This window comes from Phocoena phocoena, chromosome 3 (genome assembly GCF_963924675.1).
Source record: "Phocoena phocoena chromosome 3, mPhoPho1.1, whole genome shotgun sequence".
Lineage (NCBI taxonomy): Eukaryota > Metazoa > Chordata > Mammalia > Artiodactyla > Phocoenidae > Phocoena > Phocoena phocoena.
In genome coordinates, this window is record NC_089221.1 from 62,984,402 (window position 1) to 63,128,580 (window position 144,179).

At 40.1% G+C, this 144,179-nt stretch overlaps 4 protein-coding genes across 4 annotated transcripts in view; 2 read left to right on the forward strand and 2 right to left on the reverse strand.

Moving 5' to 3' along the window:
* Window positions 1-7,679, reverse strand: part of ARSB (arylsulfatase B) — a 169,635-nt gene extending 161,956 nt beyond the window's left edge. Inside the window, exon 1 of the mRNA XM_065874400.1 lies at window positions 7,368-7,679. Within this exon, the coding sequence (XP_065730472.1) occupies window positions 7,368-7,679 (312 nt within the window). The remainder of the gene's footprint in view (window positions 1-7,367) is intronic.
* A 16,511-nt stretch (window positions 7,680-24,190) lies between these two features.
* On the reverse strand, window positions 24,191-86,025 carry DMGDH (dimethylglycine dehydrogenase). Its single transcript, XM_065875432.1, has 16 exons — window positions 85,940-86,025; window positions 84,884-85,058; window positions 76,824-76,922; window positions 74,328-74,492; window positions 71,408-71,612; window positions 64,653-64,901; window positions 62,596-62,794; window positions 56,031-56,200; window positions 55,420-55,573; window positions 52,598-52,763; window positions 52,004-52,134; window positions 50,512-50,729; window positions 48,984-49,141; window positions 46,357-46,416; window positions 31,787-31,921; window positions 24,191-25,165 (listed from the first exon to the last, which is right to left on the reverse strand). Exons 1-16 carry the CDS (start codon window positions 86,023-86,025, stop codon window positions 24,950-24,952), a joined length of 2,586 nt encoding a protein of 861 aa, XP_065731504.1. The 3' UTR covers window positions 24,191-24,949.
* A 149-nt stretch (window positions 86,026-86,174) lies between these two features.
* BHMT2 (betaine--homocysteine S-methyltransferase 2) lies at window positions 86,175-100,423 on the forward strand. Its single transcript, XM_065875433.1, has 8 exons — window positions 86,175-86,216; window positions 89,896-90,028; window positions 91,874-91,965; window positions 92,957-93,148; window positions 94,395-94,542; window positions 95,620-95,802; window positions 96,064-96,292; window positions 99,476-100,423. The coding sequence occupies exons 1-8, from the start codon at window positions 86,184-86,186 to the stop codon at window positions 99,555-99,557; spliced, it is 1,092 nt and encodes a 363-aa protein (XP_065731505.1). The 5' UTR covers window positions 86,175-86,183; the 3' UTR covers window positions 99,558-100,423.
* A 24,812-nt stretch (window positions 100,424-125,235) lies between these two features.
* Window positions 125,236-144,179, forward strand: part of BHMT (betaine--homocysteine S-methyltransferase) — a 20,104-nt gene continuing 1,160 nt past the window's right edge. The window contains exons 1-7 of the mRNA XM_065873508.1: window positions 125,236-125,268; window positions 128,854-128,986; window positions 135,659-135,777; window positions 137,106-137,297; window positions 137,670-137,817; window positions 141,311-141,493; window positions 143,140-143,368. Of these exons, the coding sequence (XP_065729580.1) occupies window positions 125,236-125,268; window positions 128,854-128,986; window positions 135,659-135,777; window positions 137,106-137,297; window positions 137,670-137,817; window positions 141,311-141,493; window positions 143,140-143,368 (1,037 nt within the window). The remainder of the gene's footprint in view (window positions 125,269-128,853; window positions 128,987-135,658; window positions 135,778-137,105; window positions 137,298-137,669; window positions 137,818-141,310; window positions 141,494-143,139; window positions 143,369-144,179) is intronic.

A 144,179-nucleotide genomic window follows, 5' to 3' on the forward strand; every position in this document is an offset into this window, starting at 1 on the left:
TCAATCAACCAAAAAATCCCATAAGTCAATGGGTCATATTCCACTCAACCCCAAACTTATGTCCTTATTTCCTCTTTTCCGGTTACTTGGGAAGTAAAAAGGTAAAGATCAGATTTTTTTCTTTTTTTCAGTATCTTCAACACTTGCAGACTAAGGCCTCCAGCTGCCCCTTTCGTTTTGGGAAAATGCTCCTGGGCTCTGGCTAGGCTTAGGAAGGACACTTGGCTTCAGCAAAACAGAAGACCCATCACAGCAAGTCATCCCCAGGGCTCTCTGCGTTAAAACCCTGATGTGTTTTAGCAGGTGGCCATCTTGCTTATCAGTATGGAGCTGATGCATCCTTTACGTCTCCTCTTAAATGAGCACAGGAATAAAGACTAGCAAGTTCTTTATCTTTGGAGGCACCTATGGCCTCTGGACTACATGCTCCTCTTATCACTCACGCCTTGGATGCCTTTGCCAGGAAGTCGTATGAACACGCCTAACGACTACATCTTTCCCCAAGACTCGCCCCTTTCTTCCAACTCTTGACTCCTCTTTGCCCCACTTCTAATCTTAGAGTCCAGGGAAAGGTAACCAGGGACAAGAGACACTGAGAGGCAAGCACTTGGAGGGCAGGCAGGATACTGAAGACAATGAGAAAAAGCAGCAGGGAGGTGAGGGCAACCCCAGGCAGAACGGCTTCCTCTTTCACGCCACAGTATGCAATGCCCTATTCTCCCTGCAGTCGTGGGTTTTCCCTGCTCACATTCTTCAAGCAAACTTGAAGCAAAAGTCAAAAATTACCCACAATGCTCCCACACAGCCTCCTTCCTAGATTTCCTGTTCACGGTTCTGCTTCAGGTGTGAGTGAAAAGGCGTGAAAGTGTCTTGTCCGTTTGTCAGTGTGATTAAGAGAAATGTGGCGTGGGTCCCTTAAGAATGAAACCTTGGCGTCATCTTTCATTGCTTCTGTCCTCTGCCAAGGTTTCAGAGTTCTGGTAGAGTGGCCCCCTCAGGTCCCAAGGTAAGAATGTTCCCAGGTGAGGACCAAACTTACTTAACTCTTTTTTTTTTCCCAGAAGGAAGTGTTTCTACTAAGGCCTACCAGTTTTGTTACCCTTTCACCTTTTTAATTTCTAAAAAGGAAGCCAGGGCGCTAGAAATGACCTGTCAACCCTAAGCAGTTAAGACAGTGAGCTCTTTCAGGAAACGCACAGGTGTTAAAACACTTAGCACATTCATTCATTTACTTGCTCAACACCAGGTGCTTCTCCAGGTCAGAGACAAGTGAGGCAATGTCATGGAGAAGCCGGACCTGAGAACAGACAACCACGCTTAAAATGTGAACTAGGAGTGCAGAGGTGTAATGAACATTTTGTGCTGAATAAAGTCAATTTGTAAGAATAAGGAAATTCAATATTTTCAAGTCTTTTGTTTGAACTAAAAGGGGTATACAAATTCTATTAGAAAAGCTGAAGGATTTTTATTTATTTTCCCACTCTTATAAACATCTTTATTATATGTGGTTTTTAGTTTTTATTTTTTTGGTACCCCAGGTGGGACACGAACTCACAATCCCTGGCTTAGGATGTGTGTGTTTTTTATGGAAATATATTTGATGTAAAACATTGTATAAATTTAAGGTGTAACACATGTTAATTTGATACATTTATACATTATGATAGGATTGCCATTGTAGTGATAATTAGCACTTCTATCATATTTTATAATTATCTTTTCTTTTACAGGTTGGAATCACTAAGTTCCAGTTTCCTAGCAAGTTCAATGGTTATAATACAATATTATTGTCTGTATTCACTATGCTGTGCATTAGATCTCTAAGTCTTATTTGCTATGCGTTGCAAGTTGGTACTCTTACACAACTGTCCTAACTCTGTCCTAACAAAGACAATGTAGTACTGGCATAGGATAAACATAAGGATACAAATACAAATCACATATCTGAAAAGGGTTTAGTATCCAGAATATATAAAGTGTTGGCAAGGAGGTGGGGAAATTAGAACCCACATACATTGTTGATGGGAATGTAAAATGGTACAGCTGCTATGGAAACAGTTTGGCAGTCCCTCAAAAAGTTAAACATAGAGTTGCCATATGATCTAGCATTCTCCTCCTAAGTATATACCCTAGAAAACAGAAAAATATATATATGTTCATACAAAACTTCTACATGGACGTTCACAGTGGCATTATTCATAATAGACAAAAAGTGGAACAATCCAATGTCCATCAACTGATGAACGGATAAATAAAATGGTGGTATATTCACACGATGGGATATTATTCAGCCATGAAAAGGAATAATACATATTACAACATGGATGAAAGGACATCTATTGTATGAGTCCATTTTATATGAAATGTCCAAAATAGGCAAATCCATAGAGATAGAAAGTAGATCAGTGGCTGCCAGGAACTAAGGCAAGAGGAGAATGGGGAGGAATTGCTAATGGGTTTCATCTGGGGTGATGGAAATGTTCTGAAAGTAGACAGTGGTGATGGTTGCACCACCTTGTGAATATATGAAAAACCAATGACTTATATATTTAAAATGATTAATCTTATGGCATGTGAAATATAACTTAAAAATACATATATAGGGAAATAAGCATATCATATATTGCTGGTAAGAATGTAGATTGATACAACCAACTGAAGTACAATTTTGCAATATTTATCCAAATTACAAATGCCTCTACACTTAAACCCAGAAAATTCCTCTTCTAAGAATTTACCCTACAGATATATATTCAAACATGTGCAAAATGACATAGGTACAAGGTATTGACTTCAGCATTCTCTGATATATCAAAAGGCTGGAAACAACCTGCATGTTCATCATTATATGACTAGTTAAATAAATTATGATATATCCATCTACCAAAATATTATACAGCCATAAAAACTAATGAGGATGCTCTTTATGTAACAATATGAAATTATTTCAAATGTTAAGTTTAAAAAAATGAGGTACAAAACACTGTGAAGAGTATACTATCATTCTGATCATTTTCGAATTTGTAGAAATAGGGAATCACTATGCTGTATACTAGGAACTAACGTAGTGTTATAGGTCAGTTATACTCCAACAACCAAACATACACAGAAATAGAGATCAGACTTGTGGTTAGCAGAGGTGGGGGCGGGGGAGGATAGATTGGATGAAGGTGGTCAAAAGGTACAAACTTCCAGTTATAAGATAAATAAATACTAAGGAAGTAATGTACATGATAAATACAATTAACTCTGCTGCGTGTTATATATGAGAGTTGTTAAAAGAGTGAACCCTAAGTGTTGTCATCACAGGAAAAATCTTTTTCTTTTCTTTTGGATGAGATGATGGATGTTCACTACACTTATCGTGGTAATCATTTCGTGGTGCGTGCTCATCAAGTCATGATGCTGTACACCTTAAACTTACACAGTGCTGTATGTCAAGTACATTTCATTGAAATTGAAAAAAAAAAGAACCCCCCCAAAAAAGAGTATGCTACCATTCAAATCAAAGGAGAGGGAGGAATATCTACATGTATATTTGCTTGTATATGCATAAAATACGTTTGGAAGGATATATACAATTTACATAGTGTTGTCTCCAAAGATAGGTAACTGTATGCCTAAGAAACAGAATGTGTGTGTGTGTGTGTGTGTGTGTGCGTGTATGTGTGTGTACGCGTGCGCACCTGTGTATAGGGAGAGATTTTGAAACTTTTGAGTTTTTAAACCACGTGAATGGATTTCCTATTCAAAATGTAAATAAAATATAGATTTTATAAAATATTTTTAAAATAGTGAATGAATGAGTCATAATGCTGTGGGAAGAAAACTAACTTAAGTATACTGAGACCTGAATTTTAGTTCCTGGATTACCAGTAACTACTTAGCTCATCTGCTGATCAATCTCCCTCTCCCCTCCATCTAAACTCTATGAATTTTTCACCAAAGTATGCAAGTTTTAAAAGGTTCAAATGTAAGGATTCGGAACAATTAAATGTCTCAATATAAAAGGTTGAATTCACGTTCCTTTTTAAACAAGTTCCTAGCCGCGCAGCAAGCAGCTCCTGCAACTTGTAAGGCAGTGTTGGGCAAGATTAATCTCTCTTTCTACCACTAGATGGAGACAGTGGGTAGATAATGTGCTTTTGCCAAGTTAGAAACTTGCTCTAGTGGACACAGGAGCCATAGAGTCAAAAAAATTTACAGCTAGAAAGAGCCTTAGCGTTCAGCCCAACTCCCGTATTTTACAGACGTGGAAAATGATGCCCTTCGAGGTCAGAGTCTGAAAGCTGACATGGCAAAGACTGAAACCCACATCTCACAACTCTTAACTGGTCCTCTTCACTAAATACTCTTATAAGCTAAAAACCTAAAATTCAGCATTTATTGGGAATACAAAATTCAATCAGCCAAAACTTGTTTATCACTTTGCACTTTTCTAATCTAAAGTTAGATGATTAAGGAAGGTGGCACCTCTATTAAAGCATGATTGTCAGGTTCACAGATATGACTATTAAGCAGTTCTTTCAAGTACCTAATTTTGAAATAGTCAACAAATTTCCTCATTTTATTCTCTAAAATTATGTACAACACATGACTCATTTTGAAATGAAACCTCTCTCCCCATTTTCACGTTACATTTAACATAAGGAATTCCTAACTTGAAATCTAATGGGTTAATTTTTTTCATCGAGATGTTTAGGAATGACCTATATGTCAAAAAATAAGAGAGATTAGTTAGTAAATCTGAAGCAGCTCTTGCGATGATGCTTTTAATAATTCTGAGTAGGCAATGTAGTGTAGTGGTTATAGAGCTACTGCCTGGTTCAGATCCTGATTCACAACTTACCAGCCCTGTGACCCTGGGCAAGTTTCTTAACTGGTTCCTCCGTTTCTTTGTTATCAGATAGGGATGATAATAGTAGTACCTACTTCATCGGGGTGCTGTAAGAGTTAAATTAACTAATACATGTAAAATGCTTAGAATGGTACAAGAATATAGTATCTGAGGCCAGTGAGGCTCCTTGGCTCTCCCAGAAATACTGACTCTTTTAAAAGAGGATGGTTGCTAACCAAAGATAATTTCTAATTGAGTCTCTTGAACTCAAACAGAACAGGGGAGAAAAGCCAAGCAAAATGTTTGGGGAAGCTAGCTTGCTACACTGATCGGCCTCTAAACACTTTTGGATAAGCAGCCTCTACCTTCACTTCTTAACCTCAGGGTACTCTAAATATTCATTTTTTTGTTTTGTTTTGTTTCTTCCCAAGATGGAATGTTGGTGACTAATCAGGGAGGATGTTCAGAGGCAAAAGCAGTCTGAACAAGTTTTTTAAGTGTGGTATTTGCTTTCCAGTTCAAGACTGTTGGAAGGGAGGAAGTTGGAGAAATGAATGGCCCTCCCATTCTTCTGCAATTTGAGTTCAGTTCCCTTACTTCAGATCAAATGCAGAACCATTTGGGCAGACCCTGTCTTCCCTCCTTTCCCTTCTTTATTCAGATGCTCTTGTACTCCTACAAAGTGTCCAGTGTGACATTTGCATCAGAGCAGAGATTCCTGATTCCACGTAGCAGCCAGTTAGAATTGCGGAAAGTACTTAGGGCTGATGGTGAAGGGAACCATCCTTTACCTCCACTGCAAACCTTGACTTACTTTTCAGTCCGTAGTAAAACTCTATCATTTCTGTTTCTAAAAGTCTTCAGACCACTGTGCAAATCTTTATTGCAAGTGAACCCTCCCTTCCCTTGATCTCAGGACAACATGAGGCTAGGGTTGATCTGAAAGGCTACATGAACACAGATTTGGGAGGGCAAGGTTCAGGCACATCCCTGTGACTTTCACAGTAAGGGCCCAAAGTATGGCTGTTGAACAAACAGTGCATACAAACTACCTGTTTATTGTATATTTAACATGGTCATAATCACAAAATGTCAATCTTATTCAGATTAAGAAAAAAGAAGAGTCCAATTTTAGAGGCCTGAGATGACTAGTGGATGCAGGAAAGGCACAAAACCCAGTTTTACCACTTTCTAGCTGTGTGATACTGCCAACTAAAAACTGGCACTTGTCATCTGACTCTACAAGGACTAAGTCACTCGCCACTACAGCCGCTGACCTTCAACCCCCCTCCGAGAGGAGTTCAGGGTGGAGATCAGGAGCAAGGCGCTCTGTGCTCTGGGAAAAACTGGCAGGACAGGCCTTCAGATAGTTAGATATTTTCAGGAGAAGGTTTTATCAGCCCAATTCTTGCACCTCCTCATATCTAGAAAAGCACTAAAATCATTAACGGTGACATCTGCTCCTCGTGACTAGCAGCAAGCCTCCGCCAAAACGTGCACTTGAATGCACACACCCCCTTCACTAAAATCATACGTAACACTGACCTTTCCCCCCCACCTCTTTGGAGCAGTTTCTCAGAGCTATCTGAAATGCTGTCTCCCAGGCTATAGCCCTCATCTTGCTCCAAATAAAATTTCATTCACAACTCTTACATTGTGCACTTTTTTCAATTAATAATTCTTAACATGGCATTGAACCTCTACAGGTTTACTGCCTAATGTGTAAAAGGGGATTAAAAATAACAGCTACCTCACAGGCTGTTTCAAGAATTAACTTTAAAAACAGTAAAGCACTATGCAAATGTTCTTGATATTCTTCGTTATCTAATGTATGCGTGCTCTCTACAAATATACTTTACTCTGTTAACTACAGAGAAGTTTTAAAAGAGATAATGAAGATGCTCAGAGGCGTTCAATACAGGTTACATCTGAAGGGAAAGTCAGCAGCCCAAGAAAAATCAACTTGGTTTTCACTCCAGGGCTGCTGAGAACTTGGAAAAATAAATCTTTGGTCGGGCACTCCTAACCTATGACCGCTGGGTTTACAGAAACCAAATGCGCACCCACTGCGAGCTCTCCTTCGTTTTAACGCTCCTCCCCACCCAGCTTTCCTGGCTCCCCATCTCTCTCCGCTTCACTCCTGGGTGCCCCGCCTGCTCGCTTTCCATCCTCCCACTTCAAGACCGCTCAGCAAAGCCCATTCGGACCTTCAGCCTACTGACTCGCAGTGCCCCGCATCTGGCATTGCCCAGAAACCCCTTCACCCCGACCTTTCGAAAACGTTAAGACAGAAACACCACCCGGAGAGGTGGGGCGCCGGGGGAAGAGCGGCGCCCTGGAGCCGGGCATGCGCAGAGGCCGCCGCGGGCTGCGGGCCTGAGCGAAGCAAGGACAGCGCTGCTAGGGCCAGAAGTCTCTTTGGGACCCGGTTCGGGGAACCGATCCCGGCTGGCCGGCACCCGCCCAGGGCTCGGGGCCCACTTCTAAGAGGCTCGCGGGCCGGCCGCGGGCCGCCGGGGGCGCTGCGTACCTGGTAGCGGCCGGTGAGCAGCTGGCTCCGCGACGGCGTGCACAGCGGCTGCGTGTAGTAGTTGTCTAGCAGCACCCCGGCGGCCGCCAGCGCGTCCAGGTGCGGTGTGCGGATTTCCGAGCCGTGGAAGCCCACGTCGTTCCAGCCCAGGTCGTCCGCCAGCACGAAGACGAGGTGGGGCGGCCGGCCAGCCCCGGCGTCTGAGCCCGGCGGCGCCGGCAGCAGCAGCAGCAGCAGCGGAAGGACGGCGGGGAGGAGCGGCCTCCGCGGCCCGGGGCCTCGGGGCAGGCTCGCCGCGCTGCGCGGGCCCATCCTGCGCCGCCCGCGGTGCCCGCGCCTGTGGCGCCCCCGGGCCCCGGGCACTGCTTATAGAATCAGGAACTGGGCGGCCGGGGCCTGCCCCGCCCCGGCACGGGATTTCACCCCTAGCAGGCCGCAGGCAGGAGAGGCCCGGCGCCAGAGCCTCCGCCGCCTCTGACCCGGGCCGGGGCCGGTGTGGTGGGGGAGGAGCCAGAGAAGAACTCGGGCAGCCCTTGCTGCAGTGCTCCGTTGATGCTTGATAGGAGCTAAGATCTCTTATCTTTCCACCGAAGAGCTTTGCCTCGTGGCATCGTAAAAGAGCAGATTTGTTCTTTGTACTAACTCTTCACAGCTTACAAAGCATATTTCACAGCCCTCATCTCTTTAAATCTCGGAGCAACCCTGGCAGCTAGGAATCACAATTATTGCCTTTTTTCTTTTTTTTCCAGAATAAACAAGCTTGTAGTTGGTGGAGCCTAACCCAAACCCAGTTCCGACTCCAAATCTTGAGCTACGAGGTTTTAAAGGTCGTGAAAGAATCATTTCTAGCAGAATTATTTCTAGCAAAAGAACCCAGCCTCGTGCAGGTGCGGGGACGATGAAGAGGCAGAGGTCTGGGTGATGTTTCCGATTCATTTAAGAATAGCGTACGTCTGTGAAGCCATTTCCTCCCCACTAGCAAACAGGGGTCAAATACACACTCCGACTGCACGGTGCCCTTTTGAAGGTGCAGTTTTACTTAGGCTGCCCTGGCTCTTGATTGGCGTGCTGTGTGGCCATTGAGTAGCTTATTAGTTTGTCCGGTTCATGAGCCCTTTAAGAGCTGGCTCCCCCAGAATCAAGTAGAGAACCAAAGAAGTATAGTATCTAATTTGCCTGAAATAACCTGTGGATGGAAGGAGAAATTCCCTTAGCCACGTGCTCATTGAATTGAAGTTAGCCTTATGACCAGTATATTCCCATTGTCATCAAGACTCTGCCTACTCTGTGTCTGGAGATACACAATAACTGTTAACAGTAGTAGGGGAAGAAATTTTGCACAGCATCCTTTCAAGTTATCTGCATCTGATTCCATGGGAATCGTTTTACAACTTTATAGGCTGTAGATAACCGGTAGCATGGAAACTAATTCTTGTTCATACAAATGCAAATGAATTCTATCCAGTGGAATGGCATCCTCACCACCTCCGGAAAAAAGTTTTGTCTCCACTTACACATTTATTTAATATTCCTGATCTGGTCCTTGGATTGTCCTTTGAACTGGTGTTAACACCTTACCCGTTTTCTCATTAATGTTAAATAAAATCTTTAACATGTATTCATTTTTATATATGTATTAGGGTCACGATTTTATCTTTTTTTGAAAAGTATTCTTTAATATGTGGAATGTTTCCCTCTTACATACATAGAATTTTTTTTTCTTTGTATGAAGTAGATTAGTTTATGTTACATCCACTTTTCACCACTGGTGGAATCAATGAAATTTAACAGGAAAAAAAATTTTAATTTAGCATTAAAGTAAAAAGAAAAATTTTGAAGCGCTGTTTGACTCTCATTAGGTTAAGGCTTGAAAATTCCATTTAAAGACCCTGTAGGAGATCTTGTAGGGCTGAGAATTTTCCACGGTGGCACTTGCACGCCCCCTCTCTCCATAACTGTTCCTCTCTAGGCTTCCTGATAGAAATCAAACTGCCGGAACAATGGCTGCTAATCTGCAGGAACAATTCCTCCTTTGACCAACTGCTCCAGAAACTAGTAAACTTTCACTGAGCCGTCCCATGTCCTGAATTTTCAAATAAAAGCTTATGCAAATAGTGCTTTGGAAATGTGCACATCAGCTAATTAAAAAGCTAATTAATTCTATTTTTTATCTATGTATTGAACACCCATGATGTGTGTACTGGCTAGTTATTGTAAAATCTCTGAAATGGAGTTAGTCTGTTGTTTCCTAATGATTAGATTCAGATTATGGGCTTGAGCAAAAATACTGCAAAAACGATGTTGTCTTCTCAATGCTTCATATTAAGAGGCACGTGTTGATTTGCTTTAGTATTTGATAACTTTGTTTCTCCCTGTAAAGTTACTATTTTCCCCTTGTAATTAATATGGGGAGATACTCTGAGAATATGTATGTATTCTGTTATTCCTAAAACTTTTGCTTATTGGTTTTAGCACTTGCTAAAACTTAATGCTTCTTGCTTCAATCAATATTAGGATGATTGCCAAATGGTGACTTTCTAATTCTATCATTCTTTCTATAATTTATCAGCTGTCTTTCTACTGTAAGGAAGAACTTTGCATTCTTCCCCATTTGTTTATTTATTTGTATCACTCTGAACTCATAGATTATTATTTTAATCAGTATGCTATAATACTTTATTTCAGCGCTCAACTTTCCTCTGATTTGGCCAGTGGGAGCCCCTTCAGTCTGGCTCTTGTATCCTTTTGGCATGTCCTCTTTAATCTTTGAGTACTCCCTCACTTCTTTTTTTTTTTTTTTTTTTGCGGTACGCGGGCCTCTCACTGTTGTGGCCTCTCCCACTGCGGAGCACAGGCTCCGGACGCGCGGGCTCAGCGGTCATGGCTCATGGGCCCAGCCGCTCCACGGCATGTGGAATCTTCCCGGACCGCGGCACGAACCCGTGTCCCCTGCATCGGCAGGCGGACTCTCAACCACTGCACCACCAGGGAAGCCCATCCCTCACTTTTTGATACAACAAGATATTCTAGATTCATCTTGTACTTTTCCTTCCCTAACCCTGGAATCAGCCATTTCTCCAAGGAACCCCGATTCCTTTTAGTGGAGGATGGCTTCTAGAAACCAAGATCTGTGCTATAGGTGTACTCATTGTTACTGGGCTGTCACTGCTTGTAGGACCTCCCACTAAAGATGGAAACTAGGACTTCCCTGGTGGCTCAGTGGTTAAGAATCTGCCTGCCAATGCAAGGGACATGGGTTCAGGCCCTGGTCTGGGATGATCCCACATGCCGCGGAGCAACTAAGCCCGTGCACCACAACTACTGAGCCTGCGTGCCACACTACTGAAGCCCGCACACCCAGAGCCCATGCTCCGCAACAAGAGAAGCCACTGCAATGAGAAGCCCACGCACCACAAAAAAGAGTAGCCCCCGCTCACCGGAACTAGAGAAAGCGCACACACAGCAATGAAGACCCAACACAGCCAAAGATAAATAAATAAATATATATATATATTTAAAAAAAGATGGAAACTAGATATATGTGTACACATATACATTAAGTATTTATATATATATATACACACACATATTATATAGATATGTATAGATATAAAACCATGAGTTCATAGTGAACACCTCCAATTCTATTTTCCCCTCTTCCATATGTGTATGGGTTGTATCAATTTTCACTATCACCAGCCATTAAAAAATACTATGCTTTTTAATTGTTGCCAATCTGGTAAGAGAAATGGTATTTCAGTATAGTTTTTGTTTGTTTTTCTTTTTGTATTTCTCTTATTATGAGTAAGGTTAAGCATCTTTTCATATTTTGAAGGGACATTTTTACATCATTTTTCTGAATTGTCTATGTCATTCTCAATTGGGTTTTTGGTCATTTTCCCCTCAGTTTTAAGAGTTCTTTCTATATTCGATATATCACCTCTTTGTGATTTATATCACAAATATTTTCTCCCAGTTTATCGTCAAATATTTTGTTATAGTGTTTTTTGACATGCCAAAGGTTTTTTTTGTTTGTTTTTTTGGTTTTTTTGCGGTACACGGGCCTGTCACTGTTGTGGCCTCTCCCGTTGCGGAGCAACAGGCTCCGGAAGCGCAGGCTCAGCGGCCATGACTCACGAGCCTAGCCGCTCCGTGGCATGTGGGATCTTCCCGGACCGGAGCATGAACCCGTGTCTCCTGCATCGGCAGGCGGACTCTCAACCACTGCGCCACTAGGGAAGCCCCAAAGTTATTTTTTATGTAGACAAGTTTATCAATATTTTCTTGTTGTACTGCATATTTGAGTTAGACTTTCCTTACACTAATGTTTAAGTCAAATTCACCCATATTTTTCTTTCTAGTACTTGTATGGTTTCAGTTTTTACATATAAATCCCTGATCTATTGGCATTGATTTTTCTGTATGATGTGAGATAGGGATCTAATTTTATCTTTTTCCAAATGGTTACTCAGTTATCCCACCTCCACTCATAAAGAAGTCCATCATTGCCCCAGTGATATGAGATGCCACCTTTATCATATGCTTAATTTCCATATATACTTGGGTCTATTTCTGGGCTCTTTATTCTATTCTATTCCACTGGCCTACCTGTTGCCTCATGGACTCAGTACCACACCATTTCAGTTACAGAGGCTTTACACTGTTTTAATGAGTGATAGGGACAGTGACTCCTCAGAGCTTTTAATTTTTAATATTTTCCTAACTATTCCTGCATGTTTTAATATAAACTTTAATATAAACATGTCCATTTCCATAAAAATGTTTATTGGTATTTTTATTGGAATTGCATTAAATTTATAAACTAAGGGACAACTGAAATCTTTATGATATGAAGTTCCATATCTAAAATGAAAGGGTATCTTTCATTTATTAAGGTCTACTTTTGTGTTTTTTAGAAGTGTTTTAAATTTTTCCTCATATTAGTTTTGTACTTTAAAAAAATATATCTTTATTGGAGTATAATTGCTTTACAATGGTGTGTTAGTTTCTGCTTTATAACAAAGTGAATCAGCTACACATATACATATATCCCCATATCTCCTCCCTCTTGCATCTCCCTCCCACCCTCCCTATCCCACTCCTCTAGGTGGACACAAAGCAACAAGCTGATCTCCCTGTGCTATGCGGCTTCCCAGTAGCTATCTATTTTACATTTGGTAGTTGATATGTGTCCATGCCACTCTCTCACTTTGTCCCAGCTTACACTTCCCCCTTCCCGTGTCCTCAAGTCCATTCTCTACGTCTGCGTGTTTATTCCTGCCTGCCCCTAGGTTCTTCAGAACCATTTTTTTAAATTCCATATATATGTGTTAGCATACGGTATTTATTTTTCTCTTTCTGTCTTACTTCACTCTGTATGACAGTCTCTAGGTCCATCCACTTCACTACAAATAACTCAATTTTGTTCCTTTTTATGGCTGAGTAATGTTCCATTGTATATATATGTGCCACATCTTCTTTATCCATTCGTCTGTCAATGGACACTTAGGTTGCTTCCATGTCCTGGCTATTGTAAATAGAGCTGCAATGAACAAAGTGGTACATGACTCTTTCTGAATTATGGTTTTCTTAGGGTATATGTCCAGTAGTGGGATTACTGGGTCATATGGTAGTTCTATTTTTAGTTTTTTAAGGAACTTCCATACTGTTCTCCATAGTGGCTGTATCAATTTAGATTCCCACCAACAGTGCAAGAGGGTTCCCTTTTCTCCACACCCTCTCCAGCATTTATTGTTTATTTTTTTAAAGTACAGAGTTTTAAAAAAAATTATTAGAACTTTAAAAACCCACAATCACAATTATCTTGTGTCTTTGGAGAAGAGGAAAAAAACGGCAGATTATTTTTTCTTGAATTTTTGAATTTTATTTATTTATTTTTACAGCAGGTTCTTATTAGTCATCAATTTTATACACATCAGTGTATACGTGTCAATCCTAATCGCCCAATTCATCACACCACCACCACCACCCCCTTTGGCTTTCCCCCCTTGGTGTCCATATGTTTGTTCTCTACACCTGTGTCTCAATTTCTGCCCTGCAAACCAGTTCATCTGTACCATTTTTCTAGGTTCCACATATATGCGTTAATATACAATATTTGTTTTTCTCTTTCTGAATAACATCACTCTGTATGACAGTCTGTAGATCCATCCACGTCTCAACAAATGACCCAATTTCATTCCTTTTTATGGCTAATATTCCATTGTATATATGTACCACATCTTCTTTATCCATTCGTCTGTCGATGGGCATTTAGGTTGCTTCCATGACCTGGCTATTGTAAATAGTGCTGGAATGAACATTGGGGTGCATGTGTCTGTTTGAATTGTGGCTTTCTCTGTTTGAATTGTGGCTTTCTCTTTGAATTGTGGCTTTTCTCTGGGTATATGCCCAGTAGTGCTATTGCTGGGTCATATGGTAGTTCTATTTTTAGTTTTTTAAGGAACCTCCATACTGTTCTCCATAGTGGCTGTATCAATTTACATTCCCACAAAGAGTGCAAGAGGGTTCCCTTTTCTCCACACCCTCTCCAGTATTTGTTGTTTATAGATTTTCTGATGATGCCCATCTAACTGGTGTGAGGTGATACCTCATTGTAGTTTTGATTTGCATTTCTCTAATAATGAGTGATGTCGAGCAGCTTTTTAAGTGCTTCTTGGCCATCTGTGTGTCTTCTTTGGAGAAATGTCTATTTAGGTCTTCTGCCCATTTTTGGATTCGGTTGTTTGTTTTTTTCATATTGAGCTGCATGAGCTGTTTATATATTTTGGAGATTAATCCTTTGTCCATTGATTCATTTGCAAATATTTTCTCCCATTCTGAGGGTTGTCTTTTCGTCTTGTTTATGGTTTCCTTTGCTGTGCAAAAGCTTTGAAGTTTCATTAGGTCCCATTTGTTTATTTTTGTTTTTATTTCCATTACTCTAGGAGGTGGATCAAAAAACATCTTGTGGTGATTTATGTCGAAGAGTGTTCTTCCTATATTTTCCTTTAAGAGTTTTATAGTGTCCGGTCTTATATTTAGGTCTCTAATCCATTTTGAGTTTATTTTTGTGTATGGTATTAGGGAGTGTTCTAATTTCATTCTTTTACATGTAGCTTTCCAGTTTTCCCAGCACCACTTACTGAAGAGACTATCTTTTCTCCATTGTATATCCTTACCTCCTTTGTCATAGGTTAGTTGACCATAGGTGCGTGGGTTTATCTCTGGGCTTTCTATCTTGTTCCACTGATCTCTGTTTCTGTTTTTGTGCCAGTACCATATTGTCTTGACTACTGTAGCTTTATAGTATAGTCTGAAGTCAGGGAGTCTGATTCCTCCAGCTCCGTTTTTTCCCCTCAAGACTGCTTTGGCTGTTCGGGGTCTTTGTGTCTCCATACGAATTTTAAGATTTTTTGTTCTAGTTCCATAAAAAATGCCATTGGTAATTTGATAGGGATTGCATTGAATCTGTAGATTGCTTTGGGTAGTATAGTCATTTTCACAATATTGATTCTTCCAATCCAAGAACATGGTATATCTCTCCATCTGTTGGTATCACCTTTAATTTCTTTCATCAGTGTCTTATAGTTTTCTGCATACAGGTCTTTTGTCTCCTTGGGTTGGTTTATTCCTAGGTATTTTATTCTTTTTGTTGCAATGGTAAATGGGAGTGTTTCCATAATTTCTCTTTCAGATTTTTCATCTTTAGTGTATAGGAATGCAAGAGATTTCTGTGCATTAATTTTGTATCCTGCAACTTTACCAAATTCATTGATTAGCTCTAGTAGTTTTCTGGTAGCATCTTTAGGATTCTCTATGTATAGTATCATGTCATCTGCAAACAGTGACAGTTTTACTTCTTCTTTTCTGATTTGGATTCCTTTTATTTCTTTTTCTTCTCTGATTGCTGTGGCTAGGACTTCCAAAACTATGTTGAATAATAGTGGTAAGAGTGGACAACCTTGCCCTGTTCCTGATCTTAGCGGAAATGGTTTCAGTTTTTCACCATTGAGAACGATGTTGGCTGTGGGTTTGTCATATATGGCCTTCATTATGTTGAGGTAAGTAAAACCCTCTATTTATTAGTTTTATTGATCTTTGCTATCGTTTCCTTAATTTCTTTTTCATTTATTTCTGATCTGATCTTTATGATTTCTTTCCTTCTGCTAACTTTGAGGTATTTTTGTTCTTCTTTCTCTAATTGCTTTAGGTGTAGGGTTAGGTTGTTTATTTGAGATGTTTCTGTTTTTCTTAAGGTATGATTGTATTGCTATAAACTTCCCTCTTAGAACTGCTTTTGCTGCATCTCATAGGTTTTGGGTCGTAGTGTTTTCATTGTCATTTGTTTCTCGGTATTTTTTTGATTTCCTCTTTGATTTCTTCAGTGATCTCTTGGTTATTAAGTAGTGTATTGTTTAGCCTCCATGTGTTTGTATTTTTTACAGATGTTTTCCTGTAATTGATATCTAGTCTCATAGCATTGTGGTCCGAAAAGATTTCTTAAATTTACCAAGGCTTGGTTTGTGACCCAAGATATGATCTATCCTAGAGAATGTTCCATGAGCACTTGAGAAGAATGTGTATTCTGTTGTTTTGGGATGGAATGTCCTATAAATATCAATTAAGTCCATCTTGTTTAATGTATCAATTAAAGCTTGTGTTTCCTTATTTATTTTCATTTGTGATGTTCTGTCCATTGTTGAAAGTGGGGTGTTAAAGTCCCCTCCTATGATTGTGTTACTGTCGATTTCCCCTTTTATGACTGTTAGTATTTGCGTTATGTATTGAGGTGCTCCTGTATTGGGTGCATAAATATTTATAATTGTTATATCTTCTTCTTGGATTGATCCCTTGATCATTATGTAGTGTCTTTGTCTCTTATAATAATAGTCTTTGTTTTAAAGTCTATTTTGTCTGATATGAGAATTGCTACTCCAGTTTTCTTTTGATTTGCATTTGCATGTAATATCTTTTTCCATCCCCTCACTTTCAGTCTGTATGTGTCCCTAGGTTTTAAGTGGGTCTCTTGTAGACAGCATATATATGGGTCTTGTTTTTGTATCCATTCAGCCAGTCTATGTCTTTTGGTTGGAGCATTTAATCCATTTACATTTAAGGTAATTATCAATATGTATGTTCCTATTCCCATTTTCTTAATTGTTTTGGGTTTGTTATTGTAGGTCTTTTCCTTCTCTTGTGTTTCTTGCCTAGGGAAGTTCCTTTAGCATTTGTTGTAAAGCTGGTTTGGTGGTGCTGAACTCTCTCAGCTTTTGCTTGTCTGTAAAGGTTTTAATTTGTCCATCAAATCTGAATGAGATCCTTGCTGGGTAGAGTAATCTTGGTTGTAGGTTTTTCTCCTTCATCACTTTAAGTATGTCCTGCCAGTCCCTTCTGGATTTCAGAGTTTCTGCTGAAAGATCAGCTGTTAACCTTATGGGGATTCCCTTGTGTGTTATTTGTTGTTTTTCCCTTGCTGCTTTTAATATTTTTTCATTGTATTTAATTTTTGATAGTTTGATTAATATGTGTCTTGGTGTGTTTCTTCTTGGATTTATCCTGTATGGGACTCTCTGTGCTTCCTGGACTTGATTGACTATTTCCTTTCCCATATTAGGGAAGTTTTCAACTATAATCTCTTCAAATATTTTCTGTCCCTTTCTTTTTCTCTTCTTCTGGGACCCCTATAATTCGAACGTTGGTGCGTTTAATGTTGTCCCAGAGGTCTCTAAGACTGTACTTAATTCTTTTCATTCTTTTTTCTTTATTGTGCTCTGCAGTAGTTATTTCCACTATTTTATTTTCCAGGTCACTTATCCGTTCTTCTGCCTCAGTTATTCTTCTATTGATTCCTTCTAGAGAATTTTTAATTTCATTTATTGTGTTGTTCATCATTGTTTGTTTGCTCTTTAGTTCTTCTAAGTCCGTGTTAAACGTTTCTTGTATTTTCTCCATTCTATTTCCAAGATTTTGGCTCATCTTTACTATCATTACTCTGAATTCTTTTTCAGGTAGACTGCCTATTTCCTCTTCATTTGTTTGTTCTGGTGGGTTTTTACCTTGCTCCTTCATCTGCTGTGTGTTTCTCTGTATTCTCATTTTAATTAACTTACTGTGTTTGGGGTCTCCTTTTCGCAGGCTGCAGGTTTGTAGTTCCCGTTGTTTTTGGTGTCTGTCCCCAGTGGCTAAGGTTGGTTCAGTGGGTTGTGTAGGCTTCCTGGTGGAGGGGACTAGTGCCTGTGTTCTGGTGGGTGAGGCTGGATCTTGTCTTTCTGGTGGGCAGGACCACGTCCAGTGTCGTGTTTTGTGGTGTTTGTGACCTTATTATGATGTTAGGCAGCCTCTCTGCTAATGGGTGGTGTTGTGCTCCTGTCTTGCTAGTTGTTTGGCATAGGGTGTCCAGCACTGTAGCTTGCTGGTTGTTGACTGGAGCTCGGTCTTAGTGTTGAGATGGAAATCTCTGGGAGAGCTTTCGCCATTTGATATTATGTGGAGCTGGGAGGTTTCTAGTGGATCAATGTCCTGAACTCAGCTCTCCCACCTCAGAGGCATAGGCCTGACACCTGGCCAGAGCACCAAGACCCTGTCAGCCACACGGCTCAGAAGAAAAGGGAGAAAGAAAGAAAGAACATAAAAAGAAATAAAGTTATTAAAATAAAATAATTTTAATTATTAAAAATTAAAAAATTAAAAAGTAATAAAAAAAGAAAGAAGAGAGTAACCAAACCAAAAAACAAATCCACCAATGAAAACAAGTGCTAAGAAATGTATTTAAAAACAAAAACAAAAACAGACAGACAGAACCGTAGGACAAATGGTGAAAGCAAAGCTATACAGACAAAATCACACAAAGAAGCACACACATACACACTCACAAAAAGTGAAAATGGAAAAAAACATATATCTTTTGGGAAGTCTGACGTCTTCTGCCAGTGTTTAGTAGGTGTTCTGTAGGAGTGGTTCCACACGTAGATGTATTTCTGATGTATTTGTGGGGAGGAAGGCGATCTCCACGTCTTATTCCTCTGCCATCTTGAAGGTTTCCCCCTGTACTTTTCTTGTTAAATTTATTCCTAAGTGTTTTATCTTCTCTGTTGCTACTGAAATGGGGCTTTCTTTACCTTTTTCTCTATCTTTTAACTGGTTATTTTTTGTGGACATGATGGCTACTGATTTCTGTATGGTAATTTATATTCTGCCAAATAATTATTTTATTGTTTTAGTTTAATCATTGATTGTTTTTAGGGTTTTCCCAGTATATAATCACATAAAATAAAATAAAATAAAAAGCATTCCAATCAGTTTGAAAATGCAAAAATTAGAACTGAAAGAAAGGCAGCTCACAACTCACAAATTGGTATTAAAGTTAATTATTTGGTAGGTGGGGTGCTTGGAACTTGGGATATATGTTTTACATAGAAAAGATGTTAGAAACACCTGATTTGCATTCTAACCCACACAAAACCCATTTAACCTACAGTTAAAAATCTCTTAACTCCTAAAAATCAGTAAGAAAAAGACCAACAATCCCTTTTAAATAGGCAAAATATAGGAACATAATCGTTTACAGAAAAGGAAATATAAGTGGTTATTAAATATATGAACACAGGGCTTCCCTGGTGGTGCAGTGGTTGAGAGTCTGCCTGCCGATGCAGGGGACGCGGGTTCGTGCCCCGGTCTGGGAGGATCCCACATGCCGCAGAGCAGCTGGGCCCATGAGCCATGGCCGCTGGGCCTGCGCATCCGGAGCCTGTGCTCCACAATGGGAGAGGCCACGACGGTGAGAGGCCCGCGTACCGCAAAAAAAAAAAAAAAAAAAAAAATATATATATATATATATATATATATATATGAACACATGTTAACATCACTCAAGTGAGAAATACAGGTTGCAACTTCAATAACATACCACTGACACTCGTGAGAACTTACTGTTTGGGTCAAGTAAGCCCTCATACACTAACCACAAGTGAAATGTGGCACAACCTCTACGGGGAAGAATTCTGCATATCTACCAGAACACACATACACTTTAATCCTGCAGTTCCAGTTGTAGGAACTTATCCTTCAGATGTACTCAGTGTCAGAAACATCATATGCATCAAGATATTCATTTTGGCCTTATTTTTTATTAGAAAAAGGTAAATAGTGGGGCCTGGTCAAAATAATTGTTTTAAAAGGATGATATGGAATAATCTTCAAGATATACTGTTAATTTTTTTAAGCTAGGCAAAGAACATTATGCTTGGTATGTTTTCATTTGCTTAAAATGACATGCGTAAATGTGTGTATATATACATATGTATGTACATATACACACATATATTCGTATACTGAGAGAGAGAAATGCTTACATACTTACAGAGAATCTCAAGAAGGATACAGAAGAAATGATAACATTGGTTGTCTTTGGATAGGCTGATTGACTGCAGACAGGGATAGGAGAGACACTGACTTTCACAATATATCCCTTACAACTAAATTTTAAACTCTGAGCATATATTATCTGTTTCTAATAGTATTATTATTAACAATTTTGTAATAACATAATTTACATTTAAACAAAAAGTAAAATGCACTTTAAGTTAGAACAGAGTGCTAAGAATAAATATCCCCCAGTGAACATGGTTGTAAAGCCCGAAGGCCATACACTGAGAAAATCATAGATGCTTTTGTTGTACTTCTTTATTTCTCTGGTTTGCAGAGACTCAGGTTCTTGTCATGGTGCTAACTGGCTATAAGCTATGCTCAGAAGTCATGATACCTGTGTTTCAATGCTTGTCTCAACCTGGTTGGTTTCAGTGCCTTTGAATATGATAAACTTTGTATACAAAGGCTAAACATTTAAAATATGTTATCTCTAAAGGTTTAACCGTTGGGGTAGAGATAAGAATGGCAAGAGGTCTTTCTTCAGAGAGAAAAACTAAAGTTTACTAACGAAATGTGGTTAATTGTGGTTGGTGTTACTCATTGCCCCATACTACCTTGAATAGTCCAGAAGGAGATAGACTTGAATATCAGAAAGAATAGCCATACTTTGTTATTTTAGATGTCAGCTATTAAATTAGTTTCAAAATATATTTAGTTTTGAAAATTGACCTGGGATGGGTTTGTTTCTACCATATCTAAGTGAGGGGGTGAGAGTCTTCTTAAAGGCTTGTAAGGTCACATACTGGACTTAGAGATGAGTGTATAAGTTGGCAGTAGTTACATGCATCAGTTATATGCATTAACTGCTATCAGTGCTAACTACTGCCAAGGCATTAAGAATCATCAAGTCTCCAAGCACATAGGAAGGTAATTTTCTCTAAGAAGCACCTTCAGTTTATTGTTTGTTTTGTTTCGTGTGTTAGTGTACATGTGTGTATTGAGAGGAAAAGGATCAGTTTAAAAAAAGAAGAAAGATTTCTTTTGGCTCTGAAAATTCTCCCTATTTCTGAAATTGAGAGTCTGGCTAAAAACAGCTATGGCCAACTCGAAACTCCTTTGACCCCCTCATCTTGCCCGTTGCCTATCACCTCCTACCTCCTCAAAATCAACTAGATGAGAGTAGATAGTGGAAAATAGTACCATTTGTATAAAAAAGATTTTGACATAGCATTTTCTGTGTGCTTAAGACAGTGCACAGAAGTGTACATAGGTCAATGAATTCTCACAAAGTGAACAGACTCATGTAACCACCATCCTGATCAAGAAACAGGATGTTGGTATTGCATTTTGTCTTGTGTCTTCTTTCCTTACCCTCCGCTTTCACCCAGCCTGAGCCTTAGTGTTCACACAATATTTATTATATACAGCAACTGAATTGCATTCACTTTATCTGTATTGAATTTTTTTACATTGTATACCAATTTCTTAAGCGGTTCTAAGCCAACTCTTTCCAGCCATCCTTAAATATCTCAAACCAATGTGAATACTGTATTAAAAAATACAGGGTCACATTATATGACCAAAAAATAAGAACCTACTTTTACTAGATAAGAAAGCACTATATATGGTCTTTTAAAAAGTGAAACATGTACATAATTTAAATAAATCTAAAAAGGCATACAGTGAAAAGTAAATTTCAACCCCTCCCCAGAAATACTAGTGTTACTCTTCCAGAGATAGTCTATAATATATAAATGCAATTTAAATGTTTACATTTTTTCCAATTTGAACCTAAACGATAGCACATTGTGTATTGTAATACACCATGCTTTTTAAAAAAAATTTTATTTATTATTATTTTTTGGCTGTGTTGGGTCTTCATTGCTGTGTGTGGGCTTTCTCTAGTTGTGGCGAGCGGGGGCTACTCTTCATTCCGGTGCACAGGCTTCTCATTGCAGTGGCTTCTCTTGTTGCAGAGCACGGGCTCTAGGCGTGCAGGCTTCAGTAGTTGTGGCACGTGGGCTCAGTAGCTGTGGCTCGCGGGCTCTAGAGCGCAGGCTCAGTAGTTGTGGCGCACGGGCTTAGTCGCTCCACGGCATGTGGGATCTTCCCGGACCAGGGCTCGAACTCATGTCCCCTGCATTGGCAGGTGGATTCTTAATCACTGCGCCATCAGGGAAGTCCATACACCATGCTTTTTAAAAATTATAATGTAAGTAGCCCTTTTAAATGTTTTAGCCCATCCCACGACCTCCTTCCATGCTAGTAGCCATGTTTGCACCTCTTGACCCTTTGGCCAGGGCTGAACAGAACACTGGTGTTGTATGCCAGTCATTGTCTTTTGCGATGCGATCCATTTCATGATCTTTCTTTTCTCTGCTCTGTATCACAGGTGGGCCAAACCCTACAAACTACATATCCCAGGCTCCCAGCTAGGTTCATCCAGTGGGAGGCACCTGTGAGAGACTGGAAGGTGGAAGGAAGAAACAAGCCAGGGTGTTTCTTCCCTTCTGTCTGCTTCGGGCAGCATCTTCACCGGTGTGGATATATCTCTTCTATGGTTCCTGCTCCCACTAGCAGCCCCTCCCTGTATGGTCCTAGTGTCAGCTTGGCAGCTGGCATCCCTCGCTGGTTCTCCATGTTAAGTTCCCTCCTCTGAACTACCTGGCAAGTTAGTCACACAGTGAGGCCACATGGAGAGAGGTGCCCTGCCAGCCCCAGGTGTTGCCATCAACCTTAGTGAGGTTCCAGACTTGTGAGCGAAGAAGCTACCCTGGATGACCATTTTTTAATGATTCTCTGCCCCTTTTATATGACACAATTATTTTTAGTAATAATCACAAAATGAAATAATAACAACCAGAAAAGAAATGCAAAGAGTGAAAAGTTTCTATTAACTTTGAATATATAGTCATTCCAGTAATAAATAAGAAAAATAGAAATAAAATAAATGTTATAGTATGAAAAAGCAAGGGGTTAATATTTTTAAATTATATTAATAGTTTTGAAAAAGGAAAATATTTATACCCACAAATTGGTCTATTGTAATAAAGTGGTCTGTTGCCTGTGAATAATAAAACTTTTCTGTTTTTAAGCTTTGCAGTGACTTCACTGAAGTTTTTCTTTGCATATTAATATTTACCAGACAGTATAGCCAGATTTATCCAGTTATCTTTGCACAAAGTTGATAGAAGAACATTTTTTAAGCTTTTAATTTCAAAAGTTTCTTTTACCTGAGCAACAGATGTAAAAACAACTAGGTAAGGACTTTAACATAATGACAAGTTTGGCAGAAATTCATAAAAATCTTTCACAACAAACTCCAGGAATTGCAATACTGCCTTTGGTTCTTTGGGAACAATTATAGTGGCTTTCAAACATGTCTATAGTTAAAAAGTTTCCACTAAAATATCTTCATCAGAAAATTCATCATACATTTCTATTACATACAGTAAAGACTTCTGAAGTTTTTCTTCATCTGCTAAAAATCAGAGAAAGTGGCTGAATGGTAACAAACTTTGACGTTATTTGAGCTATTGCTTTAGATCAAGTGCCCAATTATTGGTGAAAAAGATGACGGCATTCAAATACTGCTTTACTGATTTCTTCTAGCAATGTAAGATCAGCATCTTTTGTTGTTTCTCCTGGCATTCTTTAAAATATGACTTTTTAAAATAAACGACCATTTCTTTAGATTTTGTTTTTGCATTGTCAATTGCCTTCTCCACAAGTTCTGAGTACTGTTCCTTTGATTAGAGTCTGCTATAATAATATTTTATGTAAATAATCTTCCAGTCACTAGTTACTGAAAAGTTACAACTTAGGTAACTATTAAATTGTGCCATTGATGTAGCATTATATTTTCTCAATTCTTTCATTAGTTTTTACACAATTGGGCTACAGAGAGGCAGAGAATGAAAAGCACCTACACCCTATACCAGAACTGCGAGAGAGGGTCTGGATAACATTCTTAATAATTAGCAAATGTTTGTTACCAAAAAGATTTCCTTCATTTCTCATGTAAGAGGAGATACCAAAGATAAATGAATGGCATGCTGAAGAGTTCTGATACATGATTACTTTTATAAAACATTTAAATGTAAATTTGGCATGTTTTCAAAACTTACAAGTTAAGAAATTATTTTAAAATCTCCTCTAACTATAGAATCTTATGCTTCACATTCAGCTTCTTTAATACCTATTTACTGAACTTTTCCTAGGCAGCAAGTGTGTGTGTAGAACAAATGATAAATGACAAACTACCTTTTATGAAAAATTTGATTTATTCTGTCAACTAAACCCAAATAATTTCAAGAGGTACATCAAAGAATTATTTCTAAATGGCTTTTTTTTCTTGCTGTACACAATGTTAAGGGCAATCCTGTCAGCTCTTAAAGCTCTTGTTTGACCTGCTTTGTCAAATGTTTGTGAAATGATATTCAGAACGGCACAACGTGATGTCAACTTGCATTAATTCTTTCCCAAAGAGAGGTGTTCAGTATTCAGACTGTGTTTGTACTGGCACAATTTATGTTTCGGCTTCACCTCAGAAGGTTTACAAGTACCGTTTCCTTTGGAAGACTGTTCTCTTTTGCAATTTCTCTTCTAAAACAACTTTTGAAAGGACAATAATGACAGCCCATAAAACTGCTTTCAGGGAAGTCATTAAGAAAGTAAATATTTCAAGGAATTGAATAAAAATGTTACATATACCAATATTAAATTTTACTATTTTCTTCCTAGATATATTATGAAAAATTTAAATGATCCCTTATTCAACTAGTATTTTTCAATGAAGTAAATCCATCAACAATACTGCTTTTGTCTTTATGTAAAACATAATTTGTAAACAAAACAAAACATAATTTGTTTTCAGCTAACAAGAACCACATACAAATGTTTCTAAAATTATATAATGTTTTCTACTTCAGTTGTAATAATGATGGTATGTTAGCAAACATTTAAATGTTTTGCCAAGTTTCATAAACAACAATATAGAATAGTAAAAACATCAGCTTCAAATTTCTTCATCTGAAACAACAATGTAAATCACTCATCCATTATTCTATATTGCTTAGGAAACAAGAGAATGGTTTTAAGATTCTGATGATTTTGAAATAAATTTTTGGTTTCCCCTATTCCCCAGCAAATCAGTTATCATTTTCAGTACAATCACATAGCAACCATAATTCAGTTGCCTTCTCAAAGTCTTTTCAAATTTTGTCCTTTCCACCTTTTTTCTGAAGCTGGTTTCTGATTGGTTCCGTCAACACCAAGGGTTCTTGTATGACGGTTGCTGAGTAATTTTTGCCTAATAATTCAACTTCCACTTGTTGTCCCACTTTACTTAGCTCTACGGGGACGTACGCGAAAGCCAGACTCTTCTGGATGCTGTAACTGTAGCTTCCGGAGGTCGTGTTGCCAACCACCTGAAAAACAAGACCCTACCATCCTCAGCATCTTGGTCACAGCTTTATGTGCCTCCTCTCTAGATGAAAATTCTCAAAAGATACGTTCAACTTACAGAGTTTTATGATATGCTGTCTGTGAGGATAACACTAGGAGGAAAACTTCACTTTTTTGAGAAGCTTAATGAAAGTTTAAAACTTATGAAAAACAATTCTCAAAATACACATCCGTGTTGCTCCGAAATTTCTCAGTTTTAAATAATTACATCTAGTTTCTTAATACCTAGTACTATTTTGCTCAGTTTCATGCCAAGAGATCTGATAGGAAGAAGAATCAAATATTTTCATTTTGAACTTTAAAAAATTCTCTTCCATCAAACTAGCATGGCAATAATAGATACAAAGGAGAAAAATCTAAAAATCCAAATGCAAATCTAGTCAACTGTTCCTGCTGGCATTTAGAAAATGGCCTGCCAGAATAGTGCTGAATTAAACTCTAGTAATATATCAATAGTCAATGTGAAGTGAATCTTCTATATGAATATATACAGATTTAACAATTCCTGGTAATTGCTAGGCACTTAAATAAATGTTAACTTTACCCTCTCTAGCTTTACCATGTACAAAACATTTTGCTAGACATTCTGGAGAATGAGTAGAGGTCTGGTTCCTACCCTCATGAGCTTCCTGCCTCGTTGAGGAATTAACATACAGACACGAGAAACAATAACCAGGAAGCCAAGGCAGGCAACATAAGTAAGCCAGGATTTGTTCTACTTTTTTTTTTTTTGCGGTACGCGGGCCTCTCACTGTTGTGGCCTCTCCCGTTGTGGAGCACAGGCTACGGACGCACAGGCTCAGCGGCCATGGCTCACGGGCCCAGCCGCTCAGCGGCATGTGGGATCTTCCCGGACCAGGGCACGAACCCGTGTCCCCTGCATCGGCAGGAGGACTCTCAACCACTGCGCCACCAGGGAAGCCCTGTTCTACATTTTGAAGGTAGGTGGAGTTAGGTGGGTAGAGAAGGGGGATAAAACTTTCCAACATGAGTGGAGACATGGAGTTCTGTGTGAATGATCAAAATTAACAAGGATGAACTAGGATAACTCGGGATGGCAATCCAGAGAAAAATACTGAACAAGGAATCAAAATTTAGGAGATGAAAACAATAATTTTATGCTACCAAAAATAAAATCTATATAACAATCCTGATTAGAAGATTAGATCTGGTTTCCACAACTCTTAGCTGAAGGAAAAGATGCAAGAAAAGGAAAAACAGTAAAATGCAAACAAATTACAATACTGGTTTAAACACCACTTTTTTTTCTAACATCTTTATTGGAGTATAATTGCTTTACAATGGTGTTTTAGTTTCTGCTTTATAACAAAGTGAATCAGCTATACATATACATATATCCCCATGTCTCCTCCCTCTTGCATCTCTCTCCCACCCTCCCTATCCCACCCTCTGGGTGGTCACAAAGCACCGAGCTGATCTCCCTGTGCTATGCAGCTACTTCCCACTAGCTAGCTATTTTACATTTGGTAGTTTATATATGTCCATGCCACTCTCTCACTCTGTCCCAGCTTACACTTCCCCCTCCCCGTGTCCTCAAGTCCAGTCTCTACGTCTGCATTTTTATTCCTATCCTGCCCCTAGGTTCTTCAGAACCTTTTTTTTTTTTAGATTCCATATGTATGTGTTAGCATATGGTACTTACTTCTCTCTTTCTGACTTAGTTTACTCAGTATGGCAGACTCTAGGTCCATCCACCTCACTACAAATAACTCAATTTTGTTTCTTTTTATGGCTGAATAATATTCCATTGTATATGTGTAAACACCACATTTTTAAAAAGTAAAAGGAAGACAACAAAAGCAAAATGATACATAGCCCAACTTAAAACGGCTTCTCCTGGCTATGCAACATCGCACTGATCCTTACAGCCTTACTGTCTAGCACAGCGGCTGCTTATAGCTGCTGCTCAAAAACATCCATGGACGTGAATCAGCCTGGTGATATTTCAGCTGCCTCAGCAAAGGGCTCATGACAGTCAACAGTCATATTATAGCATTTCTAGTCTCTTATGCATTTATGACATTAAGTACAGACTCCTATCACTGTAGCCCCAGTTTTTAATTATCTTGTTGAAACCCCAAATCACAAGCTCTCCATATAATTTCTGAACTTGTTATGGTGATTTAAAAAAAGTGAATGCATTCATTAGTAAAAGTTCCTCTCTGGCAGATTATTAACTGCCAAGGTATTGCTGAGATAACACACGTTTCAAAATGGCTTCTCCTCTAGATCATATTTCTGTGATATAAAACTGGGATTTGGGTCAGGGTGGCTGGAGATTTAATCATCGCTTTTTTGAAAGACCTTCTCGGTAACTTTGGTTTCACTTCTGAGTCTCTAAAACAGAGATTTGTGTTTGGAGCTCTGGGAAAGTTAACCTGGTTTTCTTGGGCATCTTAAGAAAACAGGAAGAATCCTGAACGAATCTCTTGGTCAAATCCCCTAACTCACTGGATAAAAAACCCACAATCACTCTTCAGAGGCTGCGTGCCCCATCTCCTTGGGCCTTCCCATCTCTTAAAATCTCGGCAGTGATTCTTCTTGCAGTTATTTCTGCATTAGTAACTTTAAAGAAATAGCATGTTTATTTTGTGCGTGCTATTCTTAATATATTTATTGAATGCTTTGCTTTCTGCTTGATTACTTTCATTTCTCCTTTAATTTCTCTCTAATCCAGGGGTTGGTGGTCCAAAGTATTTTAGAAAACTGGCCTTTCCTTTTATCTTATTACTAAGTCTCCAGGGAAAGGTTTTTCCTGGCATAAATTCTATATCATTCGACCTTAAAATCTTCCAGATTCAATTAAATCCATTGCCTCGTTTTGCTCAGTGAATCACAAGAACAAACCACCCTCACCCTTTGCCTAGTAGATTCTCATATTCTTTGTGAAATCAAACATCAGCCTTCTTTTTACCAATGTAAACAATCCTCACTTATTTTTAGCCTTGTCTCATTCTTCTCTTCATTATGAGACTTAAAGACGCCTGTAATAGACTTAGAGAAGATAACATGGTAAATAACCTTTGAAAGAGGGAACATAATTTAAATTGGATGATATATTATGTTTCTTTGGCTGTCCCTGTGTGTTTTAGTTTATTAATAATGAAAAAGAAGACTTTCTAAACTCTTCAAACTTCCTTCCTCAAAAACCTTTTCTTCAAAATTTACTTCCCAGCAAAGCTGCTTTTATAACTAATTAAAGCCCCTCTCATGCCCACACTTATGCCTTGATTTTTTTATATAAAGCCTTACTTAAAATCATAATCCCTCCCTCTAGCACTGCCCATCTCCCAGTTAGACTTTATTTTTCCCCAAAGTATTCATTGCCCTCTGACATGCTATTTATTTTATTTTATGTTCATTGTTTATCTCTCCCTCTCCTGGAATATAAGCTCCATAGGGGCAGAGATTCTTGTCTGTTTTGTTCACTGCTGCATCCTTAGTGCCTAGAATATTGCTGTCACATACTAGAACTCAGATCTGTTGAACAAATAAATTAACATGTACCCTATCGCTAGCATTGAAAATATCTGCATGAATAGAATACCAAATATAAAAGGTAGAACAAGTCCAAATTCAGGAAATAAAAATTAAAAAAAAAAATTCATATCATTCTAGAGATAAGGAAGATCTAAGAGGGTCATCTGCATGATAAAATGATGACCCTATTAAGCATCCAAGAGCAGACAAGCTGATATCAGGAAATTTAAGAGAAATATTACTAATAACTAAAATTACAATTGCATTAGCAGCTCTATAAACAGGCGGCATGTATAGGAAAGATGAAAAATATAATGTGTAAACACAGTGCACAAATGAGGCAAAGGGAATAAAATTTAAAAATGGAACTTGGAGGGGATATATGTATACATATAGCTGATTCACTTCATTGTATAGCAGAAACTAACACAACACTGTAAAGCAATTATACTTCAATAAAAATAAATGGAGCTTGGGCTTCCAGGGTTCTTCTTTTTTCCCAGCTTTGTTGAGATACAATTGACATATAACATTGTATAAGTTTAAGGTACAGGTTTCCAGTTTTTTAACTTGGGTATGGTCACATTTAAGATGACTAAAAATGTCAGTTGATCATGGTCGATGTGGGGTTGCCTACAGAATGTTATGACAGAGCTTCTCGTTCATTCCATGGCCAAGTAAAACAGACTATCAGTAGAAGTATGAGTGCAGACCGTATTAGGAAGACTGGGATAGTTGGATGAGAATAGAGTGAAAAATGTAGAATAAAAAGATGAGGTGAGGGAAGTGTAACGACCAGGGAAAAATTAATTAGAGGTGGAAAGAACCTTAGACATTATCTCACTCAGTGGCTTCATTTTGTAGGTGAGAAAACTGAGACCCAGAGAGGCTCAAGCAGTTACTTAATGGCAGACGTGGTTATCAGTGGAAATTGTGGGCAAATCTTAAATCAGAGAAAGAACATATTAAGAAAAGAGGGCTGGGGCTTCCCTGGTGGCGCAGTGGTTGAGAGTCCGCCTGCCGATGCAGGGGACACAGGTTCATGCCCTGGTCTGGGAAGATCCCACGTGCCACGGAGTGGCTAGGCCCGTGAGCCATGGCCGCTGAGCCTGTGCGTCCGGAGCCTGTGCTCTGCAATGGGAGAGGCCACAACAGTGAGAGGCCCGCGTACCGCAAAAAAAAAAAAGAAAAGACGGCTGAACCAGAGATCTAGAACAGAAACAGAAAGTGGAGACCAGGAGGTAAGAGTAGGAATGGTTCAAACAGAAGAGCAAACAACACAATTAAAGGTGAGGCATTTGAGAAAGAGCTTCAAATCTGACAAAAAGATCTATTGGCTTCATAGAATCTAAAACTATAACATCCACCTGTTACTTAGATGTGCAAGAACTGTGGGTATATAATGAAGTGCTTAGGAGAATACAGTGGGCCATCAGAGACAAAGAAGAGAGTAAATGGGGGTATTCAGCATGTCTTAGAAGAAAGGATAAGAATTCAAAGTCCAACTGTACCTCGGTCAGAAATCAGCTTCGTCAATCACATGTCATAGCTGTGTAACCTCAAGCAAGTTACTTAATCTCTCTGAGCCCCAAAGCCTCATCTTTAAATGGGAATGATCATACATATCTTGGAGGGGTGTTGTAAAAGTAAATGAGAGAGGGACTTCCCTGGTGGTCCAGTAGTAAAGAATCTGCCTTCCAATGCAGGGGACGTGGGTTCAATCCCTGTTCAGGGAACTAAGATGCCACATGCCATGGGGCAACTAAGCCCGTGCACCACAACTACTGAGCTCATGTGCCTCAAGGAGAGAGGCCACGTGCCACAAACTACAGAGTCCACAGGTCCTGGCACCCACGTGCCACAACTACAGAGCACATGCGCCCTGGAGCCTGCGCACCACACTAGAAAGAAGCCTGAGCGCCGCAATGAAAGATCCCGCGTGCCACAATGAAGAGCCCGCATGTTGCAGCTAAGACCCAATGCAAACAAAAAAATAAATTAAATAAATAACTATTTTTAAAAAAGTAAATGAGAGTACATAAAAATATCCAGCACTAGTAGGAACTCTGTAGATGATATTTCCATGTCAAACTGACCCCTGCCTCAGCCCAAATGGCCCTATCTTTAGTAATCCAAAGGCTGAGATTGACACCACTGGCTCTCCCCTCCTCCAGTGCTCGTTTTGTCACTGAAGAGATGGGGAAAATGAAAACAAGTATTAAGTAGGTTGTAGTGCGTAAGGAAAAAAAAAACAACCTGGGAATAGAATCTCTGAGTATTTGGGTGTTGACCAAGCAGACCCTGCTCAATACAGAGCAAATGTTTAGATGAGTCTTGAAGGCCCTGTGGTCGCCACATGGTCTAATCTAAGCTGAGTGTCCCTGCCTGATAAGCCCTGCCTGATAACACCAGCCAAAACACAGCAAAACATTGAGCCAAATTGGGTTTTACAAATAATCATAGAAAGTGGAGGAAGTGAAATTCTATTGACAGGTTATCTAACTCTGGCTTTACTGAAGACCAAGAGAGACAGTGAAATGTAGCATCCCAAAGGGAGAAGAAGGTAGTCTTACTCCTCCTGAAGAACCAAAGGATTTCCACTTTTCCCTTTATTTACTAAGGTTTAACCCTCTCTTGTCATAGATGTTTTCATTTGGAAATTGTTTTCTGCTAATGTGCTAAGGTACGAATTGTTTCCTCCTGAAAGATCCCTGAGAAGCTAAGTCAGAATACTAAATTCTTTATAAAATCTCTCTCTTGCATTCACAGATATAGATGGGGTGAGGCAAGAGGTCATTTTACCTTCTAAATCATACCTTCCTCATTGTCCAATGTATTTCAAGTCCTGCAGTTTATTTTCTTTCATTAAACCATAGAGAATATCATGTTTTCCAAAATGAGCAGCATTTCATTTTCCTTTCAGTTAAGTAATTTCTGTTTCTTGAATGTCACTTCAGAATTCAAGAGTGTCATCTCACCAATAGGTAAATAACTAGCAAAAAACTGTAAACGGAAACAGAGACGAGGAGTTTCTGCTGCAGAAACACTGCAGTGGCCCCTCGCTATGGGTCCTCAGCACTCACCTTGCCACCATACCAGATGCTTTCATTTCCCTCCGGATCAACATCGTCCGTTGCCAAGGTGAGGCAGACCAGTCTCCGTTTCAGCCCCTTGGCTTTAATCTGTTTCAGTGCTTGCTTTCCTATGAAGTCTGCCGGCTGCAGGAATCCAAGATAATGATGATGAATGAATACTCAGACACTGTGACAAGGTTAGAGATGCAAGCATTTAAATTTGTCTTTGCTATTTTCTTGCCAATCACACATTAAATAAAAATACAGATTGGATCAAACGTCTAGACAAATATTTCTTAGTCCCTGAATGACACCTATTCTTTCAGAAGAGGTTAGACTTAAGGGTAATAACTTGTGATAACAATTTTACCAGAACTACCTAGGCAGAAAAATGTAAGGCATGATATTGAGATGGTGGGTTATGAAAGGGACCCTTGTATCTACTGGTTCTGGACAGTGGGAACGGTGGGCAGTGAGCATGGCGAGACTCAGTTTCTACCTAAAGTAAGCCTTTCCTAAGAAGGAAATTCACTTTTTTGAAATGTGATGCCAAAGCAACTCCAAAATGCCTACATTTTTTCCCTCTTCAGAATAATGGTTCCCGGGATGCATTAACCTACTGGGTTGCACCGTTAATTCATTCAAGAAATTTATTGAGCCCCTACTGTGTGGGAGGCACCATGCTGGGCCCTGGGTTACAAAATTAGTCAAACACAGACATTTTGATCAAACAGCTTATTCTGTAATGCTGTGCTTTTCAACCTTTTTTTTCCTTTTGGGGAGAACAAAACAACAAACACAGGAAGAGCTTGGTTCATTTGAGTTCTTATGTAGGATAAATTCATGATAACGTAAGTCATAACAAACCAAAGTTCATTACAGTTAAATTATGTTTATCTAAATACAGAAGGAATGCTACAACAAAATTTTTTTGCTATCTTGGTATATATATTTTTTTCTTTTTTTTTTTTTTTTCGGTACGCGGGCCTCTCACTGTTGTGGCCTCTCCCATTGCGGAGCACAGGCTCCGGACGCGCAGGCTCAGCGGCCATGGCTCTGCGGCATGTGGGATCATCCTGGACCGGGGCACGAACCCGTGTCCCCTGCATCAGCAGGCGGACTCAACCACTGCGCCACCAGGGAAGCCCCTCTTGGTAGATTTTTAAAAGAAGACTTGCTATCACGGATACATGATGACAGGGATGCTTTTTAGTGTTCTTATCTATATAGGAAGCCAATGATTGCAATGAAAAAAAAAACAAAACACTTTATTGTGTGGAAAAGCACACAATCCTGGAGTGGCCAAGCACTATATAGTGTGTCTTGTGGAATGCTGAGAGATCCTGAATAGCTTCCTCAGCTCCTATTATGAAATCTGAATCTTTGCTGATAGAGATTCATTTAGATCTTGAAGGTTTGGGGTCCTCCTGAGTCCCTATTAAAGAATATTCTTTCAATTATTTACTCAGCTGTTGTTATGCCCCTGCTATGTATCAGATACTAGATACAGGATATTCAGAGCTAAATACAACAGGGTCTTGTAGCCTCTGGGAGGTCCCTGAGGAGATGTGACCCCTTCCTTCCACATCACAATATGCCCAGCGCTGAAATTATTTTATCTCCTCAATGTTTTAACATATCAGAGGAAAAAAGAATGATTTGAGATTACTGGAAACATGGTAGAATATGACAGCGATAGTATACAAATCAGCTATACCAGTTTGAAACATGATTCACTGTTGCTTCTGTGTGTTTTATGAGAGTGTGAAAATCACAACATTTTGGAAATTTAAAACAAAAACTGTCTAATGCATGTCTAAGGCAGAAATGCAAACAAACAGTTGCTATGATAGGGGCATGTACAGTGGGAGCTCAAGAAGGCGTATGATCAGTTCTATCTAGGGTGAGAGGGGGGCTGGAGCAGCATTCTGTCAGCAACAGTTTTATGGAGGAAGCAGCTTGAACTGAGTTTGAAAGATGAGGCTTCATGATAACTACTGTCTGCATACCCTTCTCCAAAAGTCCTTGCGCTTTTAAGTCAATCTTCCCAACAATCCAGATGGTGGATTTGGGGTCGAAAAGAAGTGAGCTAATTTAGCCAAAGACACTCAACCAAGATCTCAGAAGTCCCAGCCCCATTCTTTTCATCTATTTTGAGCTGCCTTCACTGAGCCTCTTAAGCCAACATCTGCCACACCTTCAGAGGGACTGTGGTGAAAGCTGCCACATCCAAAGCTTTCAGAAATGGGGACTCTAGGGGGTGCTGGACGAGAACTGCTGGAGTGGATGCCATGGGGGTGGGGGGAATAAGAAGTGCTGGAAGGGGAGTCTAACTCTGCCAAATTCATAATTTTACCAAAGTCTAAGCAGGAACATAAGGTACCAGTTAATCATAAGAAATAGGAAAGATGGGCACCCCAGAAAACTTCCTTTAAAAGAGAAAAGTTATAGTAAATATTAAAAAAATAATTTAATTCATTATTAATTTAATTAAGTTACTAATTTAATTCAAAAATTAAAGTAGTAAATAAGTAATATTAATAATATTTACAATTTATTAGGCACTTGCTATGTGCCAGACGCTCTGCTGAGGGCTTTACAATCCTCATTAAGATTCCTATAAGACAGATCATTTTATCCCCAGCTTATGAAGAGAAGGCCCAACAAAGTTAAGGGTCTTTCCTGAGGCTCGGTTATGTAAGTCAGCACCTTTAGATTTTATCCATACGCATTTTTTAAATGGCTGTGCCTGGAGTCTATCACTGGCAGGAACAGCTGATGTAAATACTCTAAAGAACGTTTCTTTTAAATTATTTTGAAACACAAATATATGATATCACTTATATGTGGAATCTAAAAAAAATGATACAAATGAACTTATTTACAAAACAGAAACAGACTCACAGACATAGAAAACGAATTTACGGTTACCAAAGGGGAAGGGGGGAGGGAGGGATAAATTAGGAATTTCGGAGTAACATATACACGCTACTATATATAAAATAGATAAACAACAAGTACCTACTGTATAGCACAGGGAACTCTACTTAGTATTCTGTAATAACCTATGTGAGAAAAGAATCTGAAAAAGAATACATATATATGTATAACTGAATCACTTTGCTGTACACCTGAAACTAACACAACACTGTAAATTAACTATGCTTAATAAAATAAAATAAAAAAATAAAAAAAATGCTTCAATAAAAAATTAATTAAAAAATTATTTCTAGGTAGCCTAACCTATCTTGAATGACATTCACTACACAATAATATTTTTGTACTATGTGAAAGGATTTGAAAACACCCTGAAGGTTAATATTAATGAAATTTAACCTCTATATCTGTATATTCCTGAATTAGGAAGTGATCTTGTCAGCAATACTGTCTTTAGACATGAATGAAAACAATACTCAAACAACAACAACAAAACCCTAATTAAAAGTAAGGAACACATACTTAAAACACAGATAAGAGGTGACACCTGCCCCTTGAGACAGTTCTCCCTTCCCAGGCTAACCTTGGGCCCGACTTGGGAAGATTTAAAAGTGGGGTGATAGCATTTCATTCTCATTTTGCTTGGCTTTCCTCCCAAGATTGCAGACTTTATTATACAGTTATTATTTATAAAGGAGAGAGGAAAACGTGTCTGAAGGTTAAGTGCTGAGATTAAAATTGGTGCCTTCAGGATGACCTGAGAACAGAAATGTATCTCTTAATGAGTCACTACCAAATTAACTACATAAATAGCTGTTCATGTCTTTGAGAAACACTTCTGGGGCACTGAGATTATACCTTAAAATAATTTTGGCTTATATTTCTAATCTATTAATTTTTAAGAAGCAGTAAGAGCCATTAAAGCAGCCACCTGTGATGCATCCTAAATATAACATCCACATAGATGAAAACATTAAGTAGATTTTAAGTGAAATGTAACTCCTCATCTCTTACTAGCTTTATTAAAAGCACACGTATTATTGAAAAGCACATGGAAATGAAATAAATTAAACCAGTATATTTTGGGTTGGGATTATCAGAGCAATGGAGAACTTTCAGATGTGTAGCTAAAGCGAATTCGACAGCAGCAGTGGAAGGAAGGTTCTGATACGAACTCTGGGTGGTGGGCTCTTACAAACCAGGAGAGAAATGATAAAAACCTAGTTTGGGACCTCTTCTGTTCCATATTTAGAGTTAAAATCCATCAGAAAATTCAAAGCAGTCATCAGTTTGATTGAATTTTTGGCCAATATCCTTTTAATCTAAATGTCAAGAGTTTCCAAAGGCATAAGAGAATCAATGTAACATCCTGGGTCCTAAGAAAGCCCCCCTTAGAAACCAGGCACAGCACTGGTTGTGGAATCATGCTCCCGTGTTTGCAGACCTGAAGAGAGCTGCAGAGAGACCCGGTGGTCACCAACTACTGTCAGTGGCAGAGCAGAGATGAAAATCTGGGTAATAGATTTCTGCTGCTGTCCCTCAACACATTCCTGAAAAGTTCCTTATTTAAAATGAGGCCAGGAATCATTCATTAAAAACAGTCCTCATGGGACTCCCTTTGGAAAGCACGTGGCCCTGACTAACCTGCGGTCCATGTGAACCTTAACTTTCTCTGGTCATTTGTCAAATACCAGGTGCATCTGTGTTTGTCTCACAGTTAAACTGATGAAGCCATATACTGGATTCGTTCATTTGAGGGAATGGATCTGACCGGCCCACCATCCCATCAAGACAAATTATACCATCATTCATTTCATAGTCACACAGTTAGAATCATAGAAGTTTTTAAGCAGGCAGAAAACTTAGTCCAAGGTCATTTTTCATATGAGAAAATTAAGGCCCAGAGTTAACGTTCTTGCCCAAAGTGACAAAGTGAGTTATTACCAAACCTCGAATCCAGGCTTCCCAATTCTTGCTTCCTTCTCCTCTATGCAGAACTTTGTAACATTCCATGTACGTTTATAATAACCACAATTTCTCTATCTCTTCATTAGCAAAATATTAAATTATGAGTGTAGCAAGTCCAGTCTATTACTGACTGGAAATGAATACTCTCACATTCACAGTTTTTATTCTCTGCTCTTGGCAATTTAAAACAATTTATCTAGCATTTTTCTAACCAAAACCACTAATCAATTAAGTATTCCTTTTCAAAAAAGTCTTTAATATAACTAGAAAAGGGACTCTATTAACCCAAAGAAAGGTGTGGATACATTGAAACCTGGAGAAAATATTTAAAATAAGATTCCCAAGCCAGGCCAATAATTTGTTAATTGCATCCAAACCAAACTAGATGTTTCAAAATGAAAATAGCACCCATTATGTGTTTTATGACTTTTACTAGATTCAATATTAAGAAAATATTTACTTTTCAGTCTTTGAGTCTTATGATTCACAGGAAAACAGTGGAACTGACTTGTGGCTTTGTCAGATGTACTTTTTTTTTTTAATTAAAGCATAGTTGATTAACAATGCTGTGTCAGTTTCAGGTGTATAGCAAAGGGATTCAGATGTACTTTTAGGCTTAACTGCATTAGCAACAATTAGAACATAGGGTTTTCATAATAGCTTTCATCTCTCTAGACTACAGTGAAGAACAATTGCCCATTTGGTGTTTTAAGGAGAGCACTCAAGCCTAAATGCAAAGTAAATTATTATTTATTTCTTAAAGGAAATAAGAAAAACACAAAGAAATGAAGCTGGAGTCTTCAAAAAACTGAAAGGGTTTTATCTATAGTTGGTTTTCCATAAAAGATTTGTTTTAGATTCCATTCAATAAGATGGAAGGGAACTAACATTTATTGAGGTATCAAATGTTCTTTAGCTCATCTAATATTTATAACAAACTTATAAGGTGGATATTTTCTTCATTTTACAGTTGATAAAACTGAAGTGCTTTTAGGTTAAGCAACTTTAGTTTTTGAATAGGTTAGTGGCAGAGCCATGGTTCAGACCCTTCAAATACTTACTAAACCCGTAAGAATTACTGGACACAGGACCAGCCCTGAGGATTCTTGGCCTCTGTCCCCAAGGACCTCAGAGTCTAGCTAAGGAGGCAGCCAATATTATGGGGTGTAAAAATATCATGGTAGAGATAAGTACAGGGTGTTATAGAAGAGGGGTCCCAGCATTCCCCTGGCTTTAATTGCCACCTATATATATATATATATATATATATATATATATATATATATATATCAGTGATCCAAATCCATACTTTCAGAGCAGAGGTCTCCAAACCAATGTGCTCAGCTGCCACGGAGACTCTCCATTTAGCTGTTCCATAGCCTCCAACCTCGCCAAGTCCTTCCAACCTCAGAATCACATCCCACCTGTGTTTCCTAGTTCATTAACAATATCCTAGATCCTACTTTCCACTCCCTTCACAAATAGTCCTTCATGTGGTCTCCAGCCTACCTCTTTTTTATCACTCCTACCTCTTTCTTCTCTATCTTATGGCCACTGCCTTAGTTGAAGCCCTCAACATCTCTCCACTAGATTTCTTCAATAATTGGGTAAAGTGATCTTCCAGTCACCAGGGTAATTCCCTTTTAATCTGTTTTCCATCACCAGAATGTCACTCCTCACTCAAAATCCTTCAAAGGCTTCTCAGTGTCTCCAGGATACACTCCAAATTTCCTAGCCTGGCAGATGAGACCCTTCCTGATGAGGTCCCAGTACTTCTCTGGCATTATCTGCATCTGCTATGTGCCAGCCCTGATAAGTGTTGGGGATAAAATGGTAAACAAGATGTATTTTGTATTGCCAGAACCTCTACTCAAGAAGTTTATGTCAAAAGATCAAGAAAAATGAACAAAATAATTTCAAACTGTAACATATCCTATAAGGAGGATGTAGCTACAAAATTTCTTTTAAAAATTATCAAATAAAATCCAATAACATAGGACTTCTCTGGTGGCGCAGTGGTTGAGAGCCCGCCTGCCGATGCAGGGGACACGGGTTCGTGCCCTGGTCCGGGAAGATCCCACATGCCGCAGAGCGGCTGGGCCCGTGAGCCATGGCCGCTGAACCTGCGCGTCCGGAGCCTGTGCTCCGCAACGGGAGAGGCCACAACAGTGAGAGGCCCACGTACCGCAAAAAAAAAAAAAAAAATCCAATAACATAGAAAAACATAATACATCATTACTAGGTGGGTTTTATGCCAAAATTAGGTTAACATTTGAGAATAAATGTAATTCATCATATAACAAAGTAAAAAAGAAAAACCATATGATAATCTCAATGGATGCAGAAAAAGCACTTGCCAAAATCTAATATTCCTAATTCAAAAAACAAAAAACCCAAACTTTTAGCGCTAAGAACAGAAAGGAATGTCCTCAGCCTGATAAAGAGCATCTATGAAAAACCTACAGCTTACTCTATGAAAAACTTACAGCAAACATCATACTTAATGATGAAAGACTGATGATGATGATGAATGTTTCCCATCTAAAACCAGGAAACAAGATAAGCGTGTCTGCTCTTACCACTTCTATTTAACTTTGTTGCAGTTTCAACCAGTAGAGGATCTAACCAGTACAATAAGGCAAGAAAAAGAACTGAAAGGCATCCAGATGAGAAAAGAGACAAAGAAAAGCTTTATTTTCATACAATGCAATTGTCCATGTAGAAAATCCAATGGAATCTACAAAAAAAAAGAAAAAAGAGAACTACACAAAAAAGTACTAGAACTACTAAGTGGGTTTAACAAAGTTACAGAATGTGAGATCAATATACAAAATGCATTGTTTTCTATACACTAGCAGTAAACACCTGAAACTTGAAATTTAAAATGCCATTTACAGTAGTATCAACATACAAAATACTTAAGGATAGATCTGTAAAAAGATATGCAAGAACTATAAACTACAAAACATCTTTGGAATTTAAGATTACCTAAATAAACAGAGAGATATACCTCATTCATGGGTTAGAAGACTTGAACTGACCTATAGATACAATGCAATTCCAGTCAAAATCCCAGCAAGCTTTTTGATTCATGGAAATTCAAAGGATGTACAATAACTAAAACAACACTGTAAAAGAACAGCAAAGTTGCGCGACTATCACACCCTCATTTAAGCTACAGTAATCAAGACAGTATGGTATCATTATCAAGAAAGATAAATAGGTCAATAGAACACAGTAGAGTCTGGAAACAGATCTAAACATATATGGGCAACTGTTTTTTGACAAAGGTACAAAGGCAATGCCATTTGAACATACAGCCTTTTTCAACAAACGGTGCTGTAAACAAATGGACATCTATATGCTAAAAAATAAACTTCAATCCATATCTTTTACCAGATAGAAAAATTAACTAAAAATAAACCACAGCTCTAAAAAAATGATAAAACATCTAGGAGAAAACAGCAGAAAATCTTTGTGACTTTGGGTTAGGCAAAGATTTTTTAGATACAACATGAAGAGCGTGGTCCACAAAAGAACAAGTTGAGAAGAACTTTAAAAATTCAAAAATTAAAAACTTCTGCTCTTTGAAAGTCACTATTAGACAGCTATATGTATACATATATCCCCTCCAAGTTCCATTTTAAAATTTTATTCCTTTTGCCCCATTTGTGCACTGAGTTTACATGTTATATTTTTCATCTTTCCTATGCGTGCCATCTGTTTATAGAGCTGCAAATGCAACTGTAATTTTAGTTATTAATAATATTTCTCTTAAATTTCCTGATTATCAGCTTGTCTGTTCTTTGATGCTTAGTAGGATCATATTTTATCACGCAGATGACATTCTTTTATCTTCCTTATCTCTAGAATGATATGAAATTTTAAAAAAATTTTTATTTCTTGACTTTGGACTTGTTCTACCTTTTGTATCTGGTATTCTATTCATGCAGATATATGCAATGCTAGCGATAGGGTACACGTTAATTTATTTGTTCTACAGATCTGAGTGTCTAGCTGGTATACTTTAAATGTCAATTTATTGCATGTTAAGCTGTTAAAATAACAACAATAAAATAAAAGCAATCTAAAGAATTACTTCAATTCATTCCTAGCCCAGGGTTTCCATAGACTTCCAAATTAGAAAGCAGTCAGCTAAATAGCACACTTAAGCTTTTAGGCTGGGAATAGAGTATTGTTTCATAACAGAAATTGGATATATATGAGGATAGTGATTCAATGGTTGTTAGTTTAATGTGCTCTGACAGATGTTTCAAGAATGATAAACTAGATCTCAGACTAGATTTTACTTCCTTTTCTTTTTTTCTCCCTTTATCATTCAGCAACAGAAATGGGTAAGAGACTAAGGATGGCTTAATTAAAATAATACAATCGTGTGGCTCATACAGATAACATAGCAAGTGTCTTCGACCACTGTGCAAGGTGGTATTTCATAGAATTTTAGACATGGAAGGGAGCCCTCATTTTACAGACTAGCAATCCCAGATGGAAAATGAAGTAAAATAGCTTTGCCAAGGTCACAGAGCTAGAATTTGGTGATATTTTTAAAAAATTCATTCAAAAAAAGAAAAAGATTTGGGACAGAATATATTAACTGGTAGCCAATTGTCTGACCAGGCTGTGTTTCTGCTTTCCTGTATGCATAGGCCCATAAGCAGGTATGAGGTTAAAATAACTAAGACAGTGGTTCTCAATCTTCATTACATAAAACAAGAAACCAGACCCTACCCCCAGGGTTGATCCAATTGGTTTGGGCAGGTCAGTGTTCTCGAACTTCAGCATTCATCAGAATCACGTGGAGGGCCTGTTAAAACAGATTGCCAGCCCCAGCCCCAGAGTTTGATTTTGGGGGTTGGCATGGTGCCCAATAACTTGCATTTCTAATAAATCCTGAAGTCACATTGATGCTGCTGGTCTGTGAACCACACTTTGAGAACTACTGGGGGCAAGGCATCAGGTAATTTTTCTTTTAAGTTCTTCAAGATGGTAACGTTCAGCCAGTTGAAAATCACTGGCCTAAAAACAATCATTCTCAATCTTTTTTGGAATGACCTGGGGAATTAAAAAAAAATACTGCTGCCTGAGTCTCTACCCCAGCTCTTCTTTTTTTTTTTTTTTTTTTTTTTTGCGGTACGCGGGGCTCTCACCGTTGTGGCCTCCTCCGTTGTGGAGCACAGGCTCCGGCCCATGCAGGCTCAGCGGCCATGGCTCACGGGTCCAGCCGCTCCGTAGCATGTGGTATCTTCCCGGACCGGGGCACGAACCCGCGTCCCCTGCATCGGCAGGCGGACTCTCAACCACTGCGCCACCAGGGAAGCCCCCAGCTCTTCTCTTTGATCTGGGATGCAGCCTGAGCCTTGGGATGTTTTAAAGGATTTTGCACAAATAAAGGAATCCTACTTCAGATGACTGTGGCATGCAGCCAGGACTGAGAGTCGCTGAAAATGTTTTGCCTCCTCAAATCTTATTACCATTTACCTAAAATTTCCCCAGAGCTGGGTACTTTCACCACCATCACATACTAGAAATTCCTTTCTAACTGGTTGTCTGTGAACAATGATTTATTTCCACTTCGATGTTTTACTAATATTTATTGAATACTTGGATGCAGTCGGCCTGGTGGTGAGGGTTTTGCCTCTTTACCATCCTTTTGTTTTGCTTTGCCTACTGAATGGTTATGCTTTAAATCGTCTTTCCTTAAAGACAGACCCTGTAATTTCTAGAATCAATACTGTCTTCTAAGTTGTGGTTAATATATATCACATTTTATTCTGTTTCTGCTGGTTAGAAACTCAAGACAGGAAAAGAGAGGGAGAGAGAGAAAGGGTGGGGGGATCTTATAGAAAAAAAAAAATTCTTCTGCTCTTAACACATTACCCTTAGTATTTGATTCTCTGTGGCTCTTGGCTGGGGTTATCTGGAAATGGATAGATTCAGTAATTCCAAGAGGAAAATTCCAAGAATACTTATGACTGCAACCTAAGGCAGTTGATTTTCCTTTTGCTTTTAATTAATGCATTTCTTTCATTTCCAACTAAAAAAAAGAAAGCCACTAATTTTTTCCCCCAAAAGTAACTTCCTCTGGAACAAATTATAATACTATTAAGCACAATGATATGACTTGTTTCAGGTAAAGGGGTTTTCGCTGAGAAGACTTAACAGGAAATATTCCGTTGTTTTTACCTGTTTCACAGTTGTGCTTAATGCTTCCTGTCAGGACCCTACGCTCACTCTTTCCAAGACAGTACTGATACGCACTACTACACAGCCCTCCTCATGAAGAACAGTATTTTCAGAATTAAGGTTAAGAATGCATCCTACAGCTTTTAGTTCCCAAAGTTCCATTTGTTCCAAGCTTCATGAGATCTGAGAGCCGTCAGGAGCTGTATCTTTAACTTTTAGACCTGTGGCCTAGCGAGGTGTTTAATAAATGGTACTTAATGAATGTTGACGAGATGAATGAATGTATACACACGTCCGTAAGCCCACACCACAGGGAGACCAAGGCTCAGACAACTCTAAGAGTCAAGGAAGTCCAATGCCATCTTTACGATCTGAGATGTCCCCAATACTCCAGTTTTCTTTTCCCTACTTTTGTACCAGTTTTGATAAGAACAGTTCAGCCTAATGAGGTCAGATGGTCCATCTCCTCACCCACCCACTTTCCTTCTTAAAATGGCCAAAGCAGCTCTTCTGATCGTACCACAAAACACAAAATTACTTATAACAAAATCATAACTGTGGGAGGTATTCATCGATAAAATGTAGCCATGTAGATCCTATGATACATGTTACCAGAAAATTTAGGGGCAGTTTTTCAAGGCTGATAAGCCCATTATGGGAAAGGACCTGGCTGGGAAAAGTGGTGGGTGAGAGAGCACTGCAGGGAGGTCAGAGTTCAACCTGGGCCAACACACAGGACAGCACCTAGGTCACTTCTCTGCGCTTCAGTTTCCTCATCCTCAAATGAAAAGGTGGTGCTGAGTGATCTCCAGTGGTCCTCCTAACTCTGACACAGCCTGCATCTCTATATTTCTCTTCATATTATGGCTTACACAATCACTGTGGAAACACTTAAGGGCCGAGCAGTGAAGTCTACATATTTACTTTGAAGGATAAGAAAAGAATTAATTTTAAACCATTGTAAAATGTCAGGATTTAGGGTTTTGTTTTGTTCTGATTGGTATTAAATACAAATATTCCCCTGTATTTGCTGCTTCAGTTTTCATATAACATCAATTTTCCAAAGCAATATGGACTTGCATTATATTAGTCTTTAAAATGTTGTATGAAGCCAGGTTGGGTAACATTTTTGTTTTGAGGCACAGGACTTGAATTACCAAGTGACACAGTTCAGTTTATAATATAAATAGGTTTTCCAGGAACCTGTTTTACATTAGAGACTGCTACAAAACTAAGATAAAATTGTTGTGAGACCACCAAATAGGCTTGAAGCGAAGTTGACCCAACCTATTCACCTGTCTTGGAAATTAGCAAGCATTGCTACAGTTAGCTTGATGCCCACTAACGGCCTGAGTCATGGTAATTAAAAAAGACTGGCTTGATTAGGTCCAGGTCCTTGTGCTACATGGACCTTCACCCAATGAAAGCATTAGAAATTAACTTTATGACACCACAATGAGAACCAACAATACAGAAATCATAAAAATATACCATAAATCAAAATCATTATCTATTAAATTAGTTTTGAGCTGAGCTTTGGTTATTGAAATAATTTAAAGGAACTAATAAATATGCAATCCACACTACACCTGCTTATAATCATAAAGAGAGTTTTAAAAATCCATTTTCAACATGAAGAGATTGTTTGTGCCTTATCCCCAAACAATAATACCCAAACACTGAAGCAAAAAAGTCAGCTATCTATTTACCTACTGGTGACCAACAACAGAACTTTAGTGCTTTCAGGAGTCAGGTCATTTTCACCCTTATTTTACAAAGCTAAACCAAGATTTCTGTTATCAGAAGGAGCGATCTGCTGCTAGGCTCTGCCCAAACGTCAAGCACCTGCTTTCTCTGGTCTGGAGGCAGATGGTACATCATAAAAATAAAAGTCATGGGGAAAATGCACAGAAAGATATTCCCTTTAAAACCCTTTAGGAGGTTCTTTTTTCCTAAAATCTAATGCTATAAATATACATGTTTATGTTAACATCTTAGCTTAGAATTTGGGAACTGATTCAGGGGCATTAAAAAAGTTTCCTTAGCCTGATTCATATTCATGTGTTCACATATTTCCATAGAATGGGGAAACAGCCTTTACTTTAGCTGATTAGCACCTAAGGCAGGCCAGAACAGGAATTTTGGAATCCTAACAAATACACTGAGCGAAAGCAGCTGTCATCCTTATCCTTCAATATTACTGCTAACTGTACCTCCATTGAGTTCTCTTATAGTAACTAAGACACCGCTTAATAGGTGTTTGAATCAGCTCAGGCTGCTATAACAAAACAGCACAGATGGAGTAGCTAAAACAACAGGAGTTTACTTCTTACAGTTCTGGAGGCTGGTGAATCCAAGATCAAGGTGCCGGCCAATTTGGTTCCCCCATGAGCCTCCTCTTCCTGGCTGGCAGACAGCACCTTCTCACTATGTCCTCAGGTGGTAGAGAGAGAGCAACCTCTCATCTCTCTTCTTCTTCTCATAAGAACATTGATCCCAACATGGAGGTCCCACCTCATGATCTCATCTGAACTAATTTCCTCCCAAAGGCCCCGCCTCCAAATAGCATCACATGGGGCTTAGGGCTTCAGCGTATGAATTTTGGAGGGACACAAACATTCAGACCATAACAATGGAATAACCTCATTTATATTTGTGGGATTTGTATAGATGAGCTAGGCTGTAATAAATTGGCCTCATAATATGCTTTTCCACAATAATTATGTAGGGTGGTGTTTCTCAAACTTTAGGTGCATCGGAATCCCCTGAAGCTTGTTAAACACAGATCTCTTGGCCCGACCCCCAGGGATTCTGATTGAGTAGGCCTGTGCGGGGACCTAAGGATTTGCATTTGTAACAAGCTCCCAGGTGAGGCTCACACTATCTGTTTGAGAACCACTGATGCAGGGGTTCCCTTTGGAATGTTGATATCAGTTATGATCCTTTGGGCCTGTATTGGCTTCTCAGTAATACCTGTTTTATGCTGAACATATTTGAAATGTGTCAGTTTGCTTATACGCAGATGTTGCAGTTACATACAAAGATGCTCTCAATAAGCAGATGGATAGATCTGCTGGGGCGAGGCTGCTTCGTGCTGTGAGCACCCAGGGAGAGTCAATTAATGCAGTATGTCTATGTCTCATTAGCTAATTGTGACTTCACAAGTCACCGAGATTTACAAGTGTCTGCTGACATCTTATCCTTACTGATTTTTAATCTTAGAATTTAGATCTGGTCTTTAAGGTTGCTGGATTCTGCTATCTTACTTACATCTACAAGCACGTTGCAATTGTTCGAACTAATATCAAATTTTGACAAATTTTAATATGAAGCATTTGAGCAATGCTTACTATATATGTTCAACTCATTTGTCCTATAATCATACTTGGCTAAATTTTAAAGCATGGCTCTGTCATGAAACAGCATAATTTTAAGATTTACTTCAAGTACACTTTGGAATGTAAACATACCTTATTTAGCTTTATAAAATATCCCAGTCCCGCTTCCAGGGGATTTGTATCACAGTTCATCTAAAAGGGAAAACACACATTTTAAATCTTAGATGAGTGCAAATTGTCTTAATAACATCACTTTCATATATATTTTTTAGGGAAGAGAACACTTTTTCACTATGAATATAGATTCTGAAAAAGGAAAATTGTGGACTGGCCTCAAAGTAATTTTTTAAATCTAAAATTCAAATGTAGCCTTTCAGCAAATACTGTTATTTCAATAGCAAATTAGAAACTAAAATTCACAGTTTGTTTCCAAGGCTCTCTTTGTATAATAAACATCTGAGGGATACCACAACAATGATGTCTTCCCAGAAACAAGACTTTCAGAAGCTTTTATCTAATAATTTTACATAAATAGGTTTTGAAAAGGTAGTAAGTAATTTACTTATCTTACAATCATCCAGAAATTGGGATAAGTAGAGGAAAAAGCAGGTGATAGGAAAATGGCTTCTACAGAGTTCGGGAGAGGGAAAAGGAAAAAAATAGAGATTGAATCTCAATCTTTTCAAATTGGTTGAGTTATTACAACATAGTTCAAGGGGAACTAAAGCCACTATTTGAGACTAGACCTGATTTTTGTTTGCTTGTTTATTGTGTTGTCGTTGGTCTATTTTGCTCCAGGAGAACTGGTCTAAACCTCATAAAAAGTTGCCGAACTTAAAAAAAAAGACAACACAGCCCTCGTATGAACTGCATGAGTAATATAAACTTGTTTTACATAACATAAAATTTCGGCCTCATATTTCCTAATCCATTTGAGCACCTCTAAAATTTTTACCTGCTCAAAGTTTCAGAATTCCAGGAAAAAAATGAAAACAAAGCCCAGATGCTTGATTGATGTATTAACACTAGAGGGCGTGCTGGCACTGCTGGGAAATCGGAGGGACGGGGGATGGAGAAAACCATTTCAGAGGAGGGGTCCAAGGGAAAAGGCAGGGAGGCGCAGAAACGCCTGACCGCAAAGGCTGCTTCAGCTGCTTCATCCCTTGTGGCGTGTGGAGGCAGAGCCGTCCTCTACTTTTCTCCCTGCAGCAGCCTCCGCTAAGAACCCCACCCACACCCGGCTTGTAGGCTGAGAATCCTTATAACACAGCACCTCTCCTGCAAAACAGTGACTTGCCCCAGGGCCCTTGTTCTTTCAGGGGCTCTAGGAGGTTGCCCTCTCCACCTCAAAGCCCACTTGCTTCTGCCCCTGGTCTAGCTGTCCAAGGGACGCTGCCTGCACTTTCAAACCCACTCTGCCCTCAAATTTATTGTTATATCCTAGGCACTTTGTAGACTATCTAATCTCGACAATAACTCTGGAGGAGAAAGATTGGCCCTATCTTATAGAGAAGTAAACAGACTCTAGAGGGTTAAGGCCACACAGTTAGTATGTGGTGGAGGATACATCTGAACCCAAGAGACCCTACCCTGAAGTAAGTACATCTTTTACCACTGTCCCTTATCTCACCTCCCAGGCCTAAAACCTTAACGTCTTCCAAGGAAACTAGCAAATCTGAAAAAATTAAAGGGTCGAAAAATAGCCTGCCATATTGGAGATAAAACAGAGAACAGAGTAATCTGGACCAAGTTGTTTATTATTTCTTAGTGTGATTGTGTTTTGAACAGGGATTGTGTGTAGAACTGCCAACTCTTTGCCCAAGAATCACCAATAATACCTCCTTCAGGGAGAGTTGAGAAGGTAGATGAGATCATGCCTATGAAAATGGTGTGTAACTACACAAATAGAAACCCTGAGTTCCCACTATTAATGGTGGGAATGGGCTGGACCAACGCATCCCAGACCACCAACCCCGCCCCCCTCAGAAAGACCCCTTTGGTTGCTACTTCCCCAAAAGGTGCGGGATAAGAAAGGACTGAGGATGGGCAATGTGACAGAGGAGAAGGAAGAATCTGAAAGGTAGTCCTCAAGTCCCGTGGGGTAGGCAGGCTCCCTTGGGATAGCCACAGCTCCCCACACAGTCAGAGACAGATGTCCGGGCTTCCCTGGTGGCGCAGTGGCTGAGAGTCCGCCTGCCGATGCAGGGGACACGGGTTCATGCCCTGGTCCGGGAGGATCCCACATGCCGCGGAGCGGCTGGGCCCGTGAGCCACGGCCGCTGAGCCTGCGCGTCCGGAGCCTGTTCTCCGCAACGGGAGAGGCCACGGCAGTGAGAGGCCCGCGTACCGGAAAAAAAAAAAAAACAAAAACAAAAAACAGAGACAGATGTCCAGGGCTCTCTGCTAAGCAGGAGGAATTAGGGCAGAATAAACATTATGTCACAATTCCACTGAATTTGCAGCTGGGAAATGGAGGAGAAAAACCTCTTTCCCTAATTAAATAAAACTTCGGGGAATTCTCAGGTGGTCCAGTGGTTAGGGCTCTGCCCTTCCACTGCAGGGGGCATGGGTTTGGTCCCTGGTCTGGGGAACTATGATCTCGCATGCTGCACGGCATGGCCAAAACAAAAAAAAATTTTTTTTCTTATAATACATACTTTTACAGCCAGAGCCAATGCTAATGCAGTTAAAACTAACCCTTATATAAAAATCAGATACAATACACGTAAAATTTTAATAAAGATGCTAGCATTTCAAACCTCTGACCCCCAGGCTCTGAAAGCTTTCTCCAGTCTTAAGGCATTCATGGCATAGGTTCCAAAATTGTCAATTCCCTCTTCCTGGCCTGCATTCATGATAACGTCATAAAGTGCCGCAGAATCTTCTCGTCTGTGGTACAGCTCCCAACCCAGCTCACCTGAAATACACCCACAAGTGCCCACCAGAGTAAGAATGATGACCATGGAGTCTAATGTGCATTAGCTAAAACACATCAATAAATGGAGAGATTCCATTTATGCAATATAGGCACTGTTGAGTTTTAAAAGACCGGTTCAGAAAAAGGTTGCAACCAAACCCCACTGCAAAGGAGCCTGCCATATCACAGATGCTCTTGTGTCCAGTCCTGTCCCCCACACAGAGGGTAGCATCTAGGACATCTCATGACACACAAAGACTGTGAGGCAGGAGTTACTCTTGCCCCTTGACCTCAGCTTCATAATGTTAAGTCAGGAATTAGCATGGCAGAGTTTATCAAGAAAAGGGGTTCAAGGTTTAGACACCTCAACCCCCAACTCCTTGGCCCCAAATCACAAGGCTTAAAGATAAAGGCAACTGATGACAATTATTCAACTGGTCTTCGCTGCGGGATAGCCATAGTCTCTAATGCCCCCCACTCCCCCCTCCTTCCCCATTTGGTCACTTCATTCACCATTAGAGCCGTGGGCAAAAAACAAAGAAAATGACACCCAACCCAAAGAGCCTGCTTATTTTTTATTCTGCTTATGTTTTATTCTGGTCACCATTTTGCCAAGGTTGGGCAGAGGAAGGATGGTGAAAAGGGACAGCGGAGGCCCAGGGAAGAGCTATGGCCTTTATACTGTGTGTTCGTCTCATTCCTCATGTCAAGGGCTGATGGTGAGGTGCTTCTCCAGGACAAACACCAGAACGTTAGCAACACGTAATTGAGTGAATGCCTGGGCACCCAGTATGTCTTCTGTGAAGGGACAGGGAATCTACAGAGAGTTAGAAGTGAGCCCAGAGCACCAATGGGGAGCATTTATTCATCCCTGTTTCCAAATATCTACTATGTGCAATGTTAGCTGCATAGCAAGTCTTCCCTAATGCACTTAGAGTCAGAAAGAAAGATGATCAGTGGTAATGCTTTAAGAGCGGTGCCTGATACATTCACGATGTTCTCTATGGGAGACTCTATCAATGGGAGACCATTTTGAATGTTCCCAAACAGAAACAGCTGGCCTGAATATTCTGTCAACCCTTCCAACTATTCCAACAGCCATCTTCTTCCCACTTTCTTAACTACCTTTCCAAATGGTAGGCAGCTAGCTATGAGCCTGGAACAACAATTGGAAATCTGTGAAAGGACTCTCTCAGACGAGGAGTGAATAAACAAAATTGTCAGAAGAGTCAGGCAGGAGAAATCTTTCTCCAAAGTTAAAATGACCAAAGTGAATGTGTGTGTGTGTGTGTGTGTGCGTGCGTGCACATATTTCTGGTAACTGCTTTAAAATTTTAGAGCCTTATTCTAGGTTGTTTTCCAATTCTTACCAGTATAAGATATCCTGATAGCAGTGACAGGAATGTTGGAAACCTTTAAAGACTTGGTCTGAAGAAACTTGAAAACATCATCACTAAGATCTTCAGAGGTCAGTTTCTGAAGGACCTTTCTTGCATGTGGCCCTGCGACGCCAAGGACCCCAAGCTCATCGGTTATGTTTTTAATTTCAACATCATATCCACCTTTGACAGCCTCTTCTTCAATCCATCTGCATTTGAGATTCATAAACATCGTGTTAAATCCTGCTTGAATAATGCATGTTGGTAACAGATTATTTCTCGGAAGAAATGCTCTGTGTCTAGAATTGCCAGAAAGTCCCTAGAATGTCATTTCACATAGATCACCTAATTTTTAAAGTTGAGGAAACTGAGTCCCAGAGATGTTAAATGATCCTCTTTAAACTACCCACTTAAATGTGTGGGCAATTTTTCACAGTACGGAAGGACCCTTCCGTTTAAACAAGATCTGCCACACGATTCTTTTAAATAGCGACAGCCCTATTGCATTTAAACTGATGATTCAATCTTGGGAAAATTTTCTCTAATACCTGTACACAGGAGGCATGCTTGTGTTGCTAAAGGTTAATAATGCACCTGCCACCAGACACATACTTGCTTTGACAATGACAAGGAAAAGATTAAAACTCTAAAGACTAGTTTCAATTTCTGAGTCTTGATGAGTTATTGGAACCCAGTGATAGGGCTCATTTATAATTTTTTGAGCACTCCCTGGAGCTACACAAGTCTATCAGAAAATGACCATCTGGATTGACACAAAGCTAAGCTACTAAGATGGCTCCCAATGCACCTTGGATTGGAGGCTATAATTTGCATCATTTTACAACTAGAGTGAGAATCTGTCAGAGTAAGATGTTTATTAAACAACAATATTCCAAGTATTTTTGAAATATTGAAGATTAGAGAGTTTAGAGTAGACTAAATAATAGACTAAAGCTTCGTGTGAAGGATTGACTTGGCAGGTCAATGATTTAGATGCAGCTTTGTGGCACAAAGCGTGAAAAAGGAAGAAGAAAAACCAGGGAGGCAGTTCACTAAAGTGGACCAAACGTGGGCATCAGAATCAACAAGGCTGGCTTGAGCAGGTTACTTTAACCCAAACTTCACTTTCCTCACCTGAAATTGGGAATAATACATACCTTGCAGATATATCTATTAAAAGAATTTATTGAGATAATGTGTAATAATGGTTTTGACATATTGGTGATGCCTAACAAAAGGGAGTTAATATTATTAAAACCAGTAAACCCCATGGATGGACTACCTTTGGGAGGGGGATGGTCATAGGGGCCCTTCAAATAATTTCCTCTAAGAGACATGAAGTTTATTTAAAACAATAAGATTTTAAGAATTATAGTTGTACTTTCAATTACTGGTAAACAAACAAACAAACAAACAAAACCTCGGTGCGAGATTGGGTCAATATACAATCCATGTAAAATTTTCTTACTAGGTGTACACTTACCTAAGATCATGAAGTTCTGATCCAGAACCAGTTATTAACAGAAACTCCCCAGGAGACAGGTGAGAAACTGTCAACTCAGCATATACTTGACCTTTTGGTGTTAACATGTGACTTATATTTGTAAAACCCACCTACACAAAAGAATTTTAAATTACCTCAGGATGAAATGAAAATCTTATGTGTCCTTTTAACACCACATGGAAATAAAAATGTGGTTGTCAAAAATGAAAAACATCTGAATGCTATCATTTCTATCAATTGTGTGAACTATCTGTAAACCTAAACCCATTAATTTTGAAGTTTTCAGTTTAAATGACCATTATAATTACTTGTCATAAAAACTACACTTCAGCCAATTTGGGGGTTCCCATTTACACAACTAAACAAAGTCATAAGGTCCTTAGATGATAATTCATTTAACAAAAATTTAAATTTGAAAATTAGCTAGAATACCCTTGGTTAGTTGAAGGGTTCTGGTGTTCATACAGAAATCATTAGGTGAATTGAAATAACATATTGGTTTTTTTGAAAACAAGAGGTAGAGAATTAAGTAGGCCAGAATCCTGGACCTTGTACCGCTATAAGGTTATTTACCTTGGGAATGACATTTGCAAAGAGATGGTCCAACAATCTAATGGAGTCTTGACCTTTGATGTTAAACTTGCCAAATGGTGACAGGTCAATCACCCCTACTCTTTGCATAACCTGTTTATACTCAGAGCCCACAGGATCAAACCAGTTTGTGCGGCGAAAACTTGGCCTGAAACACAATGTTTGTCATAAAACAAGAGTTATTCATTTTCAAAAAATTACAGAATAAGGATATTTTAATACACCCTCTTTGCCTAGAAAATTTCATTTGGGGGAAAAGTGCCACCTGTTCTACAAATCATACATACATATTGGAATCTACTTGATTTTTTAAGTTACTCATCTATCCCTTGACCCATTTCATAGTGAATGAAGTATTAATTAAGTAGAAAATAAGATAGGCCATGTGGGTTCTCAGATCTGGAAAAGAGCTTAGAAGTTAACCAATCCGTAGTTTTCAACCTTGGTTACATATTAGAATCACCGGCGAGGGGGAGCATTTTAAAAATACTAATTTGGGGGGCATAATTAAACCAGAATATATGATGGGTAGAGCTATCTTGTTTGTTGTTTCTCAAACATTTATGCAAATACATCACTTGTACTTGTTAAGATCCCAATTCTGATGCAGCAGGTCTGCGGAGGGGCCCTAGATTCTGCACTCGAACAGGCTTCATGCTGGTCCACCTGGAGTAAGCAAGGATCTGGTCCAACATTTTCATTTTTTAGAGAAAAGGCACAAAGTGACTTCCAAGGTCTTTGCATTAGTTAATGACAGAGCTGGGCCTGGAACAAAGGTCTCCTAACTCATGCAGGGTCGTTTCTAGTTTACAGAGTGGACTATTAATGTGGTATTTTAACTTCAGAGCAGGATGCTAAGTCTGCAAAATGAGTCTTCAGTGGTTTAATTATTAAAATAGTAGAAGAAATAGGCCAGGTCCAAACAGCACAAGGTGAAGAATAGATCTGGCATTTATCTGAGTCGTTTAGGAAAAACCAAACCGGTATTTTGCCCCCAGGTAATCTCCACTGGCTGACTACAGAGTCCAAATTCATTAATCAGCAACTGGCCCTCTACTATACTTCGGACCTTTTAGATCTGATCTTAAAGTAGACACTAAAACCTGTTTAAATTTACAATAGCCCGGAGATGGAAACAACCTAAGCGCCCATCATCGGATGAATGGATAAAGAAGATGTGGTACATATATACAATGGAATATTACTCAGCCTTAAAAAGAAACGAAATTGAGCTATTTGTAATGAGATGGATAGACCTAGAGTCTGTCATACAGAGTGAAGTAAGTCAGAAAGAAAAAGACAAATACCGTATGCTAACACATATATATGGAATTTAAGGGAAAAAAAATGTCATGAAGAACCTAGGGGTAAGACAGGAATAAAGACGCAGACCTACTGGAGAACGGACTTGAGGATGTGGGGAGGGGGAGGGGTGAGCTTTGACGGGGCGAGGGAGAGTCATGGACATGTACACACTAACAAACGTAGTAAGGCAGATAGCTGGTGGGAGGCGGCCGCGTGGCACAGGTATATTAGCTCGGTGCTTTGTGACAGCCTGGAGGGGTGGGATGGGGAGGGTGGGAGGGAGGGAGACGCAGGAGGGAGGACATGTGGGGGCATGTGTGTATGTGTAACTGATTCACTTTGTTGTGGAGCAGAAGCTAACGCACCATTGTGGAGCAATTGTACCCTAGTAAAGATGTTAAAAAAAAAAAAAAAAAAACCTGTTTAAATAAGCAAAATGACAGGTCAAAAAAAAAAGAGAGAGAGAACTGGACTTCCTGGTGGTGCAGTGGTTAAGAACCCATCTGCCAATGCAGGGGACACGGGTTCCAATCCCTGGTCTGGGAAGGGGTTCCAATCCCTGGTCTGGGAAGATCCCACATGCCGCGGAGCAACCAAGCCCGTGCGCCACAACTACTGAGCCTGCACTCTAGAGCTCGCATGCCACAACTACTGAAGCTTGCGTGTGTAGAGCCTGTGCTCCGCAACAAGAGAAGCCACCGCAATGAGAAGCCCACACACTGCAACAAAGAGTAGCCCCCACTCGCCGCAACCAGAGAAAAGCCCATGCGCAGCAATGAAGACCCAACACAGCTGAGAAAGAAAAAGGAGAACTTAACGTGAAAAAGAAACTTTCTTTTCTCTTGGTTTATGGATTCTCATGAGAAAAAATATATAATCACTATTAATCCCAAGTACAATAGTATGCAATCCAAGTATAATGGCAACAACTTTAGAGGAATTCAGAGAATTGTTTTAGTGATGTGCTTTACGTTTTAGCTCAAACTAAAATAGTAAGTAAATGACCTTTTCCCCTAATTTACTAGCAGTGCATATAACTTGCATGATTCAATGCACACACACTAGAAAGCAGTTGCTTTGAGCTATTCCTTGACAAATAGAAAATCCATATTTCCATACTGTTTCCATACTATGTGACTTGGCCAGGCATCCTAAACCAGGACAAACCTTCAGGAGCCAACTGAAGCCATGTGGGGATTTGGAGAGGGTGGAGAAGGTTCTCTGAGCAACTGGAAAATGTCAAGCAGAGGCTTCACCTGGGCTGGTTGTAGGTCTCGCAAGGCCACATGGGTCCTAGATGTGGACCAATGTCATGTGGGATAAACTAAGGCCTGCACTGCACAAAAAGTGATTTTCGTGGGAAAAGGCTCAATGCTCTTTGGAATGGGGTGGAGTGATGGGGTGGGAGGGGGACATGGCACTTCTCTGGGGTTCCTCCATTCCACCCCCAAATTTCATTCTGCGGTGAGAGTGACAGGCAGGTTAAGTCACTCACTTACCTATACCCAGTGTCCTGGCCTGGTTGATAGAACCAGTGTGGCTGCTCCCAGCCTGCATGGAACCCCATGGAACACTTGGACTCCAGGGTTTTATAAAGACCACTGACTCGCTGAGTTGGCCTCCCGGCAAACCGTTCTTCTTTAGGGTAACCAACTGAAAAAGGAAAATTGGTGCTCTGAATAGCATAGAACCAAAACTATAAAATATTTTGAAGGGATTCAGAAAATGGAAAACACAGCACTTAAAGTCTAGAAGCATATATTATATATATATTATATATATGTATATATTATATGTATAATATATATGTATGTATTATATATATACATATATATGCATTAAATTTATGTTTTACAAAAACCCAAAGCTGTATTTATATTGATCATCAAAGGGTAAAGTAAAAATAGATTTAAAAATTAAAATCACTTATGCATTCCTCATATTAAAGATATATATTCATATAGATTCCTTTTTGTGTCTTAGAAGTACATGCTTTTTAGACTCCCTAACCATTCCCCCACAATACACAGAATAAAAAGCTTCTAAAGTCAGAAGTGATGTAAGTCAATTCTGAACACACTTCATAGACAACAGTAAATGTGCACTTTACCAATATTGTTGAATCCATATGACTCTCTTGCTTTGGCCTCGGTGTACTGAGTTGTTGTCCACTTGCCATAGCGATTGGGATCCAATTCTATCAGATCAAAAGGAGGTTCTCCGTGCAGGATCCAGTCACTGAGATATTTCCCTACCCCACCAGCATGGATTATGCCATACCTTTCAAATACAGAAATAAATACCCTGTTACTAACACATATTGTTTTCCAACAATGAAACATGTCCATATATTTAACAAGGCCTCAAAGCTACAGTGTTCTGTGCTATTGCTATTCAGAACACACAATCAACATAATCTTTATGTTATCATATTTTTTCCTCAAAAAAAAAAATCTTTAGGCATCCAAATTAAATGTGCCTGACTTGATAGCTAGTTTCTTTCCACAGTTTCAAGAGCTGTGTATCTGCAAAATAGTCTATGACTCTTAGCTAGTAAGGATGCTTTAGGAAAACGGAGGAGAGGAAGCACACAGGCAGATGTGGTTGGTACCTTATCAGCCCTCTTGAGCTATGATTATCCTCACTAATAGGAACTTTGCAGTAGAAATATGTACACTGTAGAGTGGCACACCCATCTCTTCTCAGACTCAGTTTAGTTCAGGTTCCCATAGCAATGACCTCTGCACAAGGATCTTGGGCCATTATTGTAGAAGAAGCATTCAGACAAAGAGGCATTCACCCAAGGACTTGTGGGAAAGAGGAGGAAGAAACAATGGCTCCTGTATTTTGCAATTTGGGTCACTTGGTGGGGAGGGTTGGCTTGTTTTCTATTTCCACATGAGGATGCTTTAAAACCAAGAACATGACTGTGGCAAATAATTTCATACCAGATGGAGGGATCACAGTTTAACGTCGCCCATGGGCAGTCCTACCCATTCATTCTTGTGGATAAAGGAAAGTCTTGATGAAGGACTTTACTGTGGGTTCGTTTTTGGTTTAAGTCAAGAGAAGCTTCTGAGCAATTGGATGAGCAGGGAGTCACCGGTAGAGGACCAGGAAAAGGAGCTACATGAGCAGACTTCAAAATGCAAGAAATTCCAGTACCCCAGATGACAGCTACTTGGCCAGCATTGCAGCTTCTAAGAGCATGGGAGGACCTTAGCAAAGACTGGAAATGTTAACTACCTTTTTCTACAACAAGATACCAGTTTTTCTACTTTATAAAAATGAATGCTTATATTTGTTATAAGGATATTCCTCAAGCAGAATAAAATGACAGCAATTTATACTTCTCTGGATAGTTTTAAAAAGAGACATGGCTCATCCAAATCACCCACAAACAATCTCATTAAGTTTCAAGAAAGCAAAAAAAAATTAAATACATGCTTAAAATAATTGTGAAGTATATGCTTAAAATGTTTATTCACTTAAAGAGTCCCAATGTACGATATACAACGCTTGCCATTTTTGAGAGCAAGAGATACTGTTTATAAGACTTGAAACTATTTAAAGTTCTTCTGATATTCACTGAGTACTTACCATTTACCAAGCACTGTTTCCTTCTAACATGTACCAGCTGATTTATTCTTTAGCAACTCTATTTTACCAATGAGAAAACCAGCCTGCACTCAGGGGTTAAATAAGGTCACACAGCAATAAAGTACAGATTCAGGATACAAACTCAGTCTTCTGCCACTAGTACACACTCCCTGTTATTGGACTTTACTGCTTCAATGGTTCTCAATCTTTTTTCAGCCAAGACACACATAACAGAATTTACATCCTTGGCAGACTCCTTGGGCATAGGGAGGGTTGTGCTTCGGTTTCCTGTGGTCTCACTGCTACACCATCATGTTCTTTCCAATAAATGGGGCAGAGTGCTGTTATCTGAGGATAATACTGAATCAAATCTCTTTTTAAAAAGTAAATTTCTACAAACCTCAGCTCTATAATCATTATTAAGTTATATGTAAAATCCCATACAACTGAATGCTATGAAACATCTATTGAGAGCCCCTGGTGTAGTGGTTGAAAGTGTAAAAGCATAGAGTAAGAGAGATCTAGGTAGGATTTTTGTTCTGCCACTACCAGCTGTGTGACCTTGGGCAAGCTGTGTAACCACCCCGAGCTTTAGTCTCCACATGCGCACACTTTATGGTGCTGGTGGAGAATTAATTGACATGGCATTTAAAAGCACATAGTAGGCAAGCAGTACATGGTGGCCATGGGTCCTTGTATAACCAACAACAGAGTATGCCTCTGCCGAATGGATAAGATTTTCATAAGGAAGTAACGTGTGAAGTGGAAGTGAAAGGGAACTTGAAGAGGAAAGAAGAGTGAGGCTCTTTTTCTAGGTCTAGCATTAATCTGTAGAACCTACTTCTTCTACATGGCCCAGCTGCTATGCTGTTTGAGTGTTTGTGTATGCTTTTTTTTTTTTTTTTTTGCGGTACGCGGGCCTCTCACTGCCGTGGCCTCTCCCGTTGTGGAGCACAGGCTCCGGACGCACAGGCCCAGCGGCCATGGCTCACGGGCCCAGCCGCTCCGCAGCATGTGGGATCTTCCCGGACCGGGTCACGAACCCGTGTCCCCTGCATCGGCAGGCGGACTCTCAATCACTGCGCCACCAGGGAAGCCCGTGTGTATGCTTTTTTATGATAACTGTGAAACTGTCTCTCCTCTCTTTAAATTTGCTGTTTATAATCTGTTGTAAGCCAGGATAACTAGATTCAATTCAATCCAACTCATTAAACATTTGGGGAGCATTGTGTTAGTCACCTAGAAGCAGAAGAACTTATTAGATTTGGTATAAAAGTGAAACAGCTTTGACTGAGGGTATTCTGTGAGTAAGGTCAATGAGCACTGGCATATATGTAGACAGTCTGCAAATACCTATTCTCTCGACTGGTTGGACTAGAATAACAGACAATGCTGAAACGCTGATCCCTGGGCCCCTCTCCAGACTACTGAATCAGAATCAACAGGAGGGGTGTCTGGGAATCTGTCTGCTTGTTGGTTTTCCAATTCCACACACCTTTCATGGATTCTAGTGATAACTAATAAGAATTTCACAGATAAGATGCAAAGGAGGATGAAACACGTGTAAGTGACTAACCACAAAGTTGAGATTCTGCTTTTTAACAAGCCCTGGTGCTCAGCCAGATATGGAAATCACTGGTCTTCAGAACCATGGGATGAATCACTGATATAAAATGGGAGGGGTAGCCGATGTGAGGATTCCACCATGTTACATAAGAAATATCTTAGCAATCCCAACTTTTAAATAACAAGGGGGCCTTTTGGGGTCAGACCAAATTGGTCAGAGAGAGTGTGGCACTTTGTCTGCCCCGACCTGTTATCTTCCCCATTCACCTCGCGACGTCTACAACCTGGGAATATTACCCAGAGCAATCAAAGCAGGAGTCCAACATCAGCCCCATACAAGTAGATACAATTTCTAGGTGATAAGTAACTAGTATTCTAAAGAAAGCAACTTCCTAATTTCCTTAGTGACAGGTGTTCTATTAAAATATAAATATCATGAGGCCAGGAATACTGTCTGCTCTTGTTCACAGATAAAGAGCAACGATCTGCAAATATGTGTTGACTAAATCAATAATTCAGTGATTAAGCTAACTGCAGAATCAAAAAGAATAAAATGTTTAAGAATAAATTTAGCAAAAGAAGTACAAAACTTACACTCTGATAACTATAAATCATTATTGAGAGAAATTTTAATTAAAAGTCCTAAACAAATGGAAAGACATCCTTTATTCCTGAATTGGAAGACTCAATATTAGGATGACAATACTCCCCAAGTTGATCTACAGATTCAGTGCAATCCCTACCAAAATCCTAGGCGGCTTCTTTGAAAAAATTGACAAGCTGGTCCTAAATTTTACACAAAAATTTAAGAAGCCCAGAATAGCCAAAACAATACTGAAAAAGAACAAAGTTGGAGGATTCACACTTCCCAGTTTCAGAACTTACTGCAAAGCTACAGTAATCAAGACAGCATGGTACTGGCATAAGGATAGACATATAGATCAGTGGAATAAAGCTGAGAGTCTAGGAATAAATCTATACATATATGATGAATTGATTTTGACAAGGATGCTGTGGTACAATAAAAAAAATAAATATTTGGTGTTTGTCCCCAGTTCCTGGCACAGAGCTCCTAAAACCTTTGGAATTTATATTATTTTGTATGCTAACAGATAACTCCATGGAACGGGGGCAGGGGAACTAGATAGCTTCAGAATAGGGGCTGGTCACCATAAGTTCAATCACCAATGGTCAATGATTTAATCAATTGTGCCTGTGTAATGAAACTTTCACAAAAACTCCTAAACAACAGTGTTCAAAGAGCCTTTGGGTTGGTGAACCCATTGATGCACTAGGAAAATGGTGCACCAGAGAGGGCATGGAAGCTCTGCACCAGACCCCTCCCTCCCATACCTTGCTCTATGCATCCCTTCCATTTGGATGTTCCTGAGTTGTATTCTATAGAATAAATAGGTAAAAGTAAGTAGGGTTTTCCTGAGTTCTGTGATTATTCTACTGAATTATCAAACCTGAGGATGGGGTTGCAGGAACCTCCAAATGTGTAGCCATTCAGTCAGAATTACAGGTGATCCCTGGAAGTGAGGACATCTGAAATTGGCATCTGAAGTGAGGACAGTTTTACGGGACTGAGTCCTTAACTAGTGGGGTCTGCACTAACTCTGGGAGTTAGCAGCAGAATTGAATTGAATTGTTGGATAGTCAGTTGGTGTCAGAGAATTGGAGAATTAAATGTCAGAAGTGGTGTCAGAAAAAAGACATCATAGATGCCAACACATTTCAATGAGTAAAGAATAATCTTTCAACAATTGGTGCTGGGACAATTGGCTATCCTCAAATGAATCAAGCTGGGCACTTACCTCATAGCACATACAAAAATTAACTAAGAATTGATTAAAGACCTAAACGTAAGAGTTAAAACTAGGGACTTCCCTGGTGGTCCAGTGGTTAAGACTTCGCCTTCCAATGCAGGGGGTGTGGGTTCAATCCCTGGTCGGGGAGCTGAGATCCCACATGCCTCAAGGCCAAAAAGCCAAAACATAAAACTGAAGCATTATTGTAACAGATTCAATAAAGACTTTTAAAAAAATGATCCACATCAAAAATATATATATTTAAAAGAAAAGAGTTAAAACTATAAAACTCTCAGAAGAAAACACAGGTATAAATCTTCATTAACTTGGATTAAACAATGGTTTCTTATATATGATACCAAAACTACATTCAAAAGAAGAAAAAAATTCACATTCTGGACTTCATCAAAATTAAAAACTTTTGTGCTTCAATGGCTATGATCAAGAAAATGAAAAACCCACAGAATGGGAAAAAATCGCAAATCATGTATGGGATAAGGGTCTTGTATCTAGAATATATAAAGAACTCCTACAACTTAACAATAAAAAGACAAATAATCCAGTTTCTTAAATGGGCAAAGTATACAAACAGACTTTTCTCCAAAGAAGACATATAAGTGATGTACAAGAGAAACACTCCCACATGAACATGCCTACATATGGACTCTATAGGGGATTTCCTAAGCCCTCAGTTACATTATACCTTCCAGCTTCCTATCTTCATCAGGTTTTCTCCCTCTGGATGTCCCAAAGACCTAAACTTAACACTGTCAAAAATGGAACTCATTATTTTTCCAATTATTTCTTCCTTTGCCCCCAGCGTCCAACCAGGAGTCAAGTAAGAAAGGTTGCCATCATTTGCTATTTTTCTCTCTCCCTTAAGACCTAATGCAATCAATCACCAAATCTAAATAATTTTGTTTCCTATCTCTCAGTGCCCACTGCTGCTTCCTTAGTTCATACCCCAGCCTCTCTACTGTATTGGAAGAAAAGCACCCCAACCAGCCTTGTGCCTCTGATGAGACTTATTGCCTTGTTCTCAGCTGTAGCCCAGTGCCCAGAACTAGACCTGGTACAAAGCTGGCCAATCATCATATATCAGTTGAATAAATGGCCAAATAAAATGGGGAAGAAAAGTAAAATATTAAAAACTGTGATATGATAGTAAGGTAGGCTTGACGTTAATATTCACCAAATTAATGGGACAAATATTAGAGATGAAACATCAAATGGGTAATGGAACCATAAATAGTAAGCAACCAGAGGAATCATAAAGAAACAAAAATCATGTTGAACAAACATGAATTATGGTGAAAACTGCATGAGACATATTACACATTTGATATTTTGATTTATCTTTGTCTCATTGTGTTATGAAAACATCCTTGCAAAAGTGGGGCAAACTGACCTATCTGAACATTCACAACATGAAAGGAAACATAAATAACGGAAACGGCAGGAAATATGCAAAGAGAAACTTGCAGGAAATCATTGCCCTTCTGTGTACAAATCTTTTAAACCTATACAAGTCAAAGTTTTAAGACTAAAATTTTTTATTCCTCACATTTCGTTGGTCATAAAAGGGAGAAGACTCTCTGCCTCTCTCCCATTTTCCATTCTTGGCCTGAGAGAATGGGATAAGACTTCTCTAAACTACATAACTCTATAATAAATGTTGAATTACACAGAGATACTCACCCAAAGCCTATAGCCACCCAGTAGTTTCTGACCCCCTGATGGGGCCCTACCATAGGCAGAATGTCAGGAGAATAGGTGATAGGACCATTGACGATATTGATGATGTCAGCCTTCTTCAAGACTGGAACCATTTCCATGGCAGCCTCGACGTGTTCCATGATTCGGTCTAGATCAGACTCAAAGAGCTCCTTTCCAAACCCTGAAGAGAAATGCCATTGTGGTCAGAATGCCACAGCTGCTCTGACATGTGCTCCAAAGTGATTTCAATCTCTGAATCAGCTTACATTTAAAGATGGCCCGTTAGGAAGGTACTGTACTTTCTTTTTTAAGTCTAAACTTGATATTTACTATCAACAGATGAGTACTGCTATATTAGTATACTATATTACTGAGAATAATGTTATTTCCTGAAACAATAAATCATGAAAGTTAACCTTTTTAATAGAAAATTTTAATTTATGCCCATTAGCAGTTTCCAGCATTTAGGCCGATCACAATTTTAAAAGACAAACAATAATAATTTGGTTTGTCAAGAGAGGTCTTTTATCCTTCAATTAACCATAGAAGTCTGCTTCATCCTCTCAGGTGAGGGCAAATGGGAGTTTGCAAAGTCATGTCAGGACAGTGGGGATAAATGAAAAACCACTTTAGCATCTAGGATGATGAATTCTAGACACCTTTTAACTCTTAGCGGGGAAGGATGGCATGGAGGCTTCATTCCTCTAGCCCTCTTCTATACACATCCGATGGCCGGAATTCTGTGAAAAGAGTCAGGGTCGTGGAGCACAGTCATCTTCTCAGTCATGAAAGGCACTGGGATTGAAGGCAGGGCTACGGATGAGCTGCTAAAAGAATATCACCACGAATCCCAGGGATGCTCCCGCACAGCAGCCAGCCAGCTCCCTCTTGTCCCTCCTGTGGACTGCATGTCAGGTCAGAGAGGCCTGCAGATCACTAGGGTTACACCAGGGCATGTGGACTCAGGGCCAGCCAACAATCTGGCTCTTCCTCCAACTGGAATTATTTAAATATTTGTTCAATAAATATTATTAAATATTTGTTCAAATATTTATTTGGAGAAAAGATTGCCAGCATGGGGGAAGAACAGAGAAGTAGACTCCCAGGTGGCAGATTAGCCCTCCCTCTGGGATCAGGAGCTATTCCCCTCAGGCCCGAATGTGCAGAGCCCACCCAGCAAAACCAAAGCCCTCAGTTGGTTGGCCCAACTTCTGTGGAAGGTGGTTTATCATTTGTAGTAATGTGGGCACAGATGTTCTTTGAAGAGTAGGAGGGAGGGATTCATTCCCTAGCCCAAGTAGCTTATCAAAGTATAATTCTAGAAAGCACAATTACCTCCATTTCTTTATATTCCCTATAATATTTGTGTGCCAATGACATTTTGGCTCCTTTTATAGATTAAAACCTGAGATACCTCCTTAGGTGAACCAACCCTTCATCTGGCTCTGCAGAAATGTTTCATGAAAAACAGAAACAGGTCCTTCTCTCCCTTGCAGAACTTGAAAGAGAAACTATGGTACCTCCTGAGTTAGCACTGAGGCCTAAGACTTTTCCACATCCATTTATGCAGCACAGGAGGGCTTCAGTTCGCAGTACCAACTTATCCTGCTCTGCTATAGACTTTGAGGCTTTCATTCTTAACAGGCTGGATGTCCTATCTCTGCTACCTGTTGTGTTTCCAACTGTCAAAGAACAAGAGCAGCTATATCCAAATCTAGAAACTAGACCAAGTAAGCAGGGGAGTAAGGAGAAAAGGGGGATGCAGGAGGTTGGTGTGGGCAGGTAAAAATTACCTGGGGCCTTCCAAAGCAGCGGGGAGCATCTTCTTCATCTTTCCCACCACCAATTCTCTTTCCTTATCCCCTGCTGTGATTGTTCAAAGGGATATGAGAACAGAATTTACCTCGAATTCCTCACTTCCAATGTCCCAGGTATCTGATAGTCTAGTATTATGGTGGCATCTTATTCTATAGCCAGCCCAGAGTTACAAGGAAGATAAAATAGATGTGTCTGCACACACTTCTATTTGCTGAACCCACCTGGAGGAACTCCATTGGTGACCCATGAGTCCTGAACTTTCATTTTCTCTTGACTTTCATATGGACCAAACAAAAGCCCATCCCTTTCCTGTCGGAGGTAATAAGATCCTTCCAGGTCACGGAGCACCGGGAGTTCTCGCTTTAAAGCTTTCACTTCAGGGATGGTCGATGTGACAACATACTGATGCTGAACTGGAATGAGAGGATGTTCTAGTCCAATCATCTTACCTACTTCACGAGCCCAAAACCCTGAAATAAAAAAATCATTTAAAAATGTCACCACATATACAAGCATACCACAGACGACATTGATACAGCAATTTCAATTAAAATAAAATATTTAGAATACTTCAGTGCTCACAGCAAAGTCTAAAGAATGTCCTAACAATGCAAATGAACTTATCTACAGAACAGAAACAGACTCACAGGCATAGAAAACAGACTTGTGGTTGCCAAGGGTGGGGTGGGGGAGGGAAGGATGGGAGTTTGGGATTAGCAGATGCAAATTATATAGAGAGAATGGATAAACAACAAGGTCCTACTGTATAGCACAGGGAACTATATTCAATATCCTGTGATAAACCATAATGGAAAAGAATATGGAAAAGAATGTATAATATATATCTGAATCACTTTGCTGTACGGCAGAAATTAGCACAACGTTGTAAATCAACTATACTTCACTAAACTAAATTAAAAAAAAAAGAATGTCCATAAAAACTTTACATTTTTTGCCATTGCAAAATTGAACAGAAGAGAAGACAATATTTGACACTACCCCAGAGTTTTGAAGAATCTAAGGGAACTCCATTCCTGAAAAACAATTTTGCCCATAGCAAAGGTGTGCAAAAAAGAAAATTATTTGAAGGAAAAAAATAAACAACCCAAATATATAGAATGTACAAATGTTGATAAGAAAGACAGTAATGGACTGACCTTACTTGTAGAGCAGGGACGGTCAGGCAATGGAAGAGGCCCTGGGTCGATGTGATCAACATAATAATCATGCATAATAAAGCGTCATGGACATATACACACTAACAAACGTAGTAAGGTAGATAGCTAGGGGGAAGCAGCCGCAAGGCACAGGGATATTAGCTCGGGGCTTTGGGACAGCCTGGAGGGGTGGGAGGGGGAGAGTGGGAGGGAGGGGGACACAAGAGGGAAGACACATGGGAGCATATGTATATGTATAGCTGATTCACTTTGTTATAAAGCAGAAACTAACACACCATTGTAAAGCAATTATACCCCAATAAAGAAGTTAAAAAAAAAAAAAAAAAAAAGCCCTACTAGTTAGTCCTCTATCCCCGAGACCCTCCTCTCCCCAAATTGTTGAAGCCTAAAATTCCACAAACACAGAATTGTTCTGTTAACTTAAAATTTGAAAATGTATACACTTTGGGAGAGATAGCCTTTTAAGTTTCTGTTCTTTTAAAAGTTCAGTTTGAATGTTTGGAAGATCCTTTCTTGCAAAGGCAAGAAGACACCTGGTGTCCAGAGCATGGGGGAGGAGGTGCCACAGCAAAGAGGTGAGGGCTCATAGATAAGTGGGAGTTCCCACAACTTATGTTTCTCCCTGCAGTGTGCAAGGGGACTGTCTTCTTGGGGGAAATGAATATTATTTTTTTTTCCTTTGCAAAAGATGGAACCAGATAATTTGTGACTGAAAGACCCTTGATTCTCCCCCTAGGTTGACTCTTCAGGCTACAGATGTGGAGCTAAAGTCCAGAACAATAAAGAGACACGTCCAAGGTCACACTGGGAGAACCTGAAATGGTCACATCTTATTGGTTTTTCTTGCTACAGAAAGACTATTTTAAAAATCCAAGACTCCTTCACTTGTATAAAGGTATTTGAGAATCTAAAACGATAAAAATGATTAGTTGGCAGGGATGCAGGGTCACCTGACCCATCAATGAATTACTGGGGAGAAGGGGGGGTCTATTTGCTTGTTTGTTTCATAATAATTTTGAATAATCATTCAAATGATTAGGGAATCTTCCTTAAGTTATTTCTTTAGAGGCTGCATTCTCTAAATTTTTAACCATTTCTGTTTCTCCTTTTTTTGGCAATCTAATAAGGAGTTCTGAAGTCTCCGTCATTATGAAGTTCAGAGCTAATCACAAATCATCAGTTATGAGTCTAGGAACCCTGACTACTGTACTCTTATATGGCATCTAAACATCACTCCTGCGTTCTGTTGTTTTGTTTTGGCCTAACGGCTAAGTTGGTCACACTTGGATAACAGCCCCAGAAATCGGTGTCCATTTGCAAACCAAAAATCTTACCTGTGGGCATTAGAGCTGTTTGCTGGTCTTTGACTAATTTAATGACTTAATTTATTCTTGCCTAGGAAGATGTGAATTACCAATGTCAGGACTTTGTAGGATAATACAGTAAAGCCACATATTCTAGTTATATGCACTGGAGCAGTTTTAAAATATAAAAAGCCAAAATATTTAGCCTAGCAATCCAAACTACTGCAGTGCTTAATATACTTGCTTCAATTAAAAAATAAATGGAAGAAAATAAATCCCATCCTATTCAAATATATTTATAAATTTCTGAATCTAATTGCTTATTAATATACTTCATCATTAAAACAAAGCAGAAGTATATGCATAAATATCATCTAACTATATTACTCCAAACCCCATAGCAAGCTGGACACTGTTTTTCCCTATGTGGTGGTGTTTGTCGGCATTCTCTTCCTCTATATGTCAACCAAATTAACATAATACTTGCCAGGATTACACTTCAACCCTTGCTAGATCACCCACCCAGCAAGTTCAAAGGGAAGAGAAACAAATGTGGAGGAATCCTCTATAACCTACCATTATCACCTGAAAAAACACTGAACAGAAGAATCAATTAAAAAGTGATCATTAGAAATGGCTTCCAATTTTTAAAAATGCAGTGACTGACAGAAATGGAGTTAAAATGAACAGTACAGGTTGGTGGACAGGTTTACTTCTACTAGATGGTTTATACAGTGACAATGATGTTTATACAGTCAGTGACACTCTCTGATAAAATTAAGCAATTCTTTTTTGGCTGAACACTGGGCTTCATCTTGGCATGACCCAATCACATTTCTGATTTACCATATTAGGAAAATTCTTAAGTCTACGAAGTTATCTCTGGGCTTAACGAGTCAACTGTAAACAAGGTCAAGAGAAACATTCCTCACCGTGCAAAGAAAAAGCTTGCATCACAGTGAATAGCTCCTGCCCTTGCCCTCGAGCTGCCTCTGGGGCTCAGGTTAGACCGAAGGTAGAGTGAAGCTGCCTGGAGGGGTGGGATAGGGAGGGTGGGAGGGAGGGAGACGCAAGAGGGAAGAGATATGGGAACATATGTATATGTATAACTGATTCACTTTGTTATAAAGCAGAATCTAACACACCATTGTAAAGCAATTATACTCCAATTAAAAAAAAAAAAAAGCAGTACTAAAGAAAGGCAAGTTAGCCTATTGCACACCAAGAGGTCAGCAGGGTCAGAAACTGTTCCTCAGCTCTGCTTGCTCAAGAATAAGGTTCCTACATTCCCTCTTCTGTAGGAACACTGATATAGCAGTGTTTCTCAAAAGATATTTTACAGACTATCTGGTACAGACAGTACAGTACCTGGAATACTTGTTTAAAATACAGCTTCCCAGCCAGACCACCTGGGAAACTTCCCACGGTGACTCTTATGTACCTAGGTTGAGAATCAAGCTCTTTGGGAAGTCAGTTTACCAGCAGAATGGGTGCTGGATGACTACAGAGCAAGTGAAAGGATCTGGGGAATCTTAAGGCTGGTACCAAGAAGCTGTGACACTTGATGCTAGTGTTTCCCAGACCAGGGCATAAACTTTCAAGGAAATAATTATAATAATCATAAAAATTATCATTATTATACTTAATTTGTTTAGTGCTTTCTATGTGGTAGGACTTTTCTGGGTACTTTACATCATGTACGGATCAGAATAACTTGTTCAGATGGGAATTATTATCTCCATTTTACAAATGAGTAATTTGCCCAAGTCACACAGTTGGCAATAACGTGTCTCTGGTTGAGATAGCCCCACTGCCCTGGACAGTGCTGGAGACACATCAGCAAACTGATACATTTCTGCTTTTAGACTTCCCTTTCCATGGAGATCCTGAAGATCCAGCAGCCTTCTGTTATATGACAACTTTTAGCAGGTTATGCTACAATTGAGTAGATAAGAGTGGCCTTTACATCATTTACGTTTTGGTTGTATTTCCAAGTCTATATCCTGGTTACTTTAATTAGGTTTCGGAGCTGCCTGAGGGCCTCACCTGAATTTATGAGACATCCTGGACTCACTGGGTAACTCTGGGAAACATTCCATCAGACACACATTCTAAATCGTGTTAGCACAATGCCTTCTGCAGATGGTTGCTTTTATTCATAAAATTAATCTTTGTTAGCTTTAAGTCTAGAAAGGGGCATATCCAAAACTTCACCCCCTATTACTGAGGTTTACTTTTTGGGGAACTTCTGTACTTTAAATAAAGTTTTTTTTGAAAACAGACAGAAATAACTGAACACACACCCCTCCACACCTTCCACGGACTATTTATATGTGATCAGTTAGGTTTTCTCCAATAACTTTTGCCCAGTGGAAGAGAAGAGATGGAGAAGAAAAAGGAAAAAAAATGATATGGGCCAGAGATGTGATCTGAATGATGTAAAGAACTGAGAATGGAGACCGTATAGTTCTTCATACAACTGTGAACAAGGAGCTGCCTGGAGTTACCAGGACCTGAGGATGGAACTCAGACGTGGCTGAGTTAAAGGCATCAGGAGCAAAGAATGAAGAAGGACAGTTTTTCTGGTGCTGGTCTGGGATTTGTTTTCTGATTTGTTCTCCAGGACCTCCTGCCATTGCCCTCCTCTGCCCTGATCACCCCACAAGATTGCACAGCTGCATAGAGCATGGAATATTTCATCTGGTAACCAATGTCCTGGGCTTAGGTCAGATCTCTTTGGAAATTATTCTTTCTCTTCAGAGATTCCTTATTCCTCACAGATTGTGCTTTAGAAAACAAAATATTACAATGACAATGAATCGTGCAAATAAATATGTATCCATTTTAGGAAAACAATAGATAAATGTGTTAAATTAAGGTCTTCTATGTTATTTGTCAAAATATCAGTTGGGAGTGTGTGGCTGCCTGAAGCACTGTGTTAAGAAAAATCGCGGGGTTTGTCCAAGTCTCTCTGAAATGAGTGCAGTGATCAATTAGCAATGTCTGACACTGGTGCTGAATGTGAAGTCAGAGCATGTTTATTTAGTATTTGCTATCACTAGGAAAACAGTCAAATGTTTTTAGAGGCTGAATTCATGAGACCATAAAGAAAGTTGCAAGACTGCAAAGAATTTTTGCTACTTGTAAAAAAAAGGATGAATGATTTCATTGCCTTGGATCTTCTAGGAGAATTTAGACCAGATGTACCCAAGGACAGTGGGAGATAGGGGGTGCCTGATGGGGATTTCCTTGGGGGCAGGCAAGTGAAATTCAAAAACAAAGCAAAGTTTTATGCCTTTGCTCTTATTTATTATGTAAGTTGTTTTACATTATCTGGAATTTCAAATGATGTTAAAGAATGAATGAGATTTTATGCTTTTCAAATGGGGGGCATGGGTTAGAAAGATTCAGAAATACTAACTTAAACTCTTAAATACTGAAGACATGACTTTTTCCAGGGCCACTAAAAATGGTTTGTTAAAAAATAACATCAATCAGAAGTTACGATTTAGAGGAAAGAATCCTAAGGGTATTTGTTTCTGGCATGTCCTCATGGCGTATCATCTGATCTGATAAATAATAAAGATTGTTTTCATTTTGTAAATTTAAGCAATGACTCAAAGAGCAGAACATGAGAAAATCAGTAGCTGCCTTATGTTTATTTTACGTTTTAAATTAACCATTATGAACTATAGATAAATATAAATTATTAGCCCAGTTTAGATTGCACAAGCAGTTTCATTTGCTCGAGGATTTATTTTTAATGTGTAATATTTGAAAATTACTTCATAGGCAAAGAATCTGATAGAAAGTATGTTAATTCAAGAATCAAAAGACCCAGGTTCAAGTCCTGGCTCTGACATAACTGTCACTTTGCCAATTAGTATAACCTTCTTGGACCTTGGTCTCCACAAATGGAAAATGAGTGAGTTGTTAGATTATCTCAAATATCCCTTTTGGCTTCATTACTCTGAGTCTAGATTGTAACAGAGCAACCTAAAGAAAAGATTATGAAATATATTTAATAATGTGCTGAAAGGAAAAGGGTTAAAAGGTTTTTGGACAGAGTAAAGTAATCAAAATAGATGAGAAAGAACACAAATAATCAACTCTGCTCTAGAAAACAAACTGAGAGCAAAGAGGATGCTCGTGAATTTGAACATTAGAATTTGGTTATTATTATAAAGAAAGTGTGAACACAGGTAGGAAAAAGCAGCATAATTTGGCAAAACATTATCCGGAGCAGAATAAAATGGAGCATGGAAAAGAAAACCAACTCACTATGGATAACCAAGGACAGAGTTATCTCACACAACAAGAGCAAAGTGATGGAGGGAGAGCTTTGTAGCTTAGAAACAGACAAAATGTTCGCCATGGGAGTACCACGGTGTTTCATAACAATGTTCATAGTATAAAACATTACGTTATGACTAAATACCTTATTTCTTTGCCACTAGAAAAAAAACAGTATTTTTTTTTTTAAATGACGCTTACCTGCAGCATTCACAATTCTATTTGCTCTCATAGATCCCTGTGGTGTTTCAACATCCCATGTTCCATCTGACTTGGGTTTCAAAGAAGTCACCGGTGCAGGATATTTTAAAAGGGCACCATATTTCCTAGCCCCAGCAGCCAGGGCCATAGTTAGAGAATAAGGATCAATGTGACCATCTCCAGGATTATACAGTCCAGCTAAAATCTAAATCGATCACAAAAGAGTCAATATTCAAATGAATACATATACTCACTCAGTGTAACTGTATCCTGCCAGCAAATGTTTAGCAAAACTGGACTTGAAAAATGCATCATGGCATCAGATTGATCAGTCTCCACTTTTTTTTCCCTATGTCCAAGCTCAGAGCTAGGCAGGACTCACATTGAGAGTTAAGTAGACAGGCTATTTGACAGAGGTTTGCAATTGTCTCCAACATTCATTCTCCCCTCCCACACAAAGCAATGGAAACCAAATGTTTATTTAGACACATAACCACTAAGAACAAAGAGTTTCCAATAGTTGGCAGCTACTAGTTCCAGATGGTAGCTAAAACTATCACTAAATTCTGGTCAATGAAATGCAAATGAAAGTGTCAAATGAAAGAGTCATGGTCGCATGAACCATTTTAAGGAGACAACTGGCATATGCCCTTTGTCCCTTCTTTGTCCCTTCCTCCATTCTGCTGTCTGGAATGCAGACATGATGGCTGGTGCTCTAGCTGCTATCTTGGAGTAAGAACAAAGGAGTCACATCCTATGAATGACAAAGCAATGATCCAGAAGGCGAATAGATCCCTGAAGTCTTCATGGATAAGAGCCACCATTCAGCCCTGGACTGCCAAAATGAAAGAGAAATAAACGTCTATCTTGTTTAAGCATTATTATTTTGGTTTCTAACATTTGCAGTTAAATCTAATGCTAATTGATTAATTATTTATATTTAATTGCTTAATACTGTTAATAGATTCACATGTTAAATATATATCTGGTGTCAGGAAACTGTATACTTGATTCAGTCATCAACAACTAGTTCTTAAGTACCTACTTTGTGCTACGGCTTGAGGTACTGTGGGGGAAACAAAGAAGAATAAAACTCAGATGAAACAAGGAGGGAGCACTGAAATAGTACAGTTAGTTCTCATCCATTCAACAAAAATCTATTAATCACCAAGTATGGTCAAGAGGCTTTTGCCAATTTTTTTTCTGCATCTTTTGAGATGATGATGTCTTTTTGTCCTTTATTCTATTCATGCAATATTGCATTGATTGATTTTTAGATGTTAAACTAACCCTGCCTAGCCAGGATAAATTCCACTTGGTTATGCTAAAAAAATCCTTATTATATGTTGCTGAATTCAGTTTGCTAGTATTTTGTTGAGGACTTTTGCATCAATATTCATAAGACATACAGGTCTTTCTTTTCTTGTGATGTCTTTGTCTAGTTTTGGTATCACAGCAATACATTCTGGCCTCACAGAATAAGTTGGGAAGTGTTCAATTCTCTTCTACTTTTGGAAGAGTTTCTGAAGAATTGTAGTAATTCTTCTTTAAATGTCTGGTAGAATTCACCAGTGAAAACCATCTGGGCCCCAGCTTTTCTTTGTGGGAAGTTTTGGATTACTAATCCAATCTCTTGTTATAGGTTTAGTGCAAGAGACTTTTGGTTTTAATGGAATTTGTATTACTGTAGACTTCTAAATGTCACTTTGGTGTTTTATAATGGATATGTCCTTATGCAGTGACCCTAGATCTATTTGATTTGGCACCCTGCCCAGAGCCAGAGAATACCCTTCCCACATATTTCCATTGCCCAATGTCTTTGAGAAAAATCTGTGATGGTGAGAACTTCCAGCAGAGCATCCCAAGATTGACATATAAACAGATATAAGAATATCCTTCCTGGCAGTGGTGGCAGAATTTTAACGCAGACAATGCAATGCGACACCAATCTGCCACCACACTGGCATCACACAAAACTACTGAAAACGGAGTGCCAGCAACCTGTCAAGACTCACAGGGGCTAACAACCCAGCTCCCAGAGCAATGCTATGAACACTTAGGCGTCATAGATACTACACTGGGGAGAAACACAAGCCTCTGCTTCCCTGAACAGCTCCACCTTGTACCTTTAGGTAGCATAGGTACAAAGGAGTCAGAGAGCCTGGGTTCAAATCTCCTCCAGCTCTTTCTAGCTGGATGGGCTTGGGCCCACTATGTACACTATCTAAGCTGCAATTTCCTGTTTAGTAATAATCTATACCTTCTATTATTATTGTGAAGAGTAAATGAGATTATACATGTAAATGGCTTTGCATAGTACCTAGTACATTAAGTATGTGCTGTAGTGTTAGGTAGTGCAGTATTAATCATTGTTATTATTATTCAAATGGAATTATCACCCAGCAAAAAGACACTAAATTCCCAAGTGGATTTTCTCAGCTAAATTTGGTTAGATCAATACCTGTCAGGGTAGTACAGCTATGAGTTAGGTGATATCTGTGTAGCAATATAACATGTACTTCTACCTTTGATTTTGTAAAAAAAATGTTAGTAACACAGTCTTTCTATACACACATTTGTCACACCTGGTTATTGTCTTCTCTGCATTTCTCAAGCAGAAGGTTTATTTATAGGAACCTCCAGATCTGGGGGATACAGTAATAGAGAGGTATTGAAAATGTTTCCTCAGTTGTAATAGGTAGAAAGCTAATAAGATTTTTCATTACCTTTACTGTATTTAGCAAACATAATAGCCCATCTTATAATCTACCCAAATTCCAGCATTAATCGTCTGATTTTGACATTCAAAATGTGTGCACAAAGTTTTTTCTAATTAAATTTCTAAAATAACATTTTCTGATCTTAATTAAAATCAACAAATGGTAAAAAAAAAAAAAAAAAATGCCCTTAGGATAAATACCTTATTCATGTTGAGTAAAGGAAACATCTCTTGTATTTTTTCAGGTTCAATAATATACTGTTCCGTTGCATGCCAGCCAGTCCGAGTCATTTGATATTTAAATTCATCTACCCTTACAGGAGTTGTAGCAATTCTGATACTACCTGGCTGATGGAATCCCACCACCTGTGATGACAATGCCAGTAAAAACTCATAAATCATTATTTGGCACTCAAACATGGTTCTTCTCCAGCACAATGAAAATGAAGGTGTGTAAGAAAAGAGATTCACTATGCAGTGAAAGTGATAGCTATATACCATATTTACATCATATGAAAAGATGTTCATTTTACAAATATTTACTAAGTGTCTCCTCTGTGCCAGGCACTATGCTAAGCCCCAGAGATGCTGTTGTGAACAAGACAGATGAAGATCCTGCCTGGATGGAGCTTACAGTCTATAGGTGAAGATGGACAGCTAAATGCATAATTACAACATGAGATAGTGCTCCCGTACAGAGTGGAAGAAAATTATGTGAAGAAAAGAAAGACAAAGGATTTGAAGAGAAAACATGAAGAATCAGAATGTTGCGGTGAGAAGATTAAGTGTGAATCGAAATAAACATTCATTCATTCATTTATTTATTTATTTTTGCGGTACGCGGGCCTCTCACCGCTGTGGCCTCTCCCGCCGCGGAGCACAGGCCCCGGACCACAGGCCCAGCGGCCATGGCCCACGGGCCCAGCCCCTCCGCGGCATGCGGGATCCTCCCGGATCGGGGCACGAACCGGCGTCCTCTGCATCGGCAGGCGGACTCCCAACCACTGCGCCACCAGGGAAGCCCTGGCATTTACTGAAGTCCTTTAGTTGGCCAAGCACTCAGCAAGGCCCTGCGTGACAGTGATCAAAGATGCAGTCATTATCTTCAAGTTGCTCGGACTCTGTAGGAAAGACCAATCAGTAAAGCAACAATCACAATTGAGGGGGATTCGTAATATAAGAGGTATGTGTACACATGTTCTTAGAACCAAGAGATATGCCCTCAGCTCCGCCTGACTGCTGGGTGAACAAAGCCAAGGATGGCTTCTCAAAGGAGACGCCCCCCCCGGGAAAGAGTGGAAGGCGAATGCTGAAATGGGGACCAGAGGGAATGCTGTCTCAGGCAGACAGCCCAGCTCATTCTAGAACTGTTTGCAGTTAAGCATAGCTGAAGCAACTGAGCATAGCAAAGAGTGGCAAGAGAAAACACTGGAAAGGCAGGCAGGGCTTAGCTAATGAAGGCCCGTCTTCTTTGGCTTTTGTCCTGTAGACTGTGGGGAGCCATGTGATGGTTTTAGGCAGGGGAAATAGCATGAAAATTTTAAGCAGACTTCAGTCTTAGTCTATGGATACTCTTTGCCTGCCACTTTATTTTGAAAGTACTAATACAAATGAGAAGAGAGAAAAGTAAAAGTGAGGGGGTCTTCCCTGGTGGCACAGTGGTTGAGAATCTGCCTGCCAATGCAGGGGATATGAGTTCGAGCCCTGGTCTGGGAAGATCCCACATGCCGCCGAGCAACTGGGCCCGTGAGCCACAACTACTGAGCCTGCACGTCTGGAGCCTGTGCTCTGCAACAAGAGAGGCTGCGATAGTGAGAGGCCCGTGCACTGTGATGAAGAGTGGCCCCCACTTGCCGCCACTAGAGAAAACCCTCGCACAGAAACTAAGACACAACACAGCCATAAATAAATAAATAAACAAACAAACAAACATTTAAAAAAAAAAGTGAGGGGCTTTTAGTGAAGTACTTTTCGAAGGCATGTGACAATCTGGCATGTACAGTTGTCAGATCCTTTGCAATCCAGTGCAGAAAGGCTGTGATATCTTAGTTTCTAGATATAGAAGCTGACTAAAGATATTTTTGAAAGCTGCTTTTTATTCTTTTCTCATTTCAAAACTCAGGAGGGCTTCCGTGGTGGCGCAGTGGTCGAGAATCTGCCTGCTAATGCAGGGGACACGGATTCAAGCCCTGGTCTGGGAGGATCCCACATGCCACGGAGCAACTAGGCCCGTGAGCCACAACTGCTGAGCCTGCGCGTCTGGAGCCTGTGCTCCGCAACAAGAAAGTCCGCGATAGTGAGAGGCCCACGCACCGCGATGAAGAGTGGCCCCCACTTGCCACAACTAGAGAAAGCCCTCGCACAGAAACGAAGACCCAACACAGCAAAAATAAATAAATAAAATTAGTAAACTCCTACCCCCAACATCTTCTTTAAAAATAAATAAATAAATAAATATAAAATAAAAAATCAGGAGCAGGTAATTACATGGGTAATACACTTCAAGAAATTAAATTGATTGAAAAGCAAGTTCTAGAGGTTCTCATCTTAAACTCTCATCAGAATCTTCTACCACATTTCACATGCCATGGCTGTCACTACACACAGCGATACATGATGATATCAAAATCCTTCAGTAATCTTATGTATCTCTGAGAAACTGACCTAAACAGACAATTTCAAGCTAAATGCATTTACCTGTCCAGTTTCTTCTTCCAGTTTCTCATAAAGTTTGATGCTATCATAATGTATTTTCTTTAAGTTTATTCCAGGATGAAAGTAAGTTGTTAAACCTGCCTTAAAAGTGGGGAGGAAAGGAAATACCGAAAAAAATTAACATTCTCAAAATGTTGACAGTTTATCTGTTAAGAAGTAATTTATTACTGGCAAGAAATTGACAAGCACCAGCCAGTCCTCTGGGATGAGAACACATCAGCACGAGTTTGAATGCACATTGCATAAGGCTCGTGACAGTTATAAGAACCCACTTGAACCACATAAATAATGTGAGAGCCAGCCAACAAACATATATAGTAAGTCCCTAAAAGTTATTAGGGAAAGGATTGTTTGCAGATTCAGAAACGGGATGACTGAGATGGAATCACTTAGGTTAGGAATGTACGCTATTAGGAAAAATATGGGGGGACGGCATACAATGTGGACTCAAACCAACAAAGCGTGTGTTCCCTTTAGGAGGACTATGAACAAGCAAGCAAAAAGTTTTCCTTGTCTCGATCCCCACCATTCCCTTGAATTGAGCGGCCCTCCTATTTTCTTTCTTGAAATTTCCAAAATTGAAGAAGTGGAACATTCCTAGGAATTAGAGCCTGTTGAGTGGTGAACAGACCTTTGTCATAGCTTAACCAGTTGATGAATGAGCACATAGATTATACACCGCAAACATTTCCTGAATAAATATTGAATAATCACTCTCAGGAAAATATCTAAATATTACCTGCCAAACCCCTTTTTATCAACTCTGGCGGATGCAATATAGTATCCAGGCAAAGAATTCTAAGCAATGATATGAAGCAGGTTCTCTCAGTTAAGTGTCTGGGGCCCCATTCAGCAGCTAATTTATCCTGGAAAGCTCATCCGAATACAATCTGTTTAAAATAAAGTCTGTTTGGGAGTATATATAAAGTTCTTCGTGTTGGGCATTTGGTTCTACTGATATCACTTATATGCAGAATCTAAAAAAAGTGATACAAATGAACTTATTTACAGAACAGACATAGACTCACAGACATAGAAAACAAACTAATGGTTACCAAAGGGGAAAGAGCCAGGGGAGGGATAAATTGGGAATTTGGGATTAACAGATACATACTACTATATATAAAATATTGATAGATAAACAAGGAAGACCTACTATGTAGCACAGGGAACTATATTTAATGTCTTGTTAATAACCTATAATAGAAAAGAATCTGAAAAAGAACATATATGTATGACTGAATCACTTCATTGTACGCCTGAAACTAACACAACTTTGTAAATCAACTGTACTTCAATTAAAAAAAAAATCCGCCATTAAAGTTCATCAGATCCTTTATGGACCAGATTCTTTATGGACCAGAATCCTCGGGGTCTATCAAGTACTTGTTCAAGCATTTGGCTACTTTTCTGAGAAAAATGTTGGCCCAAGTTCATAGGTCCTCTCATAGCACAGCCCCATAATGAGGCAACTGTGAGTCAGGCTCCCTAACTTTCAGCCAAATATCACATCCTTCTTTACATGCTTGGTATCTAGTGTGATATGAAGTTTTCTAGTTCAATAATAGAGAATCTCTGGTCTTCAGGCATCTTCTAGAGAACTCAATTTTGTTTTCAATATATCTCGTGTCAGTTGAGAAAATGGATATTCACAAGCCTGGGCCTAGGGTTCTGTTCACCATTCACTCCTCAAGATCCTCTAAGTTTAACCTAGGTAGAGCCAGACCACCCGAAAATGATATATCTACACTACATCAATCTTCTTCCCCACCCTGGAAAGCTGTTTTCATAGAATGAGTTAATGATCTCTCTTCTGAAAGGGTCACATCAGTTTGTTTTGTAAAGCTCTTACTCAAAACATTTAGCTCAATATCCTTTTTTTAGGGAATAAATTCTTCTAGGAATTTCTGGTCAAGGAAAAATTGGTCTTTCTTACTGAAATGCTATAACTATTTCTACTGAACAATTCATACAACCCTAGTTTCCTTGCTGCCGGGACAGTCAGAAGTAAATCCTGAACTCAATTTTTTGTCAGGTATAAAATTACACACACACACACACACACACACACACACATATATATATATATATATATATATATATATAATTTTTGTATTCCTTACATTTTTTATCAACCAGTTTTTGTCTTTTAATGTGTTCAAAATTTGGGGTCAACCGTATCTGTGCTTTTATTGTGAGTTATTTGAATGTAATGTCCTGCATGGTATTTATTGTTAACTTGTGTGTCAGTCCTGTGGCATGGGGTGGAAGAAGGGTACAATGTTTTTCCGTTCTGGGCTCCAGCAAGGATATTTTAAGTGGGAAGTTTGAAGAAGAAGAAAAACACTGTTCTTACCCTTCAAGATTTTATAGTCTGATTGGGGACATGAAACTTTCATACATGAAACAATGAAATCAAGAGCATATGATTAAGTGCCAGAGCATAGAGAGAAAGACACAAGAACTAAGGGAACTAAGAGAAGAGAAGAGATGCTGGAAGGATCACAGAAGGCTTCATGGAGGACAGGCAGGGGCTTACTTTTGATCTGCAGAAAGAAAATGATTACAGTTGGTGGAGAAGATAAAAGAGGGAAGATGAAACACAGACAAGAATAATCATTAAGACAACAAGGTCCTATTGTATAGCACAGGGAACTATATTCAATATCCTGAGATAAACTATAATGGAAAAGAATATGAAAAAGAATATAAATATGTATAACTGAATCACTTTGCTGTATAGCAGAAATTACCACAACGTTGTAAATCAAATATACTTCAATTTAAAAAAAAGAATAATCATTAAGAATTATAACTCTTTGAATAAAATAAGAATATATAAATCCTTGTTGATATAAATCAATAAATAAGTAGGGAGAGTGGAAAGCTCTTCCTTCTAGCACACTAACAATAAGTATGAAAGGAATGATGCAGTTAGAAAAATAATCCATGGGTGCTAAAGCTAGTGATGTCCTCTCTCTATTTAATAATCCTTCCCACTCTGTCATGAGCCTCTACAGCCTCAAAAAGCCCAGTGACTGACCTCAAGCCTTCCCATATCCCAGTGCTTCCAGGTACTCGCATCCAATAAAAATATTTGAGCATATCCACTAAAATATGTGTATTTCTTTATTCCCACATGACGTATAAATATGTATTACTATATTAGCAGAGCTCATAAAACACACAAAAACAACTGGAAATGAATTAAATGTTGTAAATAATTCTTACTTTATTGATTGTGCAGAAAGGTTTCTGAATTTTAAAAATTTATTGTGTAGAAAAGCTTTTGAATATTAAGCTTATTAATATTTTAGCAAGGGCTATGTAATATTTTATATTACTAAAATATATATGTCGGATTAATGTTGGTAAAACAGCGATTTGAAGGTCTAATTTCTTGGTGTGTTTTCTTTTGTGATGGTTTGAATGGCTGTGATAGCTGAAGAAGCTATCTGTCAGTGATACAAAGATGTAAGTGGGAGAAGTGCCCCCTCTTGGCTGTACTCTCTGTATCTTGATGCCACTTCTTCCATACCCATCACCACCTACCAAAAGGTTTTTACTGAAATTTGACTATTAATGTTTCACGTTCTCTTGTCCATCAGCTGTTATAAGTTAATTGGGAGGTATTGCATTTTACATTTTAAAAAATGGGTGCAAACCCACTGAAACTCCTCATTTGGGAAAATGTTAAATGGGTTTAAACTTAACTTTAAATTTATCTCTTGCATGTATGAGAGTTTTTTCTAGGTGATACATAACATTTTGGCCAGAAAAATCTAAAAATGATACCAACATTTCCAAACACCCCTTCTCAAAATGGTTTCTTTCCAACAGGACTATTTTCCAAAAATTATTTTTCACTTATTGTGAGCATCACCTTGACTTCGAAGGAATAAACTACATCTATTGTTTTGTATGTATCTACTACATAGAATGACTGGCAGCCACTTCCATCACTACAAAGATCACCAAACTGGGGACACTTGTCTTTTTGTAAAAGAAAAACTTTTTTTACAACTCTTTTGATTATTGTTCCGGGATAACCAACAAACCTCTGTGTAGTACAACACTCTCAAGGTCATTCCCTCTCCCTTTCATCACAAATAATATTATTTAAAGCCTTGTTTCTATAAAATCGATCTTAACATTGATATCCTATAGCATGTGATCTGCAATATGTCATGACAGATCAAGACAAAAGAAAGAATGGGGACACTCCCATTGTGGAGCACCAACCTCTCCCTTAGGCAACATTGGTATCATACACAATATGTCACCCACATCAAAGGTGAGGGCTATTTATAAAGATTAGTAAAGCTAATGTCTTTCTTATATTTTTAGATAAAAATAAACAGAGGGCTTCCCTGGTGGCGCAGTGGTTGAGAGTCCGCCAGCCGATGCAGCGGACACGGGTTCGTGCTCCAGTCCAGGAGGATCCCACATGCCGCGGAGCGGCTGGGCCCGTGAGCCATGGCCGCTGAGCCTGTGCGTCTGGAGCCTGTGCTCCGCAACGGGAGAGGCCACAACAGTGAGAGGCCCGCATACCGCAAAAAAAAAAAATTAATAAAAAAATAAAATAAAATAAACAGAAAGGTCTAACATTATCTTCCTACACCCCAAATACATAATCTTGCATGTTTAGTCCTCAGCCCTCCAAAACAACCACTTTGACACCATTCCCAGGGGCAACCTCTCCTGGGGACCCCATATGCCAAAACTGCTTCTTTGTCCATTCTCTCCCCTTTCCTTCCATCCTACAAGAAATGTTCTATATTAGCAGTATTATTGGGGCTGACAAAACAGTCTCGTTAAAATCCAGCAAAACCTCAAGACTGTTGGACTTGTGATTCCATTTTGAATATTCACATTGCAAGCTGTGCCCTCCTCCCCAGCGCATCTGATTCCTGCATGTCCCAGAAATGTTTAGCCTTGAGCACATGTTATTCTCCAGTGAGACTGCCTTTATTTCTGTAGTCTACGCCTTCAGCTGGCCCCCCAAAACGTCCACATTCTCATATCTGCTCCAAAATTTCTCTGTTAAAAAATGAATGAAGAAAATGTGACATGTATATATATATAATGGAATATTACTCAGCCATAAAAAAGAAGGAAATTCTGTCATTTGCAACAACATGGACGGAATTTGACAGCATTTAGCTAAATAAAACAAGACAAAGAACTATAAATACCAAATACCATATGATCTCATTTACGTGAGGAATCTAAAAACAAACAAACAAAACAATGGAACTCAGAGATACAGAGAACAGATCGATGGTTGCTAGAGGCAGGGGTGGTGAGGGGGTGAAATGCGTGGAGGGGGTCGAAAGGCACAAACTTCCAGTTATAAGATAAAGAAGTCCTGGGGATGGAACGTACAGCATGGTGACTACAGTTAATAATACTGTATTGTATATTTGAAAGTCGCTAAGAGAGTACATCTTAAAACTTCTCATCACAAGAAAAAAATTTTGTATCTACGTGTGGTAATGGATGTTAACCAGATTTATTGTGATCCTTTTGCAATATATACAAGTATCAAATCATTATGTTCTTCACCTGAAACTATTATGTCAATTATAGCTCAAAAAAATTCTAATCTGTGGCAGTTCTTCAGGATGCTCTTTGGTGGGAGACCCCCTTGTTTGCAAGAAATCCTCTAATCAGCTTCCTAGGGCAATCCAGTTTTCTTTTCCTTTATTTGTAGGGGCCCAAATAACCTGGCTTCTGATACCTGACTCCATCTTGAACTCACCCTGCATGAATCTTATTTTGTGAACCAGAGCCTACTACTTCGTTCACAAAGCAGAAAAATGCCTTTTCCACTCATTCTGGTATCTCTCTGCTTAAGGGGAAATTAGTTTGCACAGTTAACTTTTAAGAAGAAGCCATCATCTTAAAAACTTTGCCCACTTTTCTTAAAAGATCTTAAGCTAAGGATATGTTGCTTTATTGTTATTATTATTATTCATAGGATGTTTAAGAAGTAATATTCAGGGATTCTAGTTACTCTAGTAACTAAATTGGAGGTTACATCAAGTCAATCCACCATAAATGAACAAAAAAGTAATTAAAATATTAAAGTGTACACCCTCCTTAATAATCTGGAAGTGTTAAAAGGGCGTAAGCCCTCCCTCTCAGGAGATTCCCATTCGGCAAAATTTCCCTCTGCTTACATGCTCTTCCCTGGAGAGCCTCATGGCCCCCTTGCTCCCTCACTCCTGCCCAGTCTCTGCTCAAGCGTCACCTTTTCGAAGTAGCCTCCAGGCTCCTCCACCCCCATCATTCTTCATCCCTTCACCCCGCTCCACTCTGCTGGCACCGATTACTCTAGAGCATCATTTGTGTTTTCTTCCATCTGCCCCACCAGAATGTGGCTCCATGAGGGCAGGGGCTTTGTTTTGCACACTGCTGTGTCCTCACCTCCTAGAACAGTGCTGGCCTGACACAATATAGGCTCTTCATAAATATTTGTTGAAAGACTGACCGAATGTCCACCAAAAAGAAGTCATGGGAGAGCTGTGGCAGAAATGCAGGCTTTCTATTCCATGATAAAAGGAAATCTGCATAGAAAGTCTAGTTCAGGGAGGGGAGAAGAGCCAGAAGGGTCAGTGGCTTCCTGGGCCCCTCTCTCCAGGTAGCAGGAAGCAAGCTGAGGGAGAACTGCTGACACAAGAGACAAATGTGCCTATGGAGACTCAGAAAAGACACTCAGCGAGGACCAGGTAGCTGGGCCTCCCTCCCAGACTGAGAAGTGAGAGGGCTGGCAGGAGAAGAAAGAAGAGAAGCAGGGCTTGATGCCGTTTTTCTATAAGTCTCCATCCAATTGGTGGGTGTGGTCTGACTATGTGACCACAGGGACTCTGGGGTGAACTGGGCTTAAGTCTGGGCATCAATCTCTCTGAAGCTCAGCTGGAGGCAGGAGATCCAACTCTATCCCTTACCGTGAGCACGTTCTGGGTGTCAAAAGGCCCCTAAAAGCAGGGTTCCCTCTTGTCTCAGTAGTGGAAAGCTAATGATGGAAAGGGATGACGAGCAGAAGCTAACACTGCCCAACTTGTTTTTAAATTGAAGCATAGTTGATTTACAATGTTATGTTAGCTTCTGGTATACAGCAAAATGATTCTGTTATACATATATATATATTGTTTTTCATATTCGTTTCCATTATGGTTTATTACAGGATACTGAATATAGTTCCCTGTGCTATACAGTAGGACCTCGTTGTTCATCCCAACTCTTCCTCCAAACAAAAATGGCACCTGCAGTCATAAAATCTTCCTCTCCCATCTTAGCTGACTTCAGAAATAATTGGTTTGGCAGTATGAAAGCAGTGTCAATCACCTCATTTACCTGAGCAGCTTTCGATGTAAGCCCAATTATTATACAGCACTGGAACAATTATGCATACCATTAAATAGGCGAGATTGACTTGGTCGTGTGTTTCATTTAATACAACATGAAAGCTGTGTTGCACGTTCTCAGCCCTCATAGTTAAGTCCTCATGAAGCCAAGCTGCTGTCTCACAGCACTAACTTAAAATCATAAATCAATAAACATAAAAGGATCACTAAAGCCAGGTGAGGGGATATAGGTAAAGGTCTCAGGCCTGTATTCAGGATCGCCCAGCCACTATCCTTTGGTACAAAAGCTAACATTTACTAACCACTTACCATAATAACTTTACACATATTAATTCAATCTTCATCACAACCCTATTAGGTAGGTACTATTAATATTCCCATTTTACACATCAGGAACTAGAAACTTAAGTAAGTTGCCAGAAGTGGAAAATGACAGAGTCAGGATTTGAATCCAGAGTCATATGTTCAAGATGATCTTCTCATGATTACCAACGTCATACATGTTGATCACCCACTTAAAGTGTACCAACTAAACTGCAATTGCACCTTCCAACGCTACGGAAAGGGAACTTGCTCTAAAGAGCTCTCAGTGGGGAGCTGTGAATGGGAAAAAAAATCAATTGCACAAGTGACCGTTCAGTGCATATGACGGTGTTGAGATCGTTTTCTTACTGCGTGCCAGGTAGATCCAGCAGTGAGCTCCGATTTCTCCAGGAGGACCACATCTTTCATGCCTGCTTTGGCCAAGTGATAAGCCAGACTCACACCAACGCAGCCACCTCCAATTATCACTGTTTCTGCCCTGTCTTTCCATCTTGTTTCTGCACGTGAGGGTGGGTTTTCTTCTCTGGAAGACATTGTTTTTAATAGTAGCTTTACTAGGCTATGATAGTTATAGTTTTTGTGGGTTTTTTTCTGACTAGTGTGATTCTCCTTATTTAAGTACTTAACATCTAGTGCCTGGGAGAGTTACATGTGCTGACAATCCTTTGGGAGCCTCAATCTGACTTAGGCAACCTGGTTGGGGGAGGGAGGAGGAGGCATTTGAACCCCATTCCCCTAATTCTGACCCACTGTAGATACTTAATAGAGCTAAAGAATTGAACAGATGACTTTTCTCAAAGAAATCTAGAGAATAATTTTTCTCAGTCTACTTTAAAAACACACTGATAAACATTTTATTCCATAAAAAAACCCATAATAATCATGAAGTCCATTATCTATAAATCTTGGATCACCTCCTCCCTCCAATGTTTTCCAGGCTGAAGAGAGCTAGATGGAGTACAACGCTCTTCCTCGCTCAACGTCCTCTCACCGTGTACCTGCTTCTCTAATTATAAATATTGCTCGGTGGCTTTATATATTGATTTGCATGTCTGTCTTCCTAGCTAGATCATGAGCTTCTCCAAGACGCATTGTAAAAAGCAAGGTATAAGTAAGTCAAAGAAGACCATATATACACCTGCGTTTGCCTCCCCATACAGAAGACGCTGCTAACAGTTGACTGGGGAAGGGAATGGGGATAGGAGAGTCTTTGCACCAGGAACCCTTTGATATTCTCACTTTGAACGGTTGTGCGTAGAAAAGAACACCCATAATTCGAGAAGAAAGCCGAATGCCCACTTCTCGGGGTCGGAAGCACCCCTAACCCGGAGACCGCCTCAGCCCTGCGCTCGCACCCCGCAGCTGCCCAGCCGCGGGCCTCCGCGCAGACCCGGCCCCACTCACCCTTCGCGGCCGCAGACGTAAAGTAGGCGGCCGGGAGAGCCCCGCAGCGGGAAGCCCCGCAGCCGCCGCGCGCCCAGGCAGAACATGCCGAGGTCGAGACCATAGGGCGAGGGCGCAGGTACCTACTCCCAAGCCAGCAGACATCAGGGGAGGTGGGAGGCGGTGGGACCCTCCCCCCGGCGAGGGGCGGGCTTCTGGCTCCGTGAGCTGCCCGCCACTCAGCGCCCGCCACAGCCGCTGCGCGATGGCGATGGCCGGAAGCCCCGGAGCCAAGAAGGTGAGTTTCGGGGAAACCGGGAGGTACTCAGCCCTCCTGGCCGCGGGGCTTCACCTCAGCCCCTAATCAAGCTCTGCGGTCTGGGCGAGGCACCTGGACGGCTCTGAGCCTCGGTTTACCCGCTCGCGAGTCGCTCGGACGACTGTAGTGCCTAGGTGTCAGGATGAGATAACAATATTGGGTAGCATTTATGGAGCCTTGACTCGCTGCCCTGCACTGCGCGAGTGCTTCATGCAAATTATCTCCTCTTCACGTTTATTCCCATTTTACAGGTGAGGAAACTGTAGGCTCAGAGTCCGAGACCCTAGCTCAGGGTCACCGATCTAGTCCAGGTGGAGCAGGGGTTTGAAGTCCAGCCATCGGACTCAGGCCGCGCTCACATTTCCTGCCCTCCGCCCGCCCGCACCTACAGCTCTTCGACTCAATGGCCCCAGTGCTCGTGCCCCTCGTGTGTTTGGGAAGGGCCGTTGCCTGGTCTCCCAAGCCTCGGACTGGCCTGAAACCGGTCCCGGGCATGGACACCCCTAGACCCGCGGCGGGGATGGAGGGTGGGGTTCGCGGAGCCAGGGGTGGGGCCTCCGCCTCATCTCACTCCGTAGTCCGAGTCTCTGGGCTCCCCTTTCCCGATCTGCTCGCTAGCTGTCGCCCTGTTCTCCCATTTTTACGCTGGATGTGTGTGTGGTGGGGAGAAGGCGTGACAAAACAAAATTAGGAAAAGGGCATGAACTTGGACGCGGGACATCTCCAGACTCCTCGAGGCAACCCATCTGTGCTCCCTAATTCAGAAGAGAGGGTGGGGAAGGAAGGGGGGATGTGCACCACCGTTTTACTTAGTAATACTAAAAAGATAGGAACAACCAAGATGCCCTGCAATAGTGGGCTCCGTAAATAAAGTGCATCCATTTAATAAGTTATTAGGCAGCCAATTAAAAAGCTAAGTATGGGAACAGGCAAAGTGCTTTGCAATGTTAAGTTACAAAAGGAGATATATCACAGACTGATCCCAACTACATAAAAATATTTATACACACGCTGCAAGGAAGGACACAGTAATGGTAGTAGTTCCATAAGATGTGGAATATACGTTTAAAAAACTTAACAAAAAAACATATTCTGGTTATGTTTTTCTGATTATAAAGGTAAAACATGGGCATTGAGGCAAATGAGCATGACAGAAAAAAAAAGAAGCAAAGAACATTGTGTTGACTTCTTTCTCTGAACTTTCTCTAATACTATGTTCACTTTTACAGTTCATTTTTTTTTAAGGTTTTTTAAAAATATGCTCTCCCTGTTCTATTTTTCCTGGCCTCTGCTCTTTGCAACACCAAGATTATCATATGAGAATCCATGTTAATGTGTACCTGGGAGTTAAGACGTTAGTGGGGCAGAGCTAACCTCACCTCTCTGCTCAGCTAACAGGTGCATTTTAAGAATTCATTTAACTGCTACAGAGGACACCTCCAATTGCTTCTTTAATCCAAAAGAGCAGTCCTGGTGGCAAGTTCAGGCAGATGGACCTCTGGCAGCTTCCTGCCATAGGGTGAAGTTGGTCTACTCCTCTGTGTATGAATAGAGGTGCCCTGAAGCCAGATCTTAAATCCAAGAGGTCTAGATACTGTTAATTGCAAAAAGAGGGCATAAACGCCTCTCAGAGATCACCATCAGATCCAAGGCAGAGTCACTGCCACACTGAAAGGGAAGATGGAATGAAAATATAAATATACTGCGAATAATTTCCAGTGCTCTTTATTTTACACAGTCCTGTCATTCTAGAGCTGGCTTTAGATCATACAGGTGTAGCAGTTAACTGAGGTGGTAAGTCTAGCGGTGAAGGAGGGGCTAAAAGATGCTCTGAATTCAAATATTGATAGTTTAGTTATTTTGCTAATGGCTGTTTAGAAAACTGGCAAAATTTTAAATGTTGGACAAACATCTAGATAACAGACCAAAATGCCTTACATTTACTTGCTATCATGAAGGCAACAGTCAAAATTTGCACTGTCATTTTCTTAAAATCCTAGCTAATTTTCTATTAAAGAGTATCATCTCTTTCCTCCTTGTCAGGACCAAGTTTATAGCATATGTGAGGTTTGTGCCATTTTCAAAACAGTCCTGTCTGTCTGCTAACTCTTGGCATATTTTATTAAGGGCCTACTCTTTGTTAGGTGCTGTATGAGGTGACAGAGCCTCAAGCATCTTACAGCTCTGGTTAACAGAGCTGGGCTCCATTCCACTTCCCTCCACAGGAAAATGGAGATGTGGTAGAGATAGTGGCCTGGTACTTAGCCTCAGGGCAACCACTTCCAATGTACCTTCCTGGGCTGCAGATATGACTGGTTAGAAGGGGCAGTGGGAACCTTTCCTCCCCCATTCATGCACTGCTCTGTGTCCAGCTGTAGGCAGGGCTGAGAGGAACTGGCTGGTATTTTCAACAAAAGGCTGTATCTTCAACGAATGCAGTCTATACAAGAGGGATAGGGATCCCCATGGGGGTGTTTGCAGTTTTTATAAATCGCAGGGAAGTTCTTTCTGAAAAAATGACACTTGACCAAAGACCTGAAGAAAATCAGAGGGCGAGCCATTCAGGTATCTGGAGAAGCACTTTGTAGACAATGGAAACCATAGCTTTGGATAACTGCTCTGGATGCAACCTTATATTCAGATTATGGGTGGGCTGACTCGAAAGGTGGTAAATAGAGACTAGGTTAGGAATTTAGAAGGTCTGATGTCTGCTTTTTCACTTACTGAGCTCTATGATCTTGAGCAATTCACTTAGCCTCTCTGAACCTCAGTTTCCTCATCTATAAAGTGGGAATAAAAACTATCCGCCTTGCCTGGCTCCCAAAGTTGTTAAGAGTACCAAATGATAACGTGTCCGTGAACATGCTGGAAAATGTAGGGTATAATTATAAAATGTTGTGTCCAATAGGATTATGTCCAGTGGTTCACACACAAAAGAGGTTTATTTTTCTCACCTAACGAGAGGTCTAGCGGACGGTCACCGTCCACGGCGTCTGCAGCTACTCCAAGATGTCATTAAGACACCAGGCTGCGGGTATCAGCCTGCGTGTGGCTTTCAGTGGCATGGCTGCAAGATGATGGCTATACCTCCAGGGCTTAAGCTGACATTCCAGACAGGACAGAGAAAAAGGGACAAGAGGGAAGGGAGTGGGCATCTGTATCAGGAAAGCAAAACTTTTCTAGAAATCTTCAGCAGACTTTCACTTATTTCCCATTGGCCACCACTGTGTCACATGGCCACCCCACTCAGCAAAGGAGCCTGAGGATTTTTTTTTTTTAAGTTGGGGACATTGTCTCCCCAAACAAAATATATTAGCAAAGAAGAGGAGAAAAAAAATGCACATTAGGTGGCTAGCAGTGTCTGCCACAAACATCTTGAAAAACCAAAATAACCATTGTGGCATCAGCACTTTAACTACAATTTGACTCAGATTAAATTGTATTTGAGAAAAAATAGTCACAGAACTTTGCACAAAACAAGTACCTGGATTGTCCAATAATAGAGTATTCTCAATCTTTCTGAAATACTATTAGGCTCGGATGATTTCAACAGAACTGGAGCTGTGAGAGCATTGTACCACCTTTCCTAAAATTAGAGACTGCTTTTAGGAAAAAAAAAAAAGAGGGGTCTGAGGTGATTTTTCTTTCTCTTCTTCAGGGCATTTTGGAACGTCTGGATAGTGGGGAGGTTGTGGTTGGAGACGGCAGCTTTCTCATAACTCTGGAGAAGAGGGGCTACGTGAAGGCCGGGCTCTGGACTTCAGAAGCCGTAGTAGAACATCCAAATGCAGGTCGGTGCCAGCATCACCCCTGAGTGTTTATCTGGGTGACATTTTGCTTAAATCTGACTGAGAGAAGATAAATAAAAGCGAGCATTTTCTTTCTTTTTAAAATAAATTTATTTATTTTAGTTATTTTTGTCTGCACTGGGTCTTCATTGCTGTGTGCGGGCTTTCTCTAGTTGCGGTGAGCGGGGGCTACTCTTTGTTGTGGTACGCGGGCTTCTCATTGTGGTGGCTTCTCTTGTTGCAGAGCACGGGCTCTAGGCGCACAGGCTTCAGTAGTTGTGGCATGCAGGCTCAGTAGTTGTGGCTCGTGGGCTCAGTAGTTGTGGCTCATGGGCTTCGTTGCTCCTCGGCCTGTGGGATCTTCCCAGACCAGGGATTGAACCTGTGACCCCTGCATTGGCAGATGGATTCTTAACCACTGCACCACCAGGGAAGTTCCGTGAGCATTTTCTAGGGACTGTTTCACTTGCCCAAACTGCCAAGATGTGGAGACAGTGGCAGTACACGAGCTGAAGAAAGGGCTTCTCTCTCCTTCCCTCCCTCCTCTACACACACACACACACACACACACACACACAAACACACACACACACACTTGCATCTTCATATTCAGGGAGTGCTAAAATATACATACCAATATTTGTTCCATGAATACTTACCTTGTATATTCAAGAGTTTCCTTAACATAGTAAAACTGTTATTGCTTCAGATTCATCCTTCTGGCTAATTTGCATACGATATTAAAACAGTACATTTGGTAGGGACGATTAATGGTAACCACCAGCTTAACAGAATATAGACAAATAGCAAATATAGATTTGCAAATATAGATATATATAGCAAATATAAATTTGCTGTTCTAAATGAAAGTGGGAAATAAAGCCAAAGAAGATATGGGTGAAACGGGATACAAGTTGGGAATGGAACTTTTGATTCACTCTGATTTTATTCATATATACACAGTGTGTCAGACAAACATGGGGTCATGTCTAGGTCCTTCTACTGACCAGCTGAGTGACCTTGAACAAGTCATTTGACCTCTGAGGATCAGTTTCTTCATCTGTCACATGGGGGCATGACATGGACTGGCTGTGAGGACTTGTGAACTGACCCACATGAAATGCCCATATAAGTACCCAATGGCCATGATTACTGTTTCATCAGACACCCAGAGTTATATGGTAGGACAGAGTTTTGTCTTTCTGGTGTTAGCAGGAAGATTTCATCTGACCCAAGAAGAACTCATTCTTAATTTTAGAAAATCTTCTTTGCTCAACCAGGAAGAAAGTGTTGAAATAGCAAGGATAAAGACTGAGTTGGGGAGGAGATGAAGGGAGAGAGAGGAAGGAGTTTCTGATGGGCCAAGGAAAACTCCCTGACTGCGTTTCCCCAGCTGCTTGCTATTGAATACACTTGATAGGGGCGCCACCCATATGCATTCTGCCCACTGTGAGAATTCCCTCATCCTGCTTTGAGGGCCTCCCCCCCAGTGCTGACTGTAAGTAGACGAGCTACATCCTTCATGACACTGGCAAATGAATAAACCCTCTCTAGACCAAGAGACCAAGGGACAGTTGGCCAACTGGGCCTTAGTGTCTGCATGTGACTGCACCAGGCCATGGGGCCCACTGGCAGGTCAACATGAGGCTATTCTAAACAGCCCCCATTTGGTATGGGCTCTGCCTTGCCCCTAAATTCTGCTGACCTGAATCTGAATTTCTTTATAAGTACCAGGTTTGAAATTGTGTATGATTGAAAGAGATGTGAGTGGATGAGCTGCCACTGAAAATGATAGCTTCTGTGATTTTTACTTTTTTAATTTCAATGGAAAAAACAACTCCTTTGTAGTTCGTCAGCTTCACATGGAATTCTTGAGAGCGGGATCAAATGTCATGCAGACTTTCACCTTTTCTGCCAGTGAGGACAAAATGGAAAGTCAGGTAAACGATAATGGGGCAGGTGGGAGTGGGGAGGGGTGGGGAGAGGGATCATCTATAATAAAAATAACCTCTTGATGGGAATCCATGGAATTGACCTGATGTGTTACTACACTTTATTACAAAAAATAATAAAATATTTTTTAAAAAATAATAAAATTTTTTTTCCTCCACATAAAATATCTATCCAGTAATTAATCATGATGTAAACATATAGGTACTAAATAAATAAGCATTTTCTGTCTCTTTATCTAGGGGAGGCGGTAGGACTGGGAGAAAATATGCCATTAGAAGGGCATGACCATCCTTCTGTGATATGTTTTTGTAAGGAAAGAACACTTTATAGATGCTCTTGTTACCTTCTCATTTCACATCCTTCTCTTCTGACTTGTCCATGTTGAGACAGGGCGGTCCTAGGGAACACAGCACTAGCCTAGGAATGAGGAGAATTGGGTTTTATACCCAACTTTGCCACCTATTGGTTGTGTGACTTTGTGTTAGACACTTAAAGACATGGAGAACTGGTTTACTCTGCCAAATGGAGATAACTGATGCTTACTTACATGCATAGGGTTGTTGAGAAAAGTGGGTAAGGATGTGGAAGTATTGTGAGATATTCTGCAAATATAAAGTATTAATACTTGTCAACGTTAATGCCCATTTATTCATTCAACCAACCAACATTTATTGAGTACCTGTTATAGTCCATTCTCTATGCTAGATACAAAGATGATACAAAGGCAAAGACACTATTCTGAAGTGGCTCACAGTCAAGTATGGGAGACAAACAAATGAGCATTTACTAAAATCCAGTGTGGTAAGTACAATATGAACATACAAGCTCACTGGGAGTAGAGATGATACCCAACTCTGCCGGTCTTCTCAAATTGCATTTTAAACCAGTGACTTGTGCTCATTGCCCCCTTTGATATCTATTATAGCTCACCTTTAAAATGCCAGGCTCACCATGTGTACTCTTGCTGTCTAACCTCAGTGGGAAGCTGTAAACACCGCTGCCTGTGACCTTGCCAGAGAAGTAGCCAACAAAGGTGATGCTTTGGTAGCAGGGGGGATCTGTCAGACATCATTGTACAAACACCACAAGGATGAAGCTAGAATTAAAAAACTTTTTCGACAACAGCTAGAGGTTTTTACCAGGAAAAATGTGGACTTCCTGATTGCAGAGGTAAGCCTAACATTAAAGGGGCAGGGCTGGAAGGGGCTGTGGGAGGGGAGGATAGAGGCTGTCCGGGAGTAAAGCCTAGAGGGTAGGCGGCTGCTCAGGCCTCACCATTAACACTTAGTGCCAAGTAGTAGTTTCCTTGCTCTCCTCCATCCCTGCCTTGCTCACTCCCATCTCTCTGCTTTCACTAAAGCTATAACATCTGAGCAATATTTTGAAGTTAGAATCAATAAGCGTTGTCACTGACTGGATATGAAGGCCCAGAATATCCTCTTTCTCCCATCTCCCTATTTCCCATCATGATTGCTACCATCTAGAGTCAAGGCCTCAACCCAGCTCTTCACCCCCAACAAGGACAATAGCCTCCCAACTGCTAGTTCCCCAATCGCCCTACTGAACTTACTGAAAACCTTGCTACGTCAACCTTCCCAAGGCTTAGGGCTACCCAAGCCTGGCTAACCCACCAGGAAAAAATAATCTACAGAAATGAACACAAACTCTGCCCTATATGTTCTCCAGATGGATGAGAACACAAGTTTGTTTTTTAAGAACCTCTCTTTTGACTTTCTCTGCCATTCCTCACACACTGCTTCTGCAGAATCTAAGTCAAAAAGGAAGAAACAGGGAGATTTCTGCTAGCTTTTCTCCACTTACTTAAATTAAGTTCAGCTTTTCAATTGTGGCACTTATGGGGTTTCCTGGGAAGCACCCCTGCAAATGGCCTGGGTTTACCAGACAAGGTGTCCTGTCTACCATTGGCAAAGACACTCAGTAGCTACATCTCCCTTCTCTATGCCTCGATGTTCTCATCTGGGGAACTAATCATATTTCCCTTCTTACTTTATGGAGCACTTTAGAATATCGAACTAGAAGTGAATATAAAAGTATTTTGAATTGTAAAGCATGATAAACAATTATTCTGCAGAGATCACCCAAGTTCCATAAAAAATGAGTCCAAAATTTATTAGCAAAACTTTTGTTCCTTCAAAAGTATGATTTTAAATACTCAGTTACTTTAAAACCTTTTTTTAGTATGATATCTGAATGAAAACCTATATGTTATTGTTAAAGGAATTAAAATATTTACTCAGAAAAGTATTCTGTAGTCAGTCTGATAGAGACACATTTCTTAGCACATTTTATCACATATATTTGGTAATTTTTATAACTGTTTTTGTAACATTTGCGGTCTACCACTCAAAATCTGCTTTATATTTGGACCAATAGAAGAACATGAAATTTCTCTTAGTATTTTGAACATGCTGAAGAAGCTGTGTGGGCTGTGGAAGTCTTAAAAGAAGCCAGAAAACCCGTGGCAGCCACCATGTGCATAGGCCCAGAGGGAGACATGCATGGTATAACACCTGGAGAATGTGCTGTGAAGCTGGTGAAGGCAGGTAATGTGGACCCATGATATGATAAGCAGTTCAGTTATTGTTTATGAAATGTTTCTTAACATTGGGAGAGCAGTTCAGAAATAAAAACATTAATCGGAATCTATCTCTTTATCTGTAAAACTTAAGAGGTGGAGGGGGACAGCTAATTTCTAAGATACCTTCCACCTATTAAAAAAGAAAATAAAGATATTTGTGTCTGTTTTTGTGCCAGTACCATACTGTTTTTATGACTGTAGCTTTGTGGTATAGTCTGAAGTCAGGGAGCAAGATTCCTTCAGCTCTGTTCCTCTTTCTCAAGATTGTTTTGGCTATTCAGGGTCTTTTGTGTTTTCATACAAATTTTAAAATTATTTGTTCTAGTTCTCTGAAAAATGCCATTGGTAATTTGGTAGGGATTGCACTGAATCTATAGATTGCCTTGGGTAGTATGGTCATTTAAAAATATTGATTCTTGCAATCCAAGAACACTGTATATCTTTCCATCTGTTCGTGTTGTCTTCAATTTCTTTCATCGGTGTCTTATAGTTTTTGGAGTACAGGTCCTTTGCCTCCTTAGGTGGGTTTATTCCTAGGTATTTTATTCTTTTTGATGCAATGGTAAATGCAATTGTTTCCTTAATTTCTTTTTCTGATGTTTTGTTGTTAGTGTATAGAAACGAAGTCAGACAAAGACAAATATCATATCACTTATATGTGGAATCTAATAAAATGATACAAATGAACTTATTTACCAAACAGAAATAGACTCACAGACACAGAAAACAAACTTATGGTTCCCAAAGGGAAACAGGGAGGGGGGAGGGGAAAATTAGGAGTTTGGGATTAAAAGATACACACTCCTATATATAAAAAATAGATAAACAACAACGACCTACTGTATAGCACAGGGAACTATACTCAACATCTTGTAATAACCTATAATGAAAAATTATCTGAAAAAGTATATATGTATAACTGAATCACTTGACTGTACATCTGAAACTAACGCAACATTGTAAATCAACTATACTTCAATTTTAAAAAATAAACAAGTAAATAAATTTTGAAACAAGTAAATAAATGTATTTCTTTGCATAGGGGCTTCAATCGTTGGTGTGAACTGCCGATTTGGGCCCTGCACCAGCCTGAAGACAATGAGACTCATGAAGGAAGGCCTATGGGCTGCAGGGCTGAAAGCACACTTGATGGTGCAGCCCCTGGGGTTCCACATGCCCGACTGTGGCAAAGGAGGGTTTGTGGATCTCCCTGAATATCCCTTCGGTAAGCTCAGGCACATATTAGAGACCTTGTGGTTTCTTGTTGTGACAAAACGGAAATGGCTATAATGAACAACTACAGTACAGACTTACGATACGAGACTGTATAAGACAAAGACTTTCAGTGTTAACCAAAAATTAGCTATCTGAGGAATTCACACTCTAAAATTTATAGTTTCTTCATTGAAAAAAGAAAATACCCCTTGAGCATCAATTGTTTGAATATAGAGATGGTAACAGAAGTGCCATAACTATTGTATTACAGCACTGGAGCCCAGAGTTGCAACCAGATGGGATATTCAAAAATATGCCAGAGAGGCCTACAACCTGGGGGTCAGGTACATAGGTGGGTGCTGTGGATTTGAGCCCTACCACATCAGGGCAATTGCAGAGGAGCTGGCCCCGGAAAGGGGATTTTTGCCTCCGTCTTCTGACAAACATGGCAGCTGGGGAAGTGGTCTCAACACGCACACCAAACCCTGGATTAGAGCCAGGTAGGAATTTTTAAATTAACTTACTGTTCTCCTGTAATCTCATTTTATTTATTGTTAGCTTTATGCATGCACATGGTAATACAAATTCAAAAGTGTAGAAGTATACAAAATGAAAGGTAAAAGCCGCCCATTTCTGACACCCATCCCCTTCCAGGGGTAACCTGTTTGCCATTTATGTTTTGAAGTCTTATTTCTCTATTTCTTGTTTTATCAATTTTAAGTGGTAATTACCCTTTATGAAAGCTGAGGGATTTAAATCACATCATCTTCTCCCTTGCCCTGATCTCCTTTTCACAAATTTGACTTATTACATTTTTGCTTGTTCTGCTGGCGATCTTTACAAGTTTGAATTTCATATTTAACTACTTGTTTTTTAATCCCTCAATATGAGGCAGTATCTCTTGATTCCACTCTCTGTAAAATAAGAATTGCCTTCCTCCATTTCCCTCTACTTTTCCTCCCTCATCTACCTCTTGGTTTCTTTAAGGTATACAACTACTTTTACATCATCAAGGTTTATAACCAAACACAGTATAAGCAAACACAGTGGCAATTCAGTAATTAAGTGTTCAATTCCATGTGAAATCAAGACTTGGAACATGTTTCAAACTGAAAACCTCGTTTTTTCCAGTTTCAATATTCAGGAAACCAGGGAAGGCCCGTCTGATCTTTCTCTTTCTCTGTCTTATGCTTCCAACCTTCCCTTCCCATATTGCTGATCATGGTTTCTGACCTCTTCAGATTCAAAGAGAGAAGAGAGCAGGTGGAAAAGGGAGTAAACTTGTATTGCTTAATTGACACCCTATTAGGAAGACCACATTCTCTGGGCCTGGCAGACCCTCATGAGTGTATTTACAGTTCTTCAGAGGCTGCCACTGGAAACTTTTGTCTGTATTTCTCATGCCACAGGCGTTGCATTTTTCTCTGAAAATTTTTCTCTGCTTTGCCCTCAGATCCCAACTTTCTCAGCAGGTCACTATAGATATACACTATTTGGGGGAGTCTCATTTTCCTTCCTGGTGTTTCTCTTGAGCCTGATTTTAAATATGCCCAGGCTGGCTCCCTCTCTCCTATTAGGCTCAAAACTGGCTAGAAGACTTTTCATCTTTCCTTTAAGGAGACACACTGAGAGTGTGGTCTGATCCCAATTTAACCACACTATCTTCACTCACAAAATAGCTGACCTGTTGGTCTCTGTGATCTAGATTTTCCAGTGTAGAGTCAAGTGAGTCATCTGACTGGCTCTTAGGCAACTACTTTGAAACTTCTGCAGAGTGTCTGTCTTGCTTTAATACCTGATATCTATCGTATCTTGTGCCACCAATAAAATTTCCAATCTAATATCCTGGTACCCTGATCACTATTTTCTAAACATTATTCACTACAGAACCAAGAGAAAGAGAAATAAACCTATTTTACAAAACCTGAGCCCCTTGAGAACGTTCCAAGCATCAAGGTCAAATTGATTCTCTCCTCTTAGATTTCATCCATAGTCCAAACTCAGGCCATACTTTAATTTGTTTCATAGTTGGATTTTCTTTGTACAATGTTTGGTTTTATAGGAGTTTCTAATTAACTCTTTTTTATTGTTGAAAGAAGAATAATAGACCTTCACCTTCTCTAAGGTCTTCCAATATCTAAATTATACTGTTTGTTACAATTACTTTATTATTGAAGATATTTTTCTGGGGGCTCCTTGAATTACTGTTCTGTTTTGAATCATTCTCTCTCTCTCTCTGTCTCATCTGTCAATCTTTTCCATCTTTTAGAAACTAACCACAATTTCTGCTCTTCTCTAATCAGAGCTGTTATGTCTTTAATCCATTTTGTACTTCTTTATCCATTTCAGTAGAATTTAGAACAGTCTTCATTTTTGAACATTTAGGACAATGTTCCTAATGTAAATTAATTTAGATTGTAGAAGTAGGCAAGAAATCATTTAGGCAAACATTTCTTCTGGGAGGTATGGATATTTATCCAGGAAGATTTTTTTTATAGGTCTCATGCTTAGGAAAAAAAGTACTAAATAGAAATATAGGGACTTCCCTAGTGGCATGGTGGTTAAGAATCCTCCTGCCAACGCAGGGAACACAGGTTTGATCCCTGGACTGGGAAGATCCCACATGCCGCAGAGCAGCTAAGCCCGTGCACCACAACTACTGAGCCCACGCGCTCTAGGGCCCATGTGCTGCAACTACTGAGCCTGCGCACCTAGAGCCTGTGCTGTACAACAAGAGAAGCCACCACAATGAGAAGCCTGTGCACCGCAACGAAGTGTAGCCCCCGCTCACCGCAACTAGAGAAAGCCCGCACACAGCAACGAAGACCCAACGCAGCCAAAAAATAAGTTAACTAATTAAATAAAATTACTTAAAAAAAAGAAATATAATTAAAAGGTGAGGAAAGTGTACTTTGATGATGATTAAAATAGTTCAGATAAGTGAGAAATGGCTTTTTTTAAATAAACACTGTCTAGGGATCCTTAAAATTCATTAGCAATTTCAAATAAAACATTATTCTATAGAATAAAGCCAGACATTCCTTGTACTCCCAAACATACTGATGTTCACAAAAATTTGTGATTACCCAGAAACCTGTAGACACCCCAGATTTCTGACATTTTCATCATCCAAAAATATTGGTTTATTCATTGTTTCATAGGTAAAATGGAGAAAGCTATAAAAATACATTTAACAAAAAGGTCTGTGACCAGGAACCTTTGTGTTCTTTCTTTGTCTAAAAACAAGGCACAAATACTGACAAATTAATTTGTATTCTGTTTTTGGTTACTTTTTGAAGAATTATACTTTGTCTCATTATGTTTAAAACTGGTTTCATATACTTGTCATTATGTTAAAATATTGAGTAGAGCTAGAAGGACCCTGCTAGAAATTTCCAAATGAATATAATTCACAAAAACATGTAGAATTCGAACATGTTGTCTTTTTCTGAAAGGTGGTATGAAACCCAGTGATTGTTATTGAGGATAGAAATGTAGAAAGACTCCTGGAATTAATGGATATGGGCATAGTTTTTCTGTCTGTATGTTGAAACTGAAATTCTACTTTAGCCTGATCATCCACCAAACTTATGAGTATTTAGCCAATATATATATAAAGTATTGGACTTATAAAATAGACATGAATCTTTTAATCGACTAACTATATATTTTTAAAAACACAGGGCTAGAAGGGAGTATTGGGAAAATCTGCTGCCGGCTTCAGGCAGACCTTTCTGTCCTTCATTGTCAAAGCCAGACGCCTAAGGAGTAATGAAAGAAAACACTGAAATAGCAGAATGGAAAGGAATCCCCCTCAAGCCCCATCTGGAACCCTTCCTCGCCTCTATCCTCAGGCCACCCTGATGTCTCCAGCTGCTGAACAGCTAATGTGCTGTCAATTCAACATAGGATGCGTATTGCATTCCTGCTGTGCTTAAGCTCCGAGCGGGATGCTGGGGGAGGTGCAAAGCTGATGTGAAAGGCTTGTCGAGTAATGCTGCAGGACGCGCTTTTGAAGGGAATCAAGAATAGTGAAACTTGTCTTTTAGGGTGAATTTGAGATCTTAAAATAATGAAGTCTGTGAGCAACAAACCCAGTGATTAATTACAGAGACTAAACTAGGTACAGAAGGAGGATAGAGCAGCATTCTAAACTAAAATGAAAGTAACGAGTCTGCCTTTCTTAAATGATTTGTATAATGACCCCAAAGACAATCCCAAAGGAAAAGATGCAAAAAATGTTTTAGGACTTTTTGAAATAATCATATAACCTTCTAAAGTGATTACTTTCAGAGATGATTTTACTTAAAGGTGTTAGGTCCCAGAATTTTAAAAATGTGTCTATATAATCACAAACAGCTAGATTATAAACTATGGACAAGGACAATGTGATAGGCTTCTTATATTTTTCCTTAAAGTATTTATCATTGTGCCAGGCATACTAATAGATGCTCAATGAGATACTTATTTTAATTGTTTAAAATAAATAAAAATAGATAAACAGTTTTGGAAGACCTTTTGAAAAGTTAGAGTTCAAATCTATCTTGGTCTAATATTTTCTTGACTTATATTTGAGCTATTTGCTACATGCCAATTTCTATTTTTCAAAACAATGTATCAATTTGTAACAATAAAATTAAAAATAATTTACCTTTTATAAAAGTGTTTGAATACTTTAAATTTTATGGACATTCTTTGGAATAGTAATAACAACAAGCATTTATTACTTATTATGTTCCAGGCTCTTGCTTCTCTCTCCCTCTCTCGCTCTCTCCTCTCTATCATATATATACATATATGACAAAAGCCAACCTACATTTATGAAACACACAGGTTTCATTTTGGGTTAGTAAGTGCAATGCTCAGAATAGAATGTTGATGAGATGGAAGTTGATAAAACTTCCAAGAGACAAACAGGTAACAAATAAAGTCCTTAAAAAATAGATTTCCTAGATTGAAAGATTCAAAATTTATATAGTAATGGATCACATTTTATTATAGATAATAATAAAAACATATTGGGGAAAAGTATTTCAAACTATTTGGTTCTAACTCCAATTTAATAATTATGCCCCAAAATAAAGTGAGAAAAGTATGCTCAGTCCTCCACTGTTATTGCCTTGGTCTGACAAGACTAGAAAATACATTTAGATAATTAAGAATAATGGAAAAGTGAAAATTATATTTTATGTAGATGAAATGGTTATATAGCTAGAAATCTCAAGAAGATCATCTGGAAAGCTCTTACAAACAACAGGAGAATTCAGTAAAGTAACTGGTTAAAAATTTTATATACAAAAGTCATTGCTTCTCTATATACACTTGACAATGATTTTGAAAGTATAGTGGAAATAAAGATCTATTTTATTTTTTCAGCAAAATGATTAAATATCTAGGAATAATATTACAAAACCTGTGTAAGAGCTGTTGAAGGAAAGTTGAGGATGCAAAGTAAGACGAATAAATCTACACACATGCTCATAAAGAGAAAGACAATATTTTAAGATACAAAGTTGTTCTAAATTGATTAATAAATGTAATATAATCCCAAGGGGAAAAAATCATGAGTATTGAGGGGAAATAGACATGCAAACCTCAAGTGCACATGGGGACGGAGGGTATATTCTAGGGGTTATGAGAAAATTAGATAAAGAGAGATAGTGAGGAAGGTGTGGCCTTGTCAGATAACCACTGGCAATATATATATATATATATATATATATATATATATATATATATATATATATATATAACATAGTAATTAAAGCCACTGGATACTTGTATTAAGAAAAAGTTCAGTGGAACATATATGTATATATATAAATGTTAATGTATGATAAAGAGGGTATTATTTCAGGTCAGTAAGGGAAAGCTGGATTGATAAAGGAGTATTTCAGGTTAGTGAGGAAAGCTTGATTGTTTAATAATGTTGGACATTTGGTCAGTAACCTAGGAAGAAAAAGTTGGATCTCTTAGAACAAGTTCAAGGTTGATCAAAGTTTTAAACATAAGTCCATAAGAGAAAACCATAAAAGAAAAAAAGAAACATAAATTTCACCATATAAAATTAAATGTGTGCACAAAACCCAAAATACTCTAAACAAAGTCAAATGGGAATGATGTGTAACGAGGGTTAGTAACCACTATTCCAGTAAAGGGGTCTTAAGTTGTCTTAGTTCAACCATCCTCCCACCTATGTAGATGTTGTGAGGAGGGCTCTCCTATGTGATTGGCCTTCAGAACTCCACACCGTTTTCTTGGGCTTACAGGTGTTTTGAGAGGGAGATGTACCCAGCTAGGGACCAAGCAAAGCCTTGGGGTCAGTACTAGCATCATCACCCTTGCTTGACCATCACTCTTTCACTGTGGGATATGATGCTGTGAGTCAGGTGCCACAGGAAGCACAGGGCACCTGGTAGAGATGATGTGAGGTGCTGGGTAGTGAGTCTGCAGGCACTGACAGGGAGTTCAGGCAGCTTCTGAGCACTGATACATTATTCCTTAATGTGGTACTTAAGGAACCACAGGCCCAATTGACTCTTTCCTTCCCAGGCAGCAGGTCCTCTCCCTTCTTCAGAAACGTCTGGGGATCAATTCTCAGCTCCTGTGGCCCACATGCAGCTCATACTGTCTCTTCCCCACTACCCACAATGCCCCACACCTTTTAAGTTTTCTGAAAAACCTCTTTCCCTCTTGCTCTGTTGATATAACACGGTATTAGACCAAAAGGAATGGAGAAATGAGGTCCACTTTCCTAAAGGCACCCTTATTGGAGGTAGGGACAATATTTGCTCTTTATCTTTCCAGGGCAGGAAAAAGAGGCAGAAAGAATAATAATTTATTCTTTCCTTTTAATCTGTAAATTATTATTATGCATAATAATAATTTACAGATTAAAGCAATCTGAGTGCTAGTATCCTGCTACAAATATTTACATACATTTGAAATACCAAGGGAGATTTTCCCTAACCTATAAATCAGAAAATAGATTTCCTTAACCTATTAAATATAGGAAAAGATATGCAACACATTCAAAATTAGGTAAATGCATGTGAAAACAAGAAGATACTTTTTTTACCTATCATTAACAAAAACAAAAAAAAAGATAATATCTTGTGTTGTTGAGAGTGTAAAGGAAAAGTCACTATTGTACATATGCTTTTTGTAGAAGTGTAAACTTGTACAAGCTATTTGGAAAGCAATTTGGCCATTCCTATCCAAATTTAGAATTCACACACCCTTGGAGGAGCAATGTCATTTCTAGGAATGTAGCCTACACTTATTTTCATATTTGTGCAAAAGCATAAGTCTGGACACTGCCAAAATATCCATCAGTGAAATACTAGTTAAGTGATTTATGGAACGTGTACAGGATGATAACCCATGGAGCCATTAAAAGGAATACATGCTATGATATCATATGCTATTGCTTATATGTGGAATCGAAAAAAAAATGATACAAATGAACTTATTTACAAAGCAGAAATAGACTCACAGATATAGAAAACAAACTTATGGTACCAAAGGGGAAGTGGGGGAGGGAAAATTAGGAGTTTGGGATTAACAGTAGATATTAACACACTACAATATAAAATAAAGAACAAGGACCTACTGTTTGGCACAGAGAACTATATTCAATATCTTGTAATAACCTATAATGGAAAAGAATCTGAAAATATATATATATATGTATAACTGAAACACTTTGCTGTACACCTGAAACTAATACAACATTGTATATCAACTATATTTCAATAAAATTTTTTTTAATTAAAAAAGAAACAGAATACCTGAGCTCAACATGTACTGAAGAGGAAGGACCTCCCAGACAAGTTCTAAATGAAAGTATGCTCCCATCATGCGTGTGTAGAATATTTCTGGGAGGAATGCTTCCCTCTTATGAAAGGAAGACTAGTGATTGAAAGTATGGTGTAGAAATTATGGTGTAGAAGGAAGACTTCGTTTTCTCTGATACCTTTCTTAGTGTCTAAATGTGTCAATGAAATAAAAATTTTTAAATTTTTATAATTTTAACATTTATATCAAGATTTCTGATTGCAAGAGGGAAAATCAGATTTCATGAGTTTCCTGTTGTGATACAGAATGAGAAACACTATATCAGCAATGATGTACCAGCCAAAGGTGCCTGAGTGGAATCTAATCAAGCCTTTGGATTTCACTTCCAATTTAGAGGAAATACAGGTGATGTAGGAACAAGGTAAATAATTCCACAAGGAAACAATCAGGTGAATCATATATGCTATAGGATAGCTGCTGGCCTGGTCCATTCCACAGATCCGTGTATTGGAAGTGCTCACGTGTATAAAACAAACCAATGCAACTCATGGTCTCGTATTGGATCCTCGTATTGGATCCTAGTTTTGACAAACCTACTGTAAAAGGCCTCTTGGGTACAAATTATGAAAAATTTAATATGGACTTGGTATTAAGGAATCAGAATTAATTTTGTCCTTACTTTTTAGAGGTAAGAATTTTTAATGCATACTAAAATGTTAATTTACTATTTATAATTCACTTTAACTATTTTAACATATAAAACTGAGGGTTTTCTTAAAAAGCAAAACTCCTATAGGTTCTGATTTGGTATAGAGAAATTAAGAAAAAGGTCAAAAATGATCAGTGAAACTAAGAAAAACTGGTTTGAACTAGCTCTTTCCAGTTCCATAGCAGATGTTTACTAGGGAGTTTCCAGGAACAGTAGATGGTCCTCTGATAAACCCTGCAGTGCTGTGTGTAGAAACAGCAACGCAGACCGGCAAATTGCGGGCATGGAAACCATCACGAGGGATCGAAGAGATGTGCTGAAACCAAGAGGCGAAGTTCAGTTGGAAAAACAATTCCTGTTTCACAATGAACACAGCCACGATTTGATACCCTTAAGCAAAATTGTAAGCAAAGTTAAGCAACCCATTTTGGCTGTACAGCCAGCCGCCTTGAGGTCGAGTAGATATTTTGTCTAATCAATAATGAAAATGCTGAAGAGTTTCAGAAGGGTGCAATTTTGCCTGACATCAGAGTTATTTTATTAGAGTTTTGAGCAAAGTAGATGGAACATGCTGACTATGGCACTGCTGGCGCTCACATTTCATTTCATTCCTGCTATTTGGTCAGAAGAGAAAGGAGAAGAGGAGAAAGGGGGAAGTAAAAGTTATATTTTTCATCATAGGGACTCATATGAGCTGGCCTCTTCAAAATAGTGAAGCTGGAGAAACATCTTTCCATGTGATGGTGACTACAAACCATGGAGATTCTGTGCTCTCATACCAATTATACTCACTCATTCATTCATTTATTCACTCAGTCACTCACTCGTCCATTTGTTATTCAAATAACATTTTCCTAGTGCTTGAACTCTGGTAGTTACTGCACCCCTCCCATGTGCTTCCAAAATACCCTACGTTTATCATGAATAAGTACAATGTAGTTTTAATACTCCCTTGATCATTCCTGTTTATTTGCCTGTGCCCTACTAGAGGGGTCAGAGAAAATATCTGGTTAATTGATGTATTCCCATTACCTGGCACATTACAGAACTCAAAAAAGATGTGTTGGTTGAGTGAATGAATGAATGTACAAACCAAGCTAGGGTCAAGGGATGCAAAGACGAATAAGCCACTGACTTATGCTGCCTGGTTGAATTCTCTTGCCAAAAATATTTTGAAGAACAAGTACCTGTCGTATGACAGACCAGCATCAGATTGTGTTCGTCTGAAAAAGCTGAAGTTGGGGAGACTGGTGTGAGGAAAATAGGGGGCATCAGGAATCGGAAGGGCATGCTATGCAAGCAGAATGGCTCGGGGGCAACCCCAGGAAGGTCCTGGCTGGAGTAGACGGAGGAAGAGTTAAGGTAGAGGAGGGAGTTGGCACTCAGGGTCATTAGCAATGGAAAAAAACACACGTTCAAAAATGCATCATTGCCGTTTAAAATATGGAAACCACTTTGAAGTCTAAGAAAACGTAAAGCCAACATGGCCATTCTAACTGTTTCTTGAGAAGATGAGTGTGGAACACATTATTCCAAACTACTTTCAGCAACAGCAAAATGATAAATCATACTTTTCTGATTAGGAGATTAAGAAATATTGGTTCCCTATTCATGAAAGTTGGGCTTCATTCCATGCTGAAGAAACCTTACAAGTTGCTATGATGAACAGATAGACCTATATGTTCTGATCTCAGGGGCAATAAACACCCGCCGACACTCCCCTCTAAGAGTGCTTATTTCTCTTACCTACTTGTTCGTTCATTCATTCATTCTCTTCCAGAAATATTTATTAAGGCTGTTATGAGCCAGGCACTGTTCTGGGACTACACAGGGTGATCAAGTGGACTGGTTGGTCTGGGACAAACCCAGTTTTAGCACTGAAAGTCCTGTGTCCTGGGAAACCCCTCTCTCCTAGGCCAAAGTTGGTCATCCTAGAACCTACTTCAGTGAGGTGGAGTTGAAATATTAGGTAGAGAGGGCCCTTACTAAAAAGGTTATTTTCAAGAAAAAACTTGGAGGAGGTAAGGACAGTAACACATGGATATCTTGGAGAAGAGAAGTCCAGAAAGGTCAAAGCCCGAGGCAGCCAGCTTGCCCCACGTTTTCGAGGAACAGCCAAGGAGTCAGGGTTGCTGGGGACACAGTGAGAGAGGAGAGAGTGACAGGAGCTGAGATCTGGAAAGTAGGGAACCTTTGTTGTCAGGACTTGGCAACCTTAACAAGGATTTTGGCTTTTACTCTGATTCATATGAGAGGACACTGGAGGGTTTTGAATCAAGAGAGGACAGGATTACTTTGACTGTTGTGTTGAGAATAAGCCACAAAGAGGTCAGAGCAAGGAAAGAGAGGTGCAGGATTTAAATTGTCTTTTTGAAAGTTCTGGTTTCTCTCAGCTGTGCCCAGGGAAACTGAGGGAAATGTTATGGTCCATTTGGGGGCTCAGTTTTATCTTTAAAAAAAAAAAAAAAAAAAGGCCAGAGGGAGGGGTCCTTACTCTTTCCTTTTATAATGAGAAGGAAGCAGTTTCAAACATGGTGTTATCTAAATGGAAACTCAGAGCAGTGCAAACTTACTGCCATGGAATGGTGTTAAGAATGTGTGGTCTGGGGCCAGACCACCTGAGTCCGAATCTCGGCTCTACTGCTCACTGGCTATGTGGCCTTGAACAAGTGACTTAGCATGGGGAAGCTCCTTGTTTTCCTCATCTGTAGGAATAAGGACTATACCTACTCTTAGAGTTGTTGGGACAATTCAATGAGTTACAACATGTGCCTGGAGCAGGGTAAGTACTCATTCATGTTAAACATTATTATAATTATTAAGTCATCCAGCAATAGATGCTCAGCTTTGAAACAGATGTGAGCTTTCAGAGACAGGGCTTGTGACTTACTAATCACCGTATCCTTTTCAGCCCTGAGCACAAGATTTGCTGAATAAAAAAATAACTGTTACTAAAGCATCAGTCATATTATTTTATGGACTAACAAAAATTGAGTTTAAGAACAGATAAGTTGAAGATTATTTTTTTGTCTTGGAAAGTAAATACTTAGGTCCCGGACACATAAGAGATTCCTTTGAAAATAAATTCTATCAATGTTCTTGTTTGCCAGCAACAGAACCCACTCCACCAAGTTTAAACAGGAAAGGGTTTATTAAAGATTATGCAGAAGTTCAAAGAAACTCCAGGAGGGCCAGAGTCAGCCTGATCTGATTAAACAACATTCAAACTAATCCATGGTGATGCCACTGCCGACACCAGATATAAAGACCACCCCTTCCATCACTGCTGCCGTGGCCACACCCATTCCAGAATAGGGGTCCACTTGATGCCTGCTTCGTCATATCCACTGCGTCTCACTCAGACTCTCAAGTTGGTGTACGTGATTAGGAGGGCCTCAGTCACAGGCCTGCTGCGTCATAGCTATCAGGAAAGCTGGGAAAGTGAATTTTGGGAATTCTACCTTGGGAAGGCAAGACTCCTAAAATGGGAAAATCCCCCTAAACATAGGAAGGATATTCAAAGATTGGTAGGCAGCCAGACAACAGGACCACATTAACCAAGAGAAATCAAATATTCAGTTGACTAGAAATATTCTTATGATACTCTCACATTAGAATCTAATCATATGGATGAGATATATATCATATTGAATGTGTAACTGAGGTTATAAACTGAAATTACAAGTTAGAGATAATGACTGAAATAAAAACCAGAAAGAGGGGGAAATTCTATTTAAGCTTTCCGTAAACTTTAACGACTGTGAGGACCTGATTTAAAATAGAGTATTTACATATAACTCTTGGACCTGCTCAATTTATTTTTCCAGATTTTCTTTCAAATGGAATACTAAAATAGAAATATAGCATTTTAGAGCCCAAGGAGAATAGCTCTTCTGGTTCAACTCTATTGTTGTTTGCTGAGAGGAAGCTGAGGCCCAGGAAAGTTCAGTGATTTACTCAAGCGTCATTGTTGAAATGATATTATGTTGAAAAGCCAAATAGTTTTATTGTTTCTTGAAGAATCCTTTTTCATAGCCTCCCATAATACAGTGAGGAAGTTGCTTTGATCAAAAGGGCCCAAGTTGCTTTGATCAAGAGGGCCCAAATCTTGGCTCTCTTCAACATCCAGACAGAAAGGCTGCTTGCGCTTGCTGTATTCTTCTGAAGAGATTTATTCCTGCTTCCTCCCAAGGATGCTGTATCCCAAAGCCTCAGACATGAAGAATGAGACCAATAAAATCAATTTCCGCAGAGGCTATCCTGTGGAACATAACTGCTCCTTTTTCCCTACTAAATCAAACAATGGAATCGGCTTTCCCTACAAATCCTCTCCTTTCGTTGTAGCATTACAACATTTATTTGACAAATATTTATTGGAGGCCTACTTTGTGTCAAGCGCCATACTAGGCAGTGGCCTGAATCTATTAGCATCAGTGCTTTGGGATTAATTTGGAGAGCATGGAAGCTTGCTCCATATAATTAGTCTCTTCTTTAAAATGTGGTAGAAAAACCCACCAGTTGTCAGTTGTTAAAGTAAATAAATAGCCTTTGGAAAACGTTCTGATTCTTAAAAACACTTTAAGGAACAGAAAAGAACATTTTAAGCAAGATATGATGGTGTAAATTTAATTAATGAATTCGCTAATTAATGTAACTGAAGGCACCCAGGTATATTCTGTATCTCTATAAGCATCCCTGCTGGATAGTGGGAGAGGAGGGCTAACGGGGATGGCAGTGAGAGGCTGGGTCATCCAAAGAACCAGTTAAAATTTTCTTGTTTGGTTCTTTGGCTACACAGTATTAATTGCCATAGGACAAACTACTGTTTATGTTGATGTGACCAAATGTTAGAGAATGGGGTGAGATAGTGAAAAAAGGAGATTAGGTAAAGAGTAGAGACACATGTTCAAGTCCAATAAAGGCTCCAATAAAGATATGTGTGATCTTCCCAGGTCACTAAATCCCTCTCAGCCCCAATATCTTAAAAACAAACAAACAAAAAGAGTCAGGAAAAAAGACAAACTAAGGAATGAGAAAAAAAATTTTTTGCAAATCATATACCTCAGTAGGGTTAATATCCAGAATATATAAAGAACTCCTACAACTCAATAGTTTTTAAAAACCTAATTAAAAAATGGGCAAACACTTGAACAGACATTTCTCCAAAGATATAAAAATGGCTAACAAGCATATGAAAAGATGCTCAACAACACTAACCTTTAAGGAAAAGCAAATCAAAGCTACAATGAGGTATCAACTCATTAGAAATAGCAAGTGTCAGTGAGGATGTGGTGAAATTGGAACACTTGTGCACTCTTGGCAGGAACGTAAAGTGGTATAGCCACTATGGAAAAGAGTATGGTGGCTCCTTACAAAATTAAAAATAGAATTGATGAAATAAAGTTTATGTTTTAAGGCAGGACAAGAAAATTTAGCATAATGTACTCCCTGCCTGTACTGGGTCCTCCCTTATGTGCGATGTACATCTGCATTATACATTAACCAGACCTCCTCAAAGGCAGGAATGCCTGTTGACCATAAAGATCAATGGCTTTTTGTTTTCTTCTTCTGATGACAGCAATGTAACTCCTTAGAAGATTAATTTTTCCTTTCCTAATCCTGTAAGGGGTCATGGTGACCTGTTGCTTACTTAGTACAAACTGGATTATGCATCTTTGGTAAACTTTACGTAAAAATGTCAGTGTGTCATTTTGATGTACAATCCTTTTTCTCCAAAATGTGTAAGACTGTGCCTCCAACTTCTAACAAAAGGAACAGTCCTCGGAGTTTTCTGAAGACTGTCTCCTGGGTTACAATCCTCAGACTGGTTTCAATAAAATTCTCTAATTTGCCTTTAGATTGACTGTTAATTTTTTTGTTAACAGAATTATCATATGATTCCACTTCTGGGTATATGCCCCAAAATTGAAAGCAGAACCCAAACAGATTTTTGTATACTTATGTTCATAGCAGCATTATACACAATAGCCAAAAAGTAGAAGTAACCCAGGTGTAAATCAACAGATGGATGGATGAACAAAATGTAGTATATACATACAATGGAATATTATTTAGCCTTAAAAAGGAAACAAAATCAGACATATGCTACAACATGAATGAACCTTGAAGACATTATGCTAAGTGAAATAAGCCAGTAATAAAAGGAAAAATGTTATATGATCCCACTTATATGGGGTTCCCAGAGTAGCCAGATTCATAGAGGCAGAAAATAGAATGGTGGTTGCCAGGGAATGAGGGAAGGTCAAAATGGGGAGTCATTGTTTAATGGGTACCGAGTTTCAGTTTGGGAAGATTCTTTTAAAGTTCGAGAAATGGATGGAGATGGTGGTTACACAACACTGGGAATGTGTTTAATGCCACTGAACTGTACACATGGCAATAATTAAAATGACAAATTTTGTGGTATCTATGTCTTACCACAATTTTTTAAAAAAAGAGTCAAGAGACTAATATCTGCCTGGAGTAACTCGCAGAGTGTTAATACAATCAAATCTGGGGCCTTGGACAAATAAGCAATAAGCACCCAGAACTAGTTCCCCTAATTTGACACTGTGGAGAGCTCCAGACCAGAATTTCAAGCCGCTGCAGTGTCTACCGTTTGGTATCCTCAATCCATCACGTAACTCTAGCAGACGGCTCTGATGCTCCACACCTCTGACTGAAATTCACCTGTGGCTGCCGAGGCCGGTTACCTGTGGCTTAGGCTCACCTGGCCAGGACAGCGTCCTCCTTTAGCACTGCTCGACTCATCCTGCTTGCTGGCCCAAAACCCTCTCCCATGCAGGCTGCAGACCTCTCTTCCCACAGGCAAACAACCAAAAGGGTGAGGGTGTTAACAGCCTCAGGGCAGCCCTCAATCAAGGGGAAAAAAATCCAGTGGGTTAATGCTCCAGCATCCTGTCCCTCCAAGTAGACAATGCACATAGACATTCTGGTTAATTCTCAGGAGGTTCCACAGCAGAGGCAATGCAACCCTGGCCTATAGCCAGCAACCTCCTTAGGGCACCACACCTGGGCTTTACCCCATCCCTGTCTTACTCTCCTCCTCTTCACTCTGACTTCCCAGAGTCACATCCCAGATACACTACCTGAAGCCAAATCCAGATCTCAGGAAACCCAGTTAAAAGCCGTATGAGGGCTTCCCTGGTGGCGCAGTGGTTGGGAGTCCGCCTGCCGATGCAGCCGATACGGGTTCGTGCCCCGGTCCGGGAAGATCCCACATGCCGCGTAGCGGCTGCGCCCGTGAGCCATGGCCGCTGAGCCTGCGCGTCGGGAGCCTGTGCTCCGCAACGGGAGAGGCCGCAACAGTGAGAGGCCCGCGTACGGCAAAAAAAAAAAAATAAATAACAAAGCCAAAAAACCTATGATCCTTAATATTTTTTTATGATCCTTAATTTTATATTAATTTCTTTAACATTTTATTGTTTAACTTTTTTAGCAGTTCTTTGTTCTAGAGTATGTTAACAAATTTATAAATGTTTTGAGACTTGAAACACGTCTTCTTACTTTGGAAGGTGATTGGGTTCCCAAGCCAGCGCGAAGTTCCTACTCTAAAGTTAAATAGGAAGGGGAGGTCAGGGAAGGATTTTCCAGGCAAAACTTTGACCTGAATCTTACAGAATAACCAAGAACACAAGGACAAGCACTGTACATGGAAGAACTGGAGAAGAGAATATGGTCTCAGCTTCTCACCCAACTGTATAGGCACATGGTTCCTTATGACTTTACAGGGATTTCTAAAAGCAGGCTGGCTGGGATCAAAAGACTAATTCTTCTGTCACCCCCAGGGGGTGCTAAAAGCAGATTGTTGGACACTCAAAGCAGAAAAGCAAGAGAGGTAGTATTCATTTTATTTCAGAAGAAAATAAGACTGGATGGGTGAAGCTATCGGAGATCGAACTTCTCTAGGACCTTTTGCTTTCCCTGGTCTGACAGACTAACTCCAGAGCAAGCTGACCCGGTGTGAGATGAAGGTAAAGGGAAGGGATGGTCCTGGAAAGCAACTATCTGAAGGAGAAAGAGAAGGAAGAGGGGAAATTCCAAGCGATGGTCATGAGAGAGATCGAAGAGGAGCTCTTGTGACCTGGCTGCGGTCACTGGGTGGGACCCATTCCTTTGTCAACCACTTGCTATCTAATTTCTTCTGGCTAATTCAATAAGTATTTATGAGAGCCAGGCACTGTGCTATGTCTTCATCTAACAATTATTATTTACTTAATAATAGATAATAGTCTCTTATCTATTATTAGATAATAGACTCTTAATTTGTTGAACAGCAATGAAAAATCATAAGTACAAAAAGTAACATGTATTTAGAACTTCTATATCCCTACACTTTTTTTTTTTTTTAAATATCCCTACACTTTATACAGAATATCTAATTTGGTGAGTAAACCAAACTTCTTCCACCTACAGCTAACTGTCCTCAGGTAACTTACAAAGAGAAGGAACTAAAACCCCAAGCCCAGCCCTGAGGGGCAAGAATGAAGTGATTTCAGGGTGGTCTATGGCTACATTCATATTTACCCTCACAGAATTGGCTCTGGGCTCCCCAGTTCTGAAGTTTTGAAATGGAAGCCAGGCATTTCTTTTCGCCAGCTATGTGGCTACAGTAGTTTCAGCCTCCATCAACTCTACCTGGGATACAGCTTTTGCCCTTGTCCTTCTACAACTAGTCTCACCCTAGCAGCCAGAACAGGGTTTCTAAAATGTAAGTCAGTTGAATGTGGGCTGGCCTTAGTGACTGGCTTCCAAAGCATAGAAACTGGAAAGGGGAAAATATTAACTTTATAGTGGAGAACACTGGCAGACCCACTTGAAACAAGTGATCAGGTTAATATCACCTTATCAGGTAGATATCACGTGGCCCAGATATGATGGAATGAAAAGGGAACATCACTCCTATAGTATTATTTCCAAAAATCCATCACTCCTTTCTAATCATAAGGAAAACATCACACAAATCTGGACTGATAGATATTCTACAAAATACCTGATCAGTAATCCTCAAGACTGTCAAGGTCATGAAAAACAAGGAAATCATGAGAAATTGTCCAGACTAGAGGAGACCAGGAGACATGACAACTAAATGCCGTGTAGTAGCCCCGACTGGATTCTGGAACAGAAAAAGGACATTAATGGAAAAACTGGTAAAAACTTTTTAAAGTCTGGAGTTAATGTACTAGGAGGAAACCAATGTTGGTTTCTTAGTTTTGAGAAATATACCACAGTCGTGTAAGATGATAACATCAAGGGAACAAAGTGGGTGAGCCAGCCTACTTGTAGAAATCCTCAGAACTGGGTTATAAAAAGCCGTGGGCGGGCTGATACTGGAGCCTATATTGGGGTAAGAACCTGAACTACCTGTGCTATCTTTGCAACTTTTTTTAAACCTAAAACTAGTTTAAAATAAAAATGTGACTTATAAAGAAGGAAAGAAACATAATGGAGGGAAAACCCTCCAAGGGTCCCTAGCTCTTACTGATGCCAAGTCCTTACAGGGCCTGCCACCCCTGTTTAAAGTTGCAACACCCTTCCTGGAATGACCTATCCCCCATCCCTGTTTTATTTTACTGCAGAGCATTTAACGTTTCCTAACATATATATCATTTACTTACTTATTTGCATATTGTCTGTCTTCTCTCCCCACCTTACCCACAACACACCAGAATGTAAACACCAAGACATCAGGAAATTTTGTCTCTTTTGTTCACTGGGGAGAATAAAATAAATAATAAATAAATAAATAATAAAATAAATAAAATAGGGCTCAATACTTATTGAAGGAATAAATGAAAGCATGGACCAGTGAATCCATTCTACCTGAAAACCCTTACGACTGTAACTCTAAAACTCACCTTCAATAGTTCTAGTTTCAAAACTAAAATGACCAAGTGGAGAAAGCAAGTAAATGTCTGATAATACAAAGTTAACTATCTTCCAGACTTGCCACAAACATGGATACCTTGGAGATACTGTGGATTTGGTTCCAGACCACTACAATAAGCAAATATCACAATAAAGCAAGTCACATGAACTTTCTGGTTTCTCAGGGCATATGAAAGTTATGTTCACACTACACTGTAGCCTATTAAGTGTGTAATAGTATTATGTCTAAAAAAACAATGAACGTACTTTAATTAAAAAATATTTTAGTACTGAAAAATGCTAACCATCATCTGAGCCTTCGATCTTTTTGCTGGTGGAGGGTCTTGCCTCAGTGTTGATTGCTGCCGACTGATCAGGCTGGTGGCTGCTGAAGGTGGGGTGGCAGTGGCCATTTCTTAAGATAAGACAACAGTGAAGTTTGCCACATTGATTGACTCTTCTGTCTACAAATGATTTCTCTGAAGCACGCAACGTTGTTTGATAGCATTTTAACCACAGTAGAACTTCTTTCAGAATTGGAGTCGATCCTCTCAAACCCTGGGGTTGCTTTATCAACGAAGTTGGTAAATCCTAAATCCTAAACCCTAAATCCATTTCAACAATCTCCACATCATCTTCACCAGTAGATTCTTGAGATTGCAGCAATTCAGTCACATCTTCAGGCTCCACATCTAATTCCAGTCTCTTGCTATTCCCACCACATCTGCAGCGACTTTCTTCGCTGAAGTCTTGAACCCCTCAAAGTCATCCCTGAGGGCTGGAATCAACTTCTTCCAAACTCCTGTTATGTTGACATTTTGACCTCTTCCTATGAATCACAAATATTCTTAATGGCATCTAGAATGGTGAGTGCTGGGCTTCCCTGGTGGCACAGTGGTTGAGAGTCCGCCTGCCGATGCAGGAGACACGGGTTCGTGCCCCGGTCCGGGAAGATCCCACATGTCGCGGAGCGGCTGGGCCCATGAGCCATGACCACTGAGCCTGCACGTCCAGAGCCTGTGCTCCGCAATGGGAGAGGCCACAACAGTGAGAGGCCCATGTACCACCAAAAAAATAAAATAAAATAAAATAAAAAATAGAATGGTGAGTCCTTTGAAGAAGGTTTTCAATTGACTTTGCCCAGATCCATCAGAGGAATCACTATCTATGACAGCTATAGCCTTACAAAATGTATTTCTTAAATAACAATACTTGAAAGTCAAAGTGATTCCTTGATCCATGGGCTGCAGAATGGATGCTGTATTAGTAGTCAGGAAAAAAAAAAAAAAACCCACGAATCTCATTGTACATCTCCATCAGAGCTCTTCGGGGACCAGGTGCATTATCAATGAGCAGTCATATTTTGAAAAGAATCTTTTTTTCTGAGCACTAGATCTCAGCAGTGGGCTTAAAACATTCAATAAACCTGTTGTCATCAAATGTGCTGTCATCCAGACTTTGTTTATAGAGCACAGGCAGAGCAGGTTTAGCATAATTCTTAAGCACCCTAGGATTTTCAGAATGGTAAATAAGCATTGGCTTCAACTTAAAGTCACCAGCTGCATTAGTCCCTAACAAAAGAGGCAGCCTGTCCTTTGAAGCTTTGAAGCCAGGCATTGGCTTCTTCCTCTCTAGCTGTGAAAGTCCTAGATGACATCTTCTTCCAAGAGAAGGCTGTTTTGCCTACATTGAAAATTTGTTGTTTAGTGTAGCCACCTTCATTAATAACCTCAGCTAGATCTTCTGGATAACTTGCCGCAGCTTCTACATCTGTGCTTGCTGCTTCATCTTGCATTTTGATGTTATGGAGACAGTTTATTTCTTTCAATTTCATGAAAGAAATTTCCCTGTTATTGCAGACTTTTCTTCTGCAGCTACTTCACCTCTCTCAGCCTTCATAGAATTCAAAAGAGTTAAGGCCTTGCTCTGGATCAGACCTTGGCGTAAGGAAATGTTGTGACTGGTTTGATCTTCTAACCAGACCACCAAAACTTTCTCCATATCATAAATAAGGCTGTTTTGCTTTCTTATAATGTGTTCACTGGAGTAGCAATTTTAATTTCCTTCAAGAACTTTTCCTTTGCATTCACAACTTGGCTAACTGTTTAACGCAAGAGGTCTAGTTTTCAGCCTCTCTCTGCTTAAACTGATACCTCATTTAAACGGAGAGACGTGTGACTCTTCCTTTCACTTGAACACTTAGAGGCCGTTGTAGGATTAACTGGCCTAATTTCAATTTCAATTCTTGGGGAATAGGGAGGCCCAAGAAGAGGGGGAGAGATGGGGGAATGGCCAGTCAGAACACACAACAGTTATCAAGTTTGTCATCTTATGTGGGCGAAGTTCATGGTGCCCCAAAACAATTACAATAACATCAAAGATCACTAATCACAGATCACCACAACAAACAAAGAAAATGTTGTGGGTTTTTTTTGGTTTTTTTTTTATTTTTTCTTTTTGCAGTACACGGGCCTCTCACTGTTGTGGCCTCTCCCGTTGCAGAGCACAGGCTCCGGACGCACAGGCTCAGCGGCCATGGCTCACGGGCCCAGCCGCTCAGCGGCATGTGGGATCTTCCCGGACAGGGGCACGAACCCGTATCCGCTGCATCGGCAGGCGGACTCTCAACCGCTGCGCCACCAGGGAAGTCCGAAAATTTTGAAATATTGCAAGAATTACCAAAATGTGGCACAGAGACATGAAGTGAACAAATGCTATTGGGAAAATGGTGCTGATAGACTTGTTTGACGCAGGGTTGCCACAAACCTTCAATTTGTAAAAAATGCAGTATCTGTGAATTGCAATAAAGTGAAGCACAATAAAACAAGGTATGCCTGCATTTATTCAAATGTATAAAATAATGGACGTGGGATGCTATTCATTTCAGCTTTATGTGAAGTGGCAAAGCATGGAAATAATATTACTGTCCGTAAGTGCAGACATGCTAAATAAATTCTGGTATATTATACAATAAAATATTATTCAGCCACTAAAAAAAGAGGAACTTCCTCATCTTAATATGAAATGATTGTGAATATATATCGTTAAGTAAAAAAAGCAAGGCGGAGATAGTGTCTATGGGGCACTACTGCTTAGTTAAATGGGGGGCAAAGAATGTTTATACATATTTGTTGTATATGCATAAAATATTTCTGAATGGACACAAAAGGACTGAAACATTGGTTGACTGGGGAAACTGAGTGCCTGAGGGACAGGATACCCCTTTTTATTTGAATTTTGAACTAAGTGAATGTCTTAACTGATTAATTTAAATTAACCTTCTTCTATATATTATACAATGTTGATCTAACAGTCATTTAAAACTAAAACGAAACTGACCCTGAAATAGTGTTTTAATTTTTCCTTTTTATAGTTTATTCTAGATCAGGAGTGTATAGTTAATCTCATTAACAATTAGTGACCTTTTGAATTTAGGGTACCTTATGTATATATTAAGGACTGAATTTATTTTTCAAAATGGATTACTTTTTTAAAAAAAAAATTGATTAATTTTTGGCTGCTTTGGGTCATTGCTGCACGCAGGCTTTCTCTAGTTGTGGCAAGCGGGGGCTACTCTTCCCCGCAGTGCACAGGCTTCTCATTGCAGTGGCTTCACTTGCTGTGGAGCACGGCTCTAGGTGCATGGGCTTCAGTAGTTGTGGCACGTGGGTTCAGTAGTTGTGGCTCACTGGCTTAGTTGCTCTGTGGCATGTGGGATCTTCCCAGACCAGGGCTCGAATCCATGTCCCCTGCATTGGCAGGCAGATTCTTAAGCACTGAGCCACCAGGGAAGCCCAAAATGGATTACTTTTATAGCAAGGAAACTATTAGAGTTAATACTGTCTGCCTAAATCATTTCCTACCAGCAATGAAATGACTGTATTCAAAATCTAGACAGGCTTATTTTCATTTTTTTAGTTTATTTAGTTTATTGAGCATTTTGTGGGTTGCACAAAAGGCCAAGAAAATGTTTTTTGTCATTTTAATTCTCGTTTTTAATTTTTTCATTAGAGTATAAGATCTATAAAAAAAAAACATATTTGCTGTAAATGCACAGCTTGGTGAGTATTCATAAACCAAACATACTCCATGTACACAGCACTAAGATCAAAGAACTAGAACATTACCAGCAACCCAAAAGCACTCCATGCCTTTCTTGTCACTACCCCTTCCCCTAGGGTAATCAATATTGTGACTCCTAAGAGCATAACTTAGTTTTGCCTGTTTCCGTACATTATATAAATGTAAACTTAAGGTATTTCCCTTTTGTGTCTGGTTTCTTTTACTCAACAGTGTAGGATTCATTCATATTGTTACATGTAATTATAAGTGAATCATTCTCATTACATATAGAATTCTATATAGTGTGTGTCACAATTCATTTTCCCATTCTGTTGTCGATGGGCAGTTTCCATTTATGAATAGGCTGCTATGAACATTCTTGTACATTTCTTTTGAGGAACAGTTATACACGTTTCCACCCAGGAGTGAAACTGCTTGATACAGATATGTGCAGCTCTAAAAGATACCACCAAACATTTTTTTCCTAAAGAGTTGTACCAGTTTATACTCTGACCAGCAGCAACGAGAGTTCCAGTTGCTCCCCATCTTCCCCAACATTTTGTATTTTTCATTTTAGTTATTCTGGCTGATTTGTAGTGGTATCACTGGAAGCTGGTTTCTGAAAGTACCAACTTCTTTTAGAAATTCTTTCTAAATTATTTATAACCTGGGTAGGTTATAAATACCAAAAACGCCAAAACTGGGGAAGTGGAAGCTAGAGAGAACCTCATTTTTTTGGTACCCCTCATTTTACTCTTTGGGGTTCCTATTATATGCACATATTAACTTGAAAAACATATATGTTCCTATATTCCTGAGGTTCAGAAGCTGGTGGGTGATGATACTCAGTTATTACTTGTGTTGTCACTTTTCTAAGTTAACTGAGGGCTGTGCACTGGTAATGATCTTAAAGTAGACTAAAATCATGGGTCTTCACTGGTGGCGCAGTGGTTAAGAATCCGCCTTTTGGGCTTCCCTGGTGGCGCAGTGGTTGAGAGTCCGCCTGCCGATGCAGGGGATGCGGGTTCGTGCCCCGGTCTGGGAGGATCCCACGTGCTGCGGAGCGGCTGGGCCCATGAGACATGGCCGCTAAGTCTGCACGTCTGGATGACTGTGCTCTGCAACTGGAGAGGCCACAACAGTGAGAGGCCCGCGTACTGCGAGAAAAAAAAAAAAAAAAAGAATCTGCCTTTTAATGAAGGGGATGCGCGTTCGATTCCTGGTCAGGGAACTAGATTCCACTTGCGTGCCACAACTAAGAGTTCGCATGCCACAACTAAGACCCGGTACAACCAAAATAAATAAATAAATAAAATAAAAATATTTAATTAATTAATTAATTTTAAAAGGAGACAAAAATCATGTACCAGCCCACCCCAAAGAAATGCTTTCTTTACATGGACGAAGATTTCTACTATCATCACCAAGCTAAAAGCCCTCACCACACCCTCTTTGGATGCAGCTAACTAGTGAAACGGTGATGTGCAGACCAATAGGAAACAGCATGTTTTTTGTGAGAAAAAAACGGTGGGGGGAATCTTTGGTTCCAGCCCAGCAGAGAGTTTCCCATCAAACGTAAGCTCCTCAGCAGGGTCCTCGTGTCTGACACTTCCTGGGCTGGACACCACATCTCACCCCACCATGACCAGATTTTCTCTGAGCCACCGGTGATAATTTCTTTATTTCTCCAGCTCTTCCTTCTCACACCACACACTCACCAACCTGGTGTGTACTTCCCCTGCAGGTTCTGGACCAGGACATGTGGTTGTCCCTGGGGTATGACTCCTCAAATCGGGAGCTGCGTGTGGGAGCTGATGGACCACACAGACATCATGTGCCAGACCCACGGGAAAAGGGGATCTTTAGCCCCTACTCCACCTTCTCCCATTCAAAGACGCAAACGACATCTTATTCATCTTTCAAAGATGTACGGGCTTCCCTGGTGGCGCAGTGGTTGAGAGTCCGCCTGCCGATGCAGGGGACATGGGTTCGTACTCCGGTCTGGGAAGATCCCACATGACGCGGAGCGGCTGGGCCCGTGAGCCATGGCCGCTGAGCCTGCGCGTCCGGAGCCTGTGCTCCGCAACGGGGAGAGGCCACAACAGTGAGAGACCCGCGTACCGCGAGAAAAAAAAAAAAAGGTGTAGGAAACCAAGGTTTGCTTGCCTATCCCGGGAAATTATGGCTTTTCTTTTCCAGGACCCATTTAAAACAACAAAGTTTCAGTATGACTGGACAAGCCAGGGGTTACACGCAATCCAAGAGTCATCACGTGGAGACTGGACAGGGCAGACTGTTTTCTGTCAGTAACTTGTTGGTAACTAATTGTATTTCTAGTGAATCTGGACTTCTCCTGACCAGGAGAAGGGACCTTTGTGTTGGGCCAGGTGAGTGGCAGGGGCCGTGAGTTGGATGAGGTTATAAAGAGTTTGGAAATTTTTTTTTTAGAAAAACAGTTTACTGAAAAGGAAGAATAGAGTCGCTCTAAAGAGTATGATCTCTGACAACATTCATCCTGGGCTGAAATCCTCCTCTCAGCTCTGTGCTTGCTGTTGGCACGACCTTGGGAAGGTTCCCATTTAAACTGTGTGCCTCAGTATTGCCATCAGTAAAATGGGGATGGCAAAGCACCTACCTCCTGGGTTTACTGTGAAGATTACATAATGCCTATGAAGCACTTAGCATGGCTAACTCCACATAGTAAGTGCCCATAAAGTTATAGTTTCTGGTTTTGTTTTGTTTCGAGAAAAAGAAGCAAAAGAACACATGACCAAAGAAGACAGGCTAATTATCCTGTTAGAAAGCATTACAGGAAAGGGAGGAGATGAGAGAAAATTTCAGAGCTGGAAAGAGAACCTGGGAAGCAATTACCTTGCTGAGAGGATAGTCTGGGAAACGGGGGGTATCCAGAATTCACAGGAACATTGGCTAGAGAACTCTTCTGCAGAATCCAGGAGACTGTACAAGATGGCAGATCTGTGAGCTCTGAGCGAAGCATTTTTGCCTGTGGTGGAAAGAAGTCCTGAATAGTTCAGCAAAAATAAAACCCACTATTTCTCCAGGAACTAGGAATGGGCAGAAGCTGGAGGCAGGAACAGGAGCCAGAGGTATCCTCTCAGCCAGTCGAAGGAAGTGCTTGCTGACCACAAGAGGAAGGCAAAGAAAAAACATGGGAAAAGGTTGTTTTTTGCTCTAAGCATACGCTAAGCCAATTGCAAAAAAGGAATCTGAGAAGTCACCTAGCTTCAGCTTGAATTTTACATAAATAACCAAGACCCTTTAAAGAGGAGTAATTGTGTGATGTGGTTTAACGTGCCTGGTGTGTTGGGAACGTGTTGAGTGCAGCCGTTGCAATAGACAGAGGGAATGAAGTTCAGCTGAGCCTTGAACAACAAGGGTTTGAAAAGTGCAGGTCAACTCATACGAAGATTTTTTTCCAATAGTAAATACTACAGTAATACATGATTTGCAGACAGTTGAATCTAAGGATGCTGAATCATGGATACGGAGGAACCGCTGACAAGGCGGGCAGACAAGAAATTACAGGCAGATTTTTGACTGTGCAGAGGGTTGGCTCCCCTAACCCCTGAGTTGTTCTGGGACCAGCTGTACTACCAGAAAAGATAAAGTGAGAAAAGGCTGTGTACCCAGGAAAGAGGGTTTTAGGTGAAAAGCCCACCCCCACCATCCCTTTACAGTGATCCCAAATAGTGGCAACAAAAAATAACTGAGATTAGTGGCAATAGAAAAATATAAGGGAAGTGAAATCTTCAGTTTGGGGGCTATTTGGGAGAACTCGGACCGAAGGACATCTCACATATATTTGATAACCCCCAATATTCCTTCTACTTACAGCAGAGGTTGAAAACTCACATGCCTTCAAGGTAAGGTAAATACGTGAACCAATCAAGAGTGGAACAACTGGGTGTTGGGCAGACTGGCAAATGGGAAGGCACCACATAAAGGAATTCACATTCAATTTTTTCAAAACACTGGCCTTGCCAAAGTAAACACAGAAGTTGGCCCCATTTCCATGCTACCAGTTTGCAAACACTGTTCTACATGATGTTAAAACATAAAACATGTTCAACAGTTTAGAGGCTATATAAAACATTTTTAGTCTAAAAAGATCTATGAAAAGCCACTTTCATTTTAAAGATGATCCCAGTTGAATGGAAAATGAAAAGTCCTGACATTTTTTTCATATGCGTATTGATAAAGGGGACATTTTAACTCTTACATGAGATGGAATCTATTTCCCCCTTTTGGGAAAATGGAGGAAATATCCTTTATCTCCGGCAACAAGCATGGTGCTTGAATCATTGTATGCATAGGCCTTAAATGTCTGTTGAATTAATAAATAGGGTAATAAGTGGAGCAAAGCACTAGCTGGAGATGGAACCATAACCTCTCTTTTTGAGGTTATAAAACTGAGGGAGTTGACCTCCAGCTCTAACCCTCCTCTTTCCCTTCAGGATATATTTTTGACCCCAAATGTCTACGTAGGAGGTCAAAGACTTCCGTGCTATATGATCTTCCTCATCTCATTGCTCTAGCAGAGAACAGAGAACATGGATAGCCTTCCAAGAACAGTTACTACGGAACTCACTCCCCAGGTGGCATCCAAGCCACCTTAGTACTTTGTACTTTGGAAATGGGGCACAGGGCCTTCAGAAGTCACTCTGATAACTCTTCTATATCTCGCTGAGTTCATGGTTTGAGGACAAAGAGGGGGCGTCTACCTCACAGAATTGTGAGGAGTAAATACTATTGCATATGTAAAAGGCTTAACGTAGCGCCTGGCACATAGTAAGCACTCAGTGAGCTGTGGATGTTATTAGCTATTACGGAAATAGTAGGTGCAGGAATTTTTTTAATGGACCCCATTGGCGTGGGGAGTGGAGGTAGAACAAACTGAGAAGCTGAAGAAAAACAAAATTATTTCAACAGCTGCCTATTAATCATTTCAGAAAAGGTGGAGGTGGATAAGTGACTAAATAAATTAAATTCCCTGCATTTAAATACAAATCCTTATCTATACATGTATACACTTACATAGGCACAGAGTTCCGGAAGAATAGTTAACAGGTAACAGTGGTTATCTCCAGGGAGGACTTGACCTGGGAATAGCGGCTGGGGAAAGACTTTAACATTTTTGCCATGTGTCTATATTATCTACTAAAAGTTCGCAATTCATTTTTAAATTAAATGTTGCTAGTTTAAAATCTCTCCTGAGTTTTGCTGAAAGTGGACGAACTGTGAAATTGAGAACAGCTGCTTTCAGTTTTTACTGTCGAGCCCTGATACTGCCCCCTAGCGACTAGTACCCACCACCGCAACGGCTCTCTGCAGCCCTCACTAGACTCAGCCTAAACCTGCCTGTCTCACCCATACCTGGTTAATATCAATAATATACGTAGTTGACGCATTAAATAACTGAACTGTTACCTACTCATACACTCCAATGCTTTCATGGTCGAAAATCTAGGCACTGTGAAGGATGCCTACATTACCTAATGCCTCATTCTTGCCGGACAGGTGAAATAATAGATCATTTGCATTAATTACAATATGCATCCATCATCCTTCCCTTTTTTCCATTTTAAACTTGACAATTACCTGAAGCAAAAGGACTTTTCTAATTTCTCAGTTTTATCTCAAGTGCACCTAATTTTAGCAACTAAATTTGTATTAATTCATCACTTGCTACAGTAATTTCCTTCTTTGCACTTGTTGAAATAGAGGTTACTGTTCTACATACAAAATTTCCTTGTGCGCTTTTATGTATTTGGGTAAAAGTTTCTGAACTCTACTTCAGACTTTTTAGTTGTTCTCTAGGCTATTTACTCTTACATTGTACATTTTTCTAAAGTAATGTTTTCATTATTTTAAAGTCAATGTGTTCTGGGGGTGGTGGTGGGATGAATTGGGAGACTGGGATTGACATATATACACTAATACGTATAAAATGGATAACTAATAAGAACCTGCTGTATAAAAAATAAATATATTAAATTAAAAATTTTTTTAAAGTCAGTGTGTTCTCACTGTAAAGAAAGTTTGGAAAATACAGTAAAACATAATGAATAAAATAAAAGCAAGACCGAACTCTACCATCAACAGATAACTACTATTAACATTTCTATTTTCCTCCAGTTTCTCTAATGCCTATTCGTTTTTATACACAGTTTTCACGCTGAATTTTGAAGTCTGTAAAGTACATTTCCACTGTCATATATAAACGTTAAGTGTTTGTCCTTGTTAAATATTGCAAAGATATTATTAGAAACTGTAAGGCGTGTTTGGATATAAGGGCAAAGTTCACTTTGAACACACACACACACACACACACACACACACACACACTAATGCAGGGTCAGTATCGGACCCTTCTGTAAATGTCATATTTTGTTTGGATACATACCCACTGCGTGTATATCACACAGGAGGTCACACTTCAGGCTGAAGTTCTTCCAAGAACTGCAAGCCTCCTCGTTCAATAATCTTGTAACCTCGGCCTTTGACAAATTTTTGGGCATTGGATGGAATTCTTAGGGGTCTGGCCTAGTGACTTAAGGAAGTAATGATACACGATCCCAGGCAAGGGAGAAATCAGGGTCGGGGACCCGCGAGGGGAAAAGAAGGGCCGGGCACAGGTAGGTCTGAAACCTGAGCGAGTGGCAGCATTATTATTATTATTATTTTACTTCTGGATGGTTTCACCCATTTGGGCAGAACAATCTCGATCACCTCCTCCGCACGCAGGTTCCCAAGCAGCGACAGGCCGGGATCAAAGGCTGGTGGGCGTGTTCCCCGCCCGAGGCCCGCGTTGGACTGCACCGGGGGTGGGGAAACCCACCCCGCGGGAGCAGCGGGTATAAAGAGCCCGGCTGCTGCCGCCGTGCAGCTTCGGGCTTCGCAGGGGGAAACGCTCGCCTCGCCGGTCCTCGTCCGTGTTAAGTACCGTCCGTCCGGGACACCACGAAGATGGCACCAGTTGGGGGCAAAAAGGCCAAAAAGGTGAGTCTGCAGGGGACCCAAGGGCACTGTCCATCCCGGCCAAAGCTCTGAGTTTCGATCCACAAACCAGCCCCGCATCGCATCTCAGCCGCGGGGAGCGCAGAGGAGCCCTTAGAGCCTGACTGTGACCAGAAGGCCCCCCCGGACTTCTGCTGCAGGACCCCAAGGCGCCTCTGAGTCCCCACTCCTGCCCCCTGACCAGAGCGCCCTCTAGAACTATGTGACCCCCAACTCCAGAGCGCCCCCAAAGCGCTGAGACTCCCAACGTCTTGAGCACTCCCCCAAGATGCGGCTCCTAGACCCACAGGTGCCACTTCCCTCCCCCACGGCGGTGGGACTCGGGGTCGCCCTGCTGCGTGCCCCGGGCTCCTCTTGGGGTCTGCGCCCGTGCCACCGCGCTCGACCCTTGACGCCCCGCGCTTGCAGGGCAGGGAGGCGCGCGCCCGGGCTCCCACCGTGTCCCGCCCGCGCCCTCACAGGCGCCTAGGGTCTCAGGGCCCCTACCTTGCAGGGTTCTCGCTGCACCCACCAGCCCGCCCCGCCGCAGCCCTAAGGCTCTGGCGTTGTTTGGATGATGTAAATTTTCATCCCGCAGTTTGGTTTCAGCGATCACAGAACAGGGCACCATGCGGGCCTCGAAAAGACGGTTTCAGAAAAATTAAGCACAATGGCCGTAAGATATTGAGGAAGGACTGTTAATAAGTTTTAAAAATAAAAACCCAGTAACAAGCCCGCCCTTCCCTGGGGACGAGTGTTTCAGTCCAGATTGTGGGCCTTCGTCTAGTTACTGGCGGGGGGGGGGGGGGGGGGTGCGGGGGGCGGAGATGGATGGATGCACTGAGAGTAGGACTATGGTTAGGAGTGGGAAGAGAAGGACGGAGGGAGTAGGGAATATGCTTGCCCCTTGGGTGTCAAAGCACCCAACTCCATGTCTGGCAGAGGCCCAGGGAATGGCAGCGGAGGAGACAGGGCCAGGCCAACTGTACTCCTGCAGCTGTAAGGACTGTGGGGGCAGGTCCACCTCCCAAATTCATTGCCAGCCATCCCTTTAGAAACGGGCTGTACCTAGTTTCTAAAGGGATGACCCCACCTCAAATTAAAAAGACCCCCACACAAGGAAAAACATTAATTCAATTAATTTTTTTAAATGCCATGCAGTCCCAGGATTTAAGATGCTGAGATGGCAACCGATTATAGGCTGTCACCTGTTCAGTTAGGTGGAGAATTTTGCCAATCCATATATCTACTAAAGGAATAGCTGATGTAGGCTGGAAAGGACGATTCCCATGGAGATTTAAATTTTTTTCTTGGTTTGGCCCGATTTACGTTGCCATAAATCCTAATCCACTACCCCAGACTCACACTCACAAAATGAAACATTTTAAAGGATTATTTTAGCAACAGATGGACATAAGATGGGAAGAAAAAAAAAAGTTTCTTTGGTAACCTCGTTTCCATGCCTATGTCACTGTCAAAATATGGACAATAATACTTCTATACTTCTGATTAAAATTAAAACATATGTTACAAAACTAACACATGTTCATTGTAAACAACTAGGAAAACCACTAAGAACAGTGTCTACTACATTTTGATGTATATTCTGCTAGTTTATTGTCTAGGCAAATATGTACTTTTTAAACAAAAAGTCTGATATTACACATATTGCTTTGCAACACTTTTTCACGAACAATATCCTGAGCATTTTCTCATAGCACATTCCATTTAAAAAAAAAAGCCACTTAGCTTAGGAATAAGAAAGTCTGAAGTTCAGGTAATTTAAAAATGCAGTAGAATCTAAGAGAGTGTTCTTCCTGATGTAATTGTTCAATAAACTAATGTACAGCATGGTAACTGAATCACCACTGGCCACTCTGCCACCAAATATCAGATTCTTAGCTATGCTAGGTGATTGAATAAAATATCATGAATTACGTCACCCAAATGAAAATTAGCAGCCAGTCATATCTCATTTATTTGACTGTTGTTCATGTTGTTTTTATACAACTGCACCGACTAGCAATATATCTATTTTTCTTGTTAATTGGGTCATAATGATCAAAGTTGTAGTTTTAAAATGTGACTTTTTTTTGGAATTTTATTTTTTTATACAGCAGGTTCTTATTCGTTATCTGTTTTATACATATTGGTGTATATGTGTCAATCTAAAAATGCGACATTTAGACACATTGTAATCATGACAGGTATTTGGATTTCAAAATTACATGTGATCAATTCTATATTTTTGTATCTGTTATCTCATGGACTTGACATCTTTTCTATGTGGAAGGGCTATTCAAGAATATATAGCATAGTCCTATTTCACTGCTTTAAGGTAGAAATGTCAGATGTTTCTTTTCTCTGAGCACCAGTTTCAAAATGGTGTGGGAGAGAGGCAGAAGTTGGTGAGGACCTAAGACAGAAAAGCCTACGAATGTCTCTCACAGAATTTGTAACCCTTGTTATATCAGCATTTGTTTTGTCAACCATTATTAGTAATAAATGGAACACAACAGGTAAGTATATTCCAAGTTATTACTTTACACGGCTTTTTCAGGGCTATCCCACCCTCTCCACCCCCATTTAAAATTAAATCTAGATACCATTTAAGGATAAAAGAATCAGGAGGCCATATACACTGCACCTGGAAGACCGTGTATAAATCACTCAGAGACTCTGGACCTTAATTCTTCATTTGTAAAATCAGAGTGACCTAAATTGAATTAGGGTACCTTTTATTTTTAAAGGCTATGAGTTTTTGAAATTAAAAAAAAATGGTTACACTAGAAAATTACTTTCTAAGTCATAAAGCCCTTTAAAAATATTAAGTTCAAAATTTCTCTATTAACACCAGGGTAATTATTGCATAGTACTGTAAATGGAATAGGTATGGAGGTTGGATTAGAAATTAGTTTACAAATATTTTATTTACCTGTCTCTTTCCTGTTCTCTCACTTGTAGAGAGTGGGCTGTGCATACTCATAACTTCCTGGACAGCATAATGCAGCTGCTATTATGGAAACTGAATTTTAACGCCAGAGACAGAAGTCTTTAATTGACTTGGCCCTCTTTGTGGTAGTATCTCCTTCCTTCTGTCTTCACCAAATATCTTTTGACTTTTCAGTCTCAAAATGCCTTAATAACATTGTATGCCACTTCAACTTCTTTATAAAATATAATCCTCTCTTTAGTTTATTGATAGACTAAGAAGAAAGACTAACAATCACCATTTCAAGAAGGTGTGCTTAAGTATTTATTTGAGGCCTTACAACAAAACCTTTTCATTTAATCCCTCTGAAGATATTTATTCAAACATAACATCCTCCCACAATATTCTTCAAATACTCTTTAATGTGTTCGGAAAGACCCCATCCCTGTCACATACACATGGATACACAAACTTTCAATATATTAGCATTCTGGTGATTCTCAATATAGTCACAAATTTCTGTATAAAATAGATATTTTCTGAGAATTCTAAAGAAATCATACTTCTCAAGAATATGATAGCAAAAGTTCTAAAGGTAGAAAATTGTCTTAAAAATTCAAGTAACAACTTTTCCTCCTCCTCTTCTGTAATTTTAGGGCATCCTAGAACGGTTAAACTCTGGAGAGGTCATGATTGGAGATGGAGGTTTTGTCTTTGCACTGGAGAAGAGGGGCTATGTGAAGGCAGGGCCCTGGACCCCAGAAGCTGCTGTGGAACACCCAGAAGCAGGTTGGTGCACAGCTATATTCTAAGCTCTCATAAAAGACCACTATGTTGACCCAAGTCTAGAAGCATGCCATCAAACAGATACATTCATGCCGTGGTATCCAAATATTTATTATTGCCTGCTGGGCACTATGCTAGGTACATAAGTACAGGTTTGCCTGTTGGGTAAGTACCAGTGGCCCGTTGCTGTCATCTATATGTACCTTTTTTTTTTTTTTTTTTTTGCGGTATGCGGGCCTCTCACTGCTGTGGCCTCTCCCGTTGCGGAGCACAGGCTCCGGACGCGCAGGCTCAGCGGCCATGGCTCACGGGCCCAGCCGCTCCACGGCATGTAGGATCTTCCCAGACCGGGGCACGAACCTGTGTCCCCTGCATCAGCAGGCGGACTCTCAACCACTGCGCCACCAGGGAAGCCCTATATCTACCTCTTGTTCGTTGATCCTCACTCTAGATTAGTCCAGAACCTGGCTCACTGCCTTTCTTTGCCCCTCCCTTCTTCAACACTCTAGTTGACTTCAACATCCATACATGTGATCCGTCCAGCACTCTTCCTGTTAGTGCCTTGATCTCCTCCTCATCTCCAGCAAACTTTTCCTCCATTCCCACCTTAGCAACCCTCTCCTAGACCTCACCATCGCCAATAGCTGTCCACCTCTGAAATCTCAAGGACAAATACCACATTCTCTGACCACCCCCTCCTATCTTTCCTGCTCACTTTCTCTAGTGCTCCTATTCTTCAATCTCATCACGACTCTGGCTCTACCATTTTAGTGTGTTTTAGCCATTCTCCCCCACAAGTCCACCTTCCCTCCTTAACCCACTGTAAGTTGCATGATACAGCAGCAATCATCATCTTGCAGATAAGCCCTCTTCCATTATATATCTGCCAACTAGTCAAATTCATTGTATACTAGCACCACCCTGTTCAACTACCTACCTAACCTGCACCTGCACCCACAAACCTTATTCTCACTTTACTTTTTTGACCACAAATCTTTTATGGACAAGAGGGGAGGTAGGATGCAATCTGAAGGGGATAAATGCTGTCTCTTAGAGCCTCCGTGTCAGCCTTAAGGAATAGCGAAGATTTAATCTTTAAAAGGGAGGAATGGGTCACTTTTGCAGGTCCATGGACTTCTGAGGGATGTAGGTTTTCAAGGCTAATGGGTTAATCCACCTATATGTCTTTATTCCAGATCTGAGGGTCCCATTTCTTCCTAATCAGACCCTGACTTTTAGCAATAAAATGCTTTCCCAGTTGAGAACTCTGCTCCCTATGTAATTTAGTCCTGGGCCAAAGCCTCAGTTTTTCTGTTCTCTAGCAACAGGAACTGAGTCTCTTTACATACCACCCAGAAGATCCTCAGACTTTCACACATTGCCTGAAATCGGTGATGACTCACCTGTAGCCTTTCATTGTCTTTCTCCAGTATTTGGTGGTACCGAACAATAGCCATCTAGCTCTGGAGTCCTTATACTTACTACTTCCCCTGGACCTCTCAAACATCTGACATAGTGTACCGGCTAGTGCATTCCCTTGCAAGGGTATCTCATCCTAATTCACTACAGGTTGAAGTTTTAATAGTTGTACCCCTAGAGCATGCTGGGAGCTCCATCACCTGGGATGTGTGGGTGCTCATTACTAGCTAGTCAGAAGAAGATCTGACTCCAAAATGATGCCTTCAGAGTTATTTCCCATGACTAGTTCTGGCGTCAACTCTTGCAGGTCAGTCCACTCAGAAAACACATTATGAAGTAGAGAGCTGTGCTCAGGAGTTCTACTCTTGGGAGTGAACTAAGGGAGTGAGGGAAGCAGGACTGGGCAAAGGGAGGACCTGGAACTAAGCTGTGAAGAGTTGTAACAGAGACCCCAGCCAAATCCCTCAGGGAGCTCTGGAATTGCACAGGCCCCTCAGAGTTGTCCCAGATTGAGGCAAGGCGGCTAGGTCTTTGTGTTTTCCCCCTACTAACAGACCAAGCCCTGCACACAAGCTGTCAGCGCTCCCCTCCTCCAGGAGAGGGCTTAATCCTGGGCAAAGGAGTGCCCTTTGGCCTAGGGCACTTCCTAGGAAGGGTCTCAGCCAGGAGCCGTCAGCAACCAACACTTTGAAAGAATTTAAATCTTTCAGAGGAAACCAGAGTTCTCGTGAATATTGTATAAGATAATAAACAGATGTTTTTTACGTTAAAGAAGAGCGTATTCCAATAAACTCAGTGATGAAGGATGGAAATTAACCAAGAACATAAACTGAGAGACAGTAGTTTTGAGATCCAGTACAGACTCTGGATCCAGACAAACTGGATCAGATCCTGACACAGCCACTAGGCTGTGTGGCCTTGGGGAAATTACTTAGCTAAGAAAACTGAGATAATATTGACATCTACCTCATAAAGTTGTTATGAGGATTAAATAAATTATATGTGCAGTGTTCAAGAGAGTGCCTGGCTCATGTTAAACACTACAACTATTCGCTCTTGTTATTAACTTGAGTGAGTTGCTTCCTCTCTTGGTAATATTCTTGGTTGTATTAATCTATTACTGCTAGAGAAGGACAGAAATGTGTTCAAATCACACTGTCCCTAAAAAGTATCCAAAGTAGAAGAGCCATAGTCACACTATGAAACCTAGCAAATGTACACAACTTTTATATTTCCAAATCAATGTAGAAATAATACTGTGTTCTACCCTTAAAAAAAAATGCAATTAGTAAGCTTTGGAAGCTAAACCAACAAGAGTTCTCAAATTTTAGTTTCACCAGCGGAGTTTGTTAAAAATAATAAATTCCCAGACCCCACTTATAGATTTGGTTTCATTAGGTTTGTGACGGGTCCAGGAACCTGCATATTTATAATACTTGTCTCCAAATGATGGCAAGGTAAACCCCACTTTCAGAAGCATTGTGTCGAAGGGATGTAAGGAACACAATGGCATAATTAAGACCTGAGAGTGAGAATTTCTAATATATCTATGGTTTGTTTCTTAAGGTCTGCTTGCTGGGTTAAACTCAGAATGAAATATTTCTTGGGCCAAACTGACATTAACGATAAACTACCTTTGCCCAAACTTTGCCATGGAAACAAAATTAGACTGTTGTTTAAACTGCAAATTTCAATTTTGTTAGTCGCGTTTACTTTTTTAAAGTCACACATTAGAGGAGCTCAAGAGAAACTGCTCTGATACTGATTTTCTTTGATTTTATTAATGCAGAAACAGCACATTTGCTCTCTTGGCCATTTGTGTCTTGAATATTTTGAGCTTATTTACATGTATTGAGCATTTGCTCTACTTTTTCTTCTGTGAGCTCCTTGCTTTCCAAGAATTAATGAAAACTCCATGATACTGAGTCATCAGATTTAATCCTTTCTGCTACAGACTGAAATTCCCTGTATTCAACTCTGCCAGTGCCTAGTTCAAACTCTGTCAAACACAGTGGACTACAGGACGCATCAGAAAAGACAAATCTGCTTGTAACTTATCTTCAAAGAACCATTTCATATGACCTTGGATGTATTTAACCTTTTCTGGGGTGGGGGGTGGTGAAATGTGTTTAAAACATTCATGCTCTAAATGAGAGCGGTGGTCATTGTCATGCTACTTTATGCAAATGAATTTGTTTTTGCAGGTGCTTTTCTAATTTTGTCTGGGTAATAACTAGAATTCATATAGACCCTGAAAAGTTTCCCTGTAGACTGGACGGCACCCAAAACACTTTTGTAGGAGTGGTGCCTGGACTTGACTTTTTAGTGCTGGAAGCAGTGAGAAAGGAAAGGTTATGCTACAAGTCTGCTATTCCTTATCCAAGCCCTTTTGGGGCCAAATGCATCTTAGAATCCAGAATTTGTGGGAATTTTAGAAAGTTAATACATTACATATGCTACATATTGCATAACGCTCTTATTAGGGTCTGAAGTGCTCCCTTACGCCCCATCAAACACATTAATATTCTTTTTGCATCAAAATATATGACTACCCACACTAAATAGGATACAATTATAAATATCCTCACATTAGTTCAGGTGACATTTTGCTGCCAAATGATTTTACTGCAAATTTATTATCCCACTGAAGAAATACTGCAAAGTCTTATTTGACCTTTTAGAGTTTACTGTGGAATTTCAAAGACTTGCATTTCTCAAGTAAGTATACAAGGTAATATCTATATTCTGTACATATATGTCTGGGTCATATGTTTTATACATACACACACACACACAAGTTGGTAATATTTAGCTTCTGTGATGCTAAAATAAAACTAGTATAATGAAGAGTGTAAAGCCATAAAATGAATATAATTAATTAGCATAAGTTGTATCATCGTCATGGGAACTAGTCATACCCTATTGTTGGTTAGAGGATGAAAACTCATAGTTTTATGATAAGAGGAAACAGAAAATAGAAATGATATTCAGAAATTACCAGACTAACTCTCCTACTAAAATTTATGCCAAAAGTTGTGGTTCTTGCACTCAGTGGAATCAGCTTTGAATCAGTTTCCCTGGGTCTGGAGGGGTTTGAGGAATCTGAATTTTTTTTTTTTTTTTTTTTTTTAGGAATCTGAATTTTTAATTGTCCCCAAGTGAGTCTAGTAGGGTCACACTTTGAAAAGCATGGCCTTTTTAAGAAGCATGATGGAATAATCAAATCAAATCAAATCTATTAAGAGTGAAAAGGTTGTCTTCACCTTTCTGACTCACTGCCCTCTGAAAAAATCTGATAAAAGATTATAGACCCTCTGAGCACTATACAATGTACATACATGTAAACAATTTGCACGCCATTCCAGGGTTTTTGCTTGTTTTTTTTTTTTTTTTTTACAGCCTCTGGAAATTCATCAAAGGGCCAGCTGGGTGGACTTCTTATTCATAAACCATTCTGTCCCAGATACCAAGTCCGTAGTCCCTTCTCCCTTGCTCCAACCTCAGCACTCTGTGTTTATCTGATTGACTGTATATAAGGTTTTTCAGTTGATTCTGCTGTTAATTAAAACAACTTCGAAACCCCCTAATTTAAGCATGCTTTTAAGTTCCCACTGAGAACGAAAGGTTCCATGATTTTAAAAGCAGAGATTTGGCTTCAAGCTTAGAAATCCATTCTCTGAAATTCAAAAGCTTTTTCTGGCCTCACCTTTTTGTCCATTTATAAACAAAAACTGAGCTTCCTATGTTCTTGGCACTCTACTGGGCATCTGGGTTGCAAAGATGCCAAGCTAATCTCCAGTCTTAGCCTCTGAAGGGCCAAGAACACCAGTGTCCTAATCATTTCCTAGTGTCTAACGTAGTTGTTCCCAGACCGGCAGACTTTATAGGTCTCTGAAATTTCAAAATAAATTTTAGGGCTCGATATACGACTGTTGGTTTCTTACTCTGTCCAGTCACTTCTGACAAAAACAAAACGCCATCTAAGTCTCAATATCATTTTATAGAAGAAACATTCTCCAGCTCTCTTAGAATGGTGATTCTCAACAAAACTGAAAATAAGAATCAGCTGGGAAAACTTTTAAAAAAATTGCTTGTGCCTTACCCCAAACCAATTAAATTAGAATATATGTGGATTTGACACTAACATTCATAATATTTGAAAAGCTTGCAGGATATCGAATGGGCAACCAAGGTTTAGGACCACTATTTTAGAGCAAAGGATAACTCTTTTTTTTAATTGCACACATTTGATTATATGGGAAAAAAAAAAAGAAACCTCCCACCATATTTCCTCCAGCCAATGAAAGCTCCGCCACATGGTATTCACCCATGAACCTAGATGGCGAACATTTCTCCGACACTTATTCCACTCTACTACCAGAATTATCTTTCAGAAACACTGAGTTGGGCTTCCCTGGTGGTGCAGTGGTTGAGAATCCGCCTGCCAATGCAGGGGACACGGGTTTGATCCCTGATCCGGGAGGATCCCACATGCCGTGGAGCAACTAAGCCCGTGCACCACAACTACTGAGCCTGGGCTCTAGAGCCTGTGAGCCATAACTACTGAGCCCACATGCCACAACTACTGAAGCCTGCGTGCCTAGAGCCCGTGCTCTGCAACAAGAGAAGCCACTACAGTGAGAAGCCCGTGCACCACAGCGAAGAGTAGCCCCTGTTCGCCGCAAGTAGAGAAAGCCCACGCGCAGCAACAAAGACCCAATGCAGCCAAAAATACATAAATAAAATAAATTAAAAACAAAAACAAAAACACTGATACCTGTGGTCTGGCACCTAGACTCCTTGGGATGATGTGCTAGGCTGTTTTACACTCTGACAGCCCACCTTTCCAAGTGCATCTCCCACCACTTCTCCAGCACATCCTCAACTCCGGCCACTCGGACTGCTTGTCACTCCCCCAAATGCCAAGACTTTTCTTGCCTCCTTGTCTTTGCTCGGGCTGTTCCCTCTCTAGGGAATGACCTTCCCCATCTTCTCTGCCTGGCAAAAGCACTGAGATGATTCCTCCTCTGTGGGACCTCCCTCTTCCCTTCACCCCACATCCATGGCAGAGATAATCTCTTCCTCCTGGTAAGAGACTCCAGATCCACCTCTCATTTGCCCCCAGGATGAGCAAATGCCAGGCAACCAGGAATTTAAGCAGATATTTTCATAGTTGTTTATCTGAGAGCCTTTTGAAAGCATCACAGACTAATAAATTTTTAACAATGAATATCTTTCCCTCATTCAATCTCCCAGTTCGCCAGCTTCATCGAGAATTCCTCAGAGCTGGATCGAATGTCATGCAGACCTTCACCTTTTACGCCAGTGAAGACAAGCTGGAGAACAGGGGAAACTATGTTGCAGAGAAAATATCCGTGAGTAACACCACACGTGGCGCTCTTAGAAGGACACGGTAGACATGCGTGTCATTACCAAACCTCTCATAGAGAAAAGTGTTGAGCCTCTTTAGAGCTCTGTTTTGTTTTAAACAATACAGAAACGAGATATGTGTAAATAATATTCTTAGGTTTTAGCCAGCGTCCCTCAAATTAACAGAAAGGCATTTAATGAAGCAGATCAAAGAAGTATTTAACTATTAATGATTCTTTCAGTCCCTTGACTAAGTTGCTGAAGGAGTATCCTTACAAACTCTTACATCTTTTTTAAAAATTAATTTTATCGATTGATTGATTTTATTTTTGGCTGCATCAGGTCTTCGTTGCTGCCCGCGGGCTTTCCCTAGTGGCGGCGAGCATGGGCTACTCTTTGTTGCAGTGCGCGGGCTTCTCATTGCGGTGGCTTCTCTTTGTTGAGGAGCACGGGCTCTAGGCGCGCGGACTTCAGTAGCTGTGACACGCAAGCTCAGTAGTTGTGGGTCGTGGGCTTAGTTGCTCCGCGGCATGTGGGATCTTCTCGGCTCAGCGCTCGAACCCGTGTCCCCTGCATTGGCAAGCGGATTCTTAACCATTGAGCCACCAGGGAAGTCCGAAACTCTTACATCTTTACAATTTGTTAATGTGACACAGTATAGGAGAAAGGTCATATGTGCCAGGAGTCAGTGAACCTAGAATCTTCCAGGCTCAGCTACAATCAACTGTGTGACGTTGGGCAAAGCATTTACTTATTCCATCAAATCAGCAATTTCTTCATCTCTAAAATGAATTCTAAAATTACATGAGTCTGTGTGATCTATAGTACTGGGGTTTTTTGAGGACAAGCATCAATTTATATTGCCTAAATAATTAGAAAAGACCTTACTTGTGATACATGTATCTGTTGAGAAAATATATAGTGACAAAAAGTCATGAATTCTGTAGTAATTTAAATTGCATTTTATTCTTGTTAATCCTAAAAGCAAATCATTATCATCATCACCACTATTTGCTGGGTATTCTTCTAAGTGCATCTTAGGCATTGGAAGATACCAGATCCTTTTATGTAAAGACTTTTACCCGCTCACAGATCTTTGGTATAATGTAATATCCTAAATACCATCATTAGATTTTATTGTTTAATCACTGCTATTGGCAGTGTTGTTACTGCAAATTGCTCAACTCCATAAAGCATTGAACTATTCCATCACTGTCGTTTTCTGGAATAAAATCACTATTGTAACATACAACTGAGATTTGGACATTTGAATAACAATTTTGCTTCAATTTCACGTGAAAATGTAGATGTATCATAAATTCATCCATTTTAGGGGCAGAAAGTCAATGAAGCTGCTTGTGATATTGCCCGGCAAGTGGCTGATGAGGGAGACGCCTTGGTGGCAGGAGGCGTAAGCCAGACACCTTCGTACCTTAGCTGCAAGAGGGAAACTGAAGTCAAAAAAGTCTTCCAGCAACAGTTAGAGGTCTTCATGAAGAAGAACGTGGACTTTTTGATCGCAGAGGTAAACATACACGATCTAAGACGAGACGAGTACACTTAGGACATTTTCTCTGCCTTTTACTCTCATGAGGACCATGTGGGGTTAGGCACCAGTCATGACTAGTAGCTGTAATATTTAGTTTTGAAATGTTTTTCCAATTTAGGGCTTCAACTAAATGTGATTCAGTTAATGTAACATAGTGTTCTTCAAACCTGTGGGCTGTAAGTCGCTGAAATCACCATCCTATTCTGTTTTAAAAATGTTAATGGGTCACAACTCAGAGTTTGAAAAACACCCATCTGAGGATAATTAAGTTAATACACAGTAGGATAAGTTTTCAAATTATTTGGGAAGAAACAAGATTAAAAGTATCTTGACTTTAACTTATTTCAGTATTTTGAACACGTTGAAGAGGCTGTATGGGCAGTTGAAGCCTTGAAAGCATCTGGAAAACCAGTGGCAGCGACCATGTGCATCGGCCCGGAAGGAGATTTACACGGTGTGGCCCCTGGCGAATGTGCAGTGCGCCTGGTGAAAGCAGGTGATGATGCGTTCTGACCAGTTTGCAATTAGTGTGTCTATTTTTAAATTTTATTTATTTATTTTTATATTTATTTTTGGCTGTGTTGGGTCTTCATTTCTGTGTGAGGGCTTTCTCTAGTTGCGGCGAGCAGGGGCCACTCTTCGTCGCGGTGTGCGGGCCTCTCACTATCGCGGCCTATCTTGTGGCGGAGCACAGGCTCCAGACACGCAGGCTCAGTAGTTGCAGCCCACGGGCCTAGTTGCTCTGCGGCATGTGGGATCCTCCCAGACCAGGGCTCGAACCCGTGTCCCCTGCATTGGCAGGCAGATCCTCAACCACTGCGCCACCAGGGAAGCCCCTAGTGTGTCTTTTAAATGACATACAAATGCAGGTCCATCTATGAATCACTATATACTATTTTTGTTACAGGAAAGCCATTAATTTACTTTCTTAGGAATATCTATAATATCATTATTGAGTCCCAAAGAGAAAAAAATGTTAAAAAAAAATACATACACAGACATACCAGCCTTTTGAAATGGGCAATTAGACCTACGCTGAAGGTTTAACACCTGGAAATGAGAAGAAGTTTAGTAAATCAAAAGGAACATTAGGAAAAATTATGTTTTATTTTAAATTATCTAAAGTTGAGGTCTTTAGACATTAATAACTTTTAAGTCAGTTGCCCTCTTTGCCAAAGTTTTTCCATTCTTATAAATTACTGGTGTGTTTTACTTTTTGTAATTGGTATAATAAATTTTCAAATCCTTTGATGTGAGACATGGAGCACCTAATTTATCTTTTTATATAATTTCCATTCCTAATATTGGGTCTCATTTCAATTAGGGAAAATTCACAGACTGTTTTCAAAGCTGCCTCATTTTCAACCTGAGGAATAACACAGTGTCCGTGGAAGAGTCTGACTCACTCTGTGGAACAGAGATTTTGATTGGCTAATTGTTTAATTTCTCATCTTTATCCAACTCCTAATATTTCATGAAAGTCACTTCATACTTGTCAGTAATAATAATTATTTAGGTTTAGGAATGACATTGTAGAATCCTAATTTTTTGTTATACATATTAGAAATGGGGGGAGAAACCAAATTAGTATGTTTCAAAAAGATCAAAGGAGGCCCTCATCATCCCAACTGTTAATTGGCAGGGATTCTTCGCCTGCATCTACTCCTTCCCCTGCCGGTCTGTTCAGCGTGAGTGGCCACAGTGCTTGACCTCACCGTACCCTGTTTATATCCTTCGCAGAACTCCCCAGTTATCTCATTAGTTTATGTCTTGAATGTCTGGCTCTCTCACTTGATTGTAAAATCCCAGAGGGCAGAGACTATGTCTGCTTGACTCAGCACTGAGTACCGTGTGCCTAGCACAGCACCCAGCACATGATAGGTCCTTAGTCAATATCCATCTCACAAATCTAGTCCATCTTCCAATGTTAGTTCAACTTCCGTGTGCCCTTACATAGTCATCCCTACCCCAAATAATCACTTCCTCCTCTCAGCAGCTGTGTCGCACAATTAGATTATCCTCAGATGACATTTTCTAATCTGTGAGACCGTTAATAGGGTTCTGCAGTTACACACAGATAGAAAATGCTGTGTTAAGCCAAGTTAAGTAGCCTCTTGGCTGCAGAACTTCTCAGAGGCTTTGACGTGTTCGTGTATACTGGCAGTCTCCAAGAAGGGACTACAGTAAATAACTCCTGCCCAATTTAATGGATCATAGAACCTTGTTTTCATAGAGCAAACCTTGGGAAGCCCTGTGCTAAATTATAAAATCTTTGGTGTCCTTTATTTATATTTCTCTAAAACCCCTTACAAGGACCTTTATACCTAATAGATATCAATAAATAGCCAAGATGTGATTACTTCATTAATGTAATGATATCTAGCAAGGAAAGAGAAACTGTGGCTCCAGGACACCAGGAAGGATGGACGGATAGACGGACGGATGGACGGAAGGAAGGAAGGAAGGAAGGGAGGGAGGAAGAGAGGGAGGGAGGGAGGGAGGGAGGGAGGGAGGGAGGGAGGGAGGAAAAGAAAGGGAAAGAAAGAAAGAAAGAGAAAAGAAGAAAAAGGTAGTCAAGACCCAAGTGACTCTGTTCAGTGAGCTGTTGAATATACCAGTCTGGAACCCAGTAGAAAGGTCAGGGTTAGAGAGAGAAGCTTGGGAGAAGTCTGAATATAGATGGTATTGAGAGCCTGGGGCTGAAAAAGAAGTGTAGATGCAGAAGAGAAGATGGCTCAGTGGGATCCTGGGACACTACAGGACTGAAAGGTTTAGCCTTGAGGAGGGGTCAGCACATAACACTCAAAAAAAAGCAGCCAGGGAGGTAGGGGCAACACTCAGAGAGTGGGGGAAGTTCTCAGAAGCCAAGAGAAGGGGAGTATCGATGAAGGAGAGAGTGCCACGAGGTTGAATGCTGCCGAGACATTGAGTAAGATGAGAAGAGAGAAGTGACTACTAGATTTGGCAAGATTGAGGTCATCGGTGCCTTTAACAAAAACTGATGCAGAGGAATGACGGGCAGTGAAGCCGGATTGGAACAAAAATGAAGAGCGAACTGCAGGCCCAGGCCAGTGAGGACCGCTAAGACACCTGCCACTGAACACTGGAGGTCACAGCGTGTAACGTCAGCTCTGCTGCTCCTGGAATCTGGATGTTGGTGCCGCCCTCATTGTGGCCAGAATGAATCTTTCCTTTCCTTGTTCTTGGCACCTCTATAGCCCAGCTACAAAATCCTAGGCCACGGGTTCATCAAAAAAGTCCTTTTTGTCGGTCAACCCAAGTGTCCAACTAATGAATGGATAAGCAAAATGTGGTACGTACATGCAATGGAATATCATTCAGCCATAAAAAGGAATGAAATTCTGACACATGCTTCAACAGGGATGAGCCTTGAAAACATTGTACTAAGTGAAATAAGCCATTCAGGAAAGGACACATATTATATGATTTCACTTGTACGAAAGTTTCGGAAAAACCGTTTCCTAAATTACACTCTGCTGTTATGCCCAAGAAACTTAATAATATTATTAAATTGGCCTGATAAAAGGAAACATTGATTTATTCCTCAGATGAGTCGTAACCACAGGTGCCATGGGGCAGCTGGGAGTCGTGAAAAATTATCATGCTTTGCAAATATAATGTCAAAGATTGAAAAAATGGCTACTAAAATTTGAAGTTAAAGGACAGTCCAATAATGATTTTTTTAAATGACTACTAAAATTTGTAGTTATAAAAACCTCTAATAATGATTATATTTTTCAAAAAATGATGGACAGCCAAGTGTGCATAGACGACACTTCAATTATAGCTGACTCTTCAAAGCACTGTTCGCAGAAATCATTCTTGCCCAAGGGTAAGATAAGTTTGCAGGGACCCAGTGCCATACTTCCAATTCACCGTTCCAAATAAAAGCTCTCTGAGTGAGAGGAGAGTCGGGCCCACGGGAACCTGGTGAATCCCTAAAGCTCACATGTTCTTCCCACTTGCAGGAGCTTCCATCGTTGGCGTGAACTGCCATTTTGACCTCACAACTAGCTTACAAACAGTGAAGCTCATGAAAGAAGGCCTGGAGGCCGCGGGACTGAAAGCCCACCTGATGAGTCAGCCCTTGGCCTACCACACTCCCGACTGCGGCAAACAGGGATTTATCGACCTGCCAGAATTCCCCTTCGGTAAGACAGACGTTTTATAAATCATCTCAGGGTCTTTATGTTTGACAAATTCCAAAGAAATCTCTAGCCATAGAGCTTTATCATGTAAAGTAATGGCTGCATATCTCCTCATATCTTGCCCCCAGCTTCTCTCCTTGCAACCCCAAACTTTTAAATTAGACATTGGGAAAAGACAGGACCGGCAAGCAGAAAAGACCTCTGAACTTAAATGTAAAATCAAAGGTGAGTCAACACCTAGGTAGACAACCAATTCGTCATACCTGAAGTTGGCAGAAAGGACGCCCTCCTGGGTAGGATCAGCAAAGATTCTGTTTCTGGTTCCAGCTCTAAGTTGCAGAACCTTAGCAAAATTTCTTAGTTCTCCCAGATCTTAATTTTCTCATCAGAAAAAATAAGTCGTTTAGACCAAGTTATCGCCAAGATACTTTTCTCCTATTCTGAATGTTGCTCAGATATTCTAGCAATATCTGAGTTTGTGGGGCAGAGGGAAGTTACCATCATTGGGTTACTGTGTAACAGATTTGAATGAAGAGACCAAGCAGATGAAGGGGGGGAATACTTGCAGTCTGGGAAGAGGGATAAAGCATGTGTGGGAAGTGGGGGTGTGTCTACCTGGAGAATCAAGCCACGGGTGAGCAGGGCCAGACCCCGGCCAGCCTCCTATTTCATTCTAAGGTCCTTACCCCATATTCTAGAGGGACCCTGGAAAATAATCAGTCTAGAAGAACCATAGAAGAACGGCAAGGCATTTGTGGTATTTATTGCTGTAGAACAAATTATTGCAAAATTTAGTGGCTTTAAACGACAAATATTTATTATATCTCAAGTTGCTGTGGGTCATGAATTTGGGAGCAGCTTAGCTCAGAGTCTCTTAATACGTTGCAGTCCAGACTCCTGCAAGGGTTATAGTCATCTGAAGGCCTGATGGGAGCTGGGGGATCTACTTGCAGGCTCTCTCAGTTGGCTGTTGGGAGTCAGGGTCAGTTTTTTTCTGTCTGTTGACTGGAGGCCTCAGCTCCTTAGCTCATGGGCTTTCCACTGTGGTATCTGAGTGTTCTCACAACACGGCAGCTGGGCTGAACGTTCCAGGAGAGAACAAGGCAGAAAACATAATGTCTCTTATGACCTAGCCTCAGAAGTCACAAACCATCCCTTCTGCCATATTCTATTGGTCTCACAGACCAACCTGACATAATACAGGAGGGTCCACACAAGGGTGAGAACATCAGAGGGCAGAGAACAGGGAATCATCTTGAAGTCCGGCTGTCACAGTATTTAAAATTGGATATGTCAATGCAAAATAGCTAATAGTTTTTAAGAGTTAGGAACTAAATGTTGACAACTTATCTAACTCATTTATTGAAAATTACACATTTATTATAGCTGTTTGTTTTGAATATATATTTTTTGCGGTACGCGGGCCTCTCACTGTTGTGGCCCCTCCCGCTGCGGAGCACAGGCTCCAGACGCGCAGGCCCAACGGCCATGGCTCACGGGCCCAGCCGCTCCGCGGCATGTGGGATCCTCCCGGACCAGGGCACGAACACGTGTCCCCTGCATCAGTAGGCGGGCTCTCAACCACTGCGCCACCAGGGAAGCCCCTTGAATATATTTTTTTAATTTAAGCAGAGTGTCATTTATTACAGGACTGGAGCCCAGAGTTGCAACCAGATGGGATATTCAAAAATACGCCAGAGAGGCCTACAACCTTGGGGTCAGGTACATAGGTGGGTGCTGTGGATTTGAGCCCTACCACATCAGGGCGATTGCAGAGGAGCTGGCCCCGGAAAGGGGATTTTTGCCACCAGCTTCAGAAAAACATGGCAGCTGGGGAAGTGGTTTGGACATGCACACCAAACCCTGGATTAGAGCAAGGTAAGAACCTTAAACTGTATTTGCCAAACCAAACTCATTTAGATTATGAATATGTCCAAATGAGGTCATTACAAAAACTGCGGCCTATTTGCTGTGTAATGGTAAAGAATCAGTTATCCTCTTTAAATTCTCTCATAGAGATGTTTATAACGTAGCTTTATGGAGTGACTTTTGGGGAAAGCTTTAAGAATATAGAATATAAATCATGTAAGTTGCAACAAAGTGTGATTTCACACTCTAGGAAAGCACCGTCCATGTGGTGGACACTAACAGTGAATCAGTTGTTAGGATTTAAGTACAGCAAATATTAATTGCCCGTTCTGTGCCAAGCACGAAACTTGGAGCTGGGAAGACAGTGGTGAATGAGATAAAACATGTCTTTACCCACAGAGTTTACATTCCAGTGGGGAAGAGGAACAATAAACAGTTTCACATCAGGCTATGTGCAGGGCACTAGGAATATAGAAATGAAAGGCTGTGGTCCCTGGCTAAGAGAATCTCGCGGTCTACTGGGGAAAATGGAGAAGAAAGCTGATGTAGTTAACTGCTTGAGTAGAGCCATGGATAAAAAAGTAACAATGAAGAGAAGAGAATAACTATCTCCACCTAATAGATAATTTAGAAGAAGGGACGTTGGGGCTGGATTTTGAAGAGCTGAGTAGGCTTCCACGGGATAAAGAAGGGGGTGGAGGATGCACCCCAAGCAGAGGGAGTAGTTTCCCTCTGTTCAGTGAACATTAGTTGGGCACAACTATGTCAGACACCGTTGTGGCTGCTGAGGGAGCATGTTGGACAAGGCACAGGCCTGTCC

Coding starts and splice junctions, on each gene's coding strand:
- DMGDH (XM_065875432.1), bottom strand. CDS start 86,025: ATGTTCTGCCTGGGCGCGCGGCGGCTGCGGGGCTTCCCGCTGCGGGGC. Junction 62,795..64,652: donor CACCAATGGAGTTCCTCCAG/GTGGGTTCAGCA, acceptor ATTTCTCTTCAG/GGTTTGGAAAGGAGCTCTTT. Junction 52,135..52,597: donor TTGCAAATGTCATTCCCAAG/GTAAATAACCTT, acceptor TCTTTTGTGTAG/GTGGGTTTTACAAATATAAG.
- BHMT2 (XM_065875433.1), top strand. CDS start 86,184: ATGGCGATGGCCGGAAGCCCCGGAGCCAAGAAG. Junction 86,217..89,895: donor GAAGCCCCGGAGCCAAGAAG/GTGAGTTTCGGG, acceptor TCTCTTCTTCAG/GGCATTTTGGAACGTCTGGA. Junction 94,543..95,619: donor TGTGAAGCTGGTGAAGGCAG/GTAATGTGGACC, acceptor TTCTTTGCATAG/GGGCTTCAATCGTTGGTGTG.